At 31.2% G+C, this 125,791-nt stretch overlaps 15 protein-coding genes across 21 annotated transcripts in view; 10 read left to right on the top strand and 5 right to left on the bottom strand.

The window, feature by feature from the left end:
- Positions 3,462-6,086, bottom strand: LOC109335721 (chalcone synthase). 2 transcript variants are annotated; one of them, XM_019571872.1, is made up of 3 exons: positions 6,017-6,055; positions 5,806-5,982; positions 3,462-4,875 (listed from the first exon to the last, which is right to left on the bottom strand). In XM_019571872.1, coding segments are annotated over exons 1-3 (1,176 nt in total). In that variant the 5' UTR covers positions 6,018-6,055; the 3' UTR covers positions 3,462-3,877. The 2 variants fall into 2 exon arrangements, with proteins under 2 accessions (XP_019427417.1, XP_019427416.1); XM_019571871.1 differs by having other exon boundaries at positions 5,806-6,086.
- On the top strand, positions 10,052-11,462 carry LOC109335723 (40S ribosomal protein S27-2-like). The gene is made up of 4 exons (XM_019571874.1): positions 10,052-10,159; positions 10,548-10,649; positions 10,829-10,857; positions 11,103-11,462. Exons 1-4 carry the CDS (start codon positions 10,157-10,159, stop codon positions 11,227-11,229), a joined length of 261 nt encoding a protein of 86 aa, XP_019427419.1. The 5' UTR covers positions 10,052-10,156; the 3' UTR covers positions 11,230-11,462.
- On the top strand, positions 19,414-20,408 carry LOC109335722 (ethylene-responsive transcription factor LEP). The gene has a single exon (XM_019571873.1). The coding sequence runs from the start codon at positions 19,471-19,473 to the stop codon at positions 20,326-20,328; it is 858 nt and encodes a 285-aa protein (XP_019427418.1). The 5' UTR covers positions 19,414-19,470; the 3' UTR covers positions 20,329-20,408.
- Positions 28,436-33,887, top strand: LOC109336284 (potassium transporter 4-like). Its single transcript, XM_019572790.1, has 9 exons — positions 28,436-28,563; positions 29,771-30,011; positions 30,101-30,346; positions 30,991-31,041; positions 31,156-31,416; positions 31,574-31,626; positions 31,846-31,960; positions 32,060-32,314; positions 32,600-33,887. The coding sequence occupies exons 1-9, from the start codon at positions 28,519-28,521 to the stop codon at positions 33,685-33,687; spliced, it is 2,355 nt and encodes a 784-aa protein (XP_019428335.1). The 5' UTR covers positions 28,436-28,518; the 3' UTR covers positions 33,688-33,887.
- On the top strand, positions 36,567-42,182 carry LOC109335839 (potassium transporter 4-like). Its single transcript, XM_019572056.1, has 9 exons — positions 36,567-36,719; positions 38,611-38,851; positions 38,954-39,199; positions 39,350-39,400; positions 39,507-39,767; positions 39,896-39,948; positions 40,368-40,482; positions 40,726-40,980; positions 41,103-42,182. The coding sequence occupies exons 1-9, from the start codon at positions 36,687-36,689 to the stop codon at positions 42,140-42,142; spliced, it is 2,295 nt and encodes a 764-aa protein (XP_019427601.1). The 5' UTR covers positions 36,567-36,686; the 3' UTR covers positions 42,143-42,182.
- On the top strand, positions 43,064-44,176 carry LOC109335838 (lipid transfer-like protein VAS). Its single transcript, XM_019572054.1, has 2 exons — positions 43,064-43,398; positions 44,056-44,176. The coding sequence occupies exons 1-2, from the start codon at positions 43,077-43,079 to the stop codon at positions 44,163-44,165; spliced, it is 432 nt and encodes a 143-aa protein (XP_019427599.1). The 5' UTR covers positions 43,064-43,076; the 3' UTR covers positions 44,166-44,176.
- On the top strand, positions 46,424-51,953 carry LOC109335837 (probable magnesium transporter NIPA8). 3 transcript variants are annotated; one of them, XM_019572052.1, is made up of 14 exons: positions 46,424-46,642; positions 47,205-47,477; positions 47,924-48,008; positions 48,106-48,167; positions 48,353-48,438; positions 48,542-48,615; positions 48,916-49,018; positions 49,102-49,230; positions 49,313-49,412; positions 49,547-49,666; positions 50,556-50,646; positions 50,733-50,805; positions 51,144-51,237; positions 51,472-51,953. In XM_019572052.1, exons 2-14 carry the CDS (start codon positions 47,385-47,387, stop codon positions 51,694-51,696), a joined length of 1,335 nt encoding a protein of 444 aa, XP_019427597.1. In that variant the 5' UTR covers positions 46,424-46,642; positions 47,205-47,384; the 3' UTR covers positions 51,697-51,953. The 3 variants fall into 3 exon arrangements, with proteins under 3 accessions (XP_019427597.1, XP_019427598.1, XP_019427596.1); XM_019572053.1 differs by having other exon boundaries at positions 46,424-46,675; positions 50,739-50,805; XM_019572051.1 differs by having other exon boundaries at positions 46,424-46,675.
- On the top strand, positions 52,977-59,714 carry LOC109335835. 3 transcript variants are annotated; one of them, XM_019572047.1, is made up of 6 exons: positions 52,977-52,994; positions 56,965-57,151; positions 57,265-57,342; positions 57,926-58,164; positions 58,248-58,295; positions 59,350-59,714. In XM_019572047.1, exons 1-6 carry the CDS (start codon positions 52,992-52,994, stop codon positions 59,560-59,562), a joined length of 768 nt encoding a protein of 255 aa, XP_019427592.1. In that variant the 5' UTR covers positions 52,977-52,991; the 3' UTR covers positions 59,563-59,714. The 3 variants fall into 3 exon arrangements, with proteins under 3 accessions (XP_019427592.1, XP_019427593.1, XP_019427590.1); XM_019572048.1 differs by lacking the exon at positions 52,977-52,994 and adding an exon at positions 56,858-56,875; XM_019572045.1 differs by lacking the exon at positions 52,977-52,994 and having other exon boundaries at positions 56,890-57,151.
- On the top strand, positions 53,154-55,835 carry LOC109335836 (probable magnesium transporter NIPA8). Of its 2 annotated transcripts, none has more exons than XM_019572050.1 (6): positions 53,154-53,294; positions 53,429-53,548; positions 54,438-54,528; positions 54,621-54,687; positions 55,026-55,119; positions 55,354-55,835. In XM_019572050.1, the coding sequence occupies exons 1-6, from the start codon at positions 53,217-53,219 to the stop codon at positions 55,576-55,578; spliced, it is 675 nt and encodes a 224-aa protein (XP_019427595.1). In that variant the 5' UTR covers positions 53,154-53,216; the 3' UTR covers positions 55,579-55,835. The 2 variants fall into 2 exon arrangements, with proteins under 2 accessions (XP_019427595.1, XP_019427594.1); XM_019572049.1 differs by having other exon boundaries at positions 54,615-54,687.
- On the bottom strand, positions 60,484-82,222 carry LOC109335832 (eukaryotic peptide chain release factor subunit 1-3-like). Its single transcript, XM_019572042.1, has 4 exons — positions 82,140-82,222; positions 78,750-80,174; positions 65,544-65,549; positions 60,484-60,494 (listed from the first exon to the last, which is right to left on the bottom strand). The coding sequence occupies exon 2, from the start codon at positions 80,147-80,149 to the stop codon at positions 78,836-78,838; it is 1,314 nt and encodes a 437-aa protein (XP_019427587.1). The 5' UTR covers positions 80,150-80,174; positions 82,140-82,222; the 3' UTR covers positions 60,484-60,494; positions 65,544-65,549; positions 78,750-78,835.
- LOC109335834 (xyloglucan endotransglucosylase/hydrolase protein A) lies at positions 67,906-70,379 on the top strand. Its single transcript, XM_019572044.1, has 4 exons — positions 67,906-68,125; positions 68,688-68,788; positions 68,881-69,074; positions 69,888-70,379. The coding sequence occupies exons 1-4, from the start codon at positions 67,942-67,944 to the stop codon at positions 70,285-70,287; spliced, it is 879 nt and encodes a 292-aa protein (XP_019427589.1). The 5' UTR covers positions 67,906-67,941; the 3' UTR covers positions 70,288-70,379.
- On the bottom strand, positions 72,862-75,568 carry LOC109335833 (glyceraldehyde-3-phosphate dehydrogenase A, chloroplastic-like). The gene is made up of 5 exons (XM_019572043.1): positions 75,461-75,568; positions 75,213-75,332; positions 74,397-74,701; positions 73,873-74,117; positions 72,862-73,512 (listed from the first exon to the last, which is right to left on the bottom strand). Exons 1-5 carry the CDS (start codon positions 75,500-75,502, stop codon positions 73,010-73,012), a joined length of 1,215 nt encoding a protein of 404 aa, XP_019427588.1. The 5' UTR covers positions 75,503-75,568; the 3' UTR covers positions 72,862-73,009.
- On the top strand, positions 105,218-108,775 carry LOC109335359 (protein HEADING DATE 3A-like). Its single transcript, XM_019571501.1, has 4 exons — positions 105,218-105,479; positions 105,682-105,743; positions 105,891-105,931; positions 108,299-108,775. Exons 1-4 carry the CDS (start codon positions 105,279-105,281, stop codon positions 108,523-108,525), a joined length of 531 nt encoding a protein of 176 aa, XP_019427046.1. The 5' UTR covers positions 105,218-105,278; the 3' UTR covers positions 108,526-108,775.
- On the bottom strand, positions 113,059-114,168 carry LOC109335208 (syntaxin-related protein KNOLLE-like). Its single transcript, XM_019571321.1, has one exon. The coding sequence runs from the start codon at positions 114,092-114,094 to the stop codon at positions 113,135-113,137; it is 960 nt and encodes a 319-aa protein (XP_019426866.1). The 5' UTR covers positions 114,095-114,168; the 3' UTR covers positions 113,059-113,134.
- LOC109335561 overlaps positions 124,334-125,791 on the bottom strand; it is a 3,367-nt gene continuing 1,909 nt past the window's right edge. Inside the window, exons 3-4 of the mRNA XM_019571695.1 lie at positions 125,609-125,771; positions 124,334-125,503 (exon numbers count right to left, since the gene is read on the bottom strand). Coding sequence (XP_019427240.1) covers positions 124,334-125,503; positions 125,609-125,771 — 1,333 coding nt within the window. The remainder of the gene's footprint in view (positions 125,504-125,608; positions 125,772-125,791) is intronic.

Raw genomic sequence — 125,791 nt, 5'->3', positions numbered from 1 at the left:
TATATTTATGGAATTTTCATGTGAAAAAGTGAAGGTATATCTACCATTATTTGATAAACTATATAGAGATCTCATTACATAGTAAATGATGATGCACCCTCACTTTAGAAGAGCCTCTCTAATCCAGTTTATAGGTATAGATTTTAGCATACTTCCATGTGTGCATTAAATGACAACTTGAACTTTCCGAATTTTGTTTCTTGGAAAGTAAGTTTCACATTGTCTGCCTCGTTCCCTTGGGTATCTATTCCTCTTATTGCCAATTGGTTTTGAGATGAAACTTTAACATGATATTAGAGGCAGAGCCTAACTTTTTTTCTGGTTGTCATGGGCCGAAATATGCTCTTAGTCATAGGTCAAGGGTAACATTTCGTATAGTCGGACTGACTTCTGTGAAGAGGGTATATATATTGGGAAGTAAGTTCTATGGGTAAGTTGAGCTATTTTCACTAGTAATAGCCTACTTATTTTTCTCAAGTAGTGTAAGGGAAGGATTTTCATTCTGTAATCTTATGAAAAAGAGATAAAAGTAACTATAGTAAGGTTCATCATTATTTTGAATTTTCATTTCTAATCTCTAGGACAAAAATGAGATAAAAACATGAGAGGGTCCAAATTTGTAAGGGCATGCCTATATTTGTATGATGATGAAATTATCAGCTAATACTTCCCCAGTTCATGATTTTGATTTCTTTGCTGACCGGAAAATTTCCATCGAATCCAGGATACCATTGGCCGGTTCCAGTGCGTCGGGCTGAAACGGGCCAACGAGATAATCGGCACCACCACGGAAGAGCTTGTCCTTATGGCAAGACAGGGAGCAAATACTCCTTGATGGTGTTTTCAACTGTTTTTTTATTGGAATTCTTGTCAATATGTATTTCATATTTTATTCTTTTTCAATCTTTGCTGTGTTCATAAAAGCTATGTAGTCCTGGATTCAGAAATGCAGTGCTATATATCCACAAAAATCGGTTAATAATATAAAAATCGGATGAATCGGCCCAAACCGGTTTGCTAATGGGGTGCCCTAAGAAGACATTACAAAATTTCGAAAGTAAATGATTGGTCAAGTTCATTATTTTCAAGCTATTATTACATATAATCTATATGAAGTAGCTATATATCCGCAAAAATCGGTCAATAATATAAAAATCGGATGAATCGGCCCAAACCGGTTTGCTAATGGGGTGCCCTAAGAAGACATTACAAAATTTTAGAGAGTAAATGTTTGGTCAAGTTCATTATTTTTAAGCTATTATTACATATAATCAATATGAAGTAGCTATATATCTTTAAAAATTGGTCAATAGTATAAAAATCGGATGAATCGGCCCAAACCAGTTTGCTAATGGGGTGCCCTAAGACATTACAAAATTTTGAGGGTAAATGCTTGGTCAAGTTCATTATTTTCAAGCTATTATTACATATAATCTATATGAAGTTGGATGTACCTTAATGGTGTCCTATCAGATGCATCATTGCAGCCCATAAACTTGTTTGTTAGTAAATTTTGTATCAAAAATTATTTTGTAATTAAAAAATAAATATTAGTCTAATGCAGCCCAAATATGGTTCCATATGATTGCGTTGAAAATGTGGGACTTCACACTTGAATAAACCTAACAAAAAATATTTTTATTTGTTATAGTTTTTGAAAATGTATTTTGGGCCAGACAAAATTGGGTATTCATACTGCCTATTACATTTAACAACATTCATTGAAGCAAACGCTATTAAATATAATAGGCGGATAAACATTCATCAGTGATTGCTTCACTAAGCTTCGTTTATTATTATTTTTTGAATAAATAAATTAGACATTTATGCATACACATATATGTTAATATTCATTTGCTTTTTTCTTTAAAAGTATGGAAAATATTGAAAAGTCACGAGTTTCAAAAGCGCTCAATACAAAGAATGTTGTTCAATCGATTCAAATCAACATTATTGGCTTCAAGGAGAGTTGTTGAATCTTTGAAGTAAACATTCAATAGTGTTCATTGTGGAAAGCGTTGTTGAATGTTTATCTGCTTATTACATTTAACAAGTCTTGCTTCAAATAGAGTTCTTAATTCTTTTTCGCCTTATATTTAAAAGCATTATGCTAGCAAGTGTTGTTGAATGTTTGTTGTTAAATGCGAATTATGGTATAGTGATTACGATAAACGATATTCCAAGCCAACCTCAAACCATACTCCATAACCAAGAGTTTGGCTAAAATAGGAGTTCCAATCCCAAAATTTGTTGAAAACCTCAACATCCATTTTCCTTCTTGATTACGAATAACTCCACCTCCACAAATTGTATTTGCTCTCATAATATAACTCTCATCAACATTGACCTTCACATTTTCGTCATATGGGCGACACCAATGAAATCTAGATAAACCATCCTCATTAGAATCAAAATTATCGATATTAGACCAATCTTTGAAGTAATGCACATTACATACAACATAATTGATTTCCCAGCTTGTAGTACTCAAGATCAAATTATTCATCCACCTCCAAAACCACCAAATCTCAGGTATACATAATCGGCCATAATGAAATCTTAAATAAAATATTTTGTATTTTGATTTACACATATATGTAAACACGCACAAGGTCACAAACACAAATTTCTTTCAATAATCAAAAGAATAAGTATATCCCGAACCATATATCTCACTAATGATATTGAAGCAAAAACAGGAAGAAAAAAATAATGAATATTTAATTTTTTTATTTGACATGTTATATTTTCATTAATGTGTGACAAAAATTGTGATATAATTGGGACAATACATCTTTATTCTAATCAAACAATATCAAAGTGTGTACATATAAGATATCCTAATACTTTTATTTTATTCAAAATTTTAGGTGCCACTAGCACATGAACTCTAAAATTTTCACAAGAACTTATCAACTTTTCACTACATGAAATCACCCTTTACCTCGTCGAATCAAGCCTTGTCCTTATCTCTTCCTATACCCACATCACTTTTGTTGGAGTCTCAAATTCAAAGACCCCAAATTAATTTCATGTTGGTTTTCATGCTAACAACCACTAATAATGATTTTATGAGTATGTGTTATGTTCTATTATCATTACAAGTTAACATAATCATAAAGACACATACTTATGCAAAGGTTTATATAACAAAAGTTCAAGGGTGTGAATTAATAGAGATAGAGAATAACGTAGTTTTAGAGTCCAAGATGAATAAAAGCTATCATGTATATATAAGAGATCAAATTTCAATTATTGAATATAAATGTGTTTTGATTCATGTGAAACTTTTCTGAAATACATAATTTCAATTTTTTACATAGGAAATGTTAAATAAAATATTCAATTTTTTAAAAAACTTTCAAGAATAGTTTGTCACTTTCTAAAGGAGTTAAGAAAAAATATATCTATAATAATTCTTACATTCAAACAACCACTTTGGGATACTTGATATCACCTCATAAACGATTAACAGGTAAAATGTCCATTAATACTAATAACAATTGAATCATAGTATGATCAAACCTTAACATATTTGTTCCAAATATATTACAGATTAACAGCCACATACATAGGTCATAAATCTACATCTAAAGCAACTCCAATTCCGCACAAAACTTATTCTATGATAGTTCAACACACATTTCAAATCATAATAAAGTACAATTGCATCATTCCTTATTTCGAGCTATGATATAGGAGAGACAAGTGCATAAAAAAACAATATGAAAAAACAGAGACATTTTTATCATTTAATGTAAATGCAAAAACAATAACGTGTCTCTTTGTTATTGGAGAGATTTCGTTTTCCATTATTTCACCTCCAAAACTTACCCTTCTGATCAATCACGGAACAAACCTTACATGTGCTTAAATCTCAAGCCTCTAATGGAACGCTATGCAATACAACAGTTTCCACGGTAAGACCCGGCCCGAACCCAAACAACACGCCCCACTCCAACCCGTCCCCGGTGGTGGCTTTCCCTTCCTTGGCGGACCTCCGTCGCAACTCATCTAAGATAAACAATACACAAGCACTCGACATGTTCCCGTACTCACTCAACACATGGCGTGTGGGTGCGAGTTTCTCTTCTTTTAACCCCAATTTGGATTCAACCTGGTCCAAAATGGCCGGGCCACCCGGATGGGCTACCCAAAAGATCGAATTCCAATCTCGAACCCCAATAGGATCAAATGCCTCAACTAAACTTTTCTCAATATTCTTAGAAATAATCCCAGGAACATCTTTCAACAAATGGAAAGTTAACCCAACTTCTCTTAAGTGTCCATCAATAGCACCATCAGAATCTGGCAAAATGGTTTGTGCCACAGACACAAGCTCAAATATTGGACGCTCCACAGAAACAATAGGGTCTGATCCAATGATCATAGCAGCTGCACCATCACCAAAAAGTGCTTGACCCACAAGTGAGTCTAAATGAGTATCTGAGGGTCCACGAAAAGTGACTGCAGTGATCTCAGAACAAACAACTAGTACTCTAGCCCCACGGTTGTTCTCAGCTAGATCCTTGGCGACACGAAGGACAGTGCCGCCGGCAAAACAACCCTGCTGGTACATCATGAGACGTTTCACCGACGGCCGAAGGCCGAGAAGTTTTGTGAGTTGGTAATCTGCTCCGGGCATGTCTACACCCGAGGTGGTGCAGAAGACTAAGTGGGTTATCTTTGATTTTGGTTGGCCCCATTCTTTGATGGCTTTTGTTGCTGCTTCTTTTCCAAGCTTTGGTACTTCAACTACCACTATGTCTTGGCGAACATCCAAGGATGGTGCCATGTATGCACACATGTTTGGGTTTTGCTTCAGAAAATCCTCTGTTAGGTGCATGTAACGCTTCTTAATGTTGGATTTCTCACCTGCAATAACAAATTCGTTAATCATCTTTAAAGTCACAATCACCAAAAGTTATATATTAGATCATCTTTGATTTCTTATTCAACAAATAAAGGCCTTAGTATAATGGTACAAGGTTTAGGTATAATGCAAGCCAAAGAGATCAAAGGTTTCATCGTGGGAGTGACACTTATTAGAAGGACGGTGATGCACACTCCAAAAGTCATACACCCAAAAAGGCATACACCCCAAAAGTTGGGAGCACATTTACCGATGGGATCCTCTCATAAACTAAACTGTCGAGTACACACAAATGATGTGTGACCCAGATTCATTTCATGATTTAAGAAAAAACTTTAATTAAAAATAATTTAAAATTTGAACCATTAAAAAAATTTAAACGTCATATGTCATCATCTCATCTACTACTGGATCCTCTAGCACCGGAGAGGATCCACATTCACATTTACCGTACCACAAAGTGTATTATTTTATGTGTCACTTACTATAATTAACTAGGGACATAGATACATTATTTTTTTGGGACGTGAAATTTTTATGCAGTTCCTTATACAAAATAAAAGAATTTTTCCTCTTCTACTCTCTAAACACAAATCATAAGCCAATATGTTAGAAACATTATTTATTTATAACGCAAACTAGTTTGCGTTTCACAAAAAACAAATTATCACAAAGTTGTTAAAGAGCTATAACATACATATTGTGAATAGAAAAAACCGGCAAGAAGGGTATGTTAGAAAATTGAACAAAGAATGGAAAATGATATATCCTCCTACCAATTTTTCTATCCACAAGAAATTGACATATGCCAAAATATGATATTTCAATGATCGATTTTGCAAGTAACATGTGTCATTTTCTTGTTGGTAAGAGAATTAGTAAGATGATTTAATACGAGAATATAGCATTATTCATGAAGAATTGAGACATACACATGCGCTTGAACTTGTCTTTGAGATCGGTCATGTGTTCACTATTTGTGATGCGAAAATAGTAATCAGGATACTCAGCTTGAGTTACACAGTTGGAAGGTGTGGCTGTGCCAAAGGCCAAGATTGTGGCTGGTCCTTGTGCACGTTGAGCATTGCGGATCTCTTCTACACTCACCATTTTTCTCTATTTTTTGTGTTGCTAATAATAAACTACTATAGATATTATATTTGATGCAAAATGCAATAACTAAGAAGATATAATGAGAATGTGACAAATAACTATGCAATTGAAAGGAGATAAATAGAAAGCAAAAGAGGTTGTGGTGTTAGAAGTTGGGTTGAGAGGAATATAATAATGTTAGTGTATGTGACTAGGTTTTATAAAGGTGATATAATTTAATAGTTATAGTTGTGTGAGGCTTGAAGAAGTGGGTAGGTTTAATGAACGGTTAGATTTGGTGCCATGTCGATTTGGTAGGCAGCTTAACCAATGGTAGATGTAGAGCCACACGCCAAAGCTAACAAGATCTTGCAAAAAATAATTCTTGTAAATTGGGAAATTAGCAATAATATTTCTAGTATAACAAAGGGTATAACCAACGAGCGTTAGTTCAAGTGGTACATGTTTGATTTCCCTTAAGCAAGAATCCGGATTCGAGTTTTGTGGATGGAAAAAATACTCGTTGGAAGAATTAGCCTCATATATGACCATTTTAATCGAATCTAAACCCTAAACCAATATAACCATTACTTATACTTTTTTTATGATTGAGTTTCATATGTTTGTGTAAAAATGACTTGTTTGTTGTAAATGTTTAGGTAATGTTTGGGAATTTGTGTTCACTTTAAATACATATATTTGGGAGAAATTATATAAATAATTCTACAAACTTATTTTGCCTTATTTTCATAAACTCCTATGAGCCTTTACAGCTTTATGCGTAACTACCAAAAAATTTATGAACAAACTTCATCTTTATTAAGTGATGTTTATTCTCTTGTTTTTAATGAAATGTAATTTTATTGAAACTAAAAGGATATATATTATTAAAAATTATATTTTACATTATTTTTTTTAAATATTTATCTCTTGATTAATAGAGAGATCCTGAATCTTAGCTCACATGAAATTTCATTCAGGGTCAGCGTGTGTTTGCCACAGGTGCGTGACATGCACAGGATCCTTACTTTTTGAGGGGTCAAAATATTATTTTACATTCACAACTACCTTATATTTTAAATCAATTATGTTAGGAGTAATTATTACTCTACACATAAATTGGTTCAATATTTCCTTGTTTATAATAATTATTGTTTTATATAATTAAATATATTCAGAAATTAATGTTATTAATTCTTTTTGATATATAATCTATACTTATTTTTATTCTTGCCTAATAAGATAAAATAATTAGTTTATGTTATTAATACATTAATACATAAAAGATATCATTTAATGATTGGATAGGGTGGTTAAGAACTCATTCTAAAATAATTAGTTTAGTTTAAACAAAATATGTTTTTGTTTAAACCACATGTAACTCATTAATGAATAAATTGTTAGTCTAGTAGAATAAGTCGATATTAGAAAGATCAAAATGTTAATGTTTCAATTTTTATGAGCGACATTTGTTAGGAGAGGTGGTTATACAGTCTGAAAGTGATTAGTTCTTTACTCATATAGTGAGAAATTATCTTTGGTACTACCGAAAAACATATATCCCACTACATTAAGGTAATTATGCTTGAAAGAAAGTTTTTTATCATTAAAATAACTTATGCATTAGATTTTTCAAAAGTGTGAAAAAATATAATTTATATTTTGATATTCATTTTCAAAAACATTGATAGGTACAAAATAACCAAGGAACTGTATAAATTAAACAAAATGTCCAAAAATTACTTTTCTGAAAAATAAACATTATCCATAATTTATTTAAAAATTACTTAATTTTCAAAAAAAGGTAATCCAAAATAATAGTAAATATATAATAATTATATATAAATATTTACACTAATAATATATATATATTACACCCAATCAAATAACCAACAAAATCATAGTGCATTTCATTCCCTAATTCAAAATATGGTATTATGTGCAACAAGCAACAAGAAATCAGTGCATAGCAATAACAACTAAAAACTATAATCCCTTTATTTATAGCAGGTTATGGACTCAAATAATAATATCAATTTTGTAATTTAAAAATAAAGCTACCTACATAATTTATATATAAGGACTTCTTAAATATTTCATATTAATTAAGAATTTTAAACATTTATTATTTATTAATATTTTTTGGTCGTTATCATTATTGATTATATCACAAATATGGATTAATCTCAATTAATACATATTACTTTTTAATTAATATATGTTATTTTTTATTATATAATGATTATATAATTTTCCTTATATTATTAGTTCATGTAAAAGTTAATGTACATGTGTTAGCATGTGGACATCATTTTCAATGATAATTTTGGTTGTTTTGAGGTCCACGTTGCAGTTTTGCACCACACGTTTTCTGTCCTTTAGTTTTTTTTATTTGCCAGATGTATCCTCGTACTCGTACTACAGGCAATCTTGTTCAAGCCGGGAACATCCATAGGTACGTTGGACTACTATTCCAACAAATATTTTTTTATCTACAAGACTCAAATCCGATATATTACTCACTTGAACCAACGCCCGTTGGTTCTGTCCTTTAATTTATTTAAATTATATCTCTTTATTGTTGGATTTCTCTGTATCTCACGTAATACACTGTAAGGGGAAATGGAGTAGGTCTTGAAGAAAATAACTCATAAGGATATATAATATGCATACAGAAATTATAATACATGCTTTTCAAATTAAATAAAAAAGTTACATTTGTTTGATTATTAAATAACCGTTTAAAAATGTATTAAGTAATAAAAAATTATACAGATTAGTCTTGTCTCAAAACATACAATTAGTCTTTTATTATTAGACGAAATTGATATTAATTTAGTTTTTTAATGAAAAGAAGGGTGTTTATATTTATTCTTTTTATAAAAAGTTGTTAAAATCTTCTACCAACTAGAGGCAATGATGTTTAAAAAGTGGAGTGTAGTCATCATAGGCAACCATACTCTTCTTATCAAACACAAATGTATTCTCAAAGATTATCGAGTATATTTAAGAACAAATGAGCAAGTATAAACCCCATATTAAATAAGATGAAATGAGCGAATTTTTTTATAAATATGAATTATAGAACAATTGCTTTAATGTATTGATTTAAGATGCGTGTCTCACTTCCCATGCCACTTGAATAATGTAATGGTCCTAGTGGTTTGAGCAATGAATTGCAGGTTCTAATAGTTGTGTGAAAATTGGTAGTATAGTTGAAAAATGGTGGATCAAACTGGTATTGTTGAGTAAGTGTATAGTACTCACTCTCCCTTAGAAGGGGATTATTGAGTATATTCAAGTATGAATCACAAGTAGAAATCTTACATTAAATAAAATAAAATTAGTGAAAAAGTTTATAAATAAATAAAAAACTGATTGAATTAAAAACAACGTATAACATGGGCATGAGTTCATATTGTTCCCTCCTTGTTAGGATTTGGTTGCCATTTACTTTAGTATATGGTTGTCCTTTCAAATTGTATTAGGACATCTAATGATCCAATTCAAATTCTATTCCAAATCTGATTCTTTTACACACACTTATAATAATGTTTGTAAATGTGATTGTTTTAGTTTTAGTTGTTAGAAAAAATAATTTTAATTTAAATCGTTATGATTAATTTATTTTGATTTTTATCTCTATTTATAAGTAAAACTCGTCAAATGTTAAAGTGACACCATTCATATACCATAAGAATTTTGCACACAAACAATCGACATATTTTAGCTTACCACATAGACAAAAATCAAGATAAGCTAAGATTCCATAACCCAAAACCAATTATATTTTTTATGGACTAAACAAAACTACAAAAAGTTACAGAAATTAAAAGCATATTTAAACCCATTCAAGAAGTGTTAATTTAATAGTATAAGTTCTTTTAGATTGAACTATTGTCTTCTTATAAAAATAATCACACAACTCCGATTTTTTTTTATATGCAGCTTTTAGAGAATGAACTAATATATTTCGGAATTTATAGCTCTACTCTCCGATTAGAATCTTAAAATGAAAAATATTTAAATAATAAGAGATAAAAGTTATTAAAGAAAGAGGACAATGAGGCCATTTGGGCCGGCCCAGAAAACCATGATATAACTATGCTAACTTCTCTTACCCTCTTGCTTTCTTAGTTGTTGCTGCAAAATTTAGGGTTAGGTTAAAACTTTTCTCAATCTGCTTCCAACATGGTGAGTAATACATCTTCCATATTTCCCGTTAGATCTGAAATTGCTCCTATAATAAATCACATTCTGTTTTTCATTTTCTATTAGAATTTGTATTATTCCCTCATTGTGTTATTTTTGTTGCTAGAAAAAAAGTAGTAATTGGTTAGAATAGGATGTGATTTTTTAGAGATTTGCTTCCTGGGATCTTTTCTGGAAGATAGCTGAATAAGAAAAAATATTTTTTTTTATATTTTCTGTGTAGTTTTGATTTCCAATTTTCTAGGTATTTTGTAACATATTTGTGCAATGTTTTGTGGACAAGATGTAGTGATGGGATTGAAATCATTCTTATGTTGTGCCCATGTGATTTTTTGAATGACGATGTTTTCGATGATTGGTGAATGAATAGGTTCTTCAGAATGATATTGATTTGCTAAATCCTCCAGTTGAGTTGGAGAAGAGAAAGCACAAGCTCAAGCGTCTTGTTCAGACCCCGAATTCTTTCTTCATGGTATTGTATATTCTTTCTTTTTTGTACTGTTGTTTTCATTTTAAATAGAAATTTGCTTTAGTACAATGTATTTGCAAGTAAATTGTGTTTTTTGTTGGTATGTTTTGATTTTTTCGGAGTTTTGATTATTCGTTTAATGAGTAATTTGTCCCTCTCTGGGTTGTTCCTTTTAATTTCAGGATGTTAAATGCCAGGGTTGCTTCAACATGTAAGTGATACCCTTTTGTTTATTTTTTGTTGGGGTTAAATTGTTTATAGCAATATTTAATAGCTTCACGGCTCATTTGCGAGTGCGATTTGGAAGGAAAGGAATGGGAAGACTTTAGAGCTATGAAATATATGTGCGAGATGAGTCTTCCTTTTCTCTTCCTTCCCCTCTAAAACCTAGCTTACAAATGGACCGTTGGGGATTATAGGTATGTGAGTTTGATTATGAACTAATATTGGATGCAGAACCACTGTCTTTAGCCACTCTCAGACCGTTGTGGTATGCGGTAACTGCCAGACTGTCTTATGCCAACCAACCGGTGGAAAGGCAAGGCTAACTGAGGGGTGCTCATTTAGGAAGAAGGGAGATTAAACGGTGCCATAATTTTTATTTCTCAAAACATATGATTTGGAAGATTCAGTTGCTAAGTTAAGATGTAATCGATTTTAGTTTTGATCTATTTTGTTAAAATTGTAAGACTTTCTCAGTACCTTATCCAAGACTTAATGATACCACCACCCAATCTTGGATTTTTCTTTAGTGAAGTGGCAATGGTTTTGTTGGATATTAATTATGTAATGCATGTTCTTCAAAGTGCACCTTCATCTCTGTTTGTTCATATGATGTTCCTATGTTCGTGTACATGTGTTGTTACATGCAAAACTGATTTCATAACTAAGCCAATATAGTTCTATGATCTATATGTTGTAGCTAATATCATCGAGGGCAGCATTTATAACTTAAACTGCTTGATGTATTTGGCTGTATTTTTCTCCGGGAAACTCGTTGAACCCTTGAGTTTTCTGTTTCTTGTTCTTTCTCTACAACCATTATGAATTTGCTTGTTACTGTGCATCTTTGCCTATGGCGAGTCCTTCCCTCTCGACTCCTTCCCTCGCAAGTGTATTGTGCTCAGAGAGGATTTTTGATAAACAAGGGACTCCTAGGCTGCTTTCCTGCTCGAGTTTTAAGTTTTGTTTACTCGGGGTTTTGTGCTACTTATCATTGCGAAGTTGCTGCAAATTCCTCCTAATGTCGCCCGTGTATATCGTGTGTAGTTGGGGTGGTGGTTGATTTAGTGGATATCATAAATTCATATTCTTATGGTTGTAGTGATTATATGGTGCACTAAGGTACCTTCTCAATGAAAGATCCTCTTTGAAGGAGTTAACTGTGTAATTTAGTCTCTCATTCTTGCTCTCATTAGGTAAATTTTGTTATTATAAGATGAACTTAAAATCTTCAATTTGATCTGGAAATTGAGTTGAAACTTTTAGTGTTGTTCTCTACTATTTTAAAAGAGCAAGAACATTAATTCTAAATTTTTTGGTCTTTGTATTTTGTTTTCATCATCTTTTTGTGATTGTTATCTTTTTTTAGTTTACAACTAAATTACCATGGTGGGAGAAGGTTCTCTAATGTGCAATTTGTACATTAAAATCCAATTTACATGAATGTAGACTAAATTTCAATAGAGGTTCATTGAATGTAATATTCTCATTTACTCCTTATATTCAATAATCTATATCAAAAGCACCAACCATTAACTATTACCTTTGCTTGAAACATCTTCCATTACCATGAACAACCAAGCCTTCAAACACCCATAAACAAACACTAAAAGCAAACACCCACGGAGGTTGGTTCAAGTGGTACATGTTTAATTCTCCTTAAGCAAGGTCTTGAGTTCGAGTCTTGTGGATGAAAAAATGTCCGCTGGAGAGTTAGCGTCATGTACCTGTGGATGTTCTCAGGTCGGACATGATTGTTTCCAGTGTAAGAATACATGTAGGAAACAAAAAAAAATGTAAGTAGAGGTCAATGTCATTGGACACATAACATAGGATCCGATACTTGTATAGCAAAATGATAATAAAAGGGTTTAACATTCCAAATATTAGTTCACATTGCCCTGTAAATACCTCGAACAGTCTAGATCAACAAGAACCATACTTGTAAGTTGGCATTGGTTTACTTGTGCAAGACTCTATTAAATCCTCAGATAGATCAAAGGTTCTATTCCTAATAATAATATTTATTGGGAGAAACAATCACATATTTGAAAGAGATTAATTCGTTATCTATAGGAGCGAACAAATAAATTTGGTTATAAAAAAAAAACAGTTTGTCCAATTAACGTGGTAGTAGTAGTGGTTTACATGAGGGTCCCATCCCTCGAGACGATCACTTAAGTTAGCTAATTAAAATTATTTTTCAACTTTCAATACTTAAATACTCATATCTAATTCAGTTTTACTGTTGCTGATTTGATATAAGGAAATAAGAAATTTATATTTCATAATATCAAATGGCATCTTTGTACCAATATGTGTTGGTTCAAGTAGTACATATTTCCGACACAGACATAATTGCCTATAGTGCAAGGATACATGTGGGAAACAAAAAAAATAACATCTACGACCGTAATATAGGTTCATGTTCTATGAAGTTTGTGTGTTTCTTAAAAAACGATACCATTGGCGTTCCCTCTTAATATTCTGTTTTACTAAAAGACAAAAATGCATGAATGAGATTGTCCATATTGTGTTTGCTTAATTTCTAAGGAAGAATAATAAACTCACAACGTACTAGCTAATAGTAGCATTTGAGAATTTTGGTCTGAGTTTTTCGTTTATTGGGCTCTATGTATCACTTTGGGGCTTTTTTAGGGGACAGGACACAAAAATGATATCATAGAATATAGTATGACAAGAGCATGATAAGGAATGAGGAAATAAACTCGGATGTAGATCATTTGTCTTGAACGATGTTCCACTCCATGTATCAAACTAATTAAAGTGATATTTTTATCCTTTTTGTTTTTAGAAATATTATTTTATTCACGTGTCAACATGTGATTGACTTTAGACTATATAAACAATTGAATAAATTGAATTACAAAGAAATTAAACAACCTATTATATAGAAAATACAAAAGACTTAACTAGCTAGATAACTAATCTATTTTACACATGTTTTAATCATTGAAATTGAATTTAAAATGATTATTTATTATGCGAAAAGTAAGCGAATTTAAACTAATTAATAATCCAATACAATATTACTCAAAATACCAAAATATATTTGAATACTATTTTCAAAGTAAAGTCTTGTAAGTCAAAAAATAAACCTTATTAAGTTCTAGACTAATACATCTTTAAAACATATGTTCTAAATTGCATTCAAAGTCATATTTTCTTGTGCATTATCAAAATCATTTTCATGCATGATTAAAAATTGATTTCCCTTATACTTCAATACCTACTTCATGCTCTTATAGGTATTTTATTCATTACTTTAACCTATGACCAAACCTGCTAGCATCTTAAAACTTTTATGAGTGGAGAAAAGTAAAAACTACATTCCAACTAAGCTTGATTTTAGTTTGTATTCCTTGCATAATATCATTGTTGCTTTCCATTGGTCATGTTTTGTTCTTTCTTCTAACTCACTCTCTCTTCTATTAAGCTTTGTTTTTATCAAAACAAGTGGGAGTTTTTGAGTCTTCTCATGCAAATTCTCATTCATCTCTTTTTTATGATGATAAACTCTGGTTGTTTTGTATGAAATTATTTGTGTCTTACTCTCTCTCATTGTTTACATCATATTGTTTAATGTTGATAAAAACTTTTATAATATGCAAGTATTCATACAATAACAAGAAATAAGATAAAGTAAAACATTCATTTACCATACTCATATAATAAAATATTTGCTAAAGGTTAAGATATGTTGGTTATTCAGCACATAACAATTATAGACATAATAAGTAATATAATGTCTTGATTCACACGCTTTAGAATCAAACTGTGTATACTTCAATACCTGTTGGGAGGGTTAGCCCTACATATCTGTGGATGTTTTCGGCTCGGAAAAGATTGTCTTCAGTACGAATATACATGTGGGAAACAAAAAAAAACTATGTATACTTCAAAAATATAAAGCAATCAACACTTAGTACCACAACATCTCAAACAACCATACATATCATAAGGGCATTACATTCAAAAGCATTTTAAAGTCATAACATCCTGAAGTATGAAAATAAATCAAGTACCAAAGTATAAATCCTAGTACAAATGTATTTATGTCTATAAATTTGTTATGTCAATAAAAATCTATTCTTTCCCATATATGTTATAATCACACCCTTTAAATTGCTCCATTGTAATGTCTCAGTTTGGTTTCAAAATTAGATGTGAGATTGTAGCTGAAAGTTGATAAGTGTGTAACTAGCTAATTCTTGTAGAGTTGTTTGAAAAAAATTAACTACAACTAACATAAATTTTAATAATTTAAAGACTTATGTACTATTATATTAGATTCTGAGTTCAAATGTAATTTGCTGAAAATGTAAAAGGCTAAAATTAAAATCAATTATTAATAGCTCTCAACACTAATTTATATTATCTTTTTATTTTTATTTAATTTATCAAATTATTGGGAAGTAATAATTTCCCAATTTCTTCTAACTCATTATGAATTGGTTTTGAGAGAAAACTTTAACCTACTATCAAAGTATAGCCCAACTTTCATCTAGTTGTCATTGACCAAAAGATATCATTTAATTATGAGTCAAAAATAACAAGTTTCTCATTGTTTACTCCGTTCTCCTATTCATATTTTAAATACTTTTCGACTACTCCTCTCGTTGGTAATTAGTTTTAAGATAAAACTTTAACACAAACAACTTTAAAAGATTTATTTATAACAAATAACCTGTAAGCTAATGTTGCAAAAGAAGTGCTTTAACTATCATTATAAACTTAATTATGGTAATTTATAAAAAAAAAATAATATCCTAAGGGACATATATTATTGAGTGGCTTTCTTATTTTGAGGATGTGTAAGTAATATGCTTTAGGACACGCAAAACTAAGAGCCAAGGGAGACGACAAAAATGCTTATTATCACACTTGCCCTAAAATAGTGAAGAGAACATGATCAAACATTCAAAACAACTATTAATACAAATCCCTATGTAACTATTATTCATCCTTTTCTCATCAACATGGGTGGCCAAAAAGTTCAATAAAACTATCACTTTTCTCATTTTCAAGTCTTTGTAGCTTCTTTGACCTATTTATATTATTCTTCACAAATCACAATTTCTTAGGCATATCAATGCATGTCACGTTTCATTTCCTTTTCGTTCTACAGTTAACTAAGCCTCTGATTTAAATTTATCATCAGCAAAATGTATAGGTAGAATATATATTTTTAAACTTATCACCAGCAAAATTTATAGGTAGAATATATACATTTTGATCGACAAATGTTAGTATATTAGTATTTATTGTGGGCGAGATTCGAATTCATAACTTCCTTCATTCACTCATTATCTCTAATCATCAAACCACCTTATAACTCATTTTTTATTTTTTTAAAATTTAATATAGGTGAGACTTGAATCCGTAACGTAATCTACATCATTTCATTCCTTAAATCTTTTGCTTTCAACCATTAGATCATCTTATGGTTCCTACATTTCTATTTAATTACAAAATGATCATAATAAAATATTGGAGACGTCCAAGATAAAATAGCACAATTACTTCAATTAATTAATTCAATATAGTAATCAACAAGATGTTGATGTAGTAATGTAAAGTCTCACTATATTCTCAGATAGACCAAAAAACACTTATTAAAAAGGATAATCATACACTACAAAAAGATTAATTTCTTACCCATAAAGTGAGAAGATTTCATCGGTTATACTAATAAAACCCTCGTATGAAATAGGATATTTGGTATGGAACCTAAGAAATAGGACATTTGACCAAATTTGCACTACCATGTTTTGCAATTAGTTGTTGGTAATTAAGAATTCCCTAGTCATCGTTTTCCTCAAAAAAGGTTTATACCTATGTGTCTTTCTCACATGCTCCCCAACATGCTTCGTCTGATTAGGTTTCCATTCAATCTATTTAACGTAATGAATAGAAAAGGATTTGCATGCTAGCTTAATTTATAAAGAAAATATAACCAATAAAATATAAATACTTGAAAAGTTCAATGTTATTATTGTTAAAAAGAAGATGAGACTGGAACTTATCATTGAGTTCATTGCTCAAAGTGGTAGCACATGGGTGAACAATGATATTCCTTAAATACCTTATTATTATAATAAATTGTCGTCTAAGTTTATAAACCCTAGAAGAAATTGTCATATTAGTTGAAAATATAATAATAAACTAGTTGAAATCTATAATATATATGATGGTTCTTTCAAGTAATACATGTTTGGTTTTTTTTAAGTTTATAGTCTATGTATTTTTAGAGGGTTTGGTTTTAATCATCCTTTTTAATTTCAATGGAATATTCTAATATGGAAGGACTAAATACTTCAAATAAAAAATAAAGACTAAAATCAGTACGTTTTTTCTCTTTTTATTTATTTTACTCTTTGGTTTTTTTTAATGATTTAGTCTCTTTACATTAATATTTTTCATCTAAAGTTGATTGAGGACTAAAATCAAAATCGTGTAAAACTCAAGGGACTTAAAATTTTAAAATAAATACGGTCTAAAATCAGCATGGGCCATAAATATAGGGACCAAAATTATATTTAAGCCTATATTTTTTTAAATCCCTTGAAAATAAAATAAAAGTAAATATATTTTTCTCAAATATGTTAAGAGAAAAAATATATATAGTTATACTGTAAGAATTTTATACACTATCAATTAATTATTTACCATTTATTTTCAACCATTACTGACTCGTCAGAAAAAATAATACAAATTTATGGTGAATAATGTAGTGATTATACATAAATATTTACACCGACAATATACAAATATTTCCATCATATATTAAATCTTGAAAAATGTGAAGAGGAGCAAAAGCATGCAGCCAAGTGATGAAAGAAACAATACATAATTACTAATGATAAATCTAATTAGTTTAATCTAGATGATCTTACCTAATAATCATAAAAAAGTGCATGGAGCTCACTTATAATGATAACTAGAATGTGCTACTCTTGAAATTCACATGACTTTTTCTTCCCCTTTTGGGCAGATCAAATGAATGAGAAAGACCTACAAATTAAATTATCTAATGATTCTATACATGTCATTAGATTTTGGACTTTAGAGACTCTTTATATCATAAGTTTCTTGTTCATTAACAATATAATGATTTAATAGAAAGGTCACATGCATCAACTTTGGACTATATGATGGAGGTTATCCTAATTTACAAGCAAACTTTTATCTCACTAAATGAAGTTGACTGCAATGATTTAACGACGTTATAATGCTCTATCATGAAATGAAGGTAAGAGTAATTCGGCTGATTAAAAAATGTATAAATAATATTAAAATTGAACTTTGGGTAATTAAAAATAATGTACAAATACTATTAAAATTGAAGTTTAGCTAATTAAAAAAAAAGTACAAATAATTTTATTTGGGTATAATCATGAACCGGGGTATCTAAGAGAACATGCTTATCATGGGCCATTTCTAATTATATCACCCACTAATTATATAATTCTCTTTTCTTCTCTAGAAATATTAATTACTTATATATAACAATCATTGCTAATCTTATAAAGAAAAATATATCAATTATTACTACATTTCATATATCTTCCTCTCCCATCATTTGAAACTCATTTCTAACAGACTTTTGTTCTATGCGTGGACCCCAAATAGAACCATTCATGGATTTTGTTGCCTTTATTCCCTTTCATTACTAACTTATATATATATATATATTATATTTATTTATTTATGTTTATCCTATGTGATTTAATTACTCATGTGTGACAGAAAAACTCAATAGAAGAGGTCGAAAGAGATTATTAATCTCTAGCTGTCAACTAGAGTGCCTTAGTGCCACACATAAAGAAGAGTTTTTACATGTGTGGATAAATCTACCAAAAATTAAATAAAAAAGATCCAACCATTCATATAAAAGGGATAGTGTAGATGGAAAATAAGAAAATATTAGGGTAACAATGAAGATTTTGAAGTAAGTAAATCACTTGGTCTTTAGAAAATATGAATTTGGACTATTTTTAAAAAAATGGTATTTTTAAATCATGAGTTCTAAGAGTGTTTACGAGTTAAATTTAAAGAGGTTTGAGAGTTATCAAATACACTCATAAAATAACTTTAAAGCCTTCTATTTAACCTTTTTTGCTTTTAAATTTCAACTCGCAAATATATGTTGAAGTGTCAATCAAATTAATGTTGTGTTTAGTATTGTTTCCTTAATTATTGTTTTCACCATTTAGTAAGTATCTACTTGTCATTTTGAGCATTTCATGATTAAAAAAAGTGTTATTTTTAAGATTATTCTTTCCCTTAATTTCTTAAGGAATTATTTATCTTTTTGGAGAGGTTGGTCTCTCTTATTTAAACCATGCACCCACATGCTGATTCTTCACAGGTCACAACAAAACAAACACCGAAACTAAACCTTAAAGGAAAAATCAAGAGTTATTATAAATCTTCATGTCATCTTCATTTCTATTTATTATTATTATTTCTATTACATTCATCTTCTCTATATATATCTACTTATCTTCCAAGTTTCCAATCATATTCTCTATCACCATTCACATATAAAATTCATTAACTTCATTTTTCTCACGTGTTTATGATCAACCTCAACCACAATATGATGAAATCATTCACATCTTCATCTTCCTCTAAGGTCACCAAGAAGAAGCAAACAACCTCAACAAGAAGTGGAACATCCTCATCAACATCACAAGAGAAGCCACCACCACAACAACAACAACAACAACAACATGAGACTACATGGGGAGGGAGGTACCTTGGTGTGAGGAGGAGGCCATGGGGAAGATACGCCGCGGAAATTCGAGACCCTTCCACTAAGGAAAGGCATTGGTTAGGCACGTTTGATACAGCAGAAGAAGCTGCCCTAGCTTATGATAGGGCAGCTCGCTCCATGCGTGGATCACGTGCCCGAACCAACTTCGTCTACCCAGACACCCCGCCCGGTTCATCAGTCACTTCTATTATCTCTCCAGATGAACAAACTCAAAACTATCACCATCAAGCCCAAGAATTTTCTCCTATCTTTGACCCGACCCATATTACCCAACAACCCGACCCTCATACCCACTTCTCTCTATCCGGGTTTCCGGGTATGACAGATACTACCATGTTGTATGGTTATAGTGAACAAAGTCTGGGATCCACCACAATTGAGAGCTCAAATTTTGAACAACTTTTTCATGATGATGAAACCCAACTTCCACCATTGCCACCTGATATTACAAGTTCAGTGGGCTATGATATGGGCCATGGGTTTTACAATGATGAGGTTGGGCTTTCTGACCCGGGCTTGAATGCTTGTGCAGGTGGGTCAAGTTACCCATATTTGGGCTTTGAGTCAGGTGAATATGTGCATAGCCCACTTTTCAGTTCAATGCCACCAGTTCGAGACCCAGAAGGTTTTGATTTGGGAAACTCTTCTTATTTCTTCTAAGACCAAAAGTTCTCCAACAAGTGAGAAATATGCATCACAAATTTGGAGTCATTTTGAGTTATTTTTATATTTGAGTTATGCACCTAACATAAAATGCTATAGGTGTACTAAGATCATTTTGTTCTTGTTGTGTGTTTTTGGGAGTGTGTTTTATAGTTTATTATATATATTATATTATATTATATTATATATACATGTTGGGTAATTATGTAAAGTATGTATTGTGGTAAGTGTTTTTCTGTTTTGTGTTGTGAGAAGCTTTAGTAGCATAATCAAATGTACTTGGGCTTTGTGAAGTAGAGGCTTGTAATGGGCCCTCTTTTACAGGGCTACTTTTTTCTTCAACAATTTTCCTTTTAACATTTTATTGTTTTTTGGTTATTGTAAATTTGATTATTTGCAGTGTCACACATTCATTATTAATGTATCTTATTGGGTATAAGATCGTCTGTGTCTCAGTTGGTATCCCAAATGGTGTCTCAGATTAATCAAAATGTGTTATTGTATTTAAAGAAAAAATTATAAAAATGTAAAGTAATATTTTTATATTATTTAGTGATATTTCATTGGATAGGGACATGCAGACATGGTTCTCTTGGAAAAAAGATTTTGTTTCGGCAACACAAGGTTAGGACGATCAACTTGGGATGACCAATCTTTGTTCCATAAAATAGAATAGAAAGCTCTTTCACTCACAATATTTTGGTCATTTTTAAAGATTGAGTGACCTTTTACACTAAAATTCTAAGAAAAAATATATATCGATAGAATATTATTATATTATTCATCATTCATATTTAATTATTATTGATTTTAGATCGATATTAAGCTCAAATTCTAATAGTTTTACCACAAACACCTAATTTTTCACAGCAATATCATCACAACTTCTAAGTCTTCACAAACTTGGCTTTTACACCCAAATAGACATGTCTTTGGCTAAGAATGTATAACGTGGGGCAACACATGAAATATATAATAACTTGCATGATTCACGCGATCATGATGTACATACAGAAATTCTAAAAGTAACACACTTAAAATAAAATTAATGTGAAATAAGAGTTGCTTAAAGTTAAGAAAAAACAATATTTTGATGAACCTTGCTCAAAATGGAATTGTTAATAAAAAAAATTACCCTGGTCTGCGGAATATTTAGAAATAACACATAAAGAGAAGTCTATAAAATGAGCATAGTGGGTTAGCAAAAATAGTAGAGGACACAAAATAAGCTAACATCTAAATGGGTGTCTAGTAGACTTATTAAAGGAAGAGAAAGATCGAGAAAAATTAGGGGAAATGATAAAAAAGATTTAGATCTTAATATTTTATTAATAAATATAATTTATAATAGAGCATTATAATATCATTCAATATATATAGTTGATTTTATCTAGTGGAATAAACGTTTGATTGTTGCATGTAGATTTGAGATGGTTTACTGCACATAGAGTAACATTGAAATATAGATATCTTGAGCAAAGGCTATATCAATAATTGCTTAAAATATTAGGTTTAAATATATTTTTGGTCATTAAAAATTTACTAACTAAAGTTAAAATTACTTATATTTCCGCGAACTAAAAACACATTTAAGTCAACTTTTTAAGCCCCTAAAAAAAACAAATTCAGAAATCCCTTCAATAATATACACTAATCTATCCAAAATTATATATTTGTCAACTAATATTAAAGTTTTAAAAGATGGATAAATTTCTTTTATTACTGGTTGGTATATATACCATTGCGAAGATACCTGTAGGAAAAAAAAAAGTGGAGTATAAATACTCCAATATAGGAGAGTATAATACAGGATAAAAATATTGGTATATGACACTAAAATATTTTTAAGAATTCTTATATTTACTTTTTTAAATTAAATAATATAAAATCTTGTAAGTTTTTCCTTCTCCTTATATTTCACTATTGAACTATCTAGTAAAGATGATTCCTATTGAAAGAAATGTCCTCAAAATATTTCATCTTCCAATACATCATTTCCCAAAGCAAATTAAATTCTATTATAGATTTATGGTAAGGTAGCAGAATCAATTAATTTTTATTGTGAATGATAAAACACCATGTTTTTCAATCCTAGATCCAAAGCTTTATGAATAAGTATAAAACATATAATATCTATTTAAGAAAATTGAAACTAAGGTTACTTGAAAATCAAAGTGTTACATTTAGCATCAAAGCTTTAAAGTCATACTCAATGTAAATTTCCTTTTTGAATAATGCAAACTTTCCAAAAAGTGTCTTTATACACTTAAGTAACCTCGAGCTCCACCCAAAACTTAGTATACAAAACTAGAATAATTTTTCCATTACAAAAACCACACAAATCTAAAAGGTACATGGTTCAATTGAATAAAGCTAAAACTAAAGTATAATTTATATAAAATCAGATCACATGGTTATCCCAACATCAAATTCAAAATTATTAAAGGATATATGTAGGAAGATTTCTTTGACCAAACCAAATATCCTGTCAAAATCTAAATCTAGTATGTAACTCATCGCCAATTTCTTTTCATAAATTGCCTTCCAACTAGTTAGAACCATGACCCAATGTCACTCCGATTTTAACCAAATCCCTCAATCACCTTGACGTCGGAGGAAAAGCATTATAGACCCCTGAGTTCCATACTTAGAGTCAATCACTCTAACCGACAAAGCATTAGGATCCACAAGTCTCCTCCATTTCCACTTACCCAAAATGTCATCATTAAATTTGGAAAGATCCTTTATACCTAAACCACCATATTTTTTAGGTTTACACACCTATTGATGTAAACCCTCCTAGAGCAACCTTTGATTCCAAGGGCAAGAGAAATCATGAAGGTCCTATGACTATGGCCAAAACCAAATCAACAACCTTGAAGGTCACAAAAGAATCAATAGACTCTGAAGATTACATGAAGAAAGGGCATTTATGTCCTTAGGATCTATTTTAAACTTAGGTTAATTTTATTGTTATGAATAAATGAGATTCATTCTCATGTAGACTTAGGAATAAATTGATTAAATCAAATGAGATAAAGTTAAGAGGTTGAACAGCTACAATCAAGGATTCAAGTAAAGATAGATTTGTTTTGACCAACAACTTAGCCAAACATTATCTTTTCAACAAACCAACCAGATTAGATTAGATCTTATCTATTTGATAAATTAGGATTTTAAATTTCATTATATTCACATTATCTTAGGATTAGTTAGGATTTTCGTTTGCATTTCAGATTTGATTAAATAAGATATTATCTTTTAGTACTCAAAGATAATTAGGATTTTATCTTTAGACTTATCTTTAGTTTATTTCAGCCGCCTATTTATAGTTTTGGTTTATTCATTAATAAAGCAAATTTAATTTTTAGAAAACCTTGTGTTTATTTTAGTTGAGAGAATTCTTCTAAAAACCTCCATTGTTGGTTGTGGCCACCATTGATGAATTCTTATCAAGCTTCCTAGCTTATGGCGAATAACTCTAGCTTATCAAACATTCTTGTTTGCGGTGCTTCCCCCTTCTAATCTTTTCCATTTTTCTCACCAAAACAACCCCAAATTCCCCATAATTCACAAAAACCGAATTACAACTTAAAAAGCTCAAGACTTCAAGCTAAAACGATCCTAATTCTGAGGCAGCCCCTTGAGGTTGTCATCAAGTGGTCATCAGAGCTACATTTAGCTTGAAGAATGTCAAGTCCAGAGAGGACTCATACAATCTCACCAAGGTCAAACTCTATGACCGTGAGACTTCAGAACATGATGGATGCATAATTCCAAACTCTTTAACAACAATTGGAGGAGTTGAGGATCCATTATGATAGGAGGATGGATGAAAGGCATGACAATCCAAATGGCCATGAAATAAGAAGAAGGAGTCCTAGAAGAGAAGAGAGGCTGAGACATGAAAGGCATGATGATATGCATAATTCCTTAAGTGCTTATGATAGTGAAAGGAGACATGGCAGTCGTGACCATAAAAGGAGACATAGAGATCATGGCAACCCTGATCGTGGTCATGTTAGCCCAACCCGTGGGCAAAGGAGACATAGAGATGGTGCAAGTGCTAGTCCAAACCGTGAGCATAAAGGAGATCTAGATGATGTTAAGATCAAAGTCCCTAGCGTTTTGGGGATGAGTGATCCAAAGGCGTATTTGGCATGAGAGTTGAAGATGGAACAAGTCTTCAATTGTCACAACCTTCAGAGGCAAAGAAAGTCAAGGTGGTAGCCCTTGAATTTCAAGAATATGCAATGGTTTGGTGGGATCAACACCAAAAGGATATAGTGAGATGTGGAGATGTAGTTATTGACACATGGACCGAAATGAAGAGAACAATGATGATGAGGTTTGTACCTCGTTCTTACCAGAGAGATGTGCAAAACAAGCTACAGAGGCTCACTCAAGGATCCCAAACAGTGTATGAATATTTCAAGGCCATGGAGTTAGCCTTACTTAGGTCCAACCTCAATGAGGACCGTGAAGCAACAATGCCTAGGTTTCTTCATGGATTGAATCCAGAAATCCAGAATGTGGTGGAATTGCAGCCTTATGTGGAGTTAGATGACTTGATTTAGAAAGCCATCAAAGTGGAGCAGCAAGTTAAGAGGAAGAAGTCTAAGTACTCTTCTAGTACTTCAAACTCCCACTCTTGGAAGGATGAGCAGAAAATGGAGAGCCCTAAAGCCAAGGAGGTCGTGGGCAGCCACAGACACAACCAGCCAGCCATGGATGCTAATGGAAAGACTAGAAACATGAAGTATTTCAAGGGCCTTGGTCATGGTCACATTGCCTCACAATGTCATACAAAGAGGACAATGATGATTACTAATGGGGTCGTTGAATCCCAATCAGAAGCATCTAGTAAAGAGGAGTGTGATGAGGATGTGTTCATGCCTAATCATGATATTTTGATGAGGAGGAGGCTCTTGGGCAGCCAAGTCAAAAGGCATGAAAAAAGTCAAAAGTTCAACCTGTTCCATTGGAGATGCTTGGTCCAAGGAAACATGTGCACTTTAATCATCGATGGTGGTAGCAGCACAAACGTGGTGAGTCAAAGGCTAGTGTCAAAACTAGACCTTGAAACTAAACCACACCCCACCCCTTACCGACTCTAATAGTTAAGTGATATGGGCGAGTTGGTTGTAGATAGACAAGTCATGGTACCCTTCTCCATAGGGCAGTACCATGACAAGGTCTTATGTGATGTGGTCCCTATATAGTTAAGTAAAAATTAGAAATTTGTTGATAATACAAGAAACTCGTGGATACCAACTCTATCCGTAAGTACCTAGAAATACTTGTGAAAAACTCACAGGAGTATGGCGAGTATGGGTAATTATCCCATATTTTAAAACAGGTAGCGGATATCTACTACCTATGCCTTCCTGCGCTTGGTATCATCCCTAAGGGCGAGGTAGGGAATGGAAAAAAAGACAATTTTCATCCTTTTTGGGAGTATGAAATTTATATGAGGATGATAAACTAATGATAATGTTAGGATATTTTTAGAATATTTAGGTATTTTTATATTTTGTCTCCAGAAAAACCACAAATTAGGGACTATAAAAATAGATACATGAAGAGTATAAGAGGGTTTGAGAAACTCTCTCAAACCTTCATCTCTCTTTCATCCAACTCCCAAACAATGGGAAGACTTTCTAAAGTTATTCATTCTTTTTTTCCCTCTTCAAAATCACACTCCCAAATAAAGCTTTCGGGGTTTGAAAACAGATTTTCCCATGATGGCTTATTGAAATAAGCACTTAGAGTAGGGTTGTTCTAATGTTTTTAGCATAAGTTTATTAATTAGTTTTTGTTATTTTTGGGATAAAAAAAACAGAGGTTAGAGGATAGATTACGCTCTTGGTTTTGTAGGAAACTACTAATGAATAACTATTGAATCAACTTAATATATTATCTAAGAAATAAATGTATATATTAATAGTGTAATAATTTTATACACCGTTATTATGTTATCCATTATTCATTTTTAATTATCATTGACTTTTAAATAAAAATAATAAAAATAAACAAATAATATATTGAGTATATATAAATTTTTATATTGTCCATGGATAACATGGTTGATGAAATTTCTTGTCATGTGTGCTTTTGGTAGATATCTGATGTCCTATAAAAGTGTATCGTTTAATGTGTCATCATTTGTGATTAGTTAGAAAAATAATTACTTATTAAAATTCTAATTTAAATATATTTTTTCAATCAATCATAAGCAATAACATATGAAGTGATACACTTTATGAGATAGTAGATATGTTCCCGTGTTTACATTAACTGTTTATTTAACTTCCAAGGTCTGTACATCAATTAACTAGTTTCAGTGATGTATTGTTTCAATTGACAACTAAAATAGAGACAAATATATTTCAATCAATTTCATGTCATGTATTATTGTTCTAAACTTCCATTTTTGGAAGGGACAAATGTATTATTAAATGGGTTGCATGAGTTGTGCCAGATAAAGTCATGAAAAACAAAACACATTGGATAGTAAATTCTCCACAATATTTTTTTATCCATTTTGTATATTTTTTGAGTTTTCTTAACAAGTATAAAAACTTATTCAATCCATATATTATTTGAGTTAGACCAGTTTAGAGTTTGTCAAATTATGATAAAACTTGAACTAATCCAACCCAACCAATTTTGATTAAATTAGTTCCCAAACTTACCTCAAAATTGGTTCTATATAGCCCATTATACCACAAATAACACATAAATTAAGATGGTTGTTGAATTTTTTTATTACCAATGTGAAATAATATATTTTGGGTAATTATCATATTTTATTTAATATAAGAAGGATATAAAAGCAAAAGGTAGCTTCTAAAATGACAAAAAACATTAAATGTTTTTTAAGATAGTATGATGATTAAAATACAAGGCGGAGTTAACAACAATGACTGAAGCAAGGCAGAAAAAATCATATAGCACCGCCCAATAATCTGTCGCCATTCGTAAAAAAATGTGAAATTTCATTAATGTCATTTTCTAAATTTAAGAAAAAGTTGAATGTAACTTATTTAATTCGTTATATTTGGATATAAATATATTTTTGTTTTTTTGGTTAATGTAAGATTAACTTTTTAAAAGACTTCAAATTTTAATATATTGTAAATATTTGATTGATTATTTATATGGATTTAATATATATATTAATAGTGTAAATGTTTTTTATACTGTCAGCAAATCATCGACAATTAATTTATTATCTATAATTGACTCTCAAATAAAAGTAATACAAATCAATAGTAATGATATGCTGATAGTGTAAAAAACTTACACTATCAATTCACAAATTTTAACTCTATTTGTATAAATATATATATACTCTCTATCTAATCATTTCTCTTAAACTTAATCATTTATTGATTTATTTATGATAAGTAGAAATATTTGTTTAAAGATATATCTATATAAAGATAATTAATAAAAAATTAACAATATATTATTAATTTAATTATAATTTAGTCATAAATAATAATATAGAAAAATAAAAATATATTATTATTAAATATGACATGTTATATTGAGTTTTTGTTTGTATAATGAGTCACAAACATTAAAAAGATCCGCTGTCCCCAATCATGTCTCCAACCATGTTCCTGATCAAACACAATGAAATAAAATTGATAAAGTTATAAATATTTAATTTTTTTAACTGACATGACATATTGACATAATATGATTGATTTGAGATAGAGTTTGTGACAGGATTTGGGACAGCAAATTCTTGTCCCAACCCCATCAGCGTGCGCGTCTTATTTTGGTTCACAAACAACCCAACTACCCAATCACTGTCTAGGACCTTGTAACAACAACAATGCCATAACCACGCGCACATCATCCGCGTGAAATCAACGACCATATTGTCCGGGAGAAAAACTTGCATGAAAACACATATAACACGTCACATTTCGAGACAAGTGCATTTATATTTGTCGGTGATATCATTTATAATTAAATTTTAATAAAAATTAAACTTTAATATGTTGGCAAAATTTAATTGGTTTATCTCCACGTACATACGTCTTGATACAAGTCATGTTGTCCCGCTCTATATAGTATATATACTAGAGTTATATTGAAGGTAATGAATGAAGATAGAGAAGCTTCTCACTTAACTCTCACGCTCTCAAATCCACTTTCTCTTCTTCTCATCTTATGGAACCTGAATCAGGACCTTCAGCTTCTCGAAATCGTTCTCAGGTAACGGTTCTTTTTTTCCATTGATACTGTGAATTATGCTTTTTTTTTTGTTGTTGTTAGCATTGGGTATTTGATGAAGGGTACTAGAGAAGTTGAGATTATGAATGGATTCAGAAAATTGATGTAACAACTGTATATAAAGAGAGTGGAATTATGTCTTGTTTAGTTTTTCCATGTATGAAAAAACCCAATAAGGAGAGCAGATAAAATGGAAGGTAGTTTAATAGTTAGAGTTAGAAGAGACCGAGAAAAATTATAAATGAAGTTGTTTAGAAGGATTTAGAGGTAAGTTGGTCGTTGATCGATATGATTTACTAGCATTCGTTTGATCCATCTAGCAGTCCGTGCTTATTGGAAAATGGATTGCTTGCTGTTGGGTGTTGGGTCTTTGGCTTTAACATCTAGAGTGATGAAATATACTTGTGAGATGACTGTCAAGTCAAGTCTTGTCTTTCCCTTCATTCCCTCCGAAATTCAACTCATTAACGGACTGTTAGGGTCGGCTTGAAAGTTGAATTTTAGAGGAGAATGAAGGAAAACAGAAGGCTTGAAGCCTTCTCATGAGTGTATGCCTTCCCCTCCTCTCTATTATCTTCCAAAAAACCAACTCGTAAACTGATTCTACTGATTTTCTCCCAACTTTGCAAACTCTTTCTTTCTAAACAATTGTTATTATGCTTCAAAATTTATAGTTTATGTTACATGGGTATAAAATATTGTAATGCAGAGGCTATGTTCATCTTTCTTGTCTCAGTGCTGAACAATGTTTTACTTACACCTAGAGTAACAAAGTTCTATAATTCTATTCTTTTTATATCCATGTGAGCACACACGTTTTTTATTAACTAAATCTTTCGATTCGTAATGCTGCTTTACTTCAATTCATGCTTCTCTTTCCTTTGTTTATAATAACTGACTGTTTTTGACAAAAAAAGAATTTAAGATTAAGTCTTCTATACATAGTTGCACACTTTTCCTTCATAACTTGCATATTGTATTGAATTTGAATTCCTAATGTTTTAAAGACTTTATTGCTTACTTTGATATTGGTGGGATTCCATTAATTCGCAATGGTTAATTCAATTATATCATTCCTTTGTTCTTTAATTTCTTTCTTCTAAGTTAAGCACACTAGCTCAGCATCGGTTCCTTTCGATTTCTGCAATATTTCTCATGATTATTGCCTGCTTCTGCTTGTGTTTTGCAGTTATCATGGGTAAACCTCTCAAGGAATTTATTATTAGCATATCAAAGCCTTGGTGTGGTATATGGAGATCTAAGCACATCACCTCTCTATGTTTATACAAGCACATTTAAAGGAAAGTTGCAGAACCACCATGATGAAGAAACTATTTTCGGCGCATTTTCATTGATTTTCTGGACCCTTACATTAATACCTTTGCTTAAATATGTATTCATTCTATTGAGTGCTGATGATAATGGTGAAGGTATTATAATGTGACCTTTTAGTTTATTTTCAAGTTTTTTGTATGAGTAGTTTATTTTCGAGTAAAGGTTATGATACAAATGTTGTCAGGTGGAACATTTGCTCTGTATTCACTGCTCTGTAGGCATGCCAAGTTTAATTTGCTCCCTAGTCAACAAGCGGCCGATGAGGAATTATCGTCCTATAAATATGGTCCCTCGTCGCAGGCCACAGCCTCGTCTCCACTGAAGAGGTTTTTGGAGAAGCACAAAAGGTTAAGAACGGTCCTACTTGTTGTTGTATTGTTTGGTGCTTGCATGGTCATAGGTGATGGTGTTCTTACTCCCGCAATTTCGGGTAAGGCACTCTTGTAAATCTTGATTTCTGGACCTTCTAACTTATATTAATGCAACAAATTGCATTGTCACACGCTTGATTTTGTGAATGAATTAAATGTTCCACTAGTAATATTCATTTAGCAACTTTTCACTCATGCTCTACGTTCATCGAAGAGAATTGCCTTCAGTAGATAGTACACTGCTCCTTTGGTTTGTCTATTATCCTTAAACTGAATTGAAAGTCAACTAATAATAACAACAAACAAACCTTAATCCGACTAGGTGGGGTCGACTACATGGGTCAAACGATGCCACAATACTCTATCATAAATCTGGTTCATTGACAAAGCATTGATCTGTTAATCTTTCCTACTCGTTTCACCTATGGTTTTTCGTGCTCTCCCTCTTCCTCTAGAAATTGGACTAACCTACTAGAACTTCAACCGGTCTTGTCCACACATGTCCAAATCACCTAAGGCACAACTCTACTATCATCTTGTTTACTGGGGCTTCATTTCTAATCTTATCTTGTCTAGTGTGTTTTCTTATCTAACTCAAAATTGTCAAAATCTCAACTAATAACATTAAAATAATAAATTTCAACATAAGGGTTACATTTCTTATATATGAATTTTAACTATTACTCCATCCCTTACCTTGCAGTTCTAGCATCAGTATCTGGTCTACAAAATACAGAAGCAAAATTGACTCATGGTAAGCCTATTCTTATTTGTTGTCTTTTGTTGAAGATATTGAAATTATTGCTTTTGCAATTCTAAGGCATAAATAACATATTACAATACAAATTCTATGTTGTTTCTGTTCCAGGTGAACTTGTCCTTATAGCCTGTATCATATTGGTTGGCCTGTTTGCCCTCCAACATTATGGCACACAAAAGGTTGCATTTGTGTTTGCACCTATTGTGATTATCTGGCTTGTATCCATTTTTTCTATTGGACTCTATAATACGATACGTTGGAATCCGAGAATAGTTTGTGCTATATCGCCACACTATATCATCAAGTTCTTTATTAAGACTGGTAAAGAAGGTTGGATTTCTCTTGGAGGGATACTTCTCTGTATTACTGGTATGTTATTTCTAGAGCTATACAGAAGCTATATATTATGCATTATATTCTTTATTTCTATTTTATAAATTTAATCAAACTCCGAATCAATTGAGGATGAGATTTTAACAACTCAGATGCTATGGTTACTAATTCTGGCAGCTTTGTTTCTCACCAGGAACGGAAGCTATGTTTGCCGATCTTGGTCATTTCACTGCTTTGTCAATAAGGGTAAACTTGTAGCTTGACTGAACTTTATGCATAAATCTAATGTTAGTGGTATAGACTATTATAATAACCTTACCTTGTCGGAAAAGGCTTGATTGTTTGCTGTATAAACTATTATTTTTTGGTAGTTCAGTAAGAATAACTGATTATTTGTTGTTGTTGAATGAATTTACTGCAGTGGTGTATAGAACAAATTTCTTAACATTTTTCTTCCTTGTGCAGCTTGCATTTACCATTGTCATATACCCTTGTTTGGTAGTACAGTATATGGGCCAAGCAGCTTTCTTGTCGAAAAACCTAAACTCTATTCATAATAGTTTTTATGACTCAATACCTGGTTAGTTTATCTTATTATCTGGTTATTGATACTGATGTACTATTTTTGTAAACTAAAGCGATTTATTTTAATTTCTTAATGTTTTTGGTTGTCCGGCAGGAGCTATATTTTGGCCTGTCTTTGTTATTGCCACCCTTGCAGCTATTGTTGGGAGTCAAGCTGCTATTACTGCAACTTTCTCCATCATCAAGCAGTGTCATGCACTTGGTTGCTTCCCACGAGTCAAAATTGTACACACCTCGAAACATATGTTTGGGCAGATCTACATCCCAGAAATAAACTGGATACTCATGATTCTGACTCTTGCTGTAACCATTGGATTTCAAGACACAACCTTAATCGGAAATGCGTATGGTAATGTATCTACTTTTGCAGCACATAACACATACTCTCTCCCCTTCCCCCTTTCTCATGCTTGTGCTAGTTTGCGTGGGAAATCCTACTTCAAATTTCAATGCACACTACAAGTGCTCATGCTTCTAGTCTGAGCATTTTGCCCTTTTAGATCTGAGATAACGAACATGATATTTGTGTTTCGATAAAGCATTGAAGAGTGGGTTTTTCTTTGAATTGCATTAGAAAGGCAGCCCTCTTAATTTTTCTCATCCAAGTTAAGTTTTTCGTGTATTTGGTTTGCAGGACTTGCTTGTATGACAGTTATGTTTGTGACGACATTTTTGATGGCGCTGGTCATTATCTTTGTCTGGCAGAAAAGCATCGTGATTGCTACAATGTTCTTTTTATTCTTTTGGCTGATAGAGGGAGTATATCTATCTGCAGCTTTCATAAAAGTACATCAAGGAGGATGGGTTCCTCTTGTCTTATCGTTCTTCTTTATGATTATCATGTATGTATGGCATTACGGGACTCGTAGGAAGTACAGCTATGATCTACGCAACAAAGTTTCATTAAAATGGCTAATAGGTTTGGGCCCTAGCCTTGGCATTGTCCGCGTCCCAGGGATAGGTCTCATCTACTCGGAACTGGCAACAGGAGTACCTGCAATATTTTCCCACTTTGTAACAAACCTCCCTGCATTTCACAAGGTGATGATTTTCGTGTGCGTAAAATCAGTTCCTGTTCCACATGTCCCACCTGAAGAACGTTTCCTGATTGGGCGAGTTTGTCCCAAACCATATCGTATGTATAGGTGCATTGTAAGATATGGGTACAAGGACATTCAAAGGGATGATGGAGAGTTCGAGAACCATCTCATACAGAGTATAGCAGAGTTTATTCAGATGGAAGCAGTGGAACAACCACAATTCTCAAGTTCCGAAACTTCTTTACATGATGGGAGGATGGCTGTTATAAGTACCAGAAACTTAGAGTCGACTTCAAGCTTGATAGTGTCTGAGCATGAAGATGTTGGTGTGGACAACGACATCCCTAGCAGACCTATAACCCTGCAACAATTGAAATCCACTTTTGACGATGACAACACACAAGTAAGAAGGCGTCGAGTAAGATTTCAACTACCTACCGATAACGGGTCGAACCATGCTGCTAGGGAAGAGCTTTTAGATCTAATTCAAGCTAAGGAAGCCGGTGTTGCATATATAATGGGGCACTCATATGTGAAGGCAAGGAAGTCATCTTCATTCTTGAAGAAGCTTGTCATCGATATCGGCTACTCATTTCTACGGAAGAACTGCAGGAGTCCAGCTGTGGCTCTTAACATTCCACATATCAGTCTTATTGAAGTTGGAATGATATATTATGTTTAGTTAAGTTTCAAAACTTGATCCCATGCTTTTTCTATAAACCTTGTTAGAAATGGACATAAGTGAATGGGAACTGGTTGTTGTTTATATCTTTGCTTCTGCTCCTCTCCTTCTAATGTATAAATTACATGCCTTTCCAGCCATATGAATGTCACTTCAATGACTTTCGATTTTGTCATCGAATATCGAGATGGCTGTTTTTATGTCAGTTATGTTCGATAGAGCTCTTTCACTCCAAGTATTTAATGCAATTACGTATACAAGACTCGAACTCAAGATCATTGGTTAAGCTGGATGAACTATTGCTACTTGATCCATGTGCTCGATAGTCTTGAGCGTGCCTTAACACAACAATTTTTCACTATTTTCTTAGACCTCACTCAGAAAATTGATTTTGAAGAAATTAACTTCAGAAAGTTTTTGATTAGTTGTTGATGAATGTAAGTGAGATATTATTCTCTTGCAACCTTAATTTGTTGTGTGTGCTCTTAGGATAGTGTTACCTAGTATTAGAGGATTCGCAATTTTATTTTTAAATCATATAGCACTTTTGCTAATTAAATATAAATTACATTTAGAGAATGACAATGTTACTTGTAGAATATTAATCTCATATGTATCATTATGGGACCAAAACATATATTTCATCATAAAATTAACTTGCTTATGCTCAATAAAATTTGTTGAAACTTTGGAAGGTAGTTTGATCATTATAAAATTGTTTATATGACATTATGCATTTATTTAATTGAAATTAAATTTGCTTTGTGTATCATTCTTGAGATCTATATTATAAAGATTCAACAGAATTTTATGTTGATTGTCGAATGTCTAATACAATCTTCAACTTTTATACGCGCTTATGGTCGGCTATGTATAATATCAAGCTCGCATAAGTAGATTTCAACCATTATAAGAACAAAGGTGCCATACAAAATTATGCAAACTATATGAGGATTAAACTAATGAGTCATACTATAAAGTTATGGGAGATAATAATTGAACAGAGGTTGGGACAAGAAATGAATATCATTGAAAATCAATTTGGTTTTATGTCGGGGAGGTCAACCATGAAGGTTATATACTTGTTACAGTGGATGATGGAAAGATATCAAAGGAACCAAATGGACTTGTACATGGTCTTCATTGATTTGGAGAAGGTGTGTGATAAGGTACATAAAGATGTTTTATGAAAAGCTCTAGAGAAGAAAAATGTTTGAATTTCCTATATTCGAGAACTCAAGGATATGTGTAATGAAGTCAAGACCAATATGAGAACACAAGACAAGGTCTCAAAAGATTTTCCTATTGTCATAGGACTACACCAACAACCAACTTTGATCCCCTACTTATTTACATTACTCTTGGATGTATTCACTGAGCATATCCAAGAATTAGTGCTACAGTGATTTCTTTATGCAGATGATATTGTCTTAGTGGGAGACTCGAGAGAAGAACTAATTAAGAAGTTAGAAATATAGAGACAAACTTTAGAAGCATATGGATTTCGTATAAGTCGAAGTAAGACAGAGTATATGCAACGTGTAAGCTTAGCAAGAAGTGGAAAACCCTACCGTAGAGGTAAAGCTTGAGGATCATATCACATCACAAGACACAAATCACTAGATTTTGATATCTTGAGTCAATCATACAAGACAATGGGGAAATTGATGGATATATGAACAATAGGATTCAAGTGAATTGGATGAAATGACTGAGTGCTTTAGGTGTCATATATGATAAAAATGTATCACTTATGCTCAAGAGGAAATTTTACCATACGAGTATAAGACCTGCAATGTTATATATGATTGAATGTTGGACGATAAAATGTCAGCAAAAGAATAAACTCCATATAGCAGAGATGAGAATATTGCGTTGAATGAGTGGACACACTAGACAAGATAGGATTAGAAATGAATGCATTAGGGATAGCGTTGGAGAAAATCCTATTGTAGAAAATATGGTAGAATCGCGTCTGAAGTGGTTTGAATGTATTGAAAAGACTAGTAGAAGTCCACATAAGGAGAATAAATCAAATAAAGGCTAATACAATTTCTAGAGGAATAGGGACGCCAAAAAAATCATAGGAAAATGATTAATAAAGAGTTACACATCAATATTTTGTTGAAGAACATGATTTATGATAAAGTATTATGTCGTCGTTTGCATGTTGTGGAGCCCACCTAGTGAAATAAATGTTGGTTGTTGTTATATTATTCTTGCGATCTAATAAAAAATATAAAAATGTTCACTTATAAAAGATGATATGGTATTTGTGAAATTTGATGAAAATAATGTCGAGTAATAATAGGTTTTCATGGTTTTGATTAGACTAATGCATGAGAAAGAAAACTCAAACTAATACATACTATTAACAACAATCAAAGATTTATTACCCTAGCTGGAGTTGTTTATATCAATGAAATAACACTATTATGCCATCATAAATCTTGTCTAATAACGAAAATAGAGAACTAAAAAATTAAAACACCAAATATTACATTTAACCGTTTAAAAAGAATATTAGAAATATGACATGTAATATTTGGTATTAAAAAGATTATTACAAGAATACAAGAAATATTTACTTTTTAATTTAATATATTTATATTGTACATTAAAAAGATTATTACAAAAATGCATCTAATATTTGGTCCAAGATAAGATGGATATAAGAAAAGAAATTGTAACAACATAAAACATCGCTATCAAAGTTACAATAGTTGGAGTGATAAATAACAAGGTTTCATTAACTAAGATATATAAACAAACATGAAATTCAAAAGGACATATACTAACATAGAAATAATCTTATTATCATTTTCACTATTTCAATTATTCGAATAAAAAAGACTTAGGATTTGACATATGGCAAAAGATAAATGAAACATGGAAGAAAACAATGATATGTGAGAGAACTTCGGATATGTGAGAAAACAACGAGTTTGAAACATTTGTATACACAATTCATGAGAGAGACATAGACAAAAGCTTCCCTCATGGACCTAGAATCTGGTGCTGCAACATCCAAGGTTCGTGCTTTTCCTCATGCGTGTTTAATGGTTTGTCTTATTTTTTATGTTTGTTTTGCTCAATCTAAATTTTATAGTTTCATGCATTTAACTTAAGAAACTGTGTTTCTTGCATGGTGTCAATTACGTGCTTTGTTTGTGATGCCATAAAAAATTATTAAGAGAAGATGCTACTTGCTATGAAGTGCCAATATGGGTATGAGTAAATGTATCTAATAATAGATACATCGATTCTTAAAAATGTAGAATGTAATACATTTAGATATGGCAAAAGATAAATAAAACATGGAAGAAAACATTGATATGTGTGAGAAATTCGGGTTTGGATTCATTTATGAATGAGTTTGAAGCATGTATATACACAATTCATGAGAGAGAGGAACATAGACAAAAGCTTCTAAGGTTCATGCTTTTCATCATGTGTGTTTAATGATTTATCTTATTTTTTACGTTTGTTTTGCTTAACCTGAGTTTTTAGTTTCATGCATTTAACGTAAGAAACTGTTTCTTGCATGGTGCCAATTACGTGCTTTGTTTATGATGCCGTAGAAAATTAGAAAAAAACTTTTAAAGGAAGATATTATTTGCTATGAAGTATTGATATGGATATAGATAAATATAATTGATAATAGATATATTCTTAAAAATGTAGAATGCAATACATTAAAATATTTGTGTAGAAATGTATAAAAATTCTCATAACATAATAATATATAAATGCAAATCCAAAAATCAAACTAAATATATTTATGAGATATTACTTAATATATATATATATATATATAGAATTTGTAAATTATTATGTTGCAAAAATCAAAACTAAGATCATGGTTTACTACATATAAAATAAAAATTGATAATTACTATGATAAACGATAGTATCAATTTTATTTTCTTCCTTAATACTTACTGGGTCGTTTTCTTTAAGATGTTTTTTTATGGTACTACCCAAAATATACAAGCAGACTATCAACCACATCATCTCTGTGCTAAAATAGCTCAGTTCTCTATTATTCAATTTCTTAGTACACTGTAAGAATCGATCTCGAATACACGCACAATGTGACTATCACTGTCAATTCTCGATATACTCGAAATACTCAAAATATGACTACTCTTACCAATTCTTTTTCCACAATCTAATTATCAGTGTCAGTTCTCGAAATTTCCACAATTTCACAACATGTGCCAATTCTTAGTGTCATAGATCATTCTACAGTCAAGAGGAGTCCAACCTGGATTCTCCTCCACCATGACCAATTCTCTCCCCCACTCTCCACAATCTCCAACCTTGCGATGTGTGCTAACATGGTCAACTATACGTCCAAGCCCAAAGAAAGAGAATAAAAAATAAAAATAATTTTATTTAAAAAGAATGTTAGACTCAATGGGTCACTCTCTTGATTCATAGTATTTTTGTATAACTAAGTATATTCTCTCACCGTAGGGTAAGGATATCTTTTGATGGCTAATTCCTTCACTTGACATCTCATGTAGTTAGTATTACAGTGAGCGAGTGCATCAGGTTTCCTTTCAGAGGGGTCTAGGTTGGGTATATGTAGGCAGCTTTACCTTCGTAAGTGAAGAGGCTGTTTTTAGGATTTAAACCTGTGGCCTCATAGTCACTAAGCAGCAACAACCTTACCGTTGGGCCAAGCTCACCGTCTTACTTAGTATCATAGTGTAATTCTTTTAACGATGAACTAATCCTGATTGGATCATTTAAAATGTGAGGGGTTTGTAAAAGTATATAAAGTATAAGTAACTATCATTTTCCATAAGAATATGTTATTTCTTTCCATTAGGAACTTTGAACCTATTTCCCTTTTCTAAATATGCAATTGAATTATGAAAGTTTGATAATTGATGACTTAGTTTTTATGATTTTCAGCTATCATGGGTGAACCTTTCTAGAACCCTGTTGCTAGCATATCAAAGTTTTGGTGTAGTTTATGGAGATCTCAGTACATCACCTTTGTATGTATATTCAAGCACATTTAAGGGAAAGTCCAAAAAGTTTCATAATGAGGATACCATATTTGGTGCATTCTCAATGATTTTCTGGACACTTACAATGATACCTTTGCTTAAATATGTTTTCATCCTTTTGAGTGCTGATGATAATGGTGAAGGTATTCCAAGATTAATCTTCGAAATATATAATTTTGCATTTCGATGGCATCGAATTTCCGATTCTAGAAGTGTGTGTTCTGATTATTTAGAGCCATTGGCAGGTGGAACCTTTGCTCTTTACACTCTCCTTTGCAGGCATGCGAAGTTTAACTTACTTCCGAATCAACAAGAATCTGATAAGGAGATTTCAGCTTACAAATATGGCCACTCGTCACAAACCGATGCAGCTTCGCCATTGAAGGTGTTTTTGGAAAAACATAAGATGTTTCGAACCGCCCTGCTCATTATCGTATTGCTCGGTACTTGCATGGTCATAGGCGATGGTGTACTCACTCCAGCGATTTCGGGTAAGAAGCCAATTAGTTGGGGTGGTAGGCTTTTGCTTCAAAAATTTATGCTATGCCTTTACTTTGAAATGTGGTTGTTTACCCATGAGGATTAGCTTCTTGGCCGAGGATTGATACGATGTAACCTGCTTCTTGATGTTTTACCTGCAGTTCTGTCATCAGTATCAGGACTACTTGTTATAGACAAAAATTTCACTAGAGGTATGTCGATTCTCATTTTTCAGAGAAAGTTTGATTCTAATTAGTTCTTTTCGTCTCGGTGGACACTGGAACACTTAACTGTTGGAAATTTCATGTTCTTTTGCAGGAGAACTAGCCTTGCTAGCATGTGTCATATTGGTTGGTTTGTTTGCTCTACAACATTATGGCACTCACAATGTTGCATTTTTGTTTGCACCAATACTTACTATCTGGCTTATATCCCTTTTTATTGTCGGGTTGTATAATACGATATATTGGAATCCGAAAATAGTTCGTGCGCTATCGCCTTATTATATCTTGAAATTTTTCAACGATACTCATACACAAGGTTGGATGTCGCTCGGAGGGATTATCCTTTGTACCACTGGTATGTTATCGCTGGAACTACATACATGTTATTTGTATTTGTTATGTATCAGAAATTGCTTTACTTGATTGATGTTATTTTATACTGTTTTATTCTTATGATGAATATTTATCATTGTGTCATACCAGGGACCGAGGCTATGTTCGCAGATCTCGGTCATTTCACTGCAATGTCTATAAGGGTGAGCATGTAACATGCACCATTTTTTTGTGCTTCAGGTTGTTGTCTAGTTATAGATGCTATGATATCATTTTAAATTGTGGTCTGCAACTCTAATTGCGGCTGCAACGGTACGATTTTGGTACTCTATGAAATAGCATCACATCGCACCCGCATTTTCTTGCAATTGTTTGCTGTTGTGGTAAACACGGCATATCCACAACCACAACTAGAATGACAATTTGAAACCACGGATGCCAACATTAATTTCTTGAAAAGTCGGGGATACCGTGTCATTTATAAGCCTGTTATCTCTTTCAAATCCTAAATGATTTGGAAGTCTCTATCTTATTGTATATCCTAATGCACTAGTAATTATCATAATTTGGATTCTAAGCATGTGAGAAATTTAATCTCTTAACATTCTTCTTCTTTTTGCAGCTTGCATTTGCATTTGTTATATACCCTTGCTTGGTAATGCAGTACATGGGCCAAGCTGCTTTCTTGTCGAAAAATCTAGACTCCATCGATAGCAGTTTTTATGATTCAATACCAGGTTAGTTCATTTCAGAGACAAATTCTGAGCTGAACTTATCGATAATGTTAATAACGCCCACGCTTGCTATTAGTACAACAAATTTGGACAACAATGACTCACATTTATATATGTTTCTTTACTTTACCTTGAAACACACAATGCATCAATATTGATCCACACTCACATTAATCAAATGTTGTATAGAAAACATTTCTCCAATGCAAATTGTTATGAGCCTATATTTCTTTGGTTGTTCTGCAGAACCCGTATTTTGGCCTGTCTTCGTCATCGCCACCCTTGCAGCAATTGTCGGGAGTCAAGCAGTTATAACTGCCACATTTTCCATCATCAAGCAGTGTCATGCACTTGGCTGCTTTCCACATGTCAAAGTCGTGCATACCTCGAAACATATATCCGGGCAAATTTACATCCCAGAAATAAACTGGACCCTTATGGTCCTGACTATTGCTATAACCATTGGGTTTAAAGATACAACTTTAATCGGAAACGCTTATGGTAATTTTCTCTTGTGACATAGTTTCTAACTTCCAATAATGCGTATCATCAGAATTCGCGTATTTGTTCTGTTTATCTGATTGAAGTCATTTTTTTCCTTCTCTTGAATCTTTGTTTATCAGGACTGGCTTGTACAATGGTTATGTTTGTGACGACATTTTTGATGACCCTCGTCATAATCTTTGTCTGGAGAAAAAATGTGATGCTTGCGATGACGTTTCTTTTATTCTTCTGGGCAATTGAGGGTATGTACCTATCAGCAGTGATCATGAAGGTGCCTCAAGGGGGATGGGTTCCACTCGTCCTATCATGCTTCTTCATGGTCGTTATGTATGTATGGCACTATGGCACTAAAAAGAAACATAGCTTTGATATGGACAACAAAGCCTCGTTAAAATGGCTGCTAGGCCTAGGTCCTTGCCTAGGTGTTGTCCGTGTTCCGGGAATAGGCTTCGTCTACTCAGAACTAGCAACAGGAGTACCTGCAATATTTTCACACTTCGTGACGAACTTCCCAGCATTTCACCAAGTTTTAGTTTTTGTGTGTATAAAATCAGTTCCTGTTCCATACGTGATATCCGAAGAACGTTTCCTTATTGAGAGAGATTGCCCCAAATCGTATCGCATGTATAGGTGCACTGTTAGATATGGTTATAAAGACACCCAAAGGAATAGTGGAGAGTTTGAGAATCAGCTTATTCAGTGTATAGCAAAGTTTATATTGATGGAAGCAACAGAGCAACTCGAATTTTCGGCAAAAACATCACAATCAAGTTCAAGCTTTGTAGTGTCCGAAGTTGAAGATTTTTGTGTGGACAACTCATTTCCTAGCATCCAATCTTTAGAGCTACAAAGTCTCGATTCTGTCGAAAGTCCACAGCTTCTAAGGCGCTTAGTGAGATTTCAGTTGCCTAATAGCAACCCTTCTATCGATCCGGAAGTTAGCGAAGAACTTTCGGATTTGATGGAAGCAAAGGAAGCTGGTGTTGCATACATATTAGAGAACTCATATGTGATGGCAATGACATCTTCATCAGTCTTGAAAAGGCTTGTGATTGATTATGGTTATTCATTTCTAAGAAAGAATTGTAGAGGTGCAGCTGAGACATTTAATGTTCCTCATATATGTCTAATTGAAGTTGGAATGATATATTATGTATAGTTCTTAAGGACATTTTCCAACATGCTTCTAGTACTATAGGATTATTAATATTATCTAACTTTGGTTGGTTTAGAACAGCAATTCATAGAACTTTAGCAGAAGAATAAAATTATCATAAACTATTATCAATAAAATAGATGATCCAAGAAATGAAGAAATTGTAAGATAGAGATTGATGATGTTGATTTATGTTATAATCGTGGAATCTTGCACACCATGAAGTTGGATATTGAAAGCTTGATGGATAAACAACATATCATAGAAGATATAATTACTTTCGCTTTGATTCGATATTAGAAATCAATTGAATCGATTGATTACAAAGAAATTAACCAACTTATTATATAGAAAATACAACATACTTAACTTCTCCTAACTCCTAACTAACCAACTAATTTATTTTGCACATGTTTTAATCATGTAAATTAAATTTACAACACAATATTAACTCAAAATAATAATAAAATAGATTTAACAATTTGTTTTTTCTGAAAAGAGAAAATATGCCAAGGGGTGTTGACCTAATTGTTATAGTTTCACCTATCTAATAGTCACCCCATAACGTGGCATATTCCAATATCAAAGACTTCACTAAATATCCATTCAGATGATTCAAGTGGTATATGCTTGATTTTCTTTAAGCAAAGTCTCGAGTTTAAGTCTTGTGGATAAAAAAATATCTGCTGGGAGAGTTAGTCTCACATACCTATGGATGTTCCCGACTCAGACAAAATTACCTCTAATACAAGGATACTTGTAGGAAATCAATAAAACACTAAACTAAATAAACAACATCAACTAAATAGTCAACTATATAGCCATAAATTGGATCACCAACTCTACCAATTCTACTTATTTCTCCAACATATGCTATATAATCTATAACATATGCATATTGGCAAATAGAACTTAACCATTATAATAAGTAACCAAGATGAAAACCAAGTCTATGGCACTTTGCTATATTACATTTATTATGCTTGTAACTTTGATCTCCAATAAAGGATTTGGTGAAGATAGTTCTTGCCTAAACCAGCTAGCACCTTGTTTAAACTACCTCAATGGCACCATAGACCCACCTAATAGTTGCTGTGACCCACTGAAATTAGTGATTGAATCATTACCAGAATGTCTATGTAGTTTTGTAAGCAACAAAGGTGCAAAACAAGGTGAGAATGCTGGTATTAATATCAATGAGGCTCAGAAATTGCCTAGCAAATGTGGCATGCATGTTAATCCATTATCTTGCATCACAAGTATGTTTCCTTCTTACTTGTATATTATTGTGTTTTATTGGTATTGTTATATGGTGAAAGTTATGTATAAAACTTGTAGGGTCTATTTGCGAGTTGGATTTTAGAGGGAAAATAAAAACTTTAAAGTTATCTCATAAGTGTATTTCATGGCTATGAAGTCTTTCATTTATCTTTATTTTCCTTCAAAACTCAACTCACTAATAAACCCTAAGAGTCTAATCAAATCTAATTCATTGATACTCACTTTAGATGTAAAATCATTATCAGGTTTTCCAATTAAACAATTCTAACGTGTTACTGAAGTCAATAATATGACTAATGAATTTAATCATATTTTATCAGAGTTTAAGGAATAAAATGATAAAAAGGTTGAGGGTTTGAATTTCACTTACTACAAATACTAACATTTACTTATAAAAATAATATGACTAGTTCGTATTTTATAGCATTGTTGTGTGAAATAAAATTTGTAAATTTTGAGAACATTTCTTATAGTTTCATCAATCACAAGTGTTGTTTATAATATTCTATAAATAATGCATGCACCCACTTTATAGTTTATAGTGTTTAATTGTGAGTGTTGCTATAAATCATAACTTGCCAGAATATTCCACACATAATTTTCTTGAAATGTTCTCTGTGTCTTATATATTTCAGATTCCCATGGTTCAGTGAACTCAGCAACCAAGTTGATGCACGTGTCTCAGGATCTTATAATGATTTTGGCTTTATCAATTTATTGCACATACATAATCAGTAGAGATTAATTACTAGCTAATGCACCAGATTATATTGTTTTCTCACTCTTCTTATATACATTAGGGTAAACCATGTATGTAATTTATTAATATACATGTTTATTTATTGTTATACTTAGAGCAACCATAATGATTGTTATTCTGACCGTATTTTCACTGACATTATTATTTTATGAATTCTGTTCTTAAATAAGAATGAGGAGAGAGAAATAAGAATAAGGAGATAAAACAAAAAAATGTAGATATTTGGTTCAGAATGAGGTAAGTTGTGAAACCCAAATAAAAATAAAAATGATGTTAGAAAACTTCTTTTTCATTATGAGTTATAATATATTGTAAAATAATGCATAGGACCCAAATAAAAATATTATTTGGCATTATGGTTTTTATACATGGATTTTTAACTAAACATAAGCTCGTGTAGTTTAAGATGAAATTTTAACTAAGGAAATAATAACAGTAACAAGATATAACCTAGTCAGGAATTACGGGATCACAAAACTTTATTTTATGACCTAGTCAGGAATTACAGGATCACAAAACTTTATTTTATGACCTAGACAACAATTATAGGATCATGTAAGATATGGGGAGAAGTTTTCTCAATATACAACCTAATGCTGAGAATTGGAATGGATGTTATGGACCTAATCAAAAGTGGTACTAGAATTAAAATCATGAGTCCTCACCCCCAATAAATCAAAATGAAAATGCCACTAAAGTTGACCATATTAACACTGCTCCTCAAGTCTTAGTTTCTTAGGTCATTATGTTCTTTTTTCTTTGTTAATGTCAAAACATTATACTAGTCAATGATGTCCTTAACCAAATGTACTTTGTATTTTTTACTTCTACTAATGAATGAATTTTTCAACTTATCATATATATCTTTTCTTCATTCTCTATATATCTTTTTTATTGATGTCAAAAAAAGGGGGAGAAAGAAAGAACATATTGATTTTATATGACAATGGGTTGTTTTTAAAACCTTTTTTATTTTTAAACTCTAATACATTAAAAAGAATACATTTTATTTATGAAAATTATGTTCTAAAAGTTGGTAAAATCATATACATGTTTTGGGTCACATGTTTAAGTGAATTCTCTATAATAAATTTAAAACTAAATAAAAAACATCCATATTTTTTTGGTTTTAAATATAAAAAAAATTAGTTATATTTATAATTTCCAATACTATTTTTAATTAAAATACTTTCCCATATATCAATTATTAAACAATGATTATAATTGTTTGCATGTTTTTATTAAACCAGATTAATTAATTAATTAATATTTTTAATATATGTGAAATTAATTAAATTAGTTTATAAAAGAGATATGATAGAATATATATATATATATATATATAAAAAAGGTAACCAATTAATTTTAAATCATTTTATCACATGAAAGTAACATGAACATGCGTTAGTTTCTATATAAAGTCGACACACTTAAAGTTATCAAGGCAACTTTCTCATTATGAAGTTAATTTATGAGAAGAGTATATATATTTGTCATACATAGAGATATCACTTTAACTACCATAATCACCATATAATGATTATAATCTTTCAAAATTAAGAGAGAGCAATAATATCATCCATCATGTCATTAAAAAAATTATTACATCATTTTAATTACATTTCTAATCCATTAATAACAAAAATTTAGTTGGATGAGTTGCAATAATATATTTATTGGTCTAGTGAGGTAAGACCACATTAGATCTCAAAGTCGAGTGTTTGATTTGTAGGAGTGATTGTTGTTAGGAGGGCAGCCACAAACCCCGAAAGAGATTAGTTTCTTATTACCTAAAAAAGTTATGGGATACCTTGGTAGTACAAAAAAATTGTAATATGTACGTATTGCCGATGTAAAGATTTATACTCACTTAACACATCATCCATTTATATTACTTTTTGAAGATGAAAAGTCAATAATGATTAAAAATAAACGATAGATAACACAAAGACAACATATAAAACTCATACATCATGCATACATCTTTTCTCCTATTTATATTGTAATTTGTAAATGTACCAACAAAATATGGATTTCATATGTATATACTATATACTACAATATAAAGTTTTACATTATCACTATTAATTTATTAACCATTATTGACTCTTAAATAAATTAATATAAATCAATAATTGTTCTTTAAAGTTAATAAATTTTAAACTCAAAATATATATTTATGTTCTAACCTCATTTCTTTTGTCTGTTTCATTCTCTCTTCCTCGCAAATTCGCATTTGTTAACATTTCAATTTCAGTTCCTTCTCGAACCTATCAACATTGTTGCTTTCGTTCATTTTGGACCAAGAAAGAGAAAAGTCATATTCTTATTTTTTTATATTTTACTTTTCATAATACAAGTGTATCCCATTTTTTAATATCTTCCTTTGATCTTGTTCAATCCAACTACCCATTTTCAAAGTTTCGATTTTTCTGCTTCAATTTCAATCACAAGACAAGAGGGTATTCAAATTGATTGTTTATCACGTAATCAAGGTAGCTTTTTCGTACCATACATGATTAACATGCATTTTTTGGCTTATTTTGAGTTATCATTTTTTTTATAATGTATTTATTTGTGTTTTTGCAATGAATTTTTATCTTTAATTGCATACATTGATTTGGATCGGTTTTAGGGGTGTCATTTTTATTGTAAACACTGCAGATCTAGGTTTTTCAGAGAAGAATGTTGGATTAGGAACTACCTCTTTTTTTGTTTATGTTTTGTTGTTTGAATTTTAGTTTTGTGTCTTCAAATGTTGAAAGATCAATCATTGTATTGTTGCACACTTAATCTCACTTTTTATGGTTGAATCAATTAGGTTTGTGTTTCTATATGGAATTAGCTACTTCCTGCTGCCTTTTGTTTATTGAGTTACCTTAAAAAATTACCCCGATTTATTAGCTCGGCTAATTCGACAAATAGATCTGTCTCCATAAACAAATTTTATTTGACAATTATTAGGACTTAATAGCATTGTTGAAGTTTCGAATTATGGTTTATTCATTCGATTTATGTTTGCAGGTGAAACAAGAGTACTGTTGTTGGTATACTTGCCTGCTTGGTGCATAAAAGAAAAGCCTATATCCCCTTCAGCCCATGTATTTCCTTGTGTGCAGAATTTGAGAACTAACATCTGTTAGATACAGTCCTCAAATTCGTGCTGCACGTAGAGCATCCTCCACGGTGAAAAATCGTATATACATGGGGGAGTGGATTGTTGGAGCTTTAATCAACCTTTTTGGTAGCATCACCATAAACTTTGGAACCAATCTTCTCAAACTAGGTCATAATGAGGTATGGCACACATCATTTTTTCTATGTATGTTTATTTATTTATTTATTTTTGCAGTGAGGTACAAAATTTCGTTTTGTTAATGTATTCGTTTTCAGATTTCAATTGACATGTTAATTCTTAAAAAATTTACTTGGTTAATATGTCATTTTAACCTCGTATTTATTTAAGCCACACCATTGATTTGGGTTGCAATGATATAGTAAGGACACATTCAGCATGATTTGTTGGATTAGGGACTAATAGGATCTTTAACATTTATGACTGATAATATTAAAGTGAAGCACTAAAACTTATATTTCAACTCCAACCAATTCTATGTTTCAGAATTGTTTACGCTCATGGCACATGGCTTATTTGAATAATCGAATATCCTATTACAATTTCTTGAAAGTTGCAATATCAAATTATATGCGAAATATAAAGAAGTCATGCTATTCTTTTGCAGAGAGAAAGACATTTACTTGGAATCGATGGGTTAAATGGAAAGATCCCTCCGAAGCCTATTGTATGCTTCCAGACTTGGAGAGTTGGTATGGTCTAGTTACATTTATATATTGATTTCTTATATTTCACTTAAGTTGCTGATTCCTAATTTTTTGCAGTGCTTGCGTGATTTTTTATATGCAGGTATTGTATTTTTCTTTCTTGGAAATTGCCTTAATTTCATTTCCTTTGGGTATGCAGCTCAGGTATGTTTTCAATAATATTATTGGTATTTTTAGTCCAACATATAAAGTAATGTTATTATAGCCTGCACTACTTTCATATTTTTGCTCGGTTGGTATAAAATAGTGAAATAAATAAAAATATTACGTGATATGATGGAATCGTTTTGTTTTCTTTCTGATTACCTATTTTCCTGTGTGCTTTGCAGTCACTTCTTGCAGCCCTGGGATCCGTTCAGTTTGTATCAAACATTGCCTTTGCTTACTTTGTCTTGCACAAAATGGTGGCAGTCAAGTATGACAGATCTGAATTGAGATTACCGTTTCCCTTTTGTTTTTCCCCCAATATTATTCTGATGATGTGAATTCTTCTGGCCTAATCTTCGGCTTTTTGTCAGGGTATTGGTTGCTACAGCTTTTATTGTTCTCGGAAACACTTTTTTAGTCGCCTTTGGCAATCATCAATCACCTGGTATGCTGTTTTACTTAGTGCAGTTAAATCTCTATTTTAATTCGATCCGGGGAAAATAGCATTAATTAGTCGGATAGATAGTGCTTTAGACATTATCAAATATTTTCTGAATTGAATAGTTGACTCTACCTTAAATTCAGCAAACTGGTGACCTAGATATACTAAGCTTTCATATGTGCCGGATAGGAAGGAGCATCTATTACTCTTTTCGAGGAACTTCATTTGAACTAATTACGTTCTCTATGTTCACTCAGTGGTGCAGACTGCAGATTAATTTGTGGTTAACTTCTTGCATTTCAGTTTATACACCAGAACAGTTGGCAGAGAAATATACCAATTCTGCGTTCCTTCTGTACCTTCTCGCATTGATCTTTATTGTTGCCTTGCATCACACCATTTACAAGTAAAGAGTTGTATTTAGTAAGTTATTTGTGAGCTTAATCAAAACAAGTTTTCTTCTTTATGATTAACATGCGGAATATGCAGGAGAGGAGAACTTCTACTCGCAGTATCCGGACATGACCTCAAATCCTATTGGAACATGCTACTACCCTTTTCGTATGCTGTAGTTTCAGGTGCTGTAGGTTCATGCTCAGTGTTGTTTGCCAAATCTCTGTGAGTCATCGGCTAAATATATTCTTTTTGCTTTTTAACACAATAGCCATATACTTTACGCCTAATGACAACTTTTTGGCAGTTCTAACCTCCTACGGCTCGCCATGTCCAATGGCTATCAGTTGCACAGCTGGTTCACATACTGCATGCTTCTTTTATTTCTTAGTACAGCTGGATTTTGGGTAAGACTTATTTTCGGGGTGGAGGTTTTGGCTAAAGCTTTATCAATGTCCGCAGATGTTTTTATCCGAAAAACTTCTTTGAATTAATTTATGATTAATGTGAATGTTAATCCAATCTATTCATATGTGTGCAGATGACCAGATTGAACGAAGGGTTGTCCTTGTTTGATGCAATTCTTATTGTTCCCATGTTTCAAATAGCATGGACCCTCTTCTCAATCTGCACAGGATTTATATATTTTCAAGAATATCAGGTACTTTCCCCAATCACATTATTGACAATGACGATACGTAATGAAATTTCAACTTACTAGTTGATGGCATGGACTCACTTCATTATATCTTTTAGAAAATATATTCATATGAAAACATCATAGGGACAGGGTTCAACATACAAAATCATGCTTATATTAGATTATGTAACATGGATTGTTACATATCTTACTTCTTTGTACATTTTCTGACTTGTGTAGAACATAGTATTTAATAGTGGCAAATTATGCAATATGGTTGCATTGCATGGTGGAGCATGATGCAAACATGTGAGGTATTCAACCATAGAACCCAAAAATGAATTGATAACTCACCTAAAAGGTCTACGAAAACAGATTTGAGAAATGTAGACTCGTTGATTATTGAGAACCAAAAAACTAAGTGCAGGTCGAGTGCTGCAAAAGACGATTCTTTGATGTATTTGAAATTAGTTAAAGAAGAACAATAATAGAAAACTCTCGAGGTTTTCTATACTGATGCAAAGGTGACATAAACTTATTGTTTCAGCCTTAAAGAGGCTTTTTCTGTCCTTGCATAAAAACTCTATTAGTTAAAAGTCATGGCCTTCTTAAAGGCAAGTTTGAATTGAATATTGTAAGTTTTCTCAGTCATGGTACAGTTGAAATTGGTTGCATTTCTTAGGACTGGTTATTTTACCATGAATGTTTTTTACTTTTATTTATTAGTTTAATAGGGGTAAAAATTGTGAAGAACATAAACTTGACTACTAGTCTGCAAAACTTTCGGAATTTTTGATGCTGTTATCAATACTATTCTCTGAAGTTTCTGAAGTATTATTACTTTGCTGAACGACGAATGTGTTTCGATAATGAATTTAGGTGTCATACAAACTTATCTTCCTGAAAGCAGGTATTTGACGCATTAAGGACTACAATGTTCATAATTGGAATGATGTGTGTGTTCATTGGCATTTCTTTGCTGGCACCTGATGAATCGAAAGGTATTATGAATTTGTAATTATTATGTTTTACGGTTTTTACTTAATCCAAGGGATGCAGAGGATAATATGTGACTTGCACTGAAAAGTTGCAGGTGCTGATACTAAGGAAAGTGCTTCAGATTCTTTGGTGTCTCCTACCATTTCAAAAGAAGTGAACAGGTAAATTTGTAGCTCGCCGTATGACATGAAAACCGAGAACAAGTATTATTAGTCCCGACATTTGCATATCTATAAGACATTATACATTTATGCTGTCGATTAGTTTCAACCTCATCATATCTAATATAAAAAAACTGTTAAGCTTCTATTATATTCTTTTTAACTTTGATCTTCCAAACCAGAAAAGGATCCATCGAAATTCATTGACAGAATTGTGCATGACTGTATATTTCCTGTTCTGTTTTTCTTTTCCTTAGCTTTGTTTCTCCATTTTCGTTACACATATGCTCGTTGTTTCGATGACTAACCAATGCTATTACCATTTATCTTTATTACAGGTTAGCGTCTTCTGAAGACATACAAAACATAGACGCGAGATCATTTGTGAAAGGAATGCTGATAAAGATTACAGATATATTGGTGAAGGCAAAGGTATTACTAGTTACATTAACGTTACGGTTGGACTTGGATAGATCATATAATAGAAGCTTTGTCAATGCTTTGCCAATGAACATGATTTACGATAGAGCATTATGGTATCGTTCGATCCATATAGCCGATCTTACCTGGTGGGATAAAGACTTGGTTGTAGTTGTAATGTTGGACTTGGATGGCCATAAGATTTGATAAGTAACAATCCGATCCTCTATTTTTTTCCCCTTGCAGACTTCTTGTGCATTACATCTTGGATTCGGGGAAGACACCATTAATGCATCCTCAGTCCTTGTGATGCCAATGATGTCATCAAGAATGAATGGATTTAGAGGTTCCGGGCTCGACCGAGCACGGATTTTGACCATGAGAAATTCTTCGGGTTGGAGTAAGATCCCTGTGGATGAAGATGGTGGAAAATTGCTTGAAACTAGTCCACTTGTCCTTCCAAGCCCTTGATAGTAGTAGGTAGCCCTATAGGATGTTCCAGTACCTGAATTTTTTTGAGTTTTATCTTATGTTTTCCCTTTAATGATTGAATCAATTGAGATAAAAAACCATTATTCAATTATTTGGTATGTTGAGCAAAGGAAGAGGACACAAAAAATAGGTGTATATTGTATATACATATTGTAAATTTGTGCTTGTATATTTGTAAAGATTAGAGACAGATTTTGTCATGGAACTACTCTGGCCTTTGGTGTTTTTATATTTACATAAAACTTATATATTTGTTTCAGAACATAAAGGTAGAGAAGAGTGTCTTAGACTTTTTTTGGTTTCCAACATGTCTCCTCACACTGGAGGCAATCCTATCCAAGTTGGGAATATCCACAGGTACGTGGGGCTAACTCTCCCAGCGGACGGACATTTTTTTATCCACAAGATTCGAATCTGAGACCTTGTTTAAGAGGAAATAAACATGTACTACTTGAACCAACGCTCATTGGGAGTGTTTAGAGTTTTGATTTAATTGTTAAGAAATAAGCTCAAACTTAAGAAAAATATATAAATTAATCTAATATTAATGGATGAAATTTTTATTCCATTGTTTAGGAATCAACTCAAATTTAAAAAAGTTATTAGTTCTTGTTATTGATATGAAGACCTTGTGGATCAATATTAACTAAATATATAAGTGTTATATGAGTTGTATAAGAAAAACTTAACATTAAAAATATTTTAGTAATTATTATTTTAATAGCTGAATACTTTTTGAGTGTGTTTGAAATATTTTAATTATTATTACTATTTCAATACATTTATTTTTTGCAAATTGTAATATTTGAACGGTAAATTGTAATGATTATATATATATATATATATATATATTTATACTATTTATAAAACCAAAATACGAATATAATTATTTGCATAATATACTTCTAATTTCCTATTTTGCTCTTAATATTTTTTATTTTATACAAAAAAAATCATATATAATCCAATAGCAATCTTATAAAATTATATAATGATATATACTCAAATAAGATATGAAATTGAATATCAATACCAATAAATAAAAAATGGGTGGAAAATAAGACAAGTTAATTATGCATTAGTGATATTATGTATTTTTAGTAAAAAATAAAACATAAACAATACATAATCTACTATTTATTTATATTATTGGTTTTTTAATTTTGTGAATAATTAATGATAATTGATAGTGTATATATATTTTTTCCTCTTTACGACAAAAAAAAATGAAATGATGAATACGTTTTTAATGTATGATGAAATTGAAAATAATTATGGTGTGGTATGTGTGCAGTTTTTTGATTGAGAAGGAAGATGGTGTTTAGGGTTTAGAAAAGTGCAAAAAGATTTGATGATAATAATGAAGATGTTGAAGAAGTTGATGATATTGAAGAAGAGTGATCTCGGCTAAATATATTCTTTTTGCTTTTTAACACAATAGCCATATACTTTACGCCTAATGACAACTTTTTGGCAGTTCTAACCTCCTACGGCTCGCCATGTCCAATGGCTATCAGTTGCACAGCTGGTTCACATACTGCATGCTTCTTTTATTTCTTAGTACAGCTGGATTTTGGGTAAGACTTATTTTCGGGGTGGAGGTTTTGGCTAAAGCTTTATCAATGTCCGCAGATGTTTTTATCCGAAAAACTTCTTTGAATTAATTTATGATTAATGTGAATGTTAATCCAATCTATTCATATGTGTGCAGATGACCAGATTGAACGAAGGGTTGTCCTTGTTTGATGCAATTCTTATTGTTCCCATGTTTCAAATAGCATGGACCCTCTTCTCAATCTGCACAGGATTTATATATTTTCAAGAATATCAGGTACTTTCCCCAATCACATTATTGACAATGACGATACGTAATGAAATTTCAACTTACTAGTTGATGGCATGGACTCACTTCATTATATCTTTTAGAAAATATATTCATATGAAAACATCATAGGGACAGGGTTCAACATACAAAATCATGCTTATATTAGATTATGTAACATGGATTGTTACATATCTTACTTCTTTGTACATTTTCTGACTTGTGTAGAACATAGTATTTAATAGTGGCAAATTATGCAATATGGTTGCATTGCATGGTGGAGCATGATGCAAACATGTGAGGTATTCAACCATAGAACCCAAAAATGAATTGATAACTCACCTAAAAGGTCTACGAAAACAGATTTGAGAAATGTAGACTCGTTGATTATTGAGAACCAAAAAACTAAGTGCAGGTCGAGTGCTGCAAAAGACGATTCTTTGATGTATTTGAAATTAGTTAAAGAAGAACAATAATAGAAAACTCTCGAGGTTTTCTATACTGATGCAAAGGTGACATAAACTTATTGTTTCAGCCTTAAAGAGGCTTTTTCTGTCCTTGCATAAAAACTCTATTAGTTAAAAGTCATGGCCTTCTTAAAGGCAAGTTTGAATTGAATATTGTAAGTTTTCTCAGTCATGGTACAGTTGAAATTGGTTGCATTTCTTAGGACTGGTTATTTTACCATGAATGTTTTTTACTTTTATTTATTAGTTTAATAGGGGTAAAAATTGTGAAGAACATAAACTTGACTACTAGTCTGCAAAACTTTCGGAATTTTTGATGCTGTTATCAATACTATTCTCTGAAGTTTCTGAAGTATTATTACTTTGCTGAACGACGAATGTGTTTCGATAATGAATTTAGGTGTCATACAAACTTATCTTCCTGAAAGCAGGTATTTGACGCATTAAGGACTACAATGTTCATAATTGGAATGATGTGTGTGTTCATTGGCATTTCTTTGCTGGCACCTGATGAATCGAAAGGTATTATGAATTTGTAATTATTATGTTTTACGGTTTTTACTTAATCCAAGGGATGCAGAGGATAATATGTGACTTGCACTGAAAAGTTGCAGGTGCTGATACTAAGGAAAGTGCTTCAGATTCTTTGGTGTCTCCTACCATTTCAAAAGAAGTGAACAGGTAAATTTGTAGCTCGCCGTATGACATGAAAACCGAGAACAAGTATTATTAGTCCCGACATTTGCATATCTATAAGACATTATACATTTATGCTGTCGATTAGTTTCAACCTCATCATATCTAATATAAAAAAACTGTTAAGCTTCTATTATATTCTTTTTAACTTTGATCTTCCAAACCAGAAAAGGATCCATCGAAATTCATTGACAGAATTGTGCATGACTGTATATTTCCTGTTCTGTTTTTCTTTTCCTTAGCTTTGTTTCTCCATTTTCGTTACACATATGCTCGTTGTTTCGATGACTAACCAATGCTATTACCATTTATCTTTATTACAGGTTAGCGTCTTCTGAAGACATACAAAACATAGACGCGAGATCATTTGTGAAAGGAATGCTGATAAAGATTACAGATATATTGGTGAAGGCAAAGGTATTACTAGTTACATTAACGTTACGGTTGGACTTGGATAGATCATATAATAGAAGCTTTGTCAATGCTTTGCCAATGAACATGATTTACGATAGAGCATTATGGTATCGTTCGATCCATATAGCCGATCTTACCTGGTGGGATAAAGACTTGGTTGTAGTTGTAATGTTGGACTTGGATGGCCATAAGATTTGATAAGTAACAATCCGATCCTCTATTTTTTTCCCCTTGCAGACTTCTTGTGCATTACATCTTGGATTCGGGGAAGACACCATTAATGCATCCTCAGTCCTTGTGATGCCAATGATGTCATCAAGAATGAATGGATTTAGAGGTTCCGGGCTCGACCGAGCACGGATTTTGACCATGAGAAATTCTTCGGGTTGGAGTAAGATCCCTGTGGATGAAGATGGTGGAAAATTGCTTGAAACTAGTCCACTTGTCCTTCCAAGCCCTTGATAGTAGTAGGTAGCCCTATAGGATGTTCCAGTACCTGAATTTTTTTGAGTTTTATCTTATGTTTTCCCTTTAATGATTGAATCAATTGAGATAAAAAACCATTATTCAATTATTTGGTATGTTGAGCAAAGGAAGAGGACACAAAAAATAGGTGTATATTGTATATACATATTGTAAATTTGTGCTTGTATATTTGTAAAGATTAGAGACAGATTTTGTCATGGAACTACTCTGGCCTTTGGTGTTTTTATATTTACATAAAACTTATATATTTGTTTCAGAACATAAAGGTAGAGAAGAGTGTCTTAGACTTTTTTTGGTTTCCAACATGTCTCCTCACACTGGAGGCAATCCTATCCAAGTTGGGAATATCCACAGGTACGTGGGGCTAACTCTCCCAGCGGACGGACATTTTTTTATCCACAAGATTCGAATCTGAGACCTTGTTTAAGAGGAAATAAACATGTACTACTTGAACCAACGCTCATTGGGAGTGTTTAGAGTTTTGATTTAATTGTTAAGAAATAAGCTCAAACTTAAGAAAAATATATAAATTAATCTAATATTAATGGATGAAATTTTTATTCCATTGTTTAGGAATCAACTCAAATTTAAAAAAGTTATTAGTTCTTGTTATTGATATGAAGACCTTGTGGATCAATATTAACTAAATATATAAGTGTTATATGAGTTGTATAAGAAAAACTTAACATTAAAAATATTTTAGTAATTATTATTTTAATAGCTGAATACTTTTTGAGTGTGTTTGAAATATTTTAATTATTATTACTATTTCAATACATTTATTTTTTGCAAATTGTAATATTTGAACGGTAAATTGTAATGATTATATATATATATATATATATATATTTATACTATTTATAAAACCAAAATACGAATATAATTATTTGCATAATATACTTCTAATTTCCTATTTTGCTCTTAATATTTTTTATTTTATACAAAAAAAATCATATATAATCCAATAGCAATCTTATAAAATTATATAATGATATATACTCAAATAAGATATGAAATTGAATATCAATACCAATAAATAAAAAATGGGTGGAAAATAAGACAAGTTAATTATGCATTAGTGATATTATGTATTTTTAGTAAAAAATAAAACATAAACAATACATAATCTACTATTTATTTATATTATTGGTTTTTTAATTTTGTGAATAATTAATGATAATTGATAGTGTATATATATTTTTTCCTCTTTACGACAAAAAAAATGAAATGATGAATACGTTTTTAATGTATGATGAAATTGAAAATAATTATGGTGTGGTATGTGTGCAGTTTTTTGATTGAGAAGGAAGATGGTGTTTAGGGTTTAGAAAAGTGCAAAAAGATTTGATGATAATAATGAAGATGTTGAAGAAGTTGATGATATTGAAGAAGAGTGATCCTAATATATTATATAGATTAACTACTTTCTCTCGTTTCAACCACACTGTTAATAACACCTTAACCCTTCTTCTTCCTATTCCTATAAAACTATATTCACTTTCACCACGCCCCTTCTTCTTCAATCTTACTTCTAATTACCGATTTTATGGTATTCTTTTTATTATTACTACTTTCCATTCCTTAATTTTCTCATTTTTTTAATTGATTTGTTGTTGTTGTTGTTGTTATTATTGTTATTGTTATTGTTGGTGTATTTTACAGGCACTAGTTACTTGAGTGTTGGAAGCATTTTAGGTTTGTCAGTTGCATCCACATCGGTTATAGCTCATTCCATGGATGGTTAGTTGCATATCTCTTATCCGCCGTTTGCGAGTTGAGTTTTGGTGGGGAGGGAAATGGAATGACTATCAAGCTTTCCCTTCCTTCCCACACCCAGAATCAACTCGCTAAGGGTTAGTTTGGGGATTGGATTTTGGACGGGAAAGAAGGGAAATAAATGATTTGAGACCCATCTTACAAGTATATTTCATGGTTTCCAAGTCTTCCATTTCTCTTCCTTCTGCTCCAAAATCCAACTCCTCAGCTAACCCTAAGAGTCTGTTTGTAAGTTGACTTTTAGAGGAGAAAAAGAGAAATGAAAGGTTTCTCAGAAGCCTTCCATTTTTTCTTTTTTCTCCTCTAAACTCAACTCGCAAACGTACCCTTAGCTTCTGCTTGTGAGTTGTGTTTTAGAGGAGAACGGAGGGAAATTGAAAATTTAAGAGCTATGAAATACACTTTATGAGATTACTCTGAAGCCTTTCCTTCTTTCCTCTCAAGAACATAATTCGCGATCAGACCCTTATTTGTTGTTATTTTCTTAGAAACTCCCCTTTTATTTGAATAATAACTTCAGTATCTTACTTATTTCCATCAAGAGTAGCTGGGGATGCTATGGTGGATCATTCTTATAATGACTCACACGACATTTCGGAAGAAGAAGAAGGAGAGATTGTTCTGAACTTGTGGAAATTGTCTACCAAAGTCTGGCTCCCTCTTCTTTTCTTTCTTACAATCTTCACAAACTTGGGTGATCCAATTCCTATGTTATTCCTTAAAATTACTCTGTTCCTCCTCACCACAAACCCTAATCCTTTCTCTGTTTATGTTTTTGTTGATAAGGTCAGATACCGCGTTAATAATTTCACTAACTATAAACAATGCTGTATACCTTAATATGTTGATTGCTATTCCTTGTATTGCAGCTGTGCAAACAATGTATGCGCCAGGAAACTCAATTTCTTAATGCAAAGGTTAGTGGTCATCCGTATCTTTCAATACCTTATCATTGAACATGATTGGCGTCGTTCGACCCATGTGACCGACTCCACCTAATTGTTGTTGTATATTACGCGGCTATGTAATAAGACTAACATAAGTTTATAATAAACTGATAGAATGGTTGAATTTCCTTTGCTGTTCATGTGTTACTTAATCATACATTTTTTAAGATACTGCAGACTGGGGTTGAGGTTGGGACTGGTCTGCAGCCTTATGAAGTCAAATTGGGGGAACTCATAAGTTAGCACCACCTAACTATAACCTTGCATGACCAATATTGCTATGATGCAGTGTTTTAAATTGTGGTTCATGTCGCGGTTGCAATGATCGTTATGGTTACTGCAATTGTGGTCATTGCGATGCAGATTGCAACTGTTGTGGTGTGCATTATTTTGTAATTAAAAAATAGTTTTGAATTCGATGTGATCCAATGCAAACTGATGCGGCTCGATGTGGCCTGATGCGACCCAACTGTGGTTCGATGCGGTTGCAGTGTACCCAGATGCAGCCACATCATTGCGATTCAGTGTCACACCGCAATTGCGGTTGTGGCAGTCCCCACAACTGCGTTATTGCGGCTGCATCACGTGATATGGTCCACAAATTGACTCACTGATATGATGTATTGTTATTACTGTGTCTGTTTTTTGCTCTAGATCAACCACTTCAGTATATTATTATCCCTGCAGTCTTTTAGTTTAATATTTAGCTCTTTGGTGGTGACTACATTGTTTGGCAATATGACAATTTGCTATCCATATTTATGTATTGACTGTTATGATTTCTGTCAAGTATTTCCTCACTATAGAGTTTAAGTGATATAGAAAAGGAATATCAAAATTTCCGAAGTAATATTGTGTACATTGACATATAGGTTCTGCTCCTTGGTAGAACAAATATAATATTTGATTTATAATCTGTCATGTGCATAGTTTATGTATTTTGATTTTCACTCATCTCAATGTCTTGGAACACTTTGGCTGGGTGATAATTTCCTTTAACAAGTGTTGATCCTTTTATATGCAGTCATTATATGCCAACAAAGTTGAAGTTCAAGATTATAAGTTTCTTTGTGTTGCTGATATTGAAGTAAGAGGTCAAAAGTTCACTTTGGTTGGAATTCTTGGTACTTGGTGGACTTTACCACATTTACCATCTTGGGAAGGATTTTCTTTTGTAAGAAATAGACTTTTGAAGCATCTTAGTGAAAAAAACGAGCCAGGTAACTTGCTATTTTGAAATTATTACAAGTCCTCCTATGTTGAAGTCTCAAGTTCTTGTCATTTTAGCTATTGTTTCTTCCAAAGGGTTGTTCATTTAGAGCTTCAAAAAGTGATCTTCAGATTCTGTATGATAGTTTTTTATTTTAATAAATTTTAATGTAATGTCGATTAATATTGAATGTGTTTACATCAAGTTTGTACTGCTTATCAATTCGTATCCACATAATATAAGAATGATAAGGATAATACACTCATGGGGTGGTAGAACCACACACAATCGAGTAATGATTATCACTTATGATGCTTATACTTATTTTTTCAATGAACTAGGTGCTAAACTTTCTAAAAGTTAGCTTAAAAGAAATTACAATTTGAAGAACTAGTAGTGTGTCTAATGGAGTGGTCTAAGAGCCTTTAAATACTTTTTTGGTACTAGCTTCTGCTTTCAGCGCGACTTGTTGCACTGAGTGCACCACCTACTACGCTGAGCATGAATCTTGTGCTGAGCGTAATCTGGACAATGAGCAATTGTTGAATTCCTTGAATTTAGATGCTCAGTGTCGGATTGGTTTTGAGCTTGGAAATGGAGCTGGGCGCAGCTATCAGATGCTGTCAATTTTGCTGAGCATGATCTGTGCGTCGAGCGTGTCCAAGTTTTGCCTAGAAATTTAGAATTTTCTGCTCTTTTGTCCGGATTAAGCTTACAAAACTACTTAGGGGTAACACTTAGCCAATCAAATGAGTTTTAAATCATATATGAGTATATTTCCATTTACTTACGTTGATTAAGTTGTAAAAGTGCCATAAAATAGGTATTAAACTAGAATCCAAATTCACGGGAGTAGTATGAGGAATCTCGGGGGTTTATGGAATTCACATTAGATTGCTATGAAGCGATTGGATAGAAAGATCTAAGTAAATGATTCGATTGACAACCGTACCACAAAAGTAGGTGCGACTTCAATTGAGTACATATATCGGAGCTTGAGAGATAATGCCACATATCAAAGAGCAATACACCCTCATAACTTAATGTTCATGAAAAGGAGCAAAATAATGATTTAAGAGTGTAAAGGCGATAACCCTTATCCTGAAAAGTGAGAACTCTTCCTAAATTAGATTTAAATCATTTTTACTATTTTTTTATAATTATTCTTGTCAATTGTTCAATTGTTCTAAATTCAATTTCAATTCTTAATTGAATTAAGTTTAAATTAATTGAAATAATTAAAGGAATTTTTCAGTCCTCATAAGATCGATATTTTATTATTTGATGATATAATCGTGCACTTGCAATTTACCTTATCACATCACATGACCCAACTAACTTGGATTCATCATTCTACTTCAAACACATACTAATATCAATGGTTCCTTTAAGATATCTGAAAATTCTCTTCAACTTTTTTATGATTGTAGTCCTTGTTCAAAGTTATTGCTGAATGCATGGGTGTCTTCATTGGCTTGTTAGCATCCATCTTGAACTTTTCCAAGAATTCTTTTCTGTACTTTGATTGATGAGTGTATACTTTCTTTTACTTGAATTACAAGGAAGAATTTGAGTTGTTGATAATACTAATTTCAAATTCCACTTGCATCAACTTTTACATGTCTTTGCACATACTTTCAGAGGTGACACCAAAGGTTATCTCATAAGCATATATTTTCACAATCATGAAATCACCTCCATTTGCCTTTTAATCTAAAATTTAAAATTATTTAATAGAAGAAACAAAATCAATGATTTATTTTTACTCTCATGTAAATGTTGATGCTGAAATATAGGAGTATCCTAGAGCTAAGGTTCTGAATTTATGTTTGAGAAATTTCTGAAAAAGTTGATACACATAGAATTAGCACAATGGAAATAAGTTCTGTGAATTTTCCATATTGTAGGGATATAACTAGATGTATCAAAATAATTCACAGTTCATTGATTTAAAAAATTCTTTCTTGAAATAGTAATTTTTTTAAAAATGATTTTTTTAAAACTATTTTTAGTTTTATTTAAAAAATAAACGGATTGGATATTTATCCATCCAATCTATTAAAATGAATTCAATGATAAATTAGATGAATTGTAATTCACTTATTAAGTTAGATATGGATAGATTGCATAATTCAAAATATAATTTATGGATTGGTGAATAAGTTTTTATCTATTATGATCCAAATTCATTTATTTGAAACTGATAGATACAAGTATGAATCACCACTAGCATGTGGCATGAAAACAGAACACACAAAAGAACCTGCCTTATTCTATTGTTTTTTGTTCTACCATTTGAATTGAAGCAAAATGTCTCTTTTTCAACTTGTGTTAAGTTCTATCATATTTGATTTCAAAATATATTAAACATAAAACAAAATGAATGCATTTATCTTCATATTATTTTTAGTATATATCTAATATCTACTATTATTTTTGGGTTGTCAAGAATTGACAGGTTCAATTTTCAACACTATTGTCTTTCAATCAGATGTATGATGTATTAACCACTAAATTAATTAAACAAGTTTTTCTGGTTCCTTTATTTGTCAGATATAAAAGCACACGTGTTAACTATTGTCAGGTTTGAAACATTGCACATTCTCTTGTTTATATGTCTCTAATAAAAATATTATTATTTTCTTGGTTTAGTCAAGCTTTTGTGATTTAAATAAAAGTCTTTTTTTTAATTCGTTCCTATAGCTTGGGGTTAATATTGAGTTTTTCATAATTTTTAAAGGTATGAGTCTAATGTTTCATAATTTTGAAACATTGCACTAACATGGATGAATGTATTATATCTCTAAATAGTTTAGTTGGCTAGAATGGATATTAATAAATAAATTAAAAAAATTTGTTGACTAAGAATTTATTGAAATTAATAACTAGATTTATAAAGATAACATATTACTAATAATAATAATTATTATTATAGTAATATATTTATTACATAAGTCACTCCATTAAAATTAAAAGGCTGGCCTGACTTATTTTATTTAATTAAATAGAGTTTCAAAAACTTGATTCTTTCAAGCATAACAAGGCCGAATTAATATAGGTTAAGTTATAGGTTCACATTGTTCTGACTTATTATGACTTTTTTGTATTTATCTATTACCTTTTTCTTTGTTATTTTAAGGTGTGTTAAGGTATATGCTAAAGAATTACAAAATAAATTAGTAAGAAATATTAAAAACATTCAGTATTTTAAAATCAGAGAATAATATATATATTTTTGTTATTTTGATTTAATAATTCTATTTGATTGATTCAAGTTAAGTTTTGATTTGAAAACCACATTTTTTTATATGAAATTAATAGTATTTATAAGAGTATAACTATATTCATACAATTAAATTAAAGATCCAAATAAAAAAAGATAGGTCAATCCCTAAAGAATTTATATTAATGTATATGATTATTTTCACCATATAAAAGAGGGACACATATTTTTTCAATAAACTCTTTGAGGAAAAAAATTACAATCAAACAAATACAGTTTGAATTTGAATGAAGTTTATATATTTATATATGTCAAATATAAACTTTTGCTAACCGACTTTCCTATTTCGAGTTGAGTTTTAAAATAAAATGAAGAAGAATGCTTTAGAATATCTTACGATTATTTTCATGATTTCAAAGTTTTTTCTTCTTTTCATTTAAAATAACTCGCAAATAAACTTTTAGGCGTTGACTTTATCGTAACTATATTTAATATGGATATGGTTTATGGTTTTCTACCAAAAGCAGGTACCACATAAGGGCCCAATACCCATTAGAATTGGTTCTTGAGAAAATCTATAACAACTAATAATGCCTATAATTATTGCTCAACAAAAGTGAGGTATACTCATAAACATGGCTTATGTTAAGCAAATCATGTGATCTTGTTTGTACGTTCAACCAACTAGCTATTCCTAATGAAAGAGTCATATCTTAGTATCCAACTATTCTTCCACATGCAATGCTTTTTAATTTTATTTCTTTAGATTTACCTTGTTTCAAGTATCAACAAAGTGTTGGTCTAATCGCATAAGGTTTCATTAGATCCCTACGATGACCACATGGCCCACGATCCGATTCCTAGGAAGAGTCACATACTCCAAAAGAAATTAGTTCCTTAACAAAAAATGGGTAAAATGATACCTTTGATATAGTTGAAAGTCAAATAATATAGTTGAATCGTAAAATGTCACCTATTCTTTTGCTACAATCAAAAATTAAAATAACAATTCTATTTACAATCATAAAAAGCACAAACACAATTAGTTTTAAAAACACATTTAAGTTTTAAATACACATAGGTGAAAATATTTAAAAATCAAGAGTATTTAGATGTTTAAGAATATAAATATAATTCCCCAAAGTATAAAGAAGGTTACATCACCTTTTTGGCCATATAGAAGCTAAAAAGTCAAACATCATGAATAGGTCCTTACCAATCCAAAACTTAATCCCCTTTCAACTTTATCTACTCCAATTTATATCACTTTTAATATCTATATCTATATAGAATTTATAGAATTTTTACACCCTTACAATTATTTATTTCATTTGTATTGGTTAAATATGAATTATAGATAATATAATAATATTATAAAAATAAATATACTATTAGTTATGGATTTGAAACTCAAATTATATTCTCAAAAGTAAATAATATTAAGAAGAATTTATTGTTTGTATGGATAACCTTATCCAATTTTGAGTATTGGATACAATCCCAAAAATAAATACAGTCTTCAAGTTATTTTGAGTCATTGGATTTTGATTGACAAACAATAAATTCAAATACTAAAAAAGTATATATTATATAGATCTGTTTATACAACTAATTGTTGTTGACAATCATGTCCGAGCCGAGAACATTTATAGATATGTGGAACTAACTTTATTAGTGAGTATTTTTTCCATTCACATGACTTGAACTTGAGACCTTACTTAAGGAGAATTAAATAACTAATTACTGATTGACACAACTCAACTACTAGAACAAATGAAAATATAATTCAAATTTCTTTTTGTTACAACAAATTCAATTAGTTGAAAGTTAGGAGCTGAAAGCCGATTGGATTAGAAATATTTGATAAAATTATATGTAACTAATTGATAAATGTGAAAAAAGTGGCATCTTGTATAAGTTATAAGTTACATCTATTAATCTATCAAATTAGAGCTTATAAATAAGTTAGTGATCATGTTTTTTTTCAAATCTTCCCTCAGGTGTCAAATATACTCTTAACCAAAATAATGACCACAATAACTATTTTATTTTTATTAAAAACTTCTTTAAGGGGAGAGAAGGTCACAAAAAGAATTTATTTGTGTTTCATATCTTTATAATTCAAAGATATTTTGTAATTACACCTATTTTTTTCCTTTTAATTAAAGTAAATTTGTTTTATTAACAAGATCTTTCTCATAGGTATTCAGGATGAGTGTATATATAATAACATGCATAAGGATACTCAAGTAATCTATTTTTTCTCATTTTGCTGGTTAATTATTTGTTCTATTTGTGCAAATGATTTTAAATCATTCTTGAATTCTAATATTATTTCATCCGATCAACATCAATTGGCCATTAAAAATGAGACTCATGTGGATGTGGATAAGATTTGATATATGTAATTGTCGATCGCTCAGAAGATTGCCCTAGTGAAAGGTAAGGACAAAAATGATGAATGGGGCCAAGTCAACACCTGGTATGTCAGAAAAACTTCCTTCATACCAAAAGCAATGTTACACTACCCGAGCAACAGACAAGTTTAGATTGCCCGCATGGCAAAGATAACCGAACTCCATAACATTGTTAGGATGAAAGGAACAAGGTCATGCCCTTTAATGATGACATACCTCCCCTTGGAAAGCAAACTACTTTAGTATAAATAGGTAAAATCACTCATAAGAAGATAACTTGTATTTTCACTCTACTTTCTTTCTCTAACATATACTTATAAATATTGACTTGAGTGCCATAGTCTCTTTTCAGGTACTACCCAAGGCAGTCCAAGACCGAAAAATATCTTATTCAGTTGAGCAACCCAAGTTCTGACAACAATTTTTTAGTGTAACCATTTGTATATCCTCACCCTATGGGAAAAGAACTAATCCATTAAAGATTGTGTGACTGCCTCTCCCAATAAGTTTCGCTCACAAGAATTGAACTTTTGACCTTTTGGTCAATTTAAATATCTAATGAAACCTTACACTACTAGACCAACATCTTGTTGGTAACCATCTTCTGACATCGAAGAACGAAACTATCATTGATGAATATTCCCAATAGCTTGTTGACCTTACATAAGCCAAATTTTAGAGGTTCAACCTCATCTATTTCAAAATATGCCATAACTTGTAAATCTAGATAAAGTTTATTATCAATAAAGTCCATTAAGTAAGTTTTTATGTCCATATAGGCTAATGATAGTCCTAGAACAATTAATAGGTTAGTACGATTTTAATTATATAGGTCACTAGACATTCACATGCAAATATAAATATAATTGGTCTTAAACCTTCAAATTATCTATTTATAAAATGGAACCTATCATAGGGCTAACCATGTTAGACTTCAAATCAACTAGCATATAAAAGGTCATACACAATGTAGTAACATCTTATGCCTCAAATTAACTAATAACCAAATAACCCAGATTATTTTAAGAGAAAAGATGTATGCACTAACAGTGTATGAGTTTTATACATTGTCATTGTATCATTATCATTGATTTTTATTATTGTTGATTTTTCAAAAAATGTAATTCAAATGAACGGTGGATGATGAAGTATATATGTATAAATTTTTACACTGTCAGTGTAATTTTACATCTTATTTTAAAGCTTAGATATGACATTTTTAAATATATAGGCTTTTAAAGAAGTAGTAACCTTACCTTTTATCAAACGAGTCAAGCATTAAATAGACTAAGCCATGGGGCATAATAAGTGGGCCCACTCTATTCTCACTCCTAATTATCTCTATATAAAACATTCATGTAAAGTATAAGATTTTATTATATTCCAAAAAAAACTAAAATAATAAATGTTTGATTCCTAACAATACTTGTTCAGAGGACCAATCGCATACCCTACAAAAATATATAACAATAAAGTAAGGAAATAATATTGATAATATAAAAAAACAAACTGACTAATACAAGTAGTGAACTTCTTTCATACAAAATATAAATGATGCCAAAATATTTACATTCTCCAGATTTATTTGCATAAGTAAATTTAGAAGTATATATATATAATGTCTACTTTTTCATATGTGGGATAAGGTGTTTTTTTGCAATACATAAAAAGGAGCATATTTGTTATTGTAATGTTTATTATTAAAAAAAAATCAAGTTAAAAATTTAATAATTAATTTATTTTTATAAATTATAGAAGTGACATAGACAATCTAATCTAAGATATTCTATAAGAGAATGTTTGAGAGTTAAATTTTGAAGAGGATTATAAGAAATATAAGGTTTTTGAGTTATTTCTTACAAGTGTATTTCACGACTCCTAAATATTTTATTTACTTTTCATTATTTTCAAAATTCAACTCACTAATTTTTACGAAAATATGTTACTCGTTAAATCTGTACCAAAATAAGTTACAAGTTATTGGTAAATTTGTACCAAAATAGATTATTCATTAAATGAGGCAATTTTATTGTGGCGCCCAAAGTGGCAATTAATTATACTTTACAACTTTGGGAGAAATAATTTTGTTATGTATTAACCAAAAATCAATTATCGACAAACCGCAGTCAGTTATCTGATACCAAACAATCTATGCCATAAATTAAGGAAAATTGATTGTGTTGGGTTTATTTAAGTGTGAAGTCCCATATTGAATATACGTGGAGGAGTAAAAAAGTTTATAAATAGAAAAGACTCATGAAACTAATGCTTAAGGTTTTGATTCAAGACGTGATGTTTTACTTGTAACTCTTCACTCATCCATACTCAAGAAACAAAATGATCTAAAATCCTTTATTATTTCATTATTTTTCTCTTCAAAACTCGATTCGCAAATGATCATAAAACAATGATTCTATAGGATTTTTGCACTCATAAACCATTTACTCTTTTTCTCATATTTAATGTAAGACTTTAAAATTAAAGTATTAACGCTACTACTTGTATATAGAAAATAATAATTGTACTTATATGACATGTTCATATAATAAATACACCTCCCAATCTTAATTTGTTAGTTGATTATTCAAAGAATAGAAAGAACAAGATAAACTCAAATGTGAAATTATTATAAATCTAATTTGAAAGTGACTAATAATTAGGCTGCAGTGAAGGCTAAACACGTAATATCATCACATTGTAGATAGTGCCTATATATACAAGGTTAGAATATAACAAAGACATATCACACATTGAAACACAAAGAAAATGGGTTCTTATTTATTGAAAAGTCTTATTTTGATATCACTAGTTTATGTCTCTTTTGCAGCCATACCAAAGAGACCTATTGATGTTCCATTTGGTAGAAACTATGTCCCTACTTGGGCCTTTGATCATATCAAATACTTCAATGGAGGTTCTGAGATTCAGCTTCATCTTGATAAGTATACTGGTATGCTACTTAGTGCTCATTCTTTCGAAATCCGTGGCCGCAATATTATAGTTGTGGTGACCATCAAAACTATTTTACATAATGTGTTTGTGGTGCAATGCGGAATCACACTATATTTATAAAATTTCCAAAACTCTAATATTGCGACCATAATTACAATTTAAAAGACTGCATTTTGCTCTAAGTATTGATATCTTAAAAGAAAAGAGAGAAAAATACAATAACCAATTTTGTCATTTTCATTCTTTTCTTTTTTTATAAATTGGTCTCCATGTTGATGTTCTTTATATTAAGATTCTTTGTAGCATATCAAGTTTAGTTATTATATTAAATTATGAGACTCTCCTATCTAATCGATTAGTTTTTTGGGTTTTGAGTTTTCCCGCTTAACTACTTAGATTATCACAATTACTCAAAAGGCAACACTTTAAACTACCATGATTAGAAAACAATTGTCGATGATGAAAAGAACGATTTTTTTAGATTAGACCACAATTTTAAAATATTGTTGACTCACCCTTATCTTATTCCTTAGTATTCACAATATGCATTTTTTCAATAGGTACTGGCTTCCAATCCAAGGGCTCATACTTGTTTGGTCACTTCAGCATGTACATAAAAATGGTTGCTGGTGATTCAGCTGGCACAGTCACTGCTTTCTATGTAAAAAAAAAAAAACTTTTCATTATATTATATTTTTATATTATTTTTAAAAGTTTTTAACTTTTTTTTTTCTGTGATTGGAAACCATGCAGTTATCATCTCAAAACTCAGAACATGATGAAATAGACTTTGAATTCTTGGGAAACAGAACAGGACAACCTTACATTTTACAAACAAATGTTTTCACAGGAGGCAAAGGTGACAGAGAACAAAGAATCTATCTCTGGTTTGATCCTACACAAACCTATCACAGATATTCTATTCTGTGGAACTTGAATCAGATTGTGTAAGTACATCTTAACTTATCTCATGTGTATTCCTATAATCAGTAACATTTTCACCTACCCTTTTAAGTTTCATCAAACTTTTTTATGCTCCATGTGCCAAAAGTTGAAAATCGTTTTCAAACTTAACTTTTTGGGCAGTGTTGTAGGTACAATCTCACGCTCCTATTTGGTGAAAAAAATTATTTTATAAAACATTATACTTAGACTCCAATTGATAGTATCAAAGAGGTTGAAAGTTTGAGTCTGACCTACTATAAATACTAATACTAACATTTACCTATAAAAAATAGTAGATTTCATCTTCTCAAACTGAAAAGTTGTAGTTGTCGATATAATTACATGGTTTGTGGTATGGTGTACAATATCCCACTTACGGATGGGATAACTATGTTTTGGATTATAAATATCATATAAATTACGAATTTTAAGATAAATGAATGTAATTTTTATTAACTATTAATGTATAAATTTACTATATCATTCGCCATTCATTTGGACATTACTTTGTTTGAAGTTCAATGGTGATTAAATATGAATGGTGGATGATACAATAATAATGTACAATAATAAAAAATGGATCATCTCCATTACTGAAACAATTCAGTACCACACTTGATTATGACACGTGGAGTTTAAAAAAAATTGATGGTTGAGATTTTAAAATACTATTAGGCAAAAACTTATTACAAATGATAAAATAAATCTCGGCCTCACATTCGAGTACTGGAGAGGATCCCAGTCCATAATAATCGTATATTGTCATTACATACATTTTTTCTCGATGGATAAATCATAATGTGGGGTGTATACAGGTTCTATGTAGATGATGTCCCAATCAGGGTGTTCAAGAACAGCAATGACTTAGGAGTGAAATTCCCATTTAACCAACCAATGAAGTTATATAATAGTTTATGGAATGCTGATAATTGGGCAACAAGGGGTGGTTTAGAGAAAACAGATTGGTCCAAAGCACCATTTATAGCCTCATACAAAGGCTTCCACATTGATGGTTGTGAAGCCTCAGTTAATGCTAAGTTTTGTGACACACAAGGTAAAAGGTGGTGGGATCAGCCAGAGTTTCATGACCTTGATGTTGCACAATGGCAAAGGCTCAAATGGGTTCGCCGAAAATATACGATCTATAACTATTGCAGTGACCGCAACCGTTACCCTCAACAACCTTCTGAGTGCATTAGAGACCAAGACATTTAAGTGTTTCAACTACTATGTTGTTATTATTGTTCTTAATTATTATTACCAACATTAAAGTTTTCTCATTTAATTTACAATCATTATTACCAAAAATAAGTTATGGTATTTATTTGTTGTGTAAGATAAAGATTGTTTGTTGAAAAATATGCTTTGTTGTTTGTATCTGAATGCAATTCGATTCTCTGATGAGAAATAATATATACTTCTACATTATTTTATGTGACATTTTATATGAGCAAAACATTAGTTAACTTCTTGTATGTTTAATTTTATTATTAAAATATACCAGAATATATTTGAGTGGAGCAATTCTGACAACACTAATATATTTTTTTTTTATTCTACCATGGATTACTTATTACAGAGTAGACACATAAAATATCATATAAGATTCTCTTAATCACAATGAATATCTTAAAAACTGTGTTGCTTACATCTCTCATAAGATAACTCTTTATTCTAAGATGGAGCTGGAACATTTGTACCATGACAACAAAGAACATTAATTATCTATGAAAGATACTTCAAAAAAATTATTTATGAAAGATTATAGAAACTTTGAATGCACTTTATAATCACAATTTCTTTTTGGTATTATCAAGATATTCTTCACATTTTTGGGTGAGGAAATAATCATTTTCAGAGTCCGTGTCTGTCCCTCCCAGTAAGTATTGCTTCTAAGAATGGATCCCTCAACATTGGAAATTTATTGGAATCTTACACCACTAAACCAAAACATTGTTGATTATATAATCACTATTGTAACTATAATATTAATATTATGATTTTCTCATCATAAATACGATGCAATCATAATAACAAGATAATAATATTTATGTATTATCAGTATAAAAATTTATATATATATTTTATCATTTATCATTCATTTCTATTACTTATATTTAAAAGTTAATACTGATTGAATATGAATCGTGAATAATATTGTTATAATGTAAAAAACTCTTACAATATTAGTGTATATATACATCTTTTTCAACTTAAAAGATTGAATAAGAATCCAAATTAATAAAAGGTTAGGCATAATTCTAGGGGGTAGCTCTCAAATATAATACAAGTCCCTTGTTTATTTTAGATTTTCTTTAACTTACAACTCATTAGAAATAAGTGTGGGTTGGATAAGTTAGACATTGAGGAGAATGAGGTAAATTGAAGAATATATAAATGATATGACCTATTAACCTAATGTCTTAAGATATTAATTTAAGATATGATGTCTAATTTTCTTTAGGGTATATGACTCTGACCCATTTGATTGAATATCTCCTTCAATATTAGCATTGATGTTTCTTGAAATATCGAGGATAATGACCAAAGGTTAGAAGGCTCTTGAAGATTTGTCAAAATACTTGAAATAAGCATGAGTAAATTGAAAAACATATAAGGGATATGACTCATAAAACCAATGCATGGTTTGAGATATATATGGTGATCGATATGCTTAAAGTAAATATATTTTGATCCATTTACTTAAATTCTTTTCAATTATTGAGCTCCTCAAATAAACAAATAAATAAAAATGAATAATGAATTTTGATTTTACATTTGAGATTTTCGACACTAACTAAATTATAATTTGTCTACAATAGTGATAGGAGCCTCTTGTAGCTTATACTACCAAGGTTGTGAAAATCGCAAGCAACTTCATAAGATCACAAGATTTAGCAAACTTTGCAAGGCAATGATCCATATATCAAATGGAAAGATCACTTGCTTAAATAAACATAAAATATAATGTGCATAATTAAAATATATTTCATATAAATATATTACAAGTTATGATTAAGAATGAGAATTAATAAGAGTTATGATGGTTGTATATCATTTATCGATATAGTTCCTTCCATATATTATTATATCAGCTTTTTCCTAACATGACATATTTATGGAGATCACATAATATATTTAATAATAGTGTCATTTAGAAAGAAAAAATAATTTTCAACATTACTATTCTCACGTGTGTAAATAAGTATGAAAATAAAATATTAATCATAAACTTAAATATTAATGAGTTCACGACATCAAATATTACGACTTTATTAATAACAATACTATTCATCATTCCCCAACAGACCTAATGCCCATATTTTTAACATTAACCAACAGACGTAATAATAATTATGTACTATTTCATATTGCTTTATAGTATTATCCATTTTCAAACTGAACTTAGAGTTATAGAATCTACATCCTTTCTAAGGGTTATGAACTATTAAATGTACTTGTAAGTTTATTTTTAAAATTTTCCAAACATTTTATTTTCTCGAAAAACCAACTACAAACAAAACCGTAATAAACATCCTAAGTTTCAATACATTTGGTTACTCATGCCATGATTTAAAAATTAAAATGCAACCTACTAGTGAAGCATAAATTAAAGGGAACATATGTTGTTTTATACTTTGTGTCACTCCATGTACTATGAGTTTATGATTGGTCAGAAAAATATTTAATAATTAAATTTTAACTTAAATATATTTAATAATCAGATGCCCATGAGACATGAAGTGACACAAAATGTGGGATAACAGATGTATGTCTTGAATTAAAATGTCCATTCGATGATTTAACAATAGCTAAAGATGAACATGACTCACATTTGAAGGTACCAAATGCATTGCACAAGAGAAAATTAATGGTTCAATTTCTCAGTACAAGCTTATATAGCATGAAAAATGAACTTCATAAATGCATTTTGCCTTCACTTCCAGTTATTAGCAACAATATCAGCTAAATCCACAACCCTTTGTGAGTAACCCCATTCATTGTCATACCAAGCAATCACTTTCACCATATCATCTCCCATGACCAATGTCAGTGATGAGTCCACGGTCGACGATACATCGCTGCATCGAAAATCAACAGACACGAGGGGCTCATCACAGACAGATAGAATGCCCTTAAGTTCCTTATCTGCACTTTCTCTAAATGCAGCATTTACTTCCTCTGCAAAGGTCTTCTTTGTTACTTGAACAACAAGGTCCACTACTGAGACATTTGGCGTTGGCACTCGTAGCGCAATGCCGTTGAGCTTGCCTTTGAGAGATGGGAGGACAAGGGCAACTGCCTTTGCTGCTCCCGTTGACGTAGGCACAATGTTAAGAGCCGCAGCTCGGGCACGCCTGAGATCACGGTGACTTGCATCAAGAAGCCTTTGATCACCGGTGTAAGAGTGAGTTGTTGTCATAGTACCCTTGATAATACCTGTCATATAAAATCAGTTAGTTAATGGAAAAGTTTATGTAAACAACTTTTACTACATAGTATGATACTACATAAATCTGATTCCTTCACTTCTAAATGAAATTTCAACAAGTCATTTCCAAGTCGATAGATATGTTAGATGTGAGTATACTTTACTTCCCAACATGCCCTTTCCGCGTAAGTCTATCGGGCCAGGTAAAAGATTACGTTTGACCCATGATTAAATGATATCTTTTAACCCAATGGGGAGAAATTGGGCTCTGACTCTGATAGTTATGACATGTTTCGAAACCCAGACTTTCAATTTCATAAGAGATAGATAATAAGCTTAATAGAAAACATTGTGATAAGGTGAATTACCAAATTTCTGATCAAGGACCTTTACAAAGGGTGCAAGACAATTAGTAGTGCAAGAAGCATTGCTGATAATGGGTTCATCTGGGTTGTAAGCATCAGCATTGACACCAACTACATAGGTGGGAATGTCTCCTTTGCCAGGGGCTGTGATGAGCACTTTCTTAGCTCCTGCTTGAATATGCTTCCCGGCACCTTCGCTGTCGACAAAAACTCCGGTCCCTTCGATCACCAAGTCGATCCCCAACTCCCTGCAAAAGTATACACACAACTTCATTTATATGACTAGTTCACTGTTCAAACTTTTGTGCTATCATTGTAACCAAAAACATATTTTTAGTTGTTATATATGACACTAGAAGGGGAGACTTGGCGCAACCAATAAAGTTATTGCTGTGTGACCTATGTTCGAGTAGTTCTCATTGCAAATCTGTTTTTCATATAAGGACTAAATCGGAAACAACTATCGCTTATATGAAATAAAACTCGATTTTAACACACAAAGATCGGAAAAAAGAACATGATCTTACTTCCAGGGGAGATTGGCCGGGTTGCGGTTTGAAACAACCTTGATGATCTTTCCATCAACAGAAATGCCATCATCACCAACAGGCTTAACATCCGCATCGAAAATTCCGAGGGTCGAGTCATACTTAAGAAGGTGAGAGGCCTGCTTGACACCTCCGGTGTCATTGATGGCAATGACATCAAGAGGAGAGTCCTTACGACCGTGCCAGCACCTCAAGAAGTTCCTTCCAATCCTACCAAACCCATTTATGGCCACCTTCAATTTTGCTTCTACTACACCTTTCTTGTATCCTCCACTGCTTCCAACCTTAACAAGTACATATGTAAATAGTGATTATCATGTATTTTTTGTGCCGAAACATGGTTTGACATCGAATATTGTTTTTGTCACGTGTCATCATCTCTATCCTATATTGGATCCTCCGGTATTGAAGATGAACTTGACCCCGATCTAAAGGGGCCTAATTCTAGTGGCCAAAGAATATAATAACTTTTTCTTAAGCAACATGTATGTCTGGCAAATGTGGATCTTGGAATATAATTTTAGAACTAGTATACATCATTATTTAAAGAATTACTTTGGTGATTATGATCATTTTCTTGATATATATACACATTTTATCTATGCAACCAATCCTGTAAGTAAGTTAAGAGTCTGTTCTATGATCTGAACTCGTGATCTCATGATCACTAAACAACAACCTCAATGTATGCCGAGGCTCAACCTCTAGGTAGAAGCCTCATGCATCGGGTCGCAGACTTGCATTATACACATAATTTTAAGATAAATTAGCCACTCATTGCAACCAAGTACTTACTGCTAAGGTCTGGAATGCAATTGCTGAATGGAAATCTTCAGAAGTCCTTCTAGAAAAGGGAAGGTACCCTAATGATGAATTGTGGAGACCAGAGAACTCAGAGAAGCCCTTCCCATTTACCTTAATATAAAGCAATGAATATTGAACTATAAAAAGTTAGCTCTAACTTTAGCATAAAAATGGAACTTATAATATAACTTTCGTATGTTAAGTCAATGAAATATGATAAATTAAACAACTTCTTTAACCTGAATAGTTGGTTTGGCTACAAAGAGAGTAGCCGAAGCCATAATTCAATGAAACAATAGAGCAAGAAAAATAGTGGTACAAAATATTTTCAGGTTATGTATGCATGTTAATAATTTTAATATAGTTCCAAAAATGTAACATTTAAATGTGTGGTTGTGACACATGAAACCAAGTAAGGATTAGATTATGGATAGGCTATGATTCATATGAATGGTTGTGATTGGGTGATTTCTTCTTGTTCTTGTGGGACAAGGATCTGCTGTCCCAAACCCCTATCCCAGACCAATCATATTATGTCACATTAGTTAAAAAAAATTAAATATTCATAACTTTATCAGTTTTGCTTCATTGTGATTGGTCAGGGACGTGATTGAGGACATGGTTGAGGATAGCAGATCTCCACCCGTTCTTGTGAGTCCAATCATCTTATGTTTTGTTATTTTCAGTAAACATTTATGTCATTTTTTGAATTTTCCAAGCAACCCAATTTGTTCAAATAAGAGTATATTATTTACGTATTTATGTAGATTACTTTTTATGAACATGTCAATAATAATTAAATATGAATAATAAGTGATATATCGATAGTGTATAAAATTCAAGCATAGTTGATATATACATTTTTTACTCATGAAATAAACTCACTAAAGAATTCTACAAAAAAAAGCTGTGTTTCCTAGAATAATTTGATCATTATAAAAATACAAATAAACTTTTCTTCTTTGGAACTAATTGTTCCTCAAAACTTCCCACATGGGCTTGTTCCAAAATTTTAAGGACAAATTGTCGGAACAAAATATTGAGGGATTAAAGAGTAGATTATTTGTCATGTTTTGGTTCGATTTTTTTTTCAAAACTTCTGAATTTAGAAGCCTTTCACTTATAAGTCTTTTTACATCGATTTACAATGGTTAGTGGAAGATTTTTTATCCCAAAAAATATACCACTTCATGTGTAATTGCATGTAATTAGTCAAAAAAATAATTAATTATTAAATTTTTAACTTAAATGCATTTTCTTCAACCAATTACAAATAGTAAAATATGGAATGATACACTTTATATGACAACAAATGTGCTCAATTTATCAATTACTTCTACCAAACACTTTTAATTCAAAAAATTAACTTATCAATCTTATGCCTTTAGCCACTAATTTTTTTAACTTAATCTCAAATGGTTTTCTTTCCGGGCTTTCCTAATTTTTTCAGCATTCAGCTGATTTATGCTGATTTATATAAAATAAAATCTAAATTATCCCACCAAATAAACCTTTGGTGATTATTTTACCAATTTTTATTTGGGACAAAATTGTGCATTGAATTGAATTTTAAAGGACTATTTGGTGTTTACTTTATTTATTATATTTTAATGGACGGGGTTCCACTTAATTCATAAGTAAGTTAAAAAATTTATTCAACATTTAACTATTTATTCTTGGAATATTCAATGCTTTAAAATAGTAAGTATATCTAAACCATTAAATTTTATATAATGAATAACTAAAATATAAAGTAGATTTTTTTAATTTACTTACCGAGTAAGTGAATTTTTCTTTTTAATTGATTCATGGATCTCCAATTTTGATTCTGCCTCCGATCCTCATTGGCCCACTTCATGGGATTTTTTCACTTCTAATTGAGTGGATAATAAAATTCTTTGTGTAGCCAAATATTTTTTTGGTTTCCCACATGTATCCTTGTACTGGAGGTAATCCTGCCCGAGTCGAGAACATCTACAGGTATGTGAGGCTCACTTTCCCAGTGAATATTTTTTCATCCACAAGACTCGAACCCAAGACATTACTTAAGGAAAATCAAACATGTACAGCTTGAACCAATTGGTTGTGTGGCCAATATTGAACCGAAAGCTAATGAGCCGAAATAAATAATACTCATAACTCATAAAATTTTGTTTGTGAGAGGAATTTTTCTCACCCCATTTTTAATTAAACACACCTCATAAACCCACTCATCTTTAAAAGGATGAATACCCAATTACCACTTTAATTCTTATAAATTTCAGTGGGTAATAGTTTGTTCCTATAACCAAAAAAATCCAAACTAGTATTCAAAAACATGAATATATGTCAAAATAATCCATACTAGAGGTCATACAACATTTCTAAAATTGTTAATTTGACTCATATTCAATATTTTTTTGGTATTATTTTAAATTTATATTTTTCATGACCAAGTTGATATACATAAAAAAAATACGAGGAAACAAAATAAATATTTACTCTTTTTAAAAATGCTCTTCTCCATTCAAATTCTTCCAAGTCATTCCACCCTTCTTTATCAACACACTTCATTCACTCCACTCATCATCAAGACACAAAAGTACATGCAATTGTGAATGTCATCCAAGTCCATGAAGAATAAATGAATTCCATAATTATTTAATTATTTTTCTTGGTCAAGTTAAGTTATGCATTTCTTGACATTTGTTGTCTTAAGTTAACACTCCTTCCCACCATTCCTACTCATCACAAACATTATCAATAAAACACCATAAATGTGGAATATAAGACGACAAAAGTATACAAGGATCATCTCTATTAATGAATAGACAAGTACATATTTTTGCACTTGTTTTTAATGACAAACATGTAATTTCATTATAATCAAAATGATAAATGTACCACTGAAAATTGTATTTTCCTTTGTTTTTTGAAGCATTTGTCTTCCCATTAATAGAGAGGATCCTTACCGAAGTTAGCCATCTTACTATAAAGAAACTAATCACCTACTTTAGGTGAAGAAACTCATCACTAACTTTAGGTGAAGAAACTCATCACTAACTTTAGGTGAGTGTACTTGAAGTTTAAGTATGTATGCTTAAAATCAATGAACTTGGTTACTTGAACATAAATTTGGATACTTTGCCCAACCCCAACCACAACCACCAAGAAAACAACAAATCCACCATCCACAACTAACACATCACGGGCGTGATGGAGATCACCTATCCCAAACGATGTTCCACATCATGTCCCAAGTTAATCGGAATACTCCATTTTATTATTTTTTGCTTTTAAAATTTTTATTTTATCAACGCGTTAATATATGATTGGTTTGAGACGACACCGTTGGGGACATGTAATCCTCATCCATACATCACGAACTTCACCAGTTCAATATACACATAGATAAATTAAGATGAAGATGACAAGTTTGTCCTTCACCTGAAAGTAATTCATCATGGTCACTTTCATGTGTAACCATGCACTAGCATAACATTCAAATGCCACCCAAGATATCAAAAGACTTCAAAACATTCATATCTTTAACTTTGGAGGTCTTAATTGTATTAGCAACAAAGCTTTCGTCCAATCGTCCGAAGCCAAGTTACGGTTCGACAATGAAAGACGCTTCAATCAGAATCTTCGTACACTTCGCCATCATCAGATAACTCATCAAATGATCTGATGTCAAGCTGGTAGCGAAGGATACCGCCAATACCACCAAACCCTCTGCAAAATTGTGATCCTTCTTGAGATTTGTTGGTCACAAATTCCAGACTGCATCCAAATCGTTTGTACTCATTCGCGAACCACTCAAGCAAGGGCAACTTCTCCTGCACCTCTAACTCTGCAAGGGTGGCCGAATCTCGGAAATTGCTTTGATCAGTCTCTTGTTCCTTGTTCAAGTGCTTTACGACTATCTCGGCAGTAGTACCATTTTTCAGCACATACCTACTAATATCCAAATTTTCCCATACAATAAGTGTCTCCACAGCACCCATATCCAGAGCCTTCAACGTGTCATCGATCCCAAAGACATATTTCCCAGTATCCTGGCTAATCTCTTCAAAATATTTCCCTATCAAACGTTTCTCTTGGATGAACTTCACGTTTGATAAAATCTCCGCAGATAACTCAATCGCCTGATTAAATCCATTTTCCCCACCATAAGAAACATCAACGACATTCAATATCTTTGCCTGCAAGCGAGGATCGAACATATCTGACTGACTCAGTTCAGTCTTGAAGTCAGCTGAACCAGCAAGTATGAGTCCAGAAACATTAGGTTGACTAGTAGCAGGATTGATGTAAAACTGCGTAGCAAGTTCTGCAGTCTTTCTAACATAGTTGTGACGCTTCTCCATCCGAAGACGAGCGAAACGCAAAGCTGACTGACCTCCTCTACCATGTTTCTTTGGAAGATCAACAGTAAATTTATGAAGCACTTCACGGGTGTTTCCACTTAAAGTCCCGAAAAGGGTGCCATTTCCATCCATAATAATGAAACCAAACTTATCATCAGATTCTAAAAGTTCATTCAGAGCTTCTGTATGAAACTTGTTATCACAGAGGTAGAGTGATGCATTGATAGGCTTGAAAGGTTCAAAATCAATTGTAACCTTCTTTTCCTTACCATCGTCAGTGACAATGGTTCCAGTGTAAAGAACCAAACCGTTTGGAGGAACCTTATTATATAGTTTCAACCTCTGCTGAGCAGAAGTAATGGCTCCCAACACTGATTGCCTGTTTACTCTACTTTTAATATTTGACGCAGTTCCGAATTCATCTCCTAACATCTTAGTGACCCGAGATACCTGATCACGTGGAGGCATGATCAGAGAAATCATGCTGGTACCGTTACCTCTAGCAGATTCCAATGCTTTGATCAATTTCTTGATCTTCCATATCTCGATGTTCTTGTCTGATTCTTGACCATCAGCCATTGTCGGTGATAACAGGAAGAGTAGCCTACGGACATAAAAACACATATGATAGCAAATTCAGTAAACAGTATATTTGGACCCATTGACCACCATATAAAAAGCTGTCAATATAATGTTTTAGAACATTTAAAGATAAATTAAGAGACCATTTTAGCAAGTAAGGTTAATATGTTAATATGCATCTTTCCAAATATTACAGGCTGAACAGGCAACAATGGGCATTAAAATATTAGAATCATTAGCATGTTGATACTGTCACAACCGAGGATCAATTTGAAAAGCTAGGTTCCACTGCAAATAAAAACAATGAAATCCTAAATCAAGCATTAGGTTTCAAAAAATCAAATATTTTAATTCCATTCTCCAAAGATAGAGATCAAAGCATAACTAGAAACTGGTAATGTATGAGAAAATGGCCTATAATTATATTTCTTACCGTACGCTCAAAATAACAAAGTTGATTGGTGGTTTTTATGGGTTGCAAATGGATGAATTGGTGGATTTTCCATCAGAATATAGTAGATGGGTAAAAAGTAGACATTACTTCATTAAACAATTATAAAAATATCCAATCCATCCATGACAAAAAGCACCCAACCCAACAGCTAACAATCTAACTCTCTTTCTCCGCTTTCACTCTCATGCACTGAATAAGTTCAGCAACACAACTACAGTACCTAATTCGGGTAAGAAATCAAAAAGCCTATATTTCCACAAATTAATAATTCAGATATATAACAGCAAAGTTCAAACAACATGAGGAGGTTAACTTTTATCAAAAAGGGTAATTCATCAATCATGGAATGGCTACTAAACTGAGGTGCTTTATGGCCCCATGGAGCTACTGATTTTGGTTAATTTGATGATACCATGGCTAGGAAGAATATATACCTATAAAAGTATAAATGTAAATTTTTAAAGAGCACATACAGAAGCGCGTGAGCACATATATATATATCTCTTTGTTTTTTACTATCACATCTTGAGCTTTGTAGTAATAAGGGCACTCCACTTGCAGGGGATAGACCAAGTACAAATACCCTCTACATCCGCAAAACCCATCAAGTGGGAGCATTATGCATCGAGCTTCCCTTTCCATCTTAGGATTTTTAAACATTGTTATGCCCCTTCGTTTAAAAAGAAGTTCCCACCACCTTAAACTCGATGAGTTAGAAATATAGTGCTACAAGAGAGGAAGAGTCTGAACATCATACACTCATAGAGCTATTACGAGTCGTAGAACAAGAGAAGTGATGATTGGGTGTGGATGGAAAAGACTTGTCTGAGGACTCTACAAAAGGAACAACTGGAAAAAGGGAGAAATGCTGCACTAAACATAAACAGCAACCGCATCACGTATTGGCTGTGATGATCGCGATAAGTATGTAACATCCACCACAGCATAGTACCACAATAGGTGAAAACCCCACAGCAATAACCCCGAAAAACATGAGATTTAGGGAAAAATTTGCACTAAAAAGTATTGCATGGTATGTAAAACTTTTGATTGAATCATTTTATAGTAGGAGTTCAAATAAGAACTGAATTGGATAACTTTAATTTGTTGCGTCAAAAACCACGAGCTCATCATTCAAATAAGATCACAAATAACCATGCAAAACTGAAGGATCCAAATTCCTTTTAAGTTTCCTTCTAAATATTCTCATAAAAAACTAAAGTTTGTGAGACCCCAAAATTGCTTCAAAATCAGCATGTTAAATATAAAATTTACAATCAAATCAAGTCAAATTACAAATTTTTACATCAACCAGCTCAAATACCCAGATATATTTTCTTGCAGTTACTACTCACAACACACATAAACAAATCAAATGAAACAAAGAAAGAGTAAACAAATAAAAACAATTGAATAAAACCCACTTACAATTGTATCAAAAGCTTTACAAAGAAAACAAAACAAAACAAATAGATCTAACACATGAGGTTGGAGAAATTAGAATCGAATTCTAACAATGAAGAAAGGTGATACCTCTGGTTTACTTCGTAGTTAGGGTTTTCACTTGTGTTTGGTTCCTTGCTTCTTCAACCTCGTTTTCTGTTTTTATTACTTTACTTATATTTCAATAATAACTTCCATCATAATTTAATAATGTACACAACTGCTTCTTTGTTTTAGAGCATTGTTTAGGAGTTGGATGAAGAAAATATAATTTTTTTGGAGGTTTCTCGAATCTTCAAAATTTTATGTGTCTATTCTTATAGTTCTTAATTTGATGTTCTTTGTAGATAAGATATAAAAATATTTTTAATAAAATTGTATAATTATATATTGTAAAAAGATTTCATTGACTTGCACTATTTGTTTTGCTTCCTCGCAAATTGTCATGATAGTATACAATATGGAAATAATCAAGACACTTGTTTCTTGGAAATTACCCACTTAGCCGAAAAGCTTACTAAAAATGCATTATCCCTTGATAACTCCTTTGAACTTTCCATGTTTTATTTATTATTACCCTTGAGCCATTAATAAAAATAATGATCATCTCCTAATTTTAGTAGGATAAAAGAACTTGTTATATCCATATTTTTATACATTATAGTTATATCCAAGTTGGGGAAAAGGAAATAGTGTGTGTGAACAAATGGAAAGAAAGAATATGATATAAAAATGTGTTATAAGCTATCATTTCATCTCAAAAATGAAATACCAAAACCTCACAAAAATAGGAGATTGAAAAGATAAATGACTATGCAATAGAAGGTAAAAGGTAAAAATTTGGCTTGTAGTACAAAAAGAGTTACTTGTGATACACGTGCGTGAAATAATTAGCGAGTGTGTGAATTTCTCTCTTAGCCTAGTAGGATTTTTGTTATATGGGAAAACCATATTCTTTGTAGCCTAACCACACTACAACCATAATGAAGACCTTAGTGATCCATACTGCATACTATTCTTGATGATTATGAGATAATAACAAAATTAATTTTGTTGCTTGTTCAATGTATGCTAATGAGAGACATACACTACTTTAGAGAGTGAGACAAAAGTGAAATGTACTTCCTGATGTAATGACATATGAATTGTTAGTTCATTATGTATTATATTGGTTATACAAGTAAGTATGATATGCATAGGGTAGACACCATCAATTGCCTTAAGTCTTGAATTCATTGTTGTTACTTGTCAAATTGTATTGAGAAAAACATATAGTTGAGTTGCATACCATGATCATTTTAGTATGATTCATATTGTTGAAAACCCAAGCATGTTTCTGAAAAATTCTACTTGAACTTATGTTTGAGGACAAACAAAGTTCTAAGTTGAAAAAAGTTGTTAAGTGCCAACATATCATAAAACTTAATATATGTGAAGAATTATCAAATATGTCTCTTATAGTGTTCGTGCAGGTCAAAACCGAACGAATTATTGCAAAAAGCCAAGTTTATGGACATGAATAACCCAAGCTCAATGCATAAGTCACGCTCAATGCAATTCCTATGCTGGATAGCAATAACATCCCGCGGAATCCACGCCAAGTGGAATCCTTGTGTTGGTTGAAATACAAGAAAAAATGTTGGCGTAGTTACTGTCTCAAATTCACTTAGCGAAATGTTTGTGTTGGATGACATTTAGCATTTCCATCCCGTGAAGCTTGGTTAGCTGAAAGGTTGAGGTTCAGACATATGAAACATTTCGTCCATTGAAATCCTTGCGCTCGACGAAAATGGCATCTTTTAGAATATTTAAAAGGGGATCAGGTTGGACATGTTAGATACACATTTGAGCATAACACTTTCTACTCGAAATATTCTTAGTTCTTAGGCTAGTTTAAATTCCATTTAAGGTGTAGAAGCAATGAGGAAAGGCTAGATGAGCTAATTCATGATGATTGGAGTGACAATTTCTTTTATGAGTTGCATTTCTCTTTTCAACCTTTGTTTAGTTATTATGTGAGTAAATACCCATTTTAGTCCTTATATTTTTCGACCTTACCAGTTTAGTCCTTAAAAAAAGAAAAGACCTAAAATGGTCCCCAAAAATTTCAAATGTGGGTCAAATTAGTCATTTTTAGCATGTTTTATAACACTTGGTAGTGATTAATTTGACCCACATTTGAAATTTTGGAGGACCATTTTAGGTCTTTTCTTTTTTGAAGGACTAAACTGATAAGGTCGAAAAATATGAGGGACTAAAATGAATATTTACTCTTATCATGTTTATGAGTAGCTAAATATCTTCCATGTTAGGATTAAATGTAATATGCTATTGATGAATATACTTTGATTCACATTTATACTATTTCATTATGCTTTGATTATTATGAGTTGATTTTGTGCTTAATGCTTGCTTCAAAGATTGATAATCTTTGTGTATGATTTTTTGAATTGAAATGCTGGGAGAAATCCTCATTACAAATTATGATTTGTCAATGCATCACATTGATATAATTATTACTCATAAATTTATATGAATTAGTCACATTATGTATATTATTGTCTTAGATGCTAGACATAGAACTAATTTAATGATTAATAACTCTCAAATTTGTTAACATAATTGCTAGACATAGAGGTGTGTTAATGATTCATAATCTTCATCTTATTATTGTAATTGTTAGTCATAGAGTTATTCTAATAAGCTATTAATATGACTAAGACATTGACGACTAGTAAGTTTGAGGTATTAAATTAAAAATCAATTTCACAAGCTTAATTGCTAGACATGGAAATGTTTTTGTGAGTCGTAGTTCTTCATATTATGAGTAAAGTTACTAGACATTAAGCTTTATTTCATGCGCTACTAAATTGACTAAGATATTAGCTTTTAGTAATATCGAAGTCCCCTTGTTGTGAAAGAATCATAGCTAGATGCATTATTTTTATTGGATCAAGTGTGTATTGATAGTGAATAGTAAAGTTCGATCCCATCATCTTTATTCCAAATAGTTTAATCAATTAGTTAAAAATTAGCGCTATCAAACACCCAACCAAAACCCAATTGAAATCAACTTATGATAACAATTTTTTGTTGAAAGGCTAGTGTTAAACAAGTCTTTGTAGATTTGACAAATTTTTTATATTTGTTTGTGACACCCGATTTGATATTTTGTTGTTGCAACAATTATGAATGACACAAAATAATCGTTACTGGCTAAGTTATGACCAGATCGCTCTCTTTAAGAGGTTTCGTGGTACTGTTAAAATTATGCAAGTAGACTATCAACCACGTCATCCCTAAGATAAAACAGCTCAGTTCTCGCTTATATGATTTCTTATTGCACTGTAAGAATCACTCTCGAATATATCCACAATATGACTACCAGTGCCAATTCTTGAATTCTCATAGTATGACTGCTTGTGCCAATTATTTTTCCACAATACTGACTACCAATGTCAGATCTTGAAATTCACACTTTGGCTGCCTATGCCAATTCTCAAGTGACACGGAAAGAAAGAAGGAGAAGGTTGACGGAAAGAGGCCTCTATTTATAGCCTGAGGCCTCCAATGGCTCTCTAGTAGCTCTTTAACTAACAACTCTATTACCAACGACTCTATTACTAACGACTCTATCATAATGGCAGAGATCTCCTCCAACGGCTCTTTCCTTGTTGCATGTGTGTTGACTTGATCAACACACGGTCCAAGCCCAAAAGACCCCAAAAAAAAATAAATAAATAAATATTTTATTAAAAAGAATATTGGGCCGCAACTTAAGGCTTATAAAGTCTTTTAACTTCCCTCCTCCAAGCAAAATGAGACTATTGAGTTTTTTCATTTAACTTCAAAACATTATTCTTTCAACAAATTCCAACAATATTTTAATTGACCAGCTATATCAAATCAGTGCTTTACTTACTTCAACAGATTCCCAACCTACTACATCAAAATCGATGCTTACCTTGTCTCAGATAATTCCCGACATGCTACAACAAATCACTGCTTATGTTATTTCATCAGATTCCCAACCTCCTACATCAAAATTGGTGCTCACCTTGTTTTAGCATATTCTCGACCTGTTATATCAAATGGATGCTTACCTTATTTCAGTAAAGTCCCGACATCCTATATCAATTGGTGTTTACCTTATCTTAGTAAACTCCGCTTAACTTAATTTAGAAAATTCCCTACCTACTACATAAAATCAATGCTTACTTTATTTCAGCATATTCTTGACCTTCTAGATCAAATCAGGTTTTAACTTAGTTTAGCACATTCTCAACCTGCTACATCAAAATCATTATTTACCTTATTTCAGTAGATTCTAGACCTTCTATATCAAATTGGTGTTTACCTTATTTCAGCAAATTATCGGCATGCTACATCAAATTGATGCTTACCTTATTTCAGGAGGTTCCTGACCTACTGCATCAAATCAATGCTTACCTTATTTTAGCCGAATCATCAAAATCGATACTTGCCTTATTATTGTAGATTCCTAACCTGCTACATCAAAATCGATGCTTACTGTACTTCACCATATTCCCCACTTATTACATCAAAATTGGTGCTTACCTTATTTCAACGAAATTAATGTTTGCCTTATTCCATCAAATTATTGATCTACTACATCAAAATCAATGTTTACCTAGGTTCCAACAGTATCCTGACCTTCCTTCATAGTGTATTAAAAATTAGTGCTTGCTGCTGGATCTCGAGAACATAAATATAAAACGAGATCAGATGTCGAAGTACTGCTAGAGCTTAGAAGCAAAAATTAAATTTATATCGTAGGTTGGGATAGTGTATGATTCTAGGAATATAAATTAAAATGATATAGCATATCAAGGCATTGTCAGATCTCAAAACTTAAAAAAAGGTTGTAGGTCATGATACTGTCGTATCTCAGAAATATAAATTAATATGAGATAATAGGTTGGGAGATTTCCAGGTCTTAATACATAAAATTAAAATGAGATTGCATGTTAAGGTACTGTTGGATTTTGAAACATAAATTAAAATTGGATCGATGGTCATGATAATGTTAAATCTCAAAACTTAAATTATAATGAGATCATAGATGAGAGTACTATTGAATCTTGAAACATAAATTAAAACATGACTAGCATTGACCTAACACATTATTGATGGTTTAGGGAATGACTGGACTAATATGAAAATCGTAGGTTATGCACCCATCAAACTTTGAAAGTCATATATTAATTGTTTTAAATAGGCTTAGAGGATCAATGAGTGTTGGTTCAAGTGATACATGTTTGATTCCCCTTAAATAAGGTTTTGAGTTCGAGTTTTGTGGATAGAAAAAATATCTGCTGGGAAAGTTAGCCCCACATATCTGTGAATGTTCTCGGCTTGAACAAGATTGCCTCCGGTGTTAGAATATCTGAGGTAAACAAAAAAAAGTAGGCTTAGGGGGAAGAAGTGACTCATCATGAACACTCCTCTATCCTTTAAAAATAAATGCATGATTTGACTGATGATAATTATGCATTAATGAGAATATGCCATGATGAATGAAATGGACCACAACTAATGAGTGCTAATTTTTTAGTTTTTTAATTTGTAGGTCTCATCGTCATCTAGGGTGCCATTAAACGTAGGGCGTCCTTATTTTTCTAACTAACTTGGCCCTATTGAAATAGCTCTTTGATCTTGATTTAACATTAGACTCTCATTAACATGAATGACCTCTCCTTTTTTAAAATTAAATGGATGATTGAATTGTTCATTACTTTATTAATATTTATCCATTGTTGCAAAGGTTATCACATTATGCTTTCATGTGTCATTAAAGATCATTAAAACAATTCATGCATGAGTGAGATGCTATATATGTGTGATTTAGAATTTAAGAGATATTGGTATTGATATACAAGATTAGGGAGTGAGATTAATCATCATATTTTCTACAACTATCCTTCAAAATGATCCTATTAGCTATTAATCGCAAAGATCTGAATACTACCCAATGTCTTGCTAAGAATCATGTTTTCATCTTTGAAAACTCTTGAAGAACACGAATCATCCAATAACTTGCTCCAATATCAGTTCCAGCACCTTTTGCTTTGAAGCATTTCTTGAATGTCCCTAATTTTTGTTGACATTTTTCTTCGGGTTTTCAACTTAACGAGTTTTTTCATTATTTATTTTTTCTTTTGTTGTTTCTATTGACGAGAAATATATACACAATGATCACTATGTATGGGTGATGTTTGAAAAAAAATGAGTGCTTTTAAAAACATATATATTCAAATTCGATTTGTATTATACCCTAGTGTGATCTCAAGGTCTTGTTAAATGGTTAAATACTTTTGAGCTTGTACCATGGTGTGTTTAAATGGTTTTTCGCAATAAAAGGGATATAAGTCTTAAAATGATGTTTTCCCTACCCTTCATCACCTTCTTCTTCATTATCCTATTTCCAATGCTTTTATTGTATTGAATTGCTCCCACTACGGATTTGAAAGAAAGACTTAAGTCTTTTATAGTACACTTGTATTGCCCTAACTTTTACCTAAGACATATCGGGGTTCTTCTCATTGCTTTGGAATGGAGTAAAAAAAAATTAATATAAAGAAATAATGATTAGAAGACTACTCTCCGTTGGCTATTGATGTACGAAACTATGAATGATCTTCGTTCATAATATTTCAACTCAAAAAGGATGACTACATATATCTTATTGTTTGAAGAAATATCACTGAAGCCTTGCAACATTAGAACAACGACTTGAGAGCTCACACCATATGTGTTTTGTTTACACCATCCTCCATTTTATTTTAAAACATGCACGAAAGGTAAAAAGTGGTTACGATCATTGGAAAATATGCTTGTTGAATAAAATATTTTGTTTCCCTTTTTTCATATATGTATATTTGTCGTCTCCTTCCGTGTTGGTTAGAATAAGGACACCTCTTGAGAAAGCTTTCTTCACCATATAAGGACCTTCATAGTTAGGAGTCCATTTTACTCTGTGATCTTTATGAATGTGCATGATTTTTTAACACCAAATCACCTTCATGAACATAACATGGATAAATTTCTTCGCACGAGTCGTCATAATTCTCCTTGATACAATTATCGATAACATATAATTGCTCAACTCTTTTCTTCAATTATACTCAACTTATCATACTAGGCATGGATCCATTATGCTTCCTCCTCAGTTTCTAGGTTTTCCAATTCAATAGATTCTCTATACAATTTAATTTTGCTTCATTACCTCAAGAAGTGTTCCCCACTTCTCATCACTATATTCCATCTCATCTCGATTAATTAGATGATCAAAATTGTATGAATGATTACTATCAAAGTCATAATTGATGGATTTAGTGTGAGATCCATATTATTGGTGATCATATGAGTTAAAATAATTCTCAATGAAATCTTAAACACTCTATAGAAAAATAGAAAGAACAAGGAGTCTATTTTACAAGTCCAACCATATGTATATACTTAATTGGAAGAATATCAAGAGTAGCTGAAGATTTCAATAGTTAGTATAATAAGATTTGGACTAACATGATTGATCTATACTATCGAAAACTCAGAAATTAACATGTCAACTATTATCAGAATATCCAAAATATAAATGACTAGTATATGAAGAAAGAGATAACACTACTTGTTATAAACAATCATCCATCAATATTAACATTATTGAACAAAGACAAGAAAAAAGAAAAAGAAACATCTCACAAAGCAATTATAAATTTAGACAAAAGAAGATGAATAATGACCTAAAAATATAAGGCTCCATTATCAAATTTTACTATAGAAGAAAATAATGAGAAGACATGATTATTTGACTCTACTATCTAGAATTCATATGGTGTAAACTAACTAGAGTTAGGAAAAGGAAAACGTTTTTAAAAAAATTAACTAGCGGAAGGTCTCTATTTCCTTTTATAAAGTATTACTACTCTCATTGTAAGGTAAAATTATCCTGAATACGAAATCCTTTCAAGTAATATTCCTAAGTGTTCCCTCTTGTTTTCTATTCTCTTAAGCATTTTTTTTCTTCATATTCCTAAACAATAAATGTGGATTATAAATAAGGTGTGATGAACTAATTTCCTTTTACGGGTTTAAATGCTAGTATTATTTAGATCATAAGAGTGATTATTTTTTTATTTAGATCATAAGAGTGATTATTTTTTGATTGTGTTGAAGTAGTTACGAAACTTATATGTTCCGAGTTTCATAGTTAGAACATACGTCTATTTGCTCACCAATTTAGTTATAACTATCTTTATTTATAAACATACATTAAAATATGTATGCTTTACAACCAATTTTCCTAGTTATGATTATTTCCAAGTTATGGAGTGTTAATATATAGCTCCACTCAAAAATAAATACAAAAATTATTAACAAAAAATCTGATATAAAAGAATAATACATTGATTTGAGTGCAAAAAACAAACATCTTGTATTTGGATGTACATTTTTTAATAAATTGAAAATTAAATTTTTATTTGATTTTTATGTTATTCCACAAGTAAAATTATGTTATGAAATATTTATAATTTTGAAAACTTGTGGACTTAAGTGATACCTTAATATATGGAGCTTGACATAATCCTATATATAATAAATGAAATGTGGATGATTATGAGCATTCTAATAAGATAAATTGTGGCGTGTAGGTATAGTACGTGGACCCAAGAAAAGCAACTTTTCTTTCAAATATTCGAACATAAGAATGGAAAAAAGCAATGGATGACGGCGCAAGATAAGATTCAAAATAAGATTCACATTTGAAGTCACTTTCACATTTTAATCTTTACAAGAATATGAGATTCCTCATTTCTGCATGGCTATTGGGAAGAAACTAAAGGACATAAAACAAACTATGTCACAATACAAAGGTTATGAGTTTCAAACCAATTGTGATGAGAACATATTACTTTAGTTTCAATCATAGACTTAGAACCAACCAATTGTTTAAACTGTGTTGGATATTCCAGTATAATTTTACTTCAAAAGTTTTTAAAAAATAGAGAGGAGATGCAATTATAACCAATATTATCTTTAACTATATTCATATATAGGATGTAATTGTTTAATTGATTAAAGCAAATGATTGAATTGATATATAATTAATTATATAAGATAATCATGTTCATATATATTTTAATTTTGGTTATTCAAAAAAATCAAATGATCCTTAATTATTAAGTGTTCTCATTTATCACAATAACATAATATTCTCACTTGAGCCACTCCCTATAATTATATGTTAAAAACTAATTATATTCTATGTCTGATAAAAAAAAATTATATGGTCTATAACTCTACATAATCATCATACATATAAATTGGACCTTAGGGTCATCACCATAAACATATGGTTTCTAAGTCATAAAATAAAACATGTATCAATATCATGTTTTATATAAATATTTAAGTCAAAATAAAAGTGTATCTAAAAGTTTAAGTACAATTAAAATCATAAACCAGTATACTTATATGAAGTTTAAATTTTTAAATCAAAATTACTAAAATAAAATATAATTATTTCCATAGATGAAATATTCTACTCCATCCAAAATTATTGTCTTTATTAAATACTAAATTAACATTGTGATTGTTGGTTACTAAATTAAACTCTTAATCAACAACATCATTTATTTCTTCAACAACACCATAAAATTAAATATATAACAATATTAATTAGGATGTATTCTAAAAAAATAACAAGCACAATAATATATTCATGGCCATTTAGAATATTTTTAAAACACACATACATCGTCTTCAATTAAATTAAGTATTAGATTTGACAAGTCACAGTAGATTATGTTTTATATTTCATCATAATCAAAGAAAAGGAACATGTTCTTATATAATCCAAAACTTATAATCAATTGGTCAAGTTTTCTTCTATTTTTAAGATCATATAATCTTTTATGCTTTAGCTTATTGATCTTTTTTGTATGTATACTTTTAAATACACTCGGTTTTTCACAAGCAGAACATATTATATGACTCAAAATTTGGATAGTTAATTATGATACAATAGATGCACTAAATCCAAATTGTAACTATCATTGATATAAAATAAATAACTAAAACATGTGTATTATAGAAGTGTTTAACAATTTCAATTGTTATTTTATTTGGAACCCCCAACTTTATCGAGATGAATGCAACTTTACTTGAAAAAGTTAGTTTTGCAAAGTTATACTTTTTCTTGGAAATAATTAAGCTATCCTTGCTGAGCTTATAGTTTGATAAAAAAAATATTTATCCGCATTATAATAGAATGTTGGATTAAAAAATAGACATCACACTTTAATTTTGTGAGAGTTGCTTATCTCACATTTTCTTCATAATTCTTATACAATAAATATTTTTATCCATGAACACATTCTTAATAATTTTAGTTAACCTATGCTTCCCATCACACATATAAATAAGAGAAGGCTTATAATCATCAATAGAAATAGATGAAAACTTTCCACTCTTATTCTTTCTTCAACCATGTCAATAGAAATTCATAATTATACATTAACTTTGTTATATCAAATGTAATTTTAGCTAAGGTATGAACAATGCTTAATTTTTCTCATTTATCCTAAAATCAAATTTAACAATGGCTAGAACTTCTCACTTAAATTATACCCCTTATAGTTTTATAACTTGTATCATTATAAGTAACCAACCCGAACCATAAAGTACTTATTACTGGTGTCACAGAGAGATATGTTTTTAGATCTCGCATTTAAAATCTCCTTTTTTCTTCTTTATTGTAATTTGTAATACATAATCACATAGAGGAATACGATCAGATGGTTATTAACTCAATAAACACTTATATTTGTCGGTAGAATCCCAAATTAAAATTGAAATGTACAACAATTCATTCTATATAAAAAAAAAATAAGTCTATTTCTGCCCGAGCAGGCACAACATCAATTAAACCACCAATCTCAACTAACTCATTAAATAAATTATATGATTCAATATCTTTAATGATATTGGATGCATTAATAAATCCCACAAAATTTATTCCTCTAGAAGAATACACAACAATATTTATAAGCCGACTCTTTCATTGGTCTTCCCAACCACTAGTCATAATGGTGCAACTAGTTTCTTTCGAAAACTCCTTAAAGATACACATATATAACTTAACCTCTTTCCTCATTCCATAGAACAAATTAGATTTTATGATAACTATTACGTTTATAATCAAAACTAATTGCAACAATTGCATCTATCACAAGTGGTTAATAAACTAAATTTTGGACAATTGAGTGGGATCCATATATCAATCAATAACAATCATGCCAACCTTATGTGTAGCACTTTTACCTTCAAAACCCATTATGAATGAAGGTTAATCTCCCAAGAGCAGTTCTTGGAGAAAAGTAATTGTTTACATTGCTACTTACTTGATCTTTTATTTGTTGTTTTCATTTCTTTTTCCTTGGCTTGAGTTGATATTGTGGAGGCATATTTTCTTCATCTTGCGTAACATTTTCTTTCTATGGATCTTATTCCCCTTGAATTTCATTATTTTCTCCTTTTCTACTTTTACTAACTTGATTCTGTATTCTTGTAATTGATTCTTAACCTCAAAAGGTACTAAAATCACAAGGTAAAACATCTCCATTTTCAAGAGCAAGACATTTTTTAACCCGATGTATTCCTCCACCTCTAACAATTTATGAATTTTATGATTTTATTTCCTTTAATATCTTGGAATAGTCGACACAACCTCATGTTGTGTCAAATTTTGTTCTAATAGAATTTGTGTAAGAACTACTGCTTGAGTTGTATGTGGAGAACTTGAGGTCGGGATCGTATTTGAAATTATATAGTCATCAAATCTCAGGAAAGGTTAAGCAAAACAGAAGCTAATCAAACAATGAGCATAGTAGCACTCCGCATGTTGTGAAGATAATTTCGAACAAACAATAAATTATCATGATGTAACTGAGAAATAAGGGTATGGATATATAAATGCTTTGGAATTGGTTAAGTTGAGATTTTAAGAAACTAATTTGGTAAGGAATTAAGCTCAACATTTCCAATGTATTATTGTTACAAGAAATTTATTAACAGGGTCTATTGAAAAGTTGACTATTAAAAATCAAAGAATAAGAAAAAATGTGTATTTTTATTAATTGAATGAATGATATTGACTGAATTGATTGTATTACAAAGTTATAATGAAGACTTTGTATAAAAGGAAGGAAAACTAACTAACCTAACAACTAAAGCTTTATTAATTAAGAGATAAAATATTAGGAGAACAAGTGGTACTCTTATCCACTGAATTGATTAGTTTGTTTTAGTTGTTAGATTAGTTAGTTTTCCTTCCTTTTATGTAAATCACCTCGGTTGTTAAACTAAATTACTTTAAATTATCAGTGTTTAACTCGGTCGAACCTAGATTTTCACATTTAAAAAAAGGATAATCAATTGTGCCATAGTGTGAGTCAGGGTTGCTTGCAAGGCTGATCATTGGTTGCAACAAATTTGTTGATTGAAATGCTTACTCAACATTAGTGAAGGGATAAAAAGGTTTTTTTTTTTAAATTATCTTTTTAGATACTTTAATTACGGTCCCGAGAGAATGTGGTTATAAAAGAAACCACATTTCTTGTTCCATATTTTATGCCCTTCAAATCCAAATTATTATGATTGGTCGAACATAAAATAATATATTTAGAATTTTGAAAATGACCCATGAAGTAATAAAAACGTGTGAGAAATAAAATTTTCAAGTTAGAAAGACCCTTTGTTTTAGCAAGAAAGAATAATCTTCATAAAAATGTTTATTCTTAATGATAGAGACGAGTAAAAAAATTGCTCCTTCATGCATTTCCAAGAATTATCTCTTTCCTTATAAAAGGTGACAGCAAAAGGATCATTCAAAAAGAGAGAAAATAAAAGTGCAAAAATAAAAAAATAATTGAAAAAGGTATTTCTTGAAGACCAATGAAAAAGAGATACATAGACAATAAATGTTGGTACAAACATAAGGGATATGGTGTGACTAATTGGTCATTCATTTCACTAGGTATGCTATCCATATAAACATGGAATAATTAAGTGGCATTGGAATAATTAACCTTTTGTGGACGTAGATTAAATTTCTCCATCCATGTTTAATTTTGTCTTGCTTTTAACACACACACGTAAAATGAGAATGATAAGTATGAATAAACTAACTACTCTTTCAAACATGGCTTTGGTTAGGAGGGTGTGTAGAAAATTTTGGAGAATTCTAAAGAATCTATGTAAAGACAAGTTTTCTTTTTCTAGCCTTTTGATTATTTGCTTAGGGGAAGATGTAGGTAGAAAATTACATAGAACCTAAAGTAAATTCACAAGCAAAATTTGTGCGGAATTCAGTTGCCAACATTAGTTAAGAGGTAAGCAACATCAAATTTTACAATCTTAGGTATAAAAATTACCTTAATTTATAAGGATAATTAAACACTTTTTGATTTAAAACTAAAGAAATATAATTCATATTTGACATTTTGATGATTTATTGCACTAATACTATAATTTGAGTTTCATGTTATCTCAGGACTTAAAAAGTAAAATTGAGCAAGGATTGGCTAGGTGAAAGGTCATGTTATCTATAACTTGCATCCAATGTAGGAACCATACTAAGTGTGAAAGTTGAGCCAAGCACAATTTTACTAAGTAAAAGGTCGAGCCACACGAAGAGCTGCGAGTGTAGCTCTCCGGCACACATCAGAATGTTAAAAAAATAAATTTATAAAAGGGGATGGAAAATTAGTTTTTATGAATCCAAAATTGTTCCAACATGTTGTTTCAGTTATAATAAGAATATTTTTTTATTTTATTTCTCTTATCTTATAGGCTAGTATAGGTGCTGGAGACTATTAGGACTTAAGTACATGAGGAGAGTCAAACCCAAAATATTAGTCTACTAGGTGAGAGAGTCTCACGACTTAAGTACTACATTGAATTTGCTATTCTATTTAATGTGCGACTCCTAACATCGCTGCCCCCTTTAAGGGTCGACATCCACAACAACTTTCAATATATCGATACTGACCCAGTGGTAGCACTTTCTCTTTTAGCAGCTTCATTCACCTATCAGTATTCTATAATGTACCTTAATCTAAACTATAGGTAGACCTTCTATGATACAACTCTCAATGAAAGATACAAATTGTTAGGACTTAAGCACATGAAGAGAGCTCAACCCAAAGGAATAGTCTACTAGGTGGGAGAGCCTCGTGACTTAAGTACCACATAAAGTTTGTTATTCTACTCAATGTGAGACTCCTAACAAAGACAAGATGTAAGCGCATGGAGGAAGATTAGAGGAATTAATGTATGCTTATGGAGGATGTATCCCTTCTCTTTTGGGTTCTATTTTGTCACCTTTATCTTTGTTATAGTCATCATGAAAATGATTAGCTAGGTTTCTCTTTTGATGAGATCGAATGTAATAGTCACTTGATATATAACACTTGGATTCCAATATATGCTTAATTGTTATGTATCGATTTTATAAGTTTCTTATTTTTGCTTAATGCTTCTTTGGAGATTGACAATCTCCTTTATGTGATTTTTGGATGCATGAATTAATGAAGATATGAATCTAAGAGCCTAAATTAGGAACTCATTTTGTTAGGATAACTTTAGATGTAGATTTGTGCTAATATATTACATGTGTGCCTATGTTAATATATTTGTTAGACATAGATTCATTTGAGCATCTAATAACTCTCAAAGTTGTTAGTATAAACTACTAGATATAAAGATATAATTAACAATTCATATATCTTCATATTGTTATAGGTACTAGACATGGAGCTATTTTAATAAACTAGAAATATGATGAAGACATTGATGATTAGTACATTTGAGTGTTGCACTTAACTCAATTTCACAGACATAGACTAATAGACATAGAATTATGTTTTGTGAGTCATAAACTTCTACCTTGTGTGTACAGTTGCTAGATATAAAACCTTATATCATGAGCTACTAAACTGATTAAGACATTAACTTTTAGAACTATTAAGATATTACTAAATGAGTTCATGTTATTGACTCTAATGTGTATGGATAACGAGTAGAAAAGTTCGATCCTAACATCTTAATTCTAACATTTTTATCTAATAGTTAGATCATATTTAGTTAGTTAAACAAATAAACAAACCATTTAAAAATCAACTTAGAATATAATATTTTGTTGAATAATATTATTTAGCAAGTTCTTGTGAATTTAACAACCGTTTTATAGTTATTTGCAACACAAGATTTGACAATTTCATAGACCAATTTGTTAGTTAGCATACATAAATGTGCAAATTTGTAATTGTTTTATGGTATGTTTGTGAGTTGGGATTCAGAGAGAAAAGAACGAAAATAGGAAGTTTGAAAAACATGAAATATAATTGTGAGATAACTTTGAATTGTTTTATCATTCTTTATCCTCCAAAACTTAACTCGTAAACATACCGTAGATGTTTCATGTAAGAATTATATTCATCTCCATATGCGGCAGGAGCAAGGGTAAAGATGAGTTGGTGAATTTGAAAAGCACTTTGATCATGATGTTATTGTTACGTATTTAAGTTTAATGTGAATAGATAAACCACGTATTTGTAAAGTTTGTGCACTTGTGGATGATGCTATGATTGAGATGAGCATTTATTTGTGATACATGGTCCCTGAGCCAGTTCTAGGTGCTGTAGATGCGAGCTTCTAGAGTCCATGATGTTAAGGCTCAATTTATAAAAAAAACTTAATTTTAATAAAAAATCTTTATTTTCTATTTTATTTTATTTATTTTTATAAATCATGTAATTGTTTTTAATTCATTTCTAGTTTTACTTGAAATTCATGTGACAAACATGATAATAGAAGAAAATTGTCAAAAGTTTAGGGCTCCTCAAAATTTAAAATTTAAAATTTGATATTTTGTTCAAACTATGGTATTAAATTTTATATAATCTTCAAAAAATCAATTTTGTTTGTAAAAATGTGACACATAAAGTATAAGAACTGTATTAATATCTTTGATCTCCATACAAAATTTTGTCCATGAAAAAGTTTTTAATAAATTTAGGACCAATATTTTTTCATGCAAATGGTCTCGGATATGCTAAGCACGACTTTCCTAGTGTGGTCTCTAAAAACTTGAATTAAAGATAAATTTCATTATAATGGTTTTCATTTTAATATTGAAAAGATAAAAAGTTTAAACGGAGCAAGAAATTGTGGTTTTCATACCTAAGCAAAGCATTGAGATTCCATTCTGGCTTGGTCTAAACAATATTATTTAAAAAATATGAAATAATCTTTGTGATTCAATTATTTTTCATTTTTACTAATACATAAAAGAAATCATAAAAATCAAAGGAGCAACAAAAATTATCCCAAGCTAGTTGAGCACAATACATTACTTTCCAACATATTCTGATCGAGAAAAAAGAGGTTCTTTCTAGCACGTGATATATCCTTTTTTTTCTTTTTAATGGAATCTTGGTCATAATTAAGGTGGACATTTTTTAACAGCTAGGTTCAAATGCATATTTTTACTTTTCATAATGAGTAGTTTTTAAGAAATAATATGCACGTAACTTTCAACTCGTATAATGTTTGTTTCAAGTTGCTTTTGATTTATGTTGATGTTGAAAATGTTCTTAAAGTAACAAAGGTGCTTTTGCAAATGGTCGAAATGAAATGGACTAACCAAACCTTAACGGCACAGAGTTTGAGATGCGATAAATGAAGGTATAGTATAGATACCCTTAATACGTTGAATATAGAGAAAAAAATTTCACCATAAAATAAAATGTGGTTACATTTTGATTTGTAAATATTATCAATTTCAACTGTATTTTTTATGTGAAAGATATTTGTAGCTAGAAAAATATGTTAATATGGAGTAAGAATCAAATCAAAGACATGTAAAAATAATGTATTGGTTTAATAGGGTAAGATTCGCTAGATTATTAAGATGAACAAAATATTAAGGGTTCAATTTATGTGAAAAACATTTGTTAGGAAGGATAGTCATTTATCCAAAAATATATTAGTTTCTTACCTAAAGACTGAGAAATAACTTGGTAGTACAAAAAAATAAAATAAAAACATGTCATTAAAATATTGCTAAGTACCAAACAAATATAGCTAATGAGAACGTAAGTATTCAAGAATGATTACAATAAAGAAACGTATGAAAATATTTAATTGACAAGTTAAAAGAGTGATAATCATGGAAAATAACAATTCAAAATTTATAATTAAAAGAGTGATAAGTATGGAAAATAACAATTCAAAATTTATAATTACATATATAAGCAATGACATGCACATCATTGAGAAATAAGTCTCATATCACCTAAGCCATTGTCTCCCATATAATTTAAATATATGTTGAACAACTACTCTCATTACCAATTGGTTAAGAGATAAAACATTAACATTATATTAGAGTCATAATCCAACTTTTTTGTAGTTGTCATGAGTCAAAATATATTCTTTAGTAATGAATAAAAAAAGTAACTCTTAATCTGGTTTGACAAGCTTCTGTGGAGAGGATATGTTGAGAAATAAGTCTCACATCGCATATATTATTATCTCGGGTATGATTTAAATATCTGTTGAACTACTTCTCTCATTGATAATTAGTTTTGAGATAAAATCTTAATATGATATCAAAGCAGCTTAACTTCATTCCAATTGTCATGGATAAAAAGATGTCATTTAATCATAGATCAAAATTAATCATTCGCTTAGTCTAACAAACTTTTGCAAATGAGAAATGTTTGGAAATAAGTCTCACATCGTATATATATTTTATATTCTCATTATCTTTTGATTTTGAGATAACAATGATGGAAAAAACTTGAAGATGATAAGACTTTCCAACAATGAGCAAAATGCAAGTGTGAAGATAATGAGTCAAAGAACTATTTTTGGGATGTTGATTTATTTTCTCCATGCATGTTGAAAATTGTCTACTTAGCTTTGAACTCACACATAGTTATCCTTGCCTTCAATGGGTCAGTTTTTCAATAATTAAACTTTCTCATTGATGGACACAAGAGATAACCTAAGCATGCACTTGACCCACTTTCACAAAGTGTTGAAAGGAGTACCAACTAAATTACCCACCTTCAACTAATAATTTATTTATTAATTTACCAAGGGAGAAGGATATTTTTCATCTGAGCAAAATCATTGTATTAAAGTAGCACAAGAATACTAGACATGTTAACCCAAATACAAAAAAAATACTTGGATGAACCATGTTAAGGAATATCTTATTTAGATATTTTGAATTTATTAACATTTTATCATGTTTGGAACAATGAGTGTGAATGGTTCAAAATGATCACAAATATTATTTTCAACATAGACTCCTTAAGATCTAACAAGTAAACAAGGTCTCTCTAAGTATAGGAGAGTATTCTTTTTAAATGAGTCTCTTCAGACTTTTTGTTTTAGTTTAAGTAAATAGCACAACATATCCACACTTGTTAAGTATTGTTTAATACTTAGTTTCTCCAAGCTCTACATAAGTATTATTTGTTGATTAAGTCTCTCTATACTCAATAAACAATTATTTTTAGTTTTGGCCTCTATAGACACTTTACAAATTTGTTTAACAATTGGCTTTAATTTACAACAAAATATATATTAAAATGTTGATCTTTCTTTATAACTCAATGAGTCGATATAAATGTAGAAGGAATGAATAATTAATGCTATGTTCTATCATAACATTAAATGCTTGTATCTTGTGCTCAAGATTTTTAATCTTTGAGCTTTATCTCTATGCAACAATACCAATAAGAGTCGTGTATTTCCTTTCTTCATGTTGCATAGCACACTTCCCTTTTCCATCACTGCAACATAATTTGAATTTAACAATACATATTCAACATCATCCGCGTATAAAATGTTGTTAAATGATAGGAGAATGAAAATCAATAGTGATGGGTGTAACAAACAATATTAAATATGATAGGTAGATAAACAATCAACGATATTTGTTTTATTGATGTTGTTGATTGTGTGACTCAAAGATTCAATAGCGCTTAATGAAGAAAATGTTGTTGATTCTCACACATATTTAAACAGAAAGCCTCATACACTCTTTCATTTGGACTATAAAACTCAAAAAACATTCATACGACTCAGACGTACAACATTCACCTTCTTACAAATAGATATAGAAATTATCGAATAATGTGATAGACAATTATAAAGAAAGGGAGTTATATATTCACAAGGACTTGCTGGATACCCTTTAAACTAACTATTATAATACTAAGCTATTTTCAATTGGGTTTATATGATTAATGACACAAAAATAGACAAACAAAATGTAATACTTTGATAAAAGATATTGGGATCGAACTACCTACTCATTATCAATATACACACAATTCAGCAACACAAATTCACTTAGTAATGATTCTTCCACACAAATGACCTCAATGGTACTAAAAATCAATGTCTTAGTTAGTTTAGTAACATATGCAATAAAGCACTATATCTAGTAACTTTACACATAAGACGAATAATTATGACTCATAAAATCATAAATATATGTCTAGTAGTCTATACATGTGAAATTGAGTAAAATGCAACAACTTAATTGTACTAATCGTCAATATCTTGGTCATGTTAATAGCTTATCAAAATAGCTATATATCTAGCTACTAAATTAAAATATGAAGATATATGAACCATTAAACATACATATATGTCTACTAGTCTCTGTTAACAAGTTTGAGAGCTATAAAATTATCGAATTAGCTATATGTCAACAACATGCATAAAGTGAAAATTTGATATAAATCTATGTCTAGCAATTATGCCAAATAATGAGCTATATAAAGTCAGAACCATGCAAGGATTTCTCCAAGAATTTCATTCACAAAGCATACAATAAGATGCTAAAACTCAAAGTAAGCATTAAGCGCATAAATAACTCAAAAAAGTTAAAACTTCAAGAATTAATATAAACTGAATCGATGTGCATACATTAAGCTCATACTAATTCAATCATAACAAATAAAGAATTTAGCTACTCATGGTAACTAAATGCAAACAAAATTAGGATAAAATACAACTCATGGGTGATGGACTATCGCTCCAATGAGCATGGACTAGCTCCTCCCGTGCTTGCACTTTACTCTCACAATTCAAAATGAGCTGAACTCTCTTTAAAACTCGGAAAATAATGTATTACAAATGTATTTCTCAAAGTGTATACTTAATAACTCAAGTTAAACCCCTTAAATAGTGTTTGAAATTTCGCTTCCATGCTCAGCGAAACGCTTCGACTAGCCCATCTCAACCCTTCAGCGCATCAACTTGCGTTGGGCTCAAAACTTGTGTTGAGCGCACCTCCTTTTTTTTCCTGAATGTAGGCTTAGCGCTTACCATATCCAAAGCAAAGACTAAATGTTGTATTTCATATTTAAATACGCCCAACACGGGATTGCGCTAGGCGCAAGTTCTTATTCCACTGAGCATTGATTTGGCGTTGAGCGTATGTCTCAACTATTGTCTTATCCGTAAAGCTTGACTCTTGCAATGACTCTGGTTGAACTTTGCCTGAAAACTTATCTTTCTCAATCATTCCTTCGGTTTAAGCCTATACAAACACTTCAATGTTGCTATTTGTCCATTTAACAAGTTTATATCATTTAAGAGCATAAAATCAATAATTTGGGTTTAGTAAAGAGTTAAAGTGCTACAAAATTGGTATATAATTTATAATTATTTTGACACTTAACAAAATCTCACTATTGCTCACTATAGATGAGTTAGATTATAATTTATGCTCACTATAATTTGTTGTCAATTCGTTTTAGGTAGTTTATATCATACATTCCTAATTTGCTTAGAAGTTAGCTATTATTGTTCTTGTTCTTATGAATCAAGATGAGGCTTTCTTTGTTAATAAAAAATTATTAATGTCTATTGATTGACAAAGGAATATGAGGATTGAGTGAAATCATTTATTAGGCTCGCGACTAAGCGTGCCAAAAATTCAAATTGAATTGTATGTCACTGTTTAAAAAGTTATTTTACAAGGCGAGTTAGTCTAACCGAGTTCGAAATTCATTTAGTATGTCCTGGAATTGATTATAGTTATGCATGTTGGACAAGGCATGGTGAGACAAGAGATGGGGAGACAAAGGATGGTTGTAGTGATGAGATCTTTACAAATGATATTAACTGATATGCATATGAGAGTGATTGTTTCAAAGAAATGGAAAATATGGTCGAAGAGAATCTTCAGGATTATCCTGAGATTTATGAGTGATTGATAAGTGATGCTGAGAAACTGTTCCATGATGGTTACACTAAATTCACAAGATTAGTAGTGGTGTGAAGGTTGTATAATTTCAAATTTATTAATGGATGGACTAGTAAGAGCTTTACTTGACATATGTATAGTTTATTGCTCAAACTACACATATGTCAAAGTGTCATAGATAGAAACCCCATATATGTAAATATGTCATACATGGGGGGTCATTGGATGCATATGGGAATTGGATCACATAACATTGTAGGTGCTAATATTTGGTTGCATGTGGGTTGATGGCTTTCAAGTTGATGAGTTCGGGTTCATGAAAGTGAATCTTAATAGGCATTGATATAAAGATAAGTCTTTTATTAAAGCATCACGAGTATTTTATGTCAGTGACATGAATGATATGAAATGGTCCATTGTTCTTGCGACTAATAAAATAATCGTCAATATATTGATGACCACGACCACAAAGATATTGATGCTGAAGATGATCTATTCTTTGGGACATTACAATCGTGTGAGAGTTATCCAACTATAGATGATGATTTATATATGAGTTGATCATGATTAGGGGATTTGGGTGCATCCATATTTTCTTTCAAAACATTGGGATGCACAATAAAGTTGAAATATTGGCATGCATGCCACTTTTAGATTATAAATAGACAATATATTTAGTATTATTGAATTGATATAGATTAATATAATAGTTTTGAATATATATCACTTATTTATTTTTATATATATATATATATATATATATGATGATTGGAAAAAATATAGTTATACTAAAAATTTAGGAATTAAATATTTTGTTAGATCAAACAGTTATATATAAAATGATATTTTTTGGAATAGAATATGTAATCTCATACATTATTTAGTAACTTTCATATAAATGCAAGTACTTTTTGATATCACAACTGATATATTAACAATATTATTATATTAAACATATTGTTGTTAGCTTCAATAATGCTTGCTAGAGCAAGCAACCTAGAAAGTGTTAGAATCAATAACATTCATTTAAATAAACGTTGTTGAATTTACACTTTCCATAGTAATAGTTTGAAAGTTAGATTCTTCTAAAATTTTCTTAAGAAACACCCAATCCATACAATCATAGGCATTTTCTAAATCTGGTTTCAAAGCAATAGTCCACATTTTTTTTAAATAATGAATATATCATGGACAATCTGCTACAAGATAACAACATTATGTAAGATACCTCTTCCCAATATAAAACTATTTTGGGAGAATTACCAAATTATCTAGCATGAGACATAATCTACTCATAAGCATATTAGTGATATTTTTGTATAACAATTTTCTTTAAAAATAAAGAAAAAAGAGCCCTTCAATTTTTTATGACTCTTTACCCAATAAAATAGTTGCAAAGGTTTATTGCACAATTTTGTCATAAAAATACATTATTTAATTTGATCACGTATTATTAGAGATGTGTGTGTTAAAATAAATACGTACTTGTGTGACATATTCATAGATCTCATAACTTTACTTGTGTGACATATTCATATATCTCATAACTTTACTTGTGTGATATTAAAGAAAGATTTTGATAGAATAGTGTCTTCTCATAGAGACAATTAATCACATGAACTAACATGAAAACAGTTTCAAAGAAAAAAGGAACATCTAAACACGATTCGTGTTGCCAATGTTTAGCCACGTACGTTGGTCGAATTCCAAAATACTTATCCTAAGAGCACAAAATGAATCATTTTTAGTTCATGTTGGTGGAATCCTCTTCATGGGTCGAAAAAAAGTTAAAAGCGATCCAAGCAAACGATTATAAATAGCATCCTCAAGGTTGGTCTTGTATATCAAAGCAAATAAGTACATAACTATTACCAAAATCACTTTTTTTAAAACAGCTTTTACTACCCAACATCATGGTGAGTCGTAGTAGAAACCCTCTTGTTGTTGGACGTGTAATTGGGGATGTTTTAGATCCCTTTGAAAGTTCCATTACTATGAGAGTGAGTTACAACAATAGAGAAGTTAGCAATGGTTGTGAGTTCAAACCTTCACATGTTGTTAATCAACCAAGGGTGAGTGTTGGTGGAGATGATCTTAGGAACTTCTATACTCTGGTAATTAATTATGTCCCATCACTCATTATGTGGTTTGAAATTTCTTCTCTAAAATTAGTATTCATATACTTTATTTTTAGAGAGGGAAATGTGTGAAAATTTTATTATTTTTCTTCCAAATTATTAAGGATAGATAGTGAGTGAAAATACCCATCTTGTTTTCCAAAGCTTAATCCTTTCTTATTTTATTCTTTTATGACAGGTTGTGGTGGACCCAGATGCACCTAGTCCAAGTGACCCCAATTTGAGGGAATACCTTCACTGGTGAGTGACAAATTGTTGTACAAATATTCACAAAAATATAAGTATAAATACATTAACTGAACCATATTTAGTGATGTATATAATAACACAAACTTTAGTTAGGAAAAATATTATTTTTACCAATTCTAATATCTCATCGAACTGTAGGTTGGTGACTGATATTCCAGCAACTACTGGGCCTAGTTTCGGTATGTATTTTGTTATAAGCAAAATATATTGAAAAGATTATAAGAATGTTTAGCTAAATATAAATGTTGTACTCAAAAAATAGAAACTAAATACAACTTGTTAAATATGACCAGAGATTAGAACACCACTCTCTAAAAATTACAAATACTTATTTACTTGGTACAACATCAAGATTTAAAACTATATCTTATTGCATTAAATATATTCAAACCCACCATTTCCCTATAATAAAATTAAAGAAAATATTCTGGTACATAATTGATATGGAAAATATTATTTTGATAGAGATAAAAGTTATTTCAATGATCTTTCCCTTTCAATTGTAAGTTATCAGTCTTTGATTGTTAATTGAGGAAACTTTTGATGCACATAAAAGTTATATGCAAACCCAAATATTATTATTGTTTCAAAAAGAATTCATTACTTCTTTCTATTCAAAATTCATGACTTTTAGAAGGAGTTTTAAAGAATTCAAATCCAAAATTCATAAAGGTGACACATTACTTTCTTATAGTTAGAAGATTTTATGGTTAATTTGTTAGGATGATATGACGTTATTCTTGATTTAAATATTCTATTTTGCTCATCTTGTGCCAAATATTCAACTATATAAGTGAATGTAATAAGAAAAAATCTACCCTCGCTTTTTTAAAGTTTTTTGGTATTTGTTTTCAAAGATATTTTATGAAATATATTAGTAGCTTATAATAAAAGATAGTGGAGAATAGTAGTTCAATTTCTAACAGCATGAATAGATAAAAGTGAAAGTACTTATGCACCAATTACTAAAACGTAAGAGAAAGAACTATTCATCTTAGTTGGGAAATAAGACATGGCAATATTGAAATCATAACTAAAAGTAATCAGATAATTATTAATTCTCTAAATATAAAGATATTGGATTATATAGTGATGATATTATACAAGGTCTCAATATCCATGTCTTAAGCTTGATCTTTTTTCATTAACTTTTGAAGTTTGCTTTAAAAAATGAATGATATCTAAGTCTAACTGAATATTCTGTCTAAAATAGATTTGCCCTGTAGAATATAGGGGTTCACTTTAGAGTATAAAATTAATGTAAGCATTATTATTATATGAGTAAAATCTCAACCATTGATTTTTGAACCAATAATTCATCAATTTATCCACATAAGTATATCCTTCATTTTAGAAGAGTAAAATCCAAAATCCACTTCTAAGAGAAACCCTGGCTCCTCTCACATAAGTAAAATGACATGATTCAAAGATAAGTGACATGGTTTAGAATTATTGAATTAAAAGTTTATAGAATCAGATTTCTTTCAAATACCGGAAAGGAAAATTGTTATTTTTATTTTTAATTTTAAGGATGAAAGTGTCGAATCATTTTATATAGAGAAAATATTTTATCATACTATATATTTTATTTATTTATTTAGAGATACTTTTTGATCTAGGAGAGGGGCCTCACCCAAAACATCACTATCATCATTAGTTGATTACATCCAAAGATTTTTGATTGGTTACAATTGCCCTATACACATTACCTAGGAATGAAATGAATTTTACAACATTTCAGATATATTTTGGTGACTATCACATCATGCATATGAAAGACATATATCATTTTTCAAACCATTTGTTGTGTATATTGTGGACCATGTCTTTTGAAATTAAAAAGACAAATGCATTTGATCCTAATGCATGAAGTATAGGCATCCAAGATATACATGTGGGCCATTTCATCTAAAAATAAAGAAGACAAAGATGAGTTTGATAATAAGCATCATATTCTGAATGAAAAGGATTAATTTATTCCTTCTATAATTGAGAGTTGCGAAAGAGCATCTTAGTTTTCAAATTAAAAAAAAAAATACATAATGCAACTCATCTTTAACCTTTTTAGCAAGTGCCCTTTTTTCTTTTTGTTTATTTTTTCATGAAACTCTAAAGGCTTAATTCATATCTTTAAAGTTTAGGTATCAAAAGCAATATGTTGGTATCAATAGAAGTTACTTGAACATAGATACCCTAGTTTTTTTGTGTATATATTACTCTTATATTTAGTATTTTTTCTTCTAGATTATTCAAAATTGAATCTGCCACTCATTTGACTCAACACAACTTGCTTTAATTCTTCAGGTCCTAGATCCGTCACTGAGCCGGACCGTGAAAAAAAACTAAAATTTAGGTATCAAAATGCTAATAATAATAAGTTAGAGGGAGTAAATTTCTTCAAAATATTGACTATAAAATGAGATTTTTACTAGATAGATGTAAATTATTATAAAATGCTAGATCATATCTACATGAGATTATACTTATACTTTTATATATTATATATATATATCCTAACTTGAAGTTTGCATTATTTGCATGTTCAGGTCATGAGGTTGTAAGTTATGAAAATCCAAGACCCTTGATGGGAATTCATCGTATAGTTTTTGTGTTATTTCGTCAACTTGGTAGAGAAACAGTGTATGCTCCAGGATGGCGCCAAAATTTCAACACAAGAGAATTTGCTGAACTTTACAATCTTGGATCACCAGTTTCAGCTGTTTATTTTAACATTCAGAGAGAATCTGGTTCTGGTGGAAGAAGGTTATATTAATAATCAAACACTTTATTTAGATAAAAAAAATGGGTAATTTAAGAAATAAATGCTTGGTTAGTGGCATCATCAAGTATATATAGTTACATAATTTTATGTATATGTATTTTCAGTTGAAGTGTGTTATATATATACATGTAAACCATATACAATAAGTTAATTATGCATGGCTAGGAATATTAGGAATGTCAACTCTTATGTACTTGGAAGGTATATTTTATGATTATATCTTTACTTTCCCAATATAAAAAGATTTATGAGAATGAATAGTTAAGAAATTTGGGCATGTAGCTTTCAACTCGTATAATGTTGGTGGGTTTCAATTCCTTCTTGATTGTGTTGACGTAGAAAATGTTCTGAAAATGATCATGGAACTTTTGCAAAAGTTCCAAAATGAAATAAATGGACCAGACGCTAAGGGATAAAGTTTAAGATATAATAAATGAATGCATGCATAGTACATTCAATAAATTACAATTTACGTGTGTGTTGGTATAAAAATTATCATATATTAATTATATAACAAAAAATATATATTTTGTCACATCATCTTTGAACTCTGTCAAGTTCTCCATCACTTTTTCAGCATGACTATTCCACTCTCTATGATTAAGGGTGTCAAATGGATTTGAATACAAATTGATAGATGGAAAGACATTTATTAATTAATATAAATACATTTAAATTATATTTTAAGTTATACAATCTATTCATATCCAAACTTAATGGATGAATTAAAATCCATCAATAATTCCATTTTCATATATTTGGATGGATGAGTATCCAATCTATTTGATTTTGTTTTATTAGAACTAAAATACCACTACCGAAGAAAATCATTATTTTAAAAATTATTATCTAAACAAAACATTTTTTAAAATCACCTTTTAAAAAACACTTTTAAAATCATTTAGAAATCAATTTTTTAAAAAGTGATTGTTTTAAAAAGTTTTTTATTTTATTTTAAAAGAACAATGTGTAGTGTTTTACAAGCATGTGACGTTTAAGTTCTACGTGTATAGTTTTTTACAAATACTTATAGAGTATAATATCTATGCATTATCATTGTAAAGGTTAATACATAATCACTACATCATTCACAGTTTATTAAGATTACTTTTTTTGAAGAGTCACCGATGCTTAAATATAAATGATGGATGATGCAGTGACAATGTATAAAACTCATACACATTTTTTCTTATACTTATATATGTTATGTACTCATACACAGTTAGTGTATCCACTTCGCCAAATATCGCAATAAATTAAACCACAATAATTTAATCGCGCTTGCAGAACAATATTGTTAATAACCAGACGGAAGATCATCAACAACACTCATTCAAGCAAGAGCTGTCAATTTGGATAGGCGGATATAACTTCAACAGGGCACGCGTAAATGAGCATTGTTGAATGAGTAACAACGCATTCTTATATGAGCATTGTTGCTTGGATACGGCGTGTAAATATCAAAAAAATTAATAGTGAAGTATTTTATGTGTCTCTTCATTTCTATGCTTATTCTATGTTTGGTTGCTTCGTGATGTGGGTTGTACATCTATCAATGACGGTGGTAGCCATTCACTTTCCATTTGAATCTATGTATGGTGTAGTTCACACTAATATTTTCAAGTCGTGTAAGATATTTGTTGTTTTCTTCTCAATCAAACACATTAATAATGAGTTCAACTCTTTCTATTTGAATCTATATATTCAGTGATTTGTATTTGTATTTGTCTAATTATTTATTGTCTCATTTTATAATTAGTCATGACACCCAAAGAAAAGAATATAGGGGGGAACAAAGAAACCAAAAAGAAAGCAATACAAGGCATAAAGAAAAATAAAAGTTTTGTTAAAAAAAATAGAAAAAAGTGTCACTACTCGCAAATGTCAGCTTTTGCATTCAAAACTTGTTGAAGTTAAAATGCACTCTTAGTAACAAGTGATTTTCCATTTACAACTTGGACACCAACAAATATGTTAGTTCTCATGCCATTAAACTAATTGATATTCATGTGTATGTCATTTTTTCAATATTCAATCTCTACGTTTAATTTCTTACTAGATTTGAATATTTAATCTTTATATCTTTAATCTAATTTTTCTATTTTTGTTTTTGCAGCAAAATGAAATTTTTGCTTTTGTACTATAATATAACTCATCAACTATTCCTCGTGATGCATCAATATAATTGTTTAGAATATATGTTATTGTTGATAATTCTATGCAGGTAATCAACAACATTAATTACCAACAACAACACATATAACTTCAACAACACATATAATTTCAACAACACTCATTCAAGTAAGCGCTGTTAATTTGGATAGACGAATATAACTTCAACAACGCAAGCATGAATGTGCATTGTTGTATTAGCGCTGACTTGAACGAGTTTTTTTTAAAACAATGCACATTTAGACAATGTTGCTAATTTACATCTATTCAATGATGCTGGATTAAAGGAGCGTGTTTGATATGTTATGATGATGAGCTATCAAAAGTTGGATTCACCTCCTAGCTGTTTAACAACACTACAAAAGATGTAATATCAACATCGCTTTCTTAATGGAGTGATGCTGAAGATGTCATATCCACAACGATTTCTTAAATGGGCGTTGTTGATTTGTTACGACTTTTAAATATCTAAACTTGATTCACTTCCCTCTATACACTCAAACTTGTTCGAACAAAAAACCTCATACATTCAGAAAACAGATAACCAACTCAAAAAACTTCATCAATGACTTCCCAAAGTGGTGATCATGATTCTCACTATAGCGACGATGCTACACAAACTCCATAAGATAAGCAACTCGTTGTGCATAAACGAACTCCACGTGAAATGACTTCCATGAAGAAGGTCATTCGTACAAGAAGTAAGGACGTGAAACTACCATTTGAATAGAACACAAGCGACACAATTAAACTCGAAGGGTAGAAACTAAGTCTGGTAACAGGCCAGACCGCCTATCAGGGGCCTAATATCTAGCCTATAACAGGCTAAGCCAGGCCAGAACAAGCTTTTTTTAGTAAACAGGTCAAGCTTAGGCTTCTCCAGAAGCTTATTTAAATAAAATAGGTCAGATTCAGGCATTTTAAAAAGCCTATTAAGCCTAGCAGGTCGGCCTATGTAATGTTATTATATATTTATAATTTATTTTTTATAATATGTACAAAAAAACTAAATAAATTTTTTTATGTAAATCCACTATGACTTAGAGATTGGGCTATTTAGTAATTGGACATTTAGTTGTTGATACTTGGGCTTAAGTACATAACCCTACCTATGCAAGTATGTAATTTTAATTGAATAAATGTGTAACCTGAAATTGCAATTTGCAAGTAAGAGTGACTAACCCTAAAAAAGCAAGTCTCTAAACAATCCTAATCTATATTGCCTCACCTTCAAAATATCATATGAGAGTTACTAATTATTTGTTGATTGTTATCATCTTCTCATCTAAAAGCATATAAGATTGACTTACCTTCAAGTAATTTCTCTACCTTATCCAATATAGAATCACGTCTGTCTTATATATGTATGTGATTAACATATTGGTTTAGTGATGCTTTTTAATACGTATTTGATATGGTGTAGTTGTCTAAATAATCTTCCTCGTTTGTCTTTTTTCTGTGCCTTCTTTCATTCATCTCTAAACTTATGATTCTAAATATGAAGTGAGATGTAATTTGTGAAAGTGAGACAACACAAAATAGCAACATAGGTTTGTGCCTTCTTTCATTCAAATATTTGTGTTTTTAAAGATGAGTAAAAAACTATCACATGCCAATGCATGGCTAACTAACTTGTATTCAAGATAAAATAAAAATGGATACTTTTCATTTAAGAATCAAATGAAATACTTTTTACTAAAGTTATTGATAAGAATTTAAATCAAATGTATCTCGTGCCTGCCTAAGCATAAGATAACTAAAGGGATGGGCTTAGGCCATTTTTTACTAAAATGTATAATAGTAAAAAATCAATATATATGACACTATTTCATTTGGTGTAAAAAAATCCCACAAGTGGTATCCTCGCATTGGAGGCAATCCTATCAGAGACGGATACATTCACAGGTAAGTGGGGCTAATTCTTCCAACGGATATTTTTTCCATCCACAAGACTCGAACCCGGGTTCTTGCTTAAGGGAACCAACGCCCGTTGGTATTTGGTATTTGGTGTAATTTGATTGTCTCAAGACAATTTGACAATTTATTATGCTGTAACAATAATTTTACGATTATTTAATGGGTTTAATATTCATCATGTATTGATTACACTAACCAAACCATATTTATCTTCTAAAAATATCAATTAACATTTATCTTCCAAATTATTTTTATGTTTTTAAATTATGAAAACATTTTTGTTTCAAACATTGTATTTGGGTTCAACCATAGTTATGGATGCCCTTTATCCACATAAACAAACTTACAAGAGCACTGAAATTCAAATATGCAGTGATCAAAACAAGATAATACCATAGTAATAGACAATTAAACTCGGCACTGAAGCAAATAAACTTAAGAGGTACAATCAAATATCGATTGATCTACTAGTTGAGATCGGCTACACAAATCAAATAAACTTTAAAAAAATTCAAGAACTGCCGAAACTCGTGACAATAGGAATAACAATAACAAGAATGAGAATTAGCAAAAGTATAATCCCAATACACATCCATTTCCTACTCCCTCTCTGCAACTTCTTAGCACTCTCAAGATCCTTAGTCCCATCCTTCACATAATGTGAAGAATGAATCACATGATGTTCAATATCATCCATTTTCTCACCCTGAGCCTCAACCATAACAGCCATATCCAAAAAAACTTGATGCAGCTCCAACAAACTCTTCTCAATTTCCTTAGCAGTATCATACCTATCCTGAATCTCCACCACAGTTTCAAGAACTTTACCTCTTCCATGCTCCTCAATAGTCTTCCCTAAAAACTCGGCTTCGCCGTTCGATATAATCTTCTCAATAACTTCCTCATCTGGGTACTCACCAGTCACATTATAGTACCTTCTCCCTACTGTATCCTTGTACTCTGTCATAATCTTCTGCCTAAGTCCTTGAAATTCCATCATTACCTCTTTCAGCTTCTTCCTTAACCCGCTCGTGACCGCGATTCGTGTTCTGTAAATCGCAGGGGACCCATCTTTAAGCCCTGAGAGTCTTCGATTCGCGGCGTTGGCATTGTCAATTTCTTCCAATTGGGTCCTAATAAGTCTTGATTTTTTCAACACTGTGATTATATCAGCATTGATGATGTTCCTTAAGGATTTCAATGCTTCTGGTTTGTGAAGTGACTTGCTTTCTTCATTTGCAAGTTTAAGCTTTTCTAGTATGTCACGAAGGGTGTTCATTTCTTCTTTCACTTTCTCTGCTTCTTCAAGGAAGAGACCCATATCGGTATCGAGTTCGAGTTTTACGGAGGAAGAAGAGGTTAGTTCTACATTGTTGTGAGGAATACCAGCTTCCAAATCCACTTCATCTTTCAGTGCTGCTTTCTTTAGATCAATGTAGCTGGTGAAAGATTTTGTCAAAAGATCATTCATTTTTTTTGAATGATGAGAGAAAGAACACAAAGTGTGTTGAACAATTTGGGTGGAAGAGAATAATAATAAGCAAAGGTGGTTTGAAAATTCAAAGGAAGTGAAGGAGTTTTTATGAGTTGGAAATGGAGCAAAAGGAGAAAGTAACGGATAGTTTATGAGAAAAACTAGCTGTTACCATTTACAACGGCTACATTTATTTTATATTTATTATCATTATTAAATGAAATCTATTTTTCTTTTGTTATTTTTTAGAATAATCAACCTGCAGAAATGAGCAATGAACTGATTTATATTTTTAGTAACAAGTTATTGATCTAATGGTGTAAGTTTCTGGATGACCAAAAGTTTAAAAATTCAGTTCATGCGATCAATGCTTATTAGGAGGAACAACCATATATCTCGAAAGGGTTAATTACCTATATGGTGAAAAATACTCTTAATAATACAAAAACAACTAATTTCTTCTAGTATATAAGTCAATATAACTATCTCTCGAAAGAAATCTGTTCCAGGAAATTGAACATTTACCTTTGACTTCCTTGAATTAATAGACTAACTTCTCTTTACTGTTTTTTTTCTAATTGAGACAATAAGATGAGATCTGGATTAGATCTAGAGAAAAATATATTTCTATTAATAATATTTTCAACTTTTCTTTCCTCTTTTTTTTTTTGTTGGTTTAATTTTTTGCTTTAATGGTTTCTATTAATAATATTTTTCTCAAATTTAATGCAAACAATGGTTTTTGTAAGAGGACCAACTTTGCCTTTTGAACTCTTCTTTTGTTTAGCAACTAAGAATAAAAGATTAAAATCTAAGAGTGAAATTAAATAACTAATGATGTTTTGAGGGAAGGTATTCATTTTAAACACAAAACAAATTATAATTTCATACCTTGAGCTTTTCGTATGAATTCATACATAAGACAAAATCAACATTTCCGTATGAAACCATACATATGTTTTTTTGAACTTTTTCATATAGATTCATACGGAATATTAAATGTGTGAAAATAAAATTGGAGTGTGAAAAATTAATTGGGGTGACACTTTACTAGCTAAATACATGGGGGGAAAATAAGAAATATGTACAGTTTATGTAGTACTATTTGTTGATTTATAACTGTAACCTCTGGATGGAAATTTAGGTGTGAAAATTTATCCTTTATAGCTATAGAATTCCTTTTAATGAAAATTTATCATATGATTTTTCAAATGAAAACTTATTATATGTAGTATTATTAAATAACTAATGATATTCGGAGCCGAAGGTATTAATCAGTCATTTAATAATTAAATTACAATATCAGTTAACTTATATAAATTATTATAAATATAATACATTTTGAATATAAGATTTTATTATTTGCAATATATAACTCAATATTAAATTAGTTCAATGAATAACTATGTTATAAATAAGTTCAATGTTTGAATCTTTTTTATCATTTTAAAAAATATTAATTTTTTATTCATAAACCAATTTTGAAAGATAGGGTATGATACAGTTTGACATGTATCAACCAATTTTGACAATTTTAAAAACTAACTTATCGGTTTTCTGATTAAAAACTAGTTGATACGACATAATTTTAATAGCTGCGATTATATGTGATGTGCATATCTTATTCATAAGTGTGAGGGGAACTAGACTTGAAAACTTATAAGTCATTTTCATAAGATCATTTTCAAAATCTATTATCATATGTTTCATAATAAATGCTCACTAATTTCCCTACTACATATCCAAGAAAAACTATGATCTGGAAGAGATGAGTTTGCTTCACTAAGTAAATATTTTGTAGTAGCCTAATTATAAATATATCTTTCTTATTCTATTAGAGGTGAAGTATTTATATTTTTATTGCTTGTTGATGATCTTTTGTTTCCTTCTCAATAACTATGTTCTAATATTCGAGTCAGATATCAAATCGGAAGAAGTTCTTTATAGGTTATAACTGATTTAACCAATTAAACTGTTCGGTCTAATTGGATTTTGCTTTAACAGATTGAATAATTTGAGTAATTGTTTAAGTTGTATTTGTAGAACTTGTGAATAATGTTATTTATGAAAATATGGCAATTTACCAAAAACAAACATAGACAATTATACATTATTATAAAGAATAGACTATCAAAATTAAATGCAAATCCTAATACTAATTCTCATCTTATTGTAAGTGATTCTCCTAGAGACATGGCCAGAAGTAGTGACAATGCTATGCTAGCCAAGACCAATGTTGTTTTTCTCAACCTTAACTGGGACATGCATATGGAAGGAGCAGTTATGCCTAGATCAAGTTTGGTTCACCAATTAAATTTGACAGATTCTGATCATATGCATCAAATACAACAACGTCGGGCCAAGGCACATCAGCGCCAAGTGGATCAGCACCAGGCCAGGATGCATCAGATGCATTAGCGCCAAGCCAAGGTGTATCAGCGCCAGGTAGGTCAACACCAAGCCAGGACTAACCAACGCAAGCATCAAGCTATATACCAGGACAAGGCGACCCAGAGCACACATCAAGTCAAGTTTCAGGCAGAGCATCAGCCAAGCAATGTGGCTAGAATTCAAGGCTTAAGTCTAGTAAGCTTTCTATAACTTGCAACCCAAGTTATCATTATATTTGTAACTTTCATCATGTTTAACCCATGTAAAATGTGCTAATTAAGCTTGTTAGTTAGTTAGCTAAGTAGTTAATGATTCTCTTGCTTATAAGATCTAGAGAATCAAGCTTGTTAATCAATTCAATTCATTTTCTAATATGAAGTATATATTCCAATTTTATTCTTTGCTTTTTTTGTTCTTGATTCTTCAATAAAGAAGAAGCTTTAATTATTTTCTACTTCATTCACCTTTTCTTTGATGGTATTAGAGCTCTTTCAAGAGCTCTGCTACATTCATCATGTCACTTGATACATCATCCTATGCCAATGTCATGCACACATACCAAAATCCAACACAAGATCCAGATTCACCTTACCATGTTCATCCTTCAGAAAATCGTACAAGTGCCCTTGTTTCACCCCTACTGAATGGTGAAAACTACCATCAATGGGAAAGGGCAATGAAGATGAGTCTTATAACCAAACATAAGCTACCTTTTGTTGATGGATCAATTACGATGCCTACAAAGACTAACCCTATCTTTAGAGCATGGGAGAGAGCCAATAACATTGTGATATCATGGATAATAAGATCTGTGACGCCCTCAATAGCACAAAACATCATATGGATTGATAAGGCCTATGAAATCTGAGATGAGTTAAGTGAAATATTTTCTCAAGGAAATCTTTACAAAATTGCAGAGTTGCAAAGAATCATCACCAACTTCACACAAGGAGGTTTTAGTGTATCCAATTATTTCACAGAATTGAATACCCTTTGGGATGAGCTTGATAACTTTAGGCCCATGCCCAAATGAAAATGTGAAGCGCAATGCTGTGGTGAAGTGATTTCCGATGTAAGGAATCATAGAATAGAAGATAGAGTGATAGTGTTCCTTAGAGGGCTTAATGACTCCTATGGTAGGGTGAGGTCTCAAATAATGATTATGGACCCATTACCCAACATAAGTAAGGTATTTGCCTTAATCATTCAACAAGATAGGCAAATATGTGGACATGAATTGGAGTCTGTGGACATGAATTAGAGTCTAAGGCAATGATTGTCTCAAACAATTGGAGAAGATGAAGTTATTTAGGGAGAGGTCAAAGCTCGTGAAGATATTTTGTCCATGCTAACCCTGGAAGAGGAATTTCCAATACCTCGGGAAGAGGATCATGGAACAAGAATTCAAGCAATAACAAGTTTTGCACTCATTATAAAAAGAATGGACAGTAGAGACATGCTACAAGCTACATGGATTTCCAGCAAACTTTGGTAAAAATGATCAAGTCCTTTCAGTTGTGATCAACCATTAGGACAACATATAGAGAAAAATGGACATGTCTATGGATTAAGCAAGGAGCGATTGTTAGATATTTCCTGATGATTGGTGAAATACCAATCATAGGATCTTGAATATCATGATTCTCACACATAATATAAAACAAGGATATAAAGTCATACCTAAATCCCTGAATCCATGTTCTCTAATCTACTCATTTGATATACATTTTGAGAGAGTTTTGGTATGATGGTCTTCCTCAACCAAATCCTTAATTCCTTTTGGGACCTTCATTTTCTCTCTGATGACGAGAGGTGAAAACTATTTGTGATTTGGTGTATTGGGAACCATAACCTTCCTTATGCGTTAACTTATAGGATTTCCATTATCTCCTATGGGTTAACTTGATGGGTATCCACCCATTAAACCCTTATCCGTTATCAACTTTTAGAAATCTAAGGGGAGCTAGTAATTATATCACTTATAATGTAACCTCAAAAATAAATAGTTGATATCATTATATCAAATATATGATGTCGACCTTAATTAGAAATTATAAATTTCTAACAGCAATATCAAAGATTGATAAACATGTTGAAGCAGCCCAATGAGAAAACTAACAAACCAAGTCAGAATGATCCTACTACCATCACTAGCAATATCTTAACAACCACATATGCTAATCATAGTAATTAGATAACAAGTAATTATGAACCTATGAACTCTTTTGTCAATTAGATACTGGATAGTGGTGTCACGGACCACATAAGCTCCGGTTTGAATAATTTCTCAACGTACAAGGAAACAAAACCTATAAGGTGTAAGATTACTTAATGGAAATGAGGTAATAGATCTTTGGAATTGTTCCACTTTTCCCCAAGCTTATAATTCATAATGTTCTATACTTACCAAACTTAATTCAAAATATACTAGATTATAATTTTTGTCCAATCATAAGTCTTCCAATTCATGGAGTAGAACAAAATGCAGGATATTTTATATTTTCCTACTCCACCGTGCCATACATTTTGTAGTTTAAGGGATTAACACACATATTCAGAAATCATTACTTTTATTTAGAATTTTGACTAAAATAATTAGTTGCTGGTGTAAGAAAGGATAGTTTAGGTGTAAAATGTGGTAAAAAATGGGATTTTTCCCTAAACCTTGAAAATAATAATAACAGTTTTTTTTTACAAAAAAGACGAAATGGGAGAATATTTGGTGTTCAAGTTGGTTGTCTCACATTTCATATAAGTGATATAATATTATGTTAAAGTCTTGTGATTGATTAAAATAGAATAAATAAAATTAAAATTTTGATTTTGCTAATTGACCTTAATTCAACATTAAAGGAACGAAACAATTATCAAGACTTTGTTTAGAAATGATGTCATTAGTAATTAAGTTTTCGTATCAAAACTTTTCTATTACTAAATAACTTTGCTTTATAATTTTTGGGTAGTATCATTCCGAAGTGTAAAGTTAGAACAATTTGAACAACTCATTGTCATTTAATCCACACACTAGGTTACACTAACTTTTTTATTGGTACCAAAGTACAAAGGTACATAATTATAAGATTAAAATTCAGAAAGAAAAAAAGTGATAGTCTAAGAAAAATAAGTGGGTTAAAACAATTTTATAAGACAATCATGTGAGTTTACAATCCAGTTAGAGTAGGTCATTGCAGACTTGCTGTTTCTGCCATTAATCCAAAAAAAAAATCACCTTTGTTTCCTCTAGAACTTGTTGAGCGGATAGATAAGTTAAGTTGAAAATAATATCATTTCTAGCTAGTTAAAGAGAGCACATTGTTGCTATCAATACAGTACTCAAAAGCTTCCAACATTTCATGCTCATTTGATGATGAAATGACTTAAATGATTGAGAGGTAGTGCAATGTGAAAATCTAGCCAATTGTCTATAAATTGTCAAACTAGGTAAATGAACCGACATGAAGAGAAAATGTGATGAGAAGATTCTAGTTCCTCATTACAGAAGTTGCATAAAAGACATCCACCCTATGGTAGTATGACTCTCCTTCTAAGTAATACTTCTGTAGTTGGTAATTTGTCCCGGAAAAGTCCCCATGCAAGTTTTGTGACCTTCAATGACGCCTTTGAATTCCAGAGAAGACGTGTAGGTATGTTAGAGTGCTCCTATTGGTGTACTTGTTTAACAATAAATGTTTGACTTGTCATAGGACTATACCAATGAATTTGATATATGATTTTGCAATGCTCATTCTTTAATATCATGCATAAAATTGTCGATTAGCTCAAGTTCTCGAGTGAAAGGTTGTCTTCATGACAGTATGATCCACTCTCATCCCCCATGCGACCATATCCCTAGATCTCTTATGAGGGAATCACTATGTGGGCTCAAGTTATATAACCTCTTCTACCTGTTCATAAGATTTTCACCCCTTAACCAATTGTCTCTCTAAAATGTAGTATTTTTCTCATCCTCAACTTTCCTCACAGCCCCAATCCAAAACCCTTACATAGAATTCACCCCCTAGCATCTAAGTCATCTAAATCCCTAATCTAGAGTGAACTTGGTATAATGGCCACATCTTCTAAAAAATCAGAGATTATATGTCCATACTTAGATCTCAACACCCTATATCGAAAGTTATCCTTCTCAGTTTGTATCTTCTATTGTCATTTTCTTAAAAGATCTAGATTAAAAATATGTATATTTTTTACCCCAACTCTATGTCAACTTTTTCTTTGTACATGATATCCTATTTGAATTCATTTATTTTCCTTTTTCTTACACTTGAACTGAAGATACTTACAACGTAACTAAACATCTCCTTAAGCTAAAATAACTCATTATATACTAGTTAGTAATTACTTATACTACATGAGACACAATGATAATATATGAGTGTAATATATATACATTTTTAGTATAAAGATTTATATAAACAATATATCATTCACTATTCATTTGTATTTTTTGAAGAGTCAATAATAATTACAAATAAATTACAGTTTTTAGTTAATAATTTATATTCTTTAGTATATGTTCTATGAGCATCTTAAAGAGAGAGAAAAAAAATTATGATCACGTCCTCGATGACGTCACAATCTTCACATCCACGCCGGGGATTGTTTTAAAACCATGCCAATGATTATATTGTATGACGGCAGGCAAAGAGGGGTGTCATGTTTGCACGTGATTCTAGGGCATACATCTCATGTTTCACAAGTTGTGTCATTGCATGTGCTATCAACTGTGATTGGTTAAGAAAATAATTAACTATTAAATTTTTAACTTAAATACACATGTAGTGACACAACTTGTGAAACATCGATATGCATATGCTCAACAACTCCGGTGTTTAGAGTTGAAACGTTTTTACACATAGGCTTAACATAATTACCTTATAAGTTAGTTGATAATTTATAATAAATGAGGAAAATAAAACTAACCTCGGTATGTAAGTTTTTTAGTGTAATATCTGTGTTATCGGCATTAAGATTTATATACAGATAATATATCATCTATTATTTATTTTTATTACTTTTTTAAGAGTTATTGATGATTAAACATAAATGACTAATATAATGACAATGTATCAAACTCATATATTGTTAGTGCGTACATCATTTTTTCTAAGTTTTTCAGTACTACCAAATGTATCATCTCACCTTTTGGGTAGTTAATTAATTAATTTTGGAATGTGAGATTGTCATTTCCAATAAGTGTTGCTATTATGAATTGAATCATAGAGTTTTTGGTTTTTATAGGGATTTAACATAACTTTACATACCAATATTTTGTTAGTAAAAATATATAAGTTAATAGTGAATAGTTGATAGCCCTCAAATAATATAAGTCAAGTTATAAGTTACCTTTAAATAACTTATTAACTATATACCTATTATAATCTTATAAACTCAATTGACACAAATAAATAAGTAACTAAATTTTATCAAATGATATTGTACTTATAACTCACTTAAAGTCATTGCTAAACACAACCTTAGAAACCAAGCATAGAAGTATAGAACCATGGTTCACGCTATGCGTCACAACACGTCATATATGAGCAAACGCACCCCATTTCTTTTGCTTTGGTGTTGAGTTTCCTTCAACAAAAGTCTAACAATTTTATGATCTAGTTAGAGAGTTTCATAAGCCTTCAAATCAACAATATAATCTAATATTCATTCTTAATATTTTCATTTGAGAGTTAATACTATTAAGATATAATGAATGATATGAACGATTTAAAAAATCCTTATATTATGAGTGCATAAATATTAATTTCTTTATATTTTGTGGTAATTATCTATAAATCAATTTCTACAAAATTCAGCTAATACAACATGACATTAAGCAAACTAATATAACATGACATTAAGCAATGGTTATACGGTTCAAATGTTAACAATTGTATTGTCTCCTTCCACATTAAAAAAACAAATTAATTGGGCAAGTATGGGAATAGAGTTTAGAAGGGTCCACACGTTTTATTATTTGATTTGTCTAAAAAGAGAAATTATTGAAATGAGATGTTTTTCTCATTTAATTGAATATAAATTCTTTTAAAGGGTAAAGATCTTCACAGGTATTTCTACCCACAAGTGGCCTAGCATATCAAAGCAACATATGTAGTATATGTAGTATGGGTATTCTAAGTGTGAAGAAGAAATCTTGCATTATATATGATTGAATGAGTTAAAAAATATATTAATGGATCGACTTATAAATTTATTACGTTAAGGCTTTGGATCAAACACATGATGTTAAACCTACATATATTTAGACGATAGAAAAAGATCACTCAACAAAGCATGATTTAGCAAGGTGGAAGATCTCATTTGGAACGTGTAACTCACTAAGAAAGACTCTCTTTAAGAACATCTAAGAGCCATCATAGGCTCAGACATAAGACAAAAAACTATTTACATTTGTTACGCTAAGACAAGAGGCCATTTACATTAGTCATGACAAGATAGGAGAAAGACCTCAACCATAATATTACTAGACATTCTTTTAGCCCAAGATAAAACCTATTTCACTCGGTGTAAAAAACTCAACCATCTATGTAGATATTGTCAATAAGATTGTTGATTTATATAAACAAATCAAAAGAAGAAGAAGAAATTCAAAATTTCCTCATCATCATAAGTAGGGGTAAAAAAGTAAAAAATTCAGTTCGACTTTTGGTCCATTTTAGTGACCGAACTGAACACATAGACATGATTCAGTTCATCTCAATTAACTGCAAATTTTATTGCAAAACCAAACAAAACAACTCATGAATGGTTTCTTCTGGTCCACGGTTTTCATGGTCTGTTTTAAACTTTTTTTATCAATGTTCAAAATATATTACAAGAGATATTGTTTGTACATAAAAGGAAGAATACTACTACTATTATTATGAGTAAAAAAATTGAAACTCGAAATTATTTGTTAGTAAGATATTTAAAAATTATGTAATTTAGGAAGTAAAAAAAAACAAATGATCACATATACAATAATACAATTCACAATTTGTAACATATATACTATTAGTAACATTTATAACAACACAATTCACGATTATAACATATATAATATTATAATTCATTATTAGTAACATATATAGCAATTCATGTATAATAATTGAGAATAATGCATCTCCTCATACTATGAGATAATTTATCTTCTTAAATTTACTCAATATTTAACATGTGTCTTATTTTATTTTTATAATATATAATAAAATGAAAACTTCTTGAATGAATGAAAATAAGACAAATGTGAAACACTAAGTGGATTTAAGGAGATACGTTATATCCTGGTATGAGAACATATTTTATTCTCATAATAATTTATGGTATAAGTTAGTTTCATTAAAAGATATGTTACAAATCATCATGACACTGAGAAAGTATCACATATATATAAAAATTTAGTAAACAATAACATATATAAAACAAACATAATAATAATTTAATAACATATATAACACTTTTTTTTTTTTTTAAACAAAGGTGTCAACACACCCGAAATTATATTAAAAACGCAAGTCCATTACAATCCCCTAAACCTATAATTAGGAAGCAATAACAAATTTCTATGGAAATCCTGCAACAAGAATGAAGGAGGGGACTCCCACCAACAATCCGATCTATTCAAAACACCAAAATTTGCAAGCTTATCAGCATAAGCGTTCCCTTCCCTAAAGATGTGAGAGACTTGAACTTGCATGTCCATCATTAGCACTTTACACTTGTTCATTGTGTTACTTAACTTCCAAGGCACGGGTTTATTCCCCTTGAATATGTCCACCACCGCGGTTGAGTCACACTCTAACCAAACGAATAGCCAACGTTTTGAATGAGCTAATTGAATGGCCATAATAGCAGCAAGCACTTCAGCATAGATAGAATCTTGAATGCTGAAATAAGTAGCAAAACAACCCAGGCACCTTCCCTTACTATCTCTGAAAATAGCCCCCCCCCTGCATGACCAGGAGCTCCCTTAGCTGCCCCATCCGTATTGATTTTCACCCAACCATTTAAAGGCATAAGCCAATTCACCTCGGTTATAACTGGAGCCTTATTATACCTGCCACTGACTTGGAAAGCTCTAAGGATAGAGAATTCCAGCAAAGAATTCTTGGCATAACAGCTGGAAGAATTGCCTGAGAGAGAGGTGTTTAGCTTTATCATGTGAGTTGCTTTGGCGTAAGTGATGAAAGTGCTATCAAACCTGGCCTTGTTTCTGCAAAACCAGATAACCACCAAGAAGTTGACAAAGGCAGCAAGTAACACCTGCTTCAGCTGAGGACTCCAATGGGGAGAGATTGATAGGATGCTCTTTAGCGAGGTATGATCAATGCTATAGCCAACTTGATTGCTAAGCCAACTCCAGATCCGATTAGCAAACTCACAATTGAAGAATAGATGGTGAGAGGACTCCTCACTGGATCTGCAAAGGGTGCACATAGAGGGCATAGACATACCCCTTAGCTTCAAATTCTCATCAGTGGGCATTCTGTTTTGATGAAGCCTCCAAGCAACAAAGGACCTGGAAGGAGGGATGGAGGTGGACCAAAGATCACTACAAATGATGTCAAGCTGCTGAGGGGGTTTAGAGAAATTGTAAGCCTCTTTTGAGTTAAGAATTACATCAGTCGTGTGCATCCATGCCAGCTTATCAGGAAGATGAGAAACAGGAATGGGGATTCTCAGAATATTCTGGCAAACTTCAGGGCTGATCCTAGGAAGCCAGGCAGGAATAATCCAAGCAGAATTATGGATGAAGTCAATGATTCTAGCCAGAAGAACAGAGGAGACTTGATTAGGAATGCCTAGCAGGTCAACTAAGGTCTTGCCTAGCCAATTGTCCTTCCAAAATCTGATGTTATACCCATTGCCAAAGATCCAGATGGAATTTTCCAGTATGACCTTCCAATGTTTTCTTATGCCAGGCCAAATTGAAGATTTTATGTAGGAGGATTTAGGCTCTTTGTTCCTACAAAATCTGTTGTTGTAATAGATAGCCCATTCCTGCTAAGAAGAGTTCATGTCCCAAGCCAGTTTTAGCATAGCTGCTTCATTTAGCAGCCTAATTGATCTTAGCCCAAGCCCCCCTTCCTTGGTTGAACAACAAACTTTGTGCCAAGCAACGGTTACCAACTTCTTGACCTTAGTATCCCCAGACCATATGAAATTCCTTATGCCAGAGTCCATTTTTTTCAGCAAATTCACAGGCCAAGTATATATATGAAAGCTATACACAAGCATACTCTGAATTATGGACTTGACAAGCTCCACTCTGCCCATAATTGAGAGACA

Source organism: Lupinus angustifolius, chromosome LG20 (assembly GCF_001865875.1).
Source record: "Lupinus angustifolius cultivar Tanjil chromosome LG20, LupAngTanjil_v1.0, whole genome shotgun sequence".
In the NCBI taxonomy this organism is placed as follows: Eukaryota; Viridiplantae; Streptophyta; class Magnoliopsida; order Fabales; family Fabaceae; genus Lupinus; species Lupinus angustifolius.
This window is presented reverse-complemented; position numbering and strand designations above follow the sequence as displayed.

What these genes read in the sequence shown, in the direction of transcription:
- LOC109335834 (XM_019572044.1), top strand. Translation starts at nt 67,942, where the DNA reads ATGGGTTCTTATTTATTGAAAAGTCTTATTTTGATATCACTAGTTTAT. An exon ending in TCATCTTGATAAGTATACTG is followed by an intron (nt 68,126 to 68,687) that starts GTATGCTACTTA and finishes TTTTTTCAATAG; the next exon opens with GTACTGGCTTCCAATCCAAG. An exon ending in GCACAGTCACTGCTTTCTAT is followed by an intron (nt 68,789 to 68,880) that starts GTAAAAAAAAAA and finishes GAAACCATGCAG; the next exon opens with TTATCATCTCAAAACTCAGA.
- LOC109335359 (XM_019571501.1), top strand. Translation starts at nt 105,279, where the DNA reads ATGGTGAGTCGTAGTAGAAACCCTCTTGTTGTTGGACGTGTAATTGGG. An exon ending in TTGAGGGAATACCTTCACTG is followed by an intron (nt 105,744 to 105,890) that starts GTGAGTGACAAA and finishes ATCGAACTGTAG; the next exon opens with GTTGGTGACTGATATTCCAG. An exon ending in AACTACTGGGCCTAGTTTCG is followed by an intron (nt 105,932 to 108,298) that starts GTATGTATTTTG and finishes TTGCATGTTCAG; the next exon opens with GTCATGAGGTTGTAAGTTAT.
- LOC109335721 (XM_019571871.1), bottom strand. Translation starts at nt 5,983, where the DNA reads ATGGTGAGTGTAGAAGAGATCCGCAATGCTCAACGTGCACAAGGACCA. An exon ending in AGACAAGTTCAAGCGCATGT is followed by an intron (nt 4,876 to 5,805) that starts GTATGTCTCAAT and finishes TTGTTATTGCAG; the next exon opens with GTGAGAAATCCAACATTAAG.
- LOC109335838 (XM_019572054.1), top strand. Translation starts at nt 43,077, where the DNA reads ATGAAAACCAAGTCTATGGCACTTTGCTATATTACATTTATTATGCTT. An exon ending in TCCATTATCTTGCATCACAA is followed by an intron (nt 43,399 to 44,055) that starts GTATGTTTCCTT and finishes TATATATTTCAG; the next exon opens with ATTCCCATGGTTCAGTGAAC.
- LOC109335723 (XM_019571874.1), top strand. An exon ending in CCCCGAATTCTTTCTTCATG is followed by an intron (nt 10,650 to 10,828) that starts GTATTGTATATT and finishes TTTTAATTTCAG; the next exon opens with GATGTTAAATGCCAGGGTTG. An exon ending in TGCCAGGGTTGCTTCAACAT is followed by an intron (nt 10,858 to 11,102) that starts GTAAGTGATACC and finishes TATTGGATGCAG; the next exon opens with AACCACTGTCTTTAGCCACT.
- LOC109335832 (XM_019572042.1), bottom strand. Translation starts at nt 80,149, where the DNA reads ATGGCTGATGGTCAAGAATCAGACAAGAACATCGAGATATGGAAGATC.
- LOC109336284 (XM_019572790.1), top strand. Translation starts at nt 28,519, where the DNA reads ATGGAACCTGAATCAGGACCTTCAGCTTCTCGAAATCGTTCTCAG. An exon ending in AGAAGCAAAATTGACTCATG is followed by an intron (nt 31,042 to 31,155) that starts GTAAGCCTATTC and finishes TTTCTGTTCCAG; the next exon opens with GTGAACTTGTCCTTATAGCC. An exon ending in CTTAATCGGAAATGCGTATG is followed by an intron (nt 32,315 to 32,599) that starts GTAATGTATCTA and finishes TTTGGTTTGCAG; the next exon opens with GACTTGCTTGTATGACAGTT.
- LOC109335835 (XM_019572045.1), top strand. Translation starts at nt 56,950, where the DNA reads ATGATAATAATGAAGATGTTGAAGAAGTTGATGATATTGAAGAAGAGT. An exon ending in TATAGCTCATTCCATGGATG is followed by an intron (nt 57,343 to 57,925) that starts GTTAGTTGCATA and finishes CATCAAGAGTAG; the next exon opens with CTGGGGATGCTATGGTGGAT. An exon ending in TTTATGTTTTTGTTGATAAG is followed by an intron (nt 58,165 to 58,247) that starts GTCAGATACCGC and finishes CTTGTATTGCAG; the next exon opens with CTGTGCAAACAATGTATGCG.
- LOC109335722 (XM_019571873.1), top strand. Translation starts at nt 19,471, where the DNA reads ATGATCAACCTCAACCACAATATGATGAAATCATTCACATCTTCATCT.
- LOC109335208 (XM_019571321.1), bottom strand. Translation starts at nt 114,094, where the DNA reads ATGAATGATCTTTTGACAAAATCTTTCACCAGCTACATTGATCTAAAG.
- LOC109335837 (XM_019572052.1), top strand. Translation starts at nt 47,385, where the DNA reads ATGGGGGAGTGGATTGTTGGAGCTTTAATCAACCTTTTTGGTAGCATC. An exon ending in CACAAAATGGTGGCAGTCAA is followed by an intron (nt 48,439 to 48,541) that starts GTATGACAGATC and finishes GCTTTTTGTCAG; the next exon opens with GGTATTGGTTGCTACAGCTT. An exon ending in TTGCATCACACCATTTACAA is followed by an intron (nt 49,019 to 49,101) that starts GTAAAGAGTTGT and finishes CGGAATATGCAG; the next exon opens with GAGAGGAGAACTTCTACTCG.
- LOC109335833 (XM_019572043.1), bottom strand. Translation starts at nt 75,502, where the DNA reads ATGGCTTCGGCTACTCTCTTTGTAGCCAAACCAACTATTCAG. An exon ending in TAGCCAAACCAACTATTCAG is followed by an intron (nt 75,333 to 75,460) that starts GTTAAAGAAGTT and finishes CTTTATATTAAG; the next exon opens with GTAAATGGGAAGGGCTTCTC. An exon ending in CCGGCCAATCTCCCCTGGAA is followed by an intron (nt 74,118 to 74,396) that starts GTAAGATCATGT and finishes ATACTTTTGCAG; the next exon opens with GGAGTTGGGGATCGACTTGG.
- LOC109335839 (XM_019572056.1), top strand. Translation starts at nt 36,687, where the DNA reads ATGGACCTAGAATCTGGTGCTGCAACATCCAAG. An exon ending in CTGGTGCTGCAACATCCAAG is followed by an intron (nt 36,720 to 38,610) that starts GTTCGTGCTTTT and finishes TATGATTTTCAG; the next exon opens with CTATCATGGGTGAACCTTTC. An exon ending in GATTATCCTTTGTACCACTG is followed by an intron (nt 39,768 to 39,895) that starts GTATGTTATCGC and finishes GTGTCATACCAG; the next exon opens with GGACCGAGGCTATGTTCGCA.
- LOC109335836 (XM_019572049.1), top strand. Translation starts at nt 53,217, where the DNA reads ATGTCCAATGGCTATCAGTTGCACAGCTGGTTCACATACTGCATGCTT. An exon ending in TTAGTACAGCTGGATTTTGG is followed by an intron (nt 53,295 to 53,428) that starts GTAAGACTTATT and finishes ATATGTGTGCAG; the next exon opens with ATGACCAGATTGAACGAAGG. An exon ending in ATTTCAAAAGAAGTGAACAG is followed by an intron (nt 54,688 to 55,025) that starts GTAAATTTGTAG and finishes TCTTTATTACAG; the next exon opens with GTTAGCGTCTTCTGAAGACA.